Source organism: Cryptotermes secundus, unplaced genomic scaffold, assembly GCF_002891405.2.
Source record: "Cryptotermes secundus unplaced genomic scaffold, Csec_1.0 scaffold534, whole genome shotgun sequence".
In the NCBI taxonomy this organism is placed as follows: Eukaryota; Metazoa; Arthropoda; class Insecta; order Blattodea; family Kalotermitidae; genus Cryptotermes; species Cryptotermes secundus.
In genome coordinates this window covers 1-135,117 of record NW_019739956.1, presented here as the reverse complement: position 1 = coordinate 135,117, position 135,117 = coordinate 1, and the positions used below count along the sequence as shown (strand labels likewise).

Sequence of the window (135,117 nt, the reverse complement as noted above, 5' to 3'; positions counted from 1 at the left end):
CACGATAAACTAGGACACCATAGCAATACATTACTGCAGCCCCTACTGGAACAACAACAACGAAGAAGGCTAAAGAAATTATGGCCCGCAGATCTACTTGATGGTTAGAGGATCTCTCATTGGAGGAGCCCTCATCACGACACAATAAGCACACGAGGACGGTGTTTAAATTAGCAAATTAGCTAAAAGAATGTATTTATTCTGATTGCTAATAAATATATATATAAAAAAAAATTCAGTGATGCTGCTTAATATTATGGTAATAGTGCTTCGATAGGCGCTACAGGTAGTATAATGCTGCCACTAGATGGGTCTCCCTGTCGTCACTTATCGTCATTTTCATGAAAAAATTGCAAGTCTGGAAGAGCGTCTTGAAACACGTATTTCCTGTTCTTTTAATATTGAAAGTTCTGACATCATGGCTAAATTGTGAACATGTGGAGCCTCTAGTGTTTAACTCTGGTTGGGTTGAACTGAGGGGAAAGGGGAAGTCGGGAGAAATGCCAGTAAATACATGAGACCATGCAGAAAATCGCATAAAAAGATGAAAGCGGTTGATGAGACGCCGGAAACGATCCAGCCTTCTGACAATGCAGTATTTAACCAACAGCTATCACAACAATATGCGAACCCCTCAGGAAGCTGAGTAACTATCAACAATTCAAGAGACCTTGTGTGGACTAAGTTGACAACAATTCCAATACCGAACGATTACAATGCAATATCTTACGTCGATTCTTATTTATTTCGTAATAAAATAAGAAATTTTCAAGAGTTCTTCTGGGAAATAATGCCCTGTGTTTCGTTCAAACTTAGCCGAAGATTCGCAGAAACATATCGCTTCCATTTTCAGGGTCGAAGAATAGACCAATACGAGACCATCATGAAGCAGGCACCCGGCAGAGAATGCTTAGTTTGAGTACTGACATGCGATCGGCAGCCTCCTGTCGCCATAAGCGCTCAGACCACCGCTTTGTCCACTGTGTTCTCCTGTCTTCACTTCGGCCCTTCATGAGGGCCCTGTTCTCAGCGCCGGGGTCTGTCCAAAGCCCTACTACTATCAATCGACTCCAGCCTTGCGGAGCAGAACATCATTCTGTGCCAGACCAAAGTTGGCAGTTGACAGAATGTGCGTGGAAGGAAAATTCCTCCTCCTGTCCACATTTCCTGCATATAAGTCCGTAACACATAGGTGCCGTCTCCCACCTTGGCGGCCCGGACTCAAGCCCAGGTCAGGTCATGTGGGATTTGTAGTGGACAAAGTGGCACTAGGGCAGATTTTGTGAGTGCGCTTCGGTTTTTCCCGCCAATTCTCATTCCACCGAATGCTCCACACTTATCATCTATCATCAGTAGCTGGCACAATAGGCCAGTAGTGGCCGAAGTACCAAGTGGACTCAGTCTCACCCCACCGGAAGAAAATAAAAAATAATACTAGGTGCCTTCTCAATATACAATGTCCAGTTAACAACTACCAGTCCTCACTGTTTCCTGTCTAAGGCCCTTTGTTATCTAGACATTCTTTATTCGAAGGCCCTTCGACGAAAAGTTTGGACTAGCCCATACTCGACTTGGTAGTCCAGTATTTGGGGTACTTCTACCTCAGTCACTCCTTAACTTTAACACCCTTACATTATATATTCTTTTCTGTGATTTCCCTCGGCCTGTGGTTCAAAATTGCACATGATCTCCTCCGAAGTGCTCCTTATACATTAAGATTCATTACCAACAGAAACAACGAGAACACGTGGCATGAACATGAAACAGCGTCCTTAAGTAACCTAAGAATCAATTAATTAAAAAGGGAAATCGCTCTCCAACTTCCATACAATTTATATATATGACTAGACCAGAGAGTGAGAGTGGGTTTTACGGAGGTAGGTTCTGAGGATGTACACGGAATTGAACTTGTTCTGGGTCGTGGCAAATGACAGGCTACAGCATTGTAAGTACAGAACCATGGGGATGTACTTCAGCTTTCCAGAGCGTCAGTAAGTTCAGAAATTCCATGGCTATAAGGAAATATATGAAAATCCGGAAAATTCTCTGGGAAAATAATATTCTTCTTTCGTAAGTATCTCACATTTAAATATTTTTTCGAATCACGTGAGACACGCTTTCACATGGTCAGTAATTTGAAAGATGGATGTTTTAATTATGGTTTGTACGCAGTGATGAAGCGAGAATTACGCTCATTTCAGTGCTATTATCATTATTATTGAATTTCCAATCCAACATTTTTATTTTGACTAAATACTTCAAAATTATAGAAATTAACTGAAGGACTTGCATGTAGGAAAGCACTGTGGTCCCCTTTCCTCCAGCTCCGTAAGTAACTTAAACAGGAAATTTCAACACCGAGTGACTGGTGCAGGCAGCACATGCTATGCCCCAGAATTAAGAATAATGAGAGAAAATTCCCCGTGTCGAGCCCCGACAGTCATAGAGATTTTATAGGCCATGATGTGTTTTTATGCTAACCGTCTTGCAATGCACGCAGTCACAGAAGCAAGACACAACACAGAGCACAATATACACATGAATGTAGGAAGAGTGCTCCCATGGAGGATTGGCGTGACTCGCGTATTTGAGATACGACGTAAGGATGACGAATCCTGAAAGGTTTTAATATTTAGAATTTATTGTTATACATGACGAATACACATTTTAGACATTTTAGAATGAAGACCTCATGGCATGCAGTGCAACAGTTTGACGTGGATAGACCTGAAAATGGCACATTAGTGCTGAAACATGTAGTGTAAAAGTGAAGAGAAAGGCGAAATTAAATAAAAAGTGTGCACTGTAAGACGGTTAGCACAAATACACATCATGGACATGAACCAGCGCAACAGGACGCTAAAATGTAACATGATTTTATAGTCACATAGAGTTTCAAAAGATCCAATTCTGAAGTATTCGAAGGTGAGAAAATGGACCTCAGAGACAGATAAACGCAAGAGAACATTGCTACTGAATCTAATTCTGTATTATTTTGGATATCAAGTAGACTTTATGGATTGTTTTCACAGGAAGAACAAAACAATTTTCCGGTTTATACCAACAGTAAAAAGCAAAAGTTTCTTTTATTACGTGAAGAATTTTACGTTTCTGTCGTAACTTAGAATTGAATTGGGTAAAGAATTAATTTCACAGGAAAATGATGGTTACTAAATTCATGAATTCATATTTTAACTTCATGCACAGGTGGTTTTCTTTCAAAATATCAGTTTATGTGTCAATATGGATGCATTCATTTTATAGTGTTCACATATTTGAATTGCTTATTTCGATAAAATACACCCGAATATCTTTTTCTTGTATACTTTCCTTCTTCTTAGTGTAGGGGCACCAAAGTGGACAAAAATGCAAATCTTTTAAACTTTGAATGAAATATTGTCAGAAATCCGTGCAACAGTCGGCACAGAGACAAGACAGGCCAGCCGAGACAACAGACCGCACCTAACATAACACTCAGTTAGTTAGTTAGTTATTGGAGAGGGTGGGTGTCCCCACGCACTGAGACCTGTATTGGTCCATTGTGCTTCCCTCTATGATATTCTACCAGTCTCTATATCCTACCGGTACTGGTGCTTACCATCAGTCCCGCCCAGCCAGCGAGACCGGCTCTACTAGCTGAGAGGTATCTATAATGCTCCCTCCATCTATCAGAGGTATTAGAGACTGCTGTTGGGCGGCAAACGTCCGTAATTTGGCTCAGTGACCTCCTTTGGAGGTATGAGGTTCTTTTACGTGCCGTAAAGCTACGACACGGGACCCACGGCTTAAAGTCCCTCCCGGAGGACTTGTTCCCTGAATTTTTCCGCCCTTAAAAATTCGACGACCTCCGCCGGGTATTTGAACCCACGTACTACGAGTCATGAGGTGGGAACGTTACCTCTAGACTACGGAGGCCGCTTAACGTAACACTTAGTTACATTTTACAAGGACTAATTTTCCATCTCATTATGGTTCAAAATTTTTCAAAACAAAACCAAAATATTGATTAAACGAGCCACGGAACTCCTGTGACCAAAAATGCTGACTCAAAATAGAACATTCATTCCTGTGAATGTTGTCAAAATTCCTTAACATAAAAACAGTTCCAAATCTAGAACTGCACCCTGAAAGGGACGAAAAATGCATTTCGTTTTAACCGTTACACCCGAAAGAAAGAGACCTCCTTGGAAACATGGCTAATCGAAAGACATTAGGATTGACCTTGGAGTAATAATGTGTGACGTAAATTCATTTCGATTGGCTGAGAATAGGACCTAGTGGCGAGGTATAGTAAACACCCTGAATCATTAAAACACCGTAAAGTAGGGATATTTCTTTACTATGATTGGCGGTTTTCGCCAGTGTCTGGAAAATTCGTGTCACTGATTGTGACGATGCGGACCTGCCGGAAATCACCCTGCAATTTTAAATTAAATACTAAATAATCTCAGCAGAAACGTTGAATTAAACAAACGGCATAAACATTCCTGAATTATGCATTGGTCTCCTGTAACTAAACCTGCGAATAAACGACCTCCTATTTCTTTGTTGTCATTTCGTCTGCACCAGTAAAACTGCACGCTACCTTCACTCGGTGCAACAAAGGCATGATGCTGGGACACATCGACTTGTGACGTTACACATAATGGCTAAGGGCTCCCATGAATTACTGTGTAGCCTGGGGTACGTGAGCACTTTAGTTTCTGAATCAGCAGGATCAAACACAATGAGTGTTCTTATTGTTTCAGGCTTGAGTAACCCTGTACAGTGCTGCCCACACAACTGAATGTTAAGTTGCAGTACACTGCTTCTGTGTAGCGAGCTGAAAGTGAAGATCTGATACTACGCAGAAATCCAACTCTCACTGTCACGAAAACCACCATTCCTGGCTCTTGTTCTTTCCGACAGTTCCAACTTATTCTAACCCCCCCCCAGCCTCAATCCCAACAATCCCAATGGGGTAATTAGAGAAATAAATTTCCCGTCGAATCCCTCCCAAAAACAGAAGTTCGTGGAAGCTGGGGATCCTGGACATACTACAAATAAAATATGCAACACAGCACTTCCACGCTGTACAATCCGTGGGAGAACTGCAAAATAAGTCATATGTGTTTAAACAGGTTGGTATATTTATTAACTACATAGCCAAATAAGTAATAAAATACTTACAATAATGGCCGGAGCCATGCGTAACTCCACTATTTGTACGTCTTCATAGTGTGGTGCTTAATTAATTGTATTGACAATTCTACACCTTATTAAAAATGTCATTTCCGATTTTGGTTCCTAAATAGCAGCAATTTGCTAATTCCTGTTTATCTCTCCTGCCACCCCGTTAGGAAATAATGAGGTAGGAAAAGGTTTTGAACTCTTTCCAAACTGAAGCCTAAATACTTCGCGCCTTCTTCCTCAGTTTCTTGTCCTTTCCTTCTTCTTATTCAGTAGTTTACCCCACGACACGGTTTCTGATGAAGACGTGTAAACAACGAAAAAGAAATATTCGTGCTAAGAAGGATACTGCTGAGTGAAGATATATGTGGAAGAAAGCAGCTGTTTATTTTCAAGTACCGTCTTTCATCCACGCTTCTCAGACCCCTTGCCACACACGTAAACTCGCCTTTACCCCTACATTCTCACTGAGCAAATATTCTCTGCTCTCATTCCTGAGCCAGGTACAGTGACATACACGTATTAGCCTGATTAGATGCAAAATGCGATACATTTGACGACGAAAACGTAGAAATGTAAGTCTCAGTCAAAAGGATCTTAACTCGTGATTAAGCAGTTCTGAAGTCTTCCAGAACAAGGCACGAACTACTACGACCACTAGCCCTGTTTTGGCCATAATTCTTTGTTAGCATTTGCATAAAGAAAAATGTTCTAATTATAAACATGAATAATAAATCCAATATATTATATAAATTTACTAAAACGATTTATCCCCCCATTCTGGTGAATGAGAATGGTTACATTCTGCAGGTCCCTAAAGAGCTGTGCACAACAGAATTGATTTATAGCATAGCCATTTCCACTAGCATAAAATTTACAAAAACACGAATCTTTACTCTTGCGATGTGAACGTAGAGCCAGCCAGCACTCTACCCATGGTAAAGCCTGCGACATCTTACTTCTTCCGGACTTGTTTCCACACAAAGGAAAAAACAAACAAAAACAAACTCCATGACCTGTAGTCCGCAAGCGAACTATAACGACCAAGCGACCGCCGCTCGTCGGCGAAGTTAGTGCCAAAGCGGATAGACGGTGTCGCGTGGTCAGCGCAACGGATCTCCACGGCCGTTAATCTCGGTATTCTAGACAGGAACCGCTATTTTCTTGAAATAGCTCCTCACTTATCCTCACGAGGCTGAGTGGACACGGTTCCAGGTCCACTACTTCTCAGAAAATCTAGTAACACCGGGAATCGAACCCAGACCTCTAGCTCTGTAGCCAGGAACTCTGACCACTAGACTACAGAGGCGGTCACACAAAGTGAAACAAAACAATATTAATTTTAAATCAAAATTTGCAGCCTATGTTTCAACTGGCATCAATGATCTGAGGTAAGTAACGCTGTAAATACATACATATTTCATTTTTAATAAAAAAATTAATTTAGTTTGTTATTGAAGTTAATTTTGCCGTAAGCATACATACTGATTAAATATATAAAAACAGGTACTGTGTCGTAATGACGCTACATGGGGTTGGTAGTGTTGCCAGCCCTACAACTTCATGTTTAAGCTCGAATACATTCAAAAGGACTTTGCAAAGAAAAAATAGATGAGAGACACTACGGAAACCTAACTCGACCTCATTAGTAAGGTACTTCGATTTCTTTTCGTATTCAAAGCTGCGATCACGGAAAACACCCCCTGGGCATTATGACGTGGTTTTATGTTCTCTCCATGGAAGCATCCAAACCAAATGCTTCACGATGTACCCACAGTTCCATAGCCACTAAATCTTCTTGCAAAATGGAAAGAATTCGTACCACGGTTCAGTAAAGTATTCACTGAGCTGATGTCCGCTATCAGATTTACAAGAAGGAATTGAGCAATATTTTGTGTGACGCATTTTGCTTACATAATTTAATTTTTGGAGGAAAGGAGACAAAATGGAAAGCTTTTATTTTCGAAATCAAAACAGAAGCATCCGACACAGAGGTCAAATTCCTGCCATCGAAATATTATGTCCGGGCTACATCGAAGTTCTAGATATTAATAACCTGCTCTATTAATGCCGATCACAGTGGCCGCGCGGTCTGAGGCATGAACCGTCTTCTCTCGCTCAAGCCCTGGGGGCGTGGGTTCGAATCCCACTCGAGGCATGAATGTTTCAGTTTATTCTGCGTTTGTGTTATCTTGTGTAGGTATTGGCCTTGCGAAGGGCTGATCAACCGCCCAGGGAGTCCTACCGACTGCGTATATGATGATTAAGAAACTGTAAAACAGAGACCGGGTTTCATTATGGGCTGTAACGTCCACAGACTATTACGCTTTATTGATTGTTAATTCCTCACACATAAAATTATGCTTCGCACACTTTCAAGTTCTAGGTCTGTAGCTAACTCCATCGAGAAAAGTCATGCTTCAGAAGCCAATAGCTGCTCAGATAGTAAAGCATGTTCCAGTATTTTATAGAACGCAAGGACTTACAGGCTCCTTCGCAAGGGCTTGCCACTGGTCCCTCTGTTGGGTCAGACTGACTCAGTCCACATTCTACCACCCTGCTTCTTTAAGATCAATTTTAATATTATCGTGCAATCTACCTACCATGTTGTCTCCTTCCTTCAGGTTTTCCTACCAAATCTCTGAAGTCTCTAATACATATATTAGGCTTATTTAATGTATTAGCAATGCCTACAACTGGATATGGGAGAAATTCGTGTTTTGTCAATTCCAGATCACTTTTTGGAGTGTCTTAACACCTGGGACCAACAGACTTTAAGATATCTGCTGGATTTTATATATTGATTCAATCATTCTTATGTGTTCTAATATGTCTACAAAGTACGCGCAGGCAATGCGCATCATTGACGGCTATTTAATAACTTTTAACTGCAAAATTATTTTCGAGGTTCTCTCCAGCTAGCGGTAACTGCAAAATCTTACTCCGAAGTAATTCATTACAGCCCATCCATGCCCTAACATTTGTCAAGTTGTTACCGTAATCTCTCACCAATTTTAAGCCTAGTCTTGTTAACATTCATCGTCAAGTAACCTCGAAATATGAATGAATACACGACGAAAGCACCTCTCTTTCCGGATAAGGAACTTCCGTAAGTCATTAATATTTAAAAAGAATTTGATCCGTAAAAAATCACTGGATCGCTCTTTGAGAATACCAAATAAGACACTAATAAAATTCGCTACACAGCAAAGTGGGGGAAAAGTTAGGCATTTTGTGTTTTATCTATGCTACAAGCCGGAAGGTCGCGGGCTCAATTCCCGATGAGGCCATTGTATTTTTTCAATTGACCTAATCCTTCAAGCAGCATTATGGCCATGGGGTTGACTCAGCCTCTAACAGAAATGAGTACCAGGAATATTCTTTGGGGGTAAAGGGCGGCCGGCGCGTAAGGCTGACAACCTTGTCGCCATCTATGAGCCGATTGTCTAGAAAATGTAGTAACCTCAACATTTCACAACCCTATGGACCTCCACGGACTGTTAGAGGGAAAGCTTTACTTTTTTATTATAATAAAGCAACTGCCAGCAACACTTCGACAATGACTACTTTCAACGTAACACAGTGCCCATAGCAACAGATCTCTTGTTCACGGCGTACGAGTTTACATAAACCAGACTGCTAAATGGTTTATGTGACAGAGGTTTTAGTACGATTCTGAGAATCAAAATGTATTTCCTCGCTAATATCATTACGTGGTTAGTCTTTATAACGTAAGATGCAGAGTGTATCCTGTAAGGCAGAAATTTAATATTTAAATAACCTGCTATTTAGAGGAAGTAATTCCTTTTAAGTGTTAACAGACAACGGACTGGAGGAATCCTTTTTGTTGAGTAGAAGTTTCAGAGTAACTTGCGCCAATCGAGGACACTGTCATTTCAATAGGCGCAGCAAATGTAGCATGCAAGCGTGCATTACATTTAAACTCATATAAGCTCACTTCTGCTTCGTGAGGTGAATCCTAGTACTAATGGTTTACTGCTTGGTATTGAGAACAGCAAAACTTTCTATAGAAAAAATTCGACACCAAAAGACGATATTCGCCTGCTGTTGAACTTACCATTGATACAGCCTGATGTGAATACTTGATGAGAGATTCCCTCAAAAGGGAGTGGTCACTAACAAGCCTAATCGCACTTCGACACAACCAGCCAAGTGGTTGCAGGGGGAAAATAAAATGAAATCCGTGCGGGTCGGCTTGCCCAACAATTTCATGACTTTAGGCTACATCAACTAAGTCAAGTAACTTTTCTTGTTAACGCAAGTAAAGGGTCAAATATATAAAATCTTAATAATACCTGTTCTTTCGTATGTGTGTGAAACTTGGTATCTCATAATAAAGTGAGATATTTGTAAACGATTCTGCGGAAAGGAATTAAAACTTTTCATACTTTTGAGCAAATTTAAAACAAGACATCGGCCAAATAAGGCCCCTTTTTAAACTATTATTAGAGCACTGCCCTTAGTGCGCGTGTTACTCTCAGATAAAATCCTGTCTCCAGGTCCAGATTTTCAAAATTTAATATCAGAATTCCGTAGGGTGACGTCTTTCAAGGACCCTCACCGTTTTCTCTTGAGACATTTATTAAATGTCTCTCGTATTCGCTTGTTATTGGTTTACAGACGCTAATTAAAATGATACAATATAGCTGAATGCCTTGCCAATTCAACGCCAACGGAAATGAAATCTTTAACACACATCGGCAGAGGAATCAGGAATGTGTTAATTACATCACATACAAGAAGACTGATAGAATTGGAAATGGCAGTGACTGAAGTAAAAGCTCGGCTCTGTGGAGTGGAGTCCTCCTTGAGAACCGAACAAGCACTCAGCTAGTCAATAAATTCCCAACCCTTTATGCAACCTAAAAGTGCATTACCTTTTTCACAAGATCCCGCAACTACTCTGTATCCTAAGTCACATCAGTCCAGTCTACACCATCACATGTTGTTTCTTTAAGATTCATTTTAATATTATCCCCCCATTTACGCCTATGTATTTCAAGAAGTTTTCCGACAAATATTCTGTGTGTACGAGTATTGCTCCTCGCCCTCATGCATGCTACTGGCCCTTCATAATATTTTGTAAGGAGTAGAAAGTATAAGTTCCATATTAAGTAATATATTACTTTCTCTGTCCCGATGAGGTCATTGGATTTTTTTCAATTTACCCAATCTTTCTAGCCGAAATATGGTCCTGAGGTCGACTCGGCCTCTAACAGAAATGAGTGCCACGAATGTTCTCGGAATATTTTTGGGGGTAAAGGGCGGCCGGCGCGTAATGCTGACAACCTTGCCGCCATCGTTGAGCCGATTGCCTAGAAAATGTGGGAACCTCAACATCTCACAACCCTTTGGACCTCCACGGCCTATTACAGGGATAGCTGTACTTACTTATTACTTTCTCTCCCTATGGTACATATATATATTTTCCTTAACATCCTGTTCTCAAGTATCCTCACGAAGATAGCGAGCTTTGCGTTTCGAAAATACAACTTTTCACATCTTCCACGTGAAAGAATAACCTTGTACGTGTACTACATCTACACATCTAAATTCGGTAATTTTTTAAAAAGATATGTCATATGAAACCTTGGTACAAAACATACAACTAATGCTTCATTAGTATCTACAGCTTTCAGGTGGAACTTTTTTGATTTCTAAATAGTTAACCCTTTTAAACCAATTGGTTACTGTGAACACAACTTACTTCAACATAATAAAACAGCATTCTGTCTACAGAATGTGTCTGTATGTTCCATGTGATTCTCACGATAAACAGAGATTTTTTCTTTAAACAGAAATAACCGAATATTTTTGTATTGGAGATGTAATGTGTTTCCTGTGAGGTAGGGACTGAATTTTTATATATTATTTACAATAAATCCAGTCTATAAAGAATTAACAAAGTACAAACAAAATATTATTTCTCGCCGTCTGCAATCCGAATGTGTAACAAAACATTTTATCTGGAAAATATGAACACTAGAATAATAAATATGTAGAATAAAGAATTAAAGAAAGAAACAAACAAACAAACAAACAAACTAACTCCGTGATTTTAGTCCGCAAGCGAACTATACCGACCGAGCGACAGCCGCTTGTCGGCGAAGTATAGTGCTAACTTTGCGCGTGGTCAGTGCAACGAATCCCCACGGCCGTTAACTTCGGTTTTCTAGACCGGAGCCGCTATTTACTTGACATAGCTCCTCAATTATCATGACGAGGCTGAGCGGACCCTGTTTTAGACCCATTACTTCTCAGAAAAAATCTGGTAGCACCGGAGAATAAAGAATTAATTTTAAGAAATATGCTTTCCATAGATTAAACTTTCAAATCTTGTTTATTTCCTTTATATACGCCTTTCGTCGTGGTCAAGAGACTCGGAGTAACAATAGTGTGGACCTAGACTTACTCAACTAATCAATCAATTGGTAGGGTCCCTAGGGGGTTGTGGTGCTACATTGCGGATTATTGGCAGAGCTGCTGGTAGGGACACTAGCATGGAGACAAATCCGGAGTGCACTGCACGTTTTTCTATTCATTGTAAACCTGGACACATGGGAAAAACTTCATCGTAAGAAACCCACGGATCCCAGTGTAATCTGTACAGAGAATTCCGTACCAGGTATTGTTAGATGCAGGGGTTATTTTAGCAGAGGGAAAGAGCGAACTGCTGTTTCTCCGACACTTTGTAAAAGGAAAGGGGCGGATCGCGAAATGGGGTCGGGGTTGGGGTTGGCTTTGGAATTCTACATGACTTCGATTTACGCTCAGAAGAACAAACGAAAGGCAAAATGCCCCACTCAGCATTCCTTTTCTTCACCGTCGTTGTGTTTGTTTAGTAAACAGTAAAAAGGAGAACAGTGAAACAGAGGAATAGGGAATTCAACAAAATCCTTTCAGCATCAGATGTCAGTTCGTCTCCCGTGTTTCGTACCGAGGAATCATAAAGTTTAAAAGTAGCTGCCTGTCACATTTGTGTTTCCAGAGCAATTGCAGGACGTGCTTTTATGCGAAACAAATGCGCGTTAATGTATATGTGTTCTCTGCATTTCATTGTGTGAGGACCTTTCTGTGAGATTGATTTTCTAATTAAATTGGTTGTATTGGAACTGGTACAAAGTTTGAGGGTTCGATAATTCTTTCCAATCAATAACTCATATATGATTGGCATTTCCTTCGATAAACAGGGTGTTGAGGAGAATATTTGGACCGAAGAGAGATGAAGTGACAGGAGGTTGGAGAAAACTGCATAATGAGGAGCTTCATAACTTGTACTGTTCTCCAAGTATAATTAGTATGATCAAGTCAAGGAGGATGAGGTGGGCAGGTCATGTAGCACGAATGGGGGAGACGAGGAATGCGTATAGGTTATTGGTGGGAAAGCCAGAAGGAACGAAACCACAGGGAAGACCAAGGCGTAGGTGGGGGACAATATTAGAATGGATTTTAGGGAGATAGGATGGGATGGTAGGGATTGGATAGATCTGGCTCAGGATAGGGACCAGTGGAGGGCTTTTGTGAACACGGTGATGAACTTTCGGGCTCCATAAAATGCTGGCAAGTTCTTGAGCAGCTGCAGAATTGGCGGCTCCTCCAGAAGGGCTCAGCTCTATGAGTAAGTAAGAAAGTAAGTATTTCCTTCGATATCTGAAAAGTAATTTATTTTTACCTGTTATATTTTTGCAAACTCGAAATATTGAATATGATTCAAATTAAACGGTCATCTGAAAAATAATTTCGCAGCGTAATCTATATAAATAAAAACGTAAATGTTGGTTTGTGTCTTATGGAAGATCTCCGAAAGTTCTTCACCGATTGCTTTGAAATTTTGACACAACGTTGCATTCGAACACGTGCGTACTTTCATATACCTATTATATAGATGTCACACCAGTGACAGGTAAAAACAGGTAAAAGTATTAATTGTATTCAATATAATATACTGTAAAGTGTTATACGTCGTCCATCGAATACCAAGAGATCGTTGCCTAGGAATAACCGTGGCCACGAACTGTTGAAACCGCGGAAATAACGCATTTCTGCGGCAACGAGCACAGAACACGTGTAATGGAACCCTGGGCGAAAGTGCCTTCTATTGCGTCCGAAACCGGGTTATAATAGTCCAGCTCCGAAGAATTTTTCGGTGATACTGGTAGTAAAATAAAACATATTTCGTGCTTCTACGTCAGGTATATTACGTGGTGGATTTTTTTAATTCGCTTAGTAGGGGGTGGAGTCTACCACTCGGCACGGCGGTCACTGATTGGCCTATTGTATCCTGCCCCGGGTCATTATGATGATGGAGAATTTGGCGGGATTAAGATTGGCAGGGGAAACCGAAGTACTCGGAGAAAACCCTCCCCATCGCCACTTTGTCCACCACAAATCCCACTTGACTAGACCCGGGATCGAACCCGGGTTACGTGGTCGTTATTCTCATTTTTATATTCCTACTACTACCGGAAGTGTTACTACTGCCCTCGTTGCTGCTACACATTACCACTAGCATTACCACCCCCAGCATCACTACTACCACTGCTACTATTACTACTACTAAAGCTATTAGTGCTATTATTACTATTATTATGGGATATAGCAACTGGCTTCGGGCTGGACATCCAAGGGGTTGGAGTTCGTGTCCCTGCGGGGGCAAGAATTTTTACTTCTCCGTCTTGTCCAAACCGCCTCTGGGGCCCACCCAGCCTCCTATCCAGTGGGTACAGACAGTAAAGCTGCCGGGACGTGAAGCTGACCACTCATCTCCAACCAGTGCCGAGATCAAGAAGATGTGGGTCTATACATCCACTCCACCCATACGCCTTCATGGCGTAGTGCTTAAATAGATAAGCACAGGGATAACCTTACATTTTCACTGTTATTATTCTTATTGCTGTTGCCTGTTTTTCTTTTACGACGTTGCCCATATCTCCGCCTATACTGCGTTGAATAGAAGGACAGGTGAATAAAGAATTGAAAAGGATCTGGAAGGAAACGGTCTTTCCCTAACTGAAGTATTAACCCCGTATTTGCCTCGAGGGACTGAGGAAAATGAAAGAGCACAGGATATCCGGTTTCCCGACCGGAATTCCAGCCGAGAACATTCCAAACAACTGTATACAGCTTCACCACTACACAAGCCCGCTCAGTTCCCTAAGTACTGCTGGCATGACCACTCAAGGAGGACAATGTACATGTATGGGGTAGTAAGAAATGTACCCACCCTATGTCACTGTAGGTCACATATCCAAATTTCAGCAGTCTTAACAAATGTCTGTACTAACAAAAGATAGCTTGTGTTTTTTCCCCCTTGGCACTACAGCCCCAGTGGGCCTAGGCCTACCTCCATGAACTTCTACGTTCACTTCGGTTTTTCTAGATCTTACACATACAGCAGGACTCCTTGGGCGGGTGATCAGCTCGTCGCAAGGCCAATACCTGTACGAAAACAGAGAAAAACGCACACACACAAACTAAACATCCCCTGAGTGGGATTCGAACCCACGATCCCGGTTNACCACAGGGAAGACCAAGGCGTAGGCGGGGGGACAATATTAGAATGGATTTTAGAGAGATAGGATGGGATGGTAGGGATTGGATAGATCTGGCTCAGGATAGGGACCAGTGGAGGGCTTTTGTGAACACGGTGATGAACTTTCGGGCTCCATAAAATGCTGGCAAGTTCTTGAGCAGCTGCAGAATTGGCGGCTCCTCCAGAAGGGCTCAGCTCTATGAGTAAGTAAGAAAGTAAGTATTTCCTTCGATATCTGAAAAGTAATTTATTTTTACCTGTTATATTTTTGCAAACTCGAAATATTGAATATGATTCAAATTAAACGGTCATCTGAAAAATAATTTCGCAGCGTAATCTATATAAATAAAAACGTAAATGTTGGTTTGTGTCTTATGGAAGATCTCCGAAAGTTCTTCACCGATTGCTTTGAAATTTTGACACAACGTTGCATTCGAACACGTGCGTACTTTCATATACCTATTATATAGATGTCACACCAGTGACAGGTAAAAACAGGTAAAAGTATTAATTGTATTCAATATAATATACTGTAAAGTGTTATACGTCGTCCATCGAATACCAAGAGATCGTTGCCTAGGAATAACCGTGGCCACGAACTGTTGAAACCGCGGAAATAACGCATTTCTGCGGCAACGAGCACAGAACACGTGTAATGGAACCCTGGGCGAAAGTGCCTTCTATTGCGTCCGAAACCGGGTTATAATAGTCCAGCTCCGAAGAATTTTTCGGTGATACTGGTAGTAAAATAAAACATATTTCGTGCTTCTACGTCAGGTATATTACGTGGTGGATTTTTTTAATTCGCTTAGTAGGGGGTGGAGTCTACCACTCGGCACGGCGGTCACTGATTGGCCTATTGTATCCTGCCCCGGGTCATTATGATGATGGAGAATTTGGCGGGATTAAGATTGGCAGGGGAAACCGAAGTACTCGGAGAAAACCCTCCCCATCGCCACTTTGTCCACCACAAATCCCACTTGACTAGACCCGGGATCGAACCCGGGTTACGTGGTCGTTATTCTCATTTTTATATTCCTACTACTACCGGAAGTGTTACTACTGCCCTCGTTGCTGCTACACATTACCACTAGCATTACCACCCCCAGCANTACCGGAAGTGTTACTACTGCCCTCGTTGCTGCTACACATTACCACCCCCAGCATCACTACTACCACTGCTGNTACACATTACCACTAGCATTACCACCCCCAGCATCACTACTACCACTGCTACTATTACTACTACTAAAGCTATTAGTGCTATTATTACTANTACTAAAGCTATTAGTGTTATTATTACTGTTATTATGGGATATAGCGACTGGCTACAGGCTGGACATCCAAGGGGCTGGAGTTCGTGTCCCTGCGGGGGCAAGAATTTTTACTTCTCCGTCTTGTCCAAACCGCCTCTGGGGCCCACCCAGCCTCCTATCCAGTGGGTACAGACAGTAAAGCTGCCGGGACGTGAAGCTGACCACTCATCTCCAACCAGTGCCGAGATCAAGAAGATGTGGGTCTATACATCCACTCCACCCATACGCCTTCATGGCGTAGTGCTTAAATAGATAAGCACAGGGATAACCTTACATTTTCACTGTTATTATTCTTATTGCTGTTGCCTGTTTTTCTTTTACGACGTTGCCCATATCTCCGCCTATACTGCGTTGAATAGAAGGACAGGTGAATAAAGAATTGAAAAGGATCTGGAAGGAAACGGTCTTTCCCTAACTGAAGTATTAACCCCGTATTTGCCTCGAGGGACTGAGGAAAATGAAAGAGCACAGGATATCCGGTTTCCCGACCGGAATTCCAGCCGAGAACATTCCAAACAACTGTATACAGCTTCACCACTACACAAGCCCGCTCAGTTCCCTAAGTACTGCTGGCATGACCACTCAAGGAGGACAATGTACATGTATGGGGTAGTAAGAAATGTACCCACCCTATGTCACTGTAGGTCACATATCCAAATTTCAGCAGTCTTAACAAATGTCTGTACTAACAAAAGATAGCTTGTGTTTTTTCCCCCTTGGCACTACAGCCCCAGTGGGCCTAGGCCTACCTCCATGAACTTCTCCGTTCACTTCGGTTTTTCTAGATCTTACACATACAGCAGGACTCCTTGGGCGGGTGATCAGCTCGTCGCAAGGCCAATACCTGTACGAAAACAGAGAAAAACGCACACACACAAACTAAACATCCCCTGAGTGGGATTCGAACCCACGATCCCGGTTTCCAAGCGAGCGAAGATAGTACACGCCTTAGACCGCTCGGCTGCCGTGACCGGCAGCTTGTGTTTACTGGAATAAATATAAGCATGTAGGCCGTGTCTAGTCCTTTCAGTGTTCGCCTCTGTAACAAATATCACTGTGTTCATAAGATCCTCGAACCTCTGCTTCTGTTTCGCCTAACAGTCCCACTTGTCCCCAAATAACATTGTCTGAAACAAACCAAATTTATTTCACTTACGCTTACATATTTACGTATACCTTCACAGCTAAGCACGGTCACCCCTCTTTTCATCAATTCTGCTCAATCAAACAAAGAAACAAACAAACAAACAAAAACTACTCCGTAGCCTGTAGTCCGCAAGCGAGCTATACCGACCGAGCGACCGCCTCTTGTCGGTGAAGTTAGTACCAACTACTGCGGATAGAAGGTGTCACTTGGTAGCGCAACGGATCCCCACGGTCGTTAATCTCGGTTTTCTAGACCGGAGCCGCTATTTCCTTGAAATAGCTCCTCAATTATCCTAATGAGGCTGAATGGACCCCATTCCAGACCCACTACTTCTCAGAAAATCTGTTAACGCCGGATATCGAAATTTGTAGCCATGAACTCTGACGACTTTGTAAATATTTATGGAAAATTATAGTTACCAAAACAGGTCTGTTATCATTTAATTGATTACAAAATCAAAATTAGACATCCTTACTTTCCACGGTTCAATGTTTTCTATGTGCAAATATAGTCTTGGTTCTGTTCCCAAAATATTGTGACGTGTCGCGCTAGCTGGACCCCCCCCCGGAGCTGACGCGCCGAGCGGAGCCGAAGTGAGCCGAGCGGAGCCGAAGTTAGCCGAGTCCCAGCGTCCTGGTAGCTATGCAACGCGAGTCAACAGCGGTGACGTAAGACGGCGTGAGGTAACAGCGTTGCTAGGCTTTACGCAAACACTGTTACGTGGCATGCAACGACGCTGTTGACGCGGGCAACAGGCAACAGCGAACGGAATAAAAGCCGGCGGAGCAGTAAGCGTGAGTTAGTTGTAATGTGGGCATCGCCGAGTTAGTTCCGAGCAAGCCTACGAGTCAGAGTGTGCGATCAACACAGTTCTCAGTTCTCATTCTAGCCAGCGGTTAGTTCCGAGTAAGCCAGCAGTTAGTTGCAGAACAGTATTTGTGATACTGCCAATGGCAGCATTTGTCAGATTGTAATTTGTGTGATTGTAAGAGCGAATGTGAAATAAAATTCGCTAGATCCAGCACGGCGTGAATTTATTTGTCGCGTTATATACACCAACACGTGACAATATATTAAAAGTCAGTAGTGGTTATTGAATATTACTTTCCCGTTTGTATCTCTCACTGACAAAAGTGTTAAAAGCAGAAAAACTTTAGCGAATGCTTCGTCCAATTAGTTCAAACACTTTTTTTTTATATTCCCAGCCCTCATGTAAAAATGTAAGGATTAAAACACATGAAACTAAAATGTATCTGTTGCTTTATGTGAATGCGAAATTTTATCTACAGTTACAGGAAGGGTTCGGGTTTTCGGAGACATCATGCTGAAGTAAATTCTAGACCTAGAAAGAGGAAGTCACTGGACGTTGAAGAAAACTGTGCAATGAAAGAAAGTATTTATAATATTCTCAAAGTATTATCACGGAAAGCTGATGGTAAGGAAGTACTAGAAATGCATACAAAACCGCAATCCGAAGTAAATACATATTCAGGAGTATATATTTCCATATACGTTAAATAAATAGCATGGACGGTTTTCAGTGGCTCAGCTCAGTGTCCACTGGCGCCTCATAATTATAAGTAATGCGCATTTGGGTCCCATAAATGACATGAAAACTTTTGACCTACCGAGTGACTATCAACTTCTCCATGGAGTAAAACTGCTTTCAGATATCTGACCACGACCATTCTGTCCGGAGCTGGTTTCCATACTCCTTACATATATGTCGCGTAATAATGTGAGCGTATATGCAAGTAGCTATATATTACACGGTGAAAAAATTGCGGAGGAAAATTTAGAAATTTGTAGGAACGTCATTTCGCCCTGTAAGTGACAGTTTTACTGCATAATATTCCATATATTTGGTGAGACTAAGGCCTGGCTTGGGTAAACTCGAGTAATATGACAGGATACTAAGAAAAAATGGGCTTCCCGGGCCTGCCCCAGTGTAGGCTTATATGATGTGGAAAATCTGCGCTGCAGAATATTCAGCTTCGGTGAGACAGAAACTTCGTCAACAAAACGAGGCGGAAGTTAAAAAGAAAGGGAAAAAAGCCGAAGAAATGTTGGTACACAATGTTGCGTGCTATTAAACAAGAAAAAGGGCAGAGTGCAATGCATAATACAACATTTGTACACTTAATATTTCTTTCTCTAATTCTGAAAATACACAAATTTGTGGCTTATAAAATCCCACTGTATGGTAGAATACGTGGAAGTCTAAATTGTCTTCCCAACGCGTACTCTCGCCATTAAATAATGGAGATGAAATTGTGGAAAAAGAATCATAAAATTTTTTGCTTGGTAAAAATAAGAGAAGGGACTGACACTTTCGATTAGAGTTAAGTACAGACAAAGGAGTGATCACTCAAATCTGTTAACTTCTTATGATATTTTCGTTGTACATGAACAACGAATGGCTTAATTCTGTGTCGGTTCCAGCAGTTAACTCTGTCGTTATTTCTAATTTCTGGAAAGGAATTGTCAAATCCTACACATCAAGTGCCATGATATTATAGCAGATAAAAAAAAACATAAGCATTCAGTCACTCTCAAAAGGCGGTTCTGTAAAGTTGGTGGAAAAGTATACGCTCATTTATTAACTCTGTTCTATTTATTAGTTTTTGTTTATTTATTTATTTATCTTCTAAAGAAAACTGTTGTTAAACACTCTTCTTAAAAGATATGCTGTAAGGTATTACGTAAACGTGAAAGATCGTTTATGGTTTAGAATCTCGTAAAATTATTTGCATAAAATAAAGAAAAATGACCTCCCTGTCTGTTGCCTGCGTAGTTCTGTGTGGCATGTTAAAAACACACAGCTGTTTCCATGAGTTCTTAACATAAGAAGAAAAAGTTACAGCACTGTACCTTTAAGTTTCCAACAGAATCAGCCTGCAGGTTGTTGAATATGCATGTGTAATGTACTACATCGGATATTAAGACAGTTTTCGGAATCCGACCCTACCAACCGCAAAGCTAAATGTTTACACTCTACGTTAACTACGTCTCTTAATGATGTTACTGATAACATGTATTTTCAGAACTGCATAATCCTAATATTTGATTATAATATGCTTGGAACTGTAGGTTCAATGTATTTCAGCGTGTTTATGTGAGAGTGAACATTCAGAGTAACACTTTACAGTCAAAGTGTACAATCTGACGCAAGAAGATAATAATTCAGTTTACAAATATGTTTTAGGAGTAAAGGTTGTCTAATTTTGTGAAGTACTAGGAGAGGAATTGTGCCTATCTACAAGACACATTTATGCTGCCGTCCCTGACTTCACTTCACCCTCTTTCCTTTAAAGATAAAGGTCGATACTTGATATATTGTGACGTGTCAACGCATTGCCAGGCAACGGCTCGATAAACACCCCGCGAGACACGCACGCAACAATAGAACAACGGTGTTATAGAACCCGCTTCTAGGAAACGGCTCGGTAAACACACTTTCACGCAGGCTCAATGACGTCACATAACAACAGTTCTTAGCTATCACGTGACTTGCGTGTTTTCTATGTCTTCCGCGCCACGTCTAGTGCTGGTAACAGACAAATGAACTCGTAGTCTGGCAGTGACAAGTGTTTTCTGTGGCGTACGTGCTGGAGAATTATAAGAGGTTTCAGAATAACCGAGAAGGCAGTCCAGGAGTGTTGAGAGCAGAAGGACGAGTACAGAGTATGTCCTTAGTGAATTCTGAAGATTAATTGAATACAGATTAGGGCAGAGGTGTACAGAGTGATTGAAGACGAAATATCAAGAAGACTTCATAGTGATCTGAAGTGCTAGTTTCTGCATNGCATTGAGATCCGTTGCCTGGATATGACTAGTGAAGACGGAGAATCCTAGTGCGGGTGCAACGCTGAACTGAAAGCGTGTAGAATAGCAATAGCGCTATAATTGAGTGTGACTAAGAGAACTTGTAACCGAAGTGCCAGTAAATCCAATCATCTGATCTAGAACCCATTATTTTCGTCACTCGTAAGCCCATACAAGTGACAATATACTTAAAGATGACAAATTTTCAAGGTTTATATTGGAGTAGGCCGAAAGATGAGTAAAAGCACACTACTTGCCCAACCAGTTCCACAAGATATGCTGAAATAATGTAAAACTGCGGAATAATATTTTTGCGTGTCACGAGAATGTCGGAATGGATTAAGAGATCAGGGTTGATTTCCTAGGTAACGACCGACGTTCCCGCTACAACGGCTAGGAATCGAAACGCATCCATTGCTGTACAACGGCTAGCAATATCCAAACAACCAGTTGTTTGAAGCAGCGGGAGAGGTTAACCCTTCAACAAAGTATTCTCCATTCAGTCCGACTTGAGCAGAAGAGTAGTAAGATTGAAGAAGAAACATCTAAAGGACGTTACAAGTGGAGAGTACCTGTCAGTGTGAGTGTAAAAGTGACTGTCCAATAAATATTCGTTCAAATCCGAGTACCCACACAATTTCTTGTCGCGTTACCTAGCAAACACGCGACAATACTTAAACCATCTGGAATGAACGTCATCAATATTTATTCTCCTCTTTAATCGTATCTGAATTTTGTATCTTGACGCACAAATTACGCTATTTCAACTTGTTGAAACTTTGGCGCGAATACTACTGCTTCCTCATAAATTGCAAATATTTATAACAACGTATCTCATTTCACATTATGTTTTCAAACTTGTTACTCGGCTCCCCAGTTTGGCCTAATATCCATATATACAATAATTTCTAACGTCAACACAGTTGTAGAATATTCCATTCCATGTTCTTTGGCCGACTACAACTTCTGTAATTTAGTCTCCGATCAAGTGGTTCAGTGGAAAACACCCGCGTCCCTCACGAGAGTTGAAGAAACAAACATCTACTACCTCACAGCACTGTAAATATCCAGCCGAAGATCAAATTTGGTGGACAGCAAATGAAACCGTTTCTCGCAGAAACTGAAGACCAGCTAACTTTATGATGATAAGACAAAAAGTGCTGTAGTCTGAGAGCAGCCTCAATCACGATTTAAATAAGGACACCTTGTTCTGTCCAGTAACCTATGCCTTTGTCAGCAAGAGAGAGCTGAAGCAAGCAATGATCCCTGTAGGGACGAAACATGTGGCAGTCATGTGACTACAAACTGTGGAAACGTTCGTCTCCATATAAAACAGTCGATGTCTGTACGAATGTAATTGAATATTAAAAGCTAAAATTGTCCCTGTGCTTAACTAATTAACACAACGCCATGAAGACATGTGGGGAAGTTGATATACAAATCTACGTTTTCTTGATTCGGCTGTAGTTGGGGGTGAGTGGTCAGCTTAACGCCCCGGTCGTCTTACCCTCGGGGACGCAGCCCTTGTTTCTATTGGACAGGAGGCTTGTTGGGCCTCAGAACCGTTCTAGAAGACTTGGAGAAGAGAAAAATCTCGCCTCTACCGGAACTCGAACTCATACCCCTCTGTCGCCCAGCCCGTAGTTAGTCGCTGTACTGACTGAACTAATCTGGCTCGATTAACATTAATATGTACTAAATAAAATGCAAGAGGGAAGTAAATTAACGTGTGAAATTATATCGTCTGGTGTATAACCTCTTGTAATTTCTTACTTGCCGATCACGGTAGCCGAGCGGTCTAAGGCATGCACTGTCTTCGCTCGCTCGGAAGCCGGGATTGTGGGTTCGAATCCTACTCAGGGCATGGATGTTTAGTTTGTGTGTGTGCGTTTTTCTGTGTTTGTCTACAGGTAGAGACCTTGTGACGAGCTGATCACTCGCCCAAGGAGTCCTACCGTATGTGTAAGATCTAGAAAAACCGAAGTGAACGGAGTTCATGGAGGTAGGCCTAGGCCCACTGGGGCTGTAGTGCCAAGAAAAAAAAATTCTTACTTAGATTATTCTATTACGCCCTACTCAGTGAGTGTCCACTGGCGGGTACTTTTGGCACACACTATATTGGTTTCAAACGTCTGTGGAGAAATAAGTGAGAAAATTCGGCAGATCACCTTAGCTGTTCACTGTAGGCATTATTTTAATTTCGGACCAAATATCATAACAATATTGGCCATATCATTTCTCCAGTCGGTTTTGGTTCCTATGTGAGCACAAGAAGGAACGGTCTTCCTATCTACTCACAAGAGCTCGACTGAATAAGCCGTTTCAGAGTAGCCCCTCTACAAAGGAATGGAACTAGAGCCATACACTCAGGGACCTCAGGGATAACCGCCGTCTTACGATTTATCTCAGCTGAAGTTAAGGGGAGAGACAGGAAATGTGTACTTCAGTCTCCTTATCGTGAAAACAATTTTTGATACATTAAATAAAATCCAATTTAATATTAAAATCCCAACTAATAATCCGATATCGACATGCAAATATGATTCACTTAACAACAATAAAATCGCACCGTGCACGGAATAAAATACCGCCATGTTCTTTAAGTCTATATTTTTTATGAATTAATACAGGTATTTGGACTGTAAATAACACAGCAAGCCACGAACAGACACGGACAGTACTAAGAACCTCCTTTCGCAAGATAAACAGGCGGCACAGGATCAGCCACCTCCACGAATAACAATAGGAGAATTGACACGAACCTGCATGGTTTATAAACTTTAAGCTTGAACTAGAAAGTTTTAAAAATGTTTTTTAAAAAACTTTAAAAAATTTTAACACCAGGAAGACTGCTGTGAATGTGAAAGGTTGAACACTGTGTACATTGTGCATTTCAGACATTATATATGTATATAATTAACATTTATTGTAAGAGCAGTTTCCGAAAAAGTATTGATGCCCTCTGAGGATGATCCGTAGGGATCGAAACATGTAAGGGTGATGAGTCTTCAAATGATAAAACTTAAATAGTCACATTAGACGGTGTTATTTTGTTTTTGTAATACACGTATGTTTTGTTGTGCTCTGGTCAGCTGACTTTGGCTAACAAATTGAGATAAATAGCTTCACCTGACATAGCAAATGAAATCACGGAAAACTAACAACAAAAATTACAAACAATATATGACACATTTTAAAATACTTCTTTGTGAAGTTGGCAATACTTATTTCGGACCTGTGTTTCATAGGCCTGGAGACGTAATGAGTGTACTACATACTACAAGGGGTAGAGTGGTTGCGCATTCAAGATGCCTCGCTAGGAGCATCAGCTAAGTGTGCTCCACTGTGTCAGGCATTGTGTTCGTGACATGTTACTTCGGCAAGCATCACGACTAATTCGATGCACACATCAGCTGAAACGAGCTCACACCTGAACAAGGAGGGATGGAAGCAGGAGTCCTGTGTGACTACATGTGACTGCGTGTTCTGGCACCTGCAGTTGTAGGCACACTACCCTGTCACTCATCGCCAACTTTTAATTTCACAGGGTACAACAGACGTTACTCCTCTTTGGTGATCCTGTCAGTCACATTAAACATGCCATAGAAGGCTCATTAGACAAGCTAAAATAAAAACCAACTATAGCAGTGCAAATGATGGAACAGTTGTCCTCCTCAGTGTTGCCAACATCGGTATTCAAATAAATTAACTGCTTTTACTCCTTGATATTCCATCTGACTTGACCATTTCACTATTAGGAAAGCATAATTAGAAAATCATTGACTGTCTGTTAGTTTTTTCGTCAGAATACATAATATCTAAAACTATCATAATTTATTAAGGCGGCGCCATAGCTCAAGCGGTTAGTCGCTTGCTGCCTGCCGCGGCGGCCCGGGTTCGATCCCGGGTCTGGTCAAGTGGGATTTGTGGCGGACAAAGTGGTGCTGGAGCAGGTTTTCTCCCAGTACTTCGGTTTCCCCTGCCAATCTTCATTCCACCAATTCCTCCACAATCACCCTCACCTATCATCTAGGGCCGGTACAATAGGCCAGAAGTGGCTGCACTACAAGGGATTTAGTCCCACCCCACTAGCAATAAAGAAAACAAAAAAAAAACATAATTTATTAAATTTAGTACCAGAAGGGTCCATACTAAATACCAGTCGAGGTTAGTCGCTGTCTTCCCACCGCGGTGGCCCGGGTTCGATCCCGGGTATGATCAAGTGGGATTTGTGGTGGACAAAGTGGCGCTGGGGCAGGTTTCCTCCGAGAACTTCAGTTTCCCTTGCCAATCTTCATTCCACAAAATTCTCCATCATCATAATCACCCGGGGCAGGCTACAATAGGCCAATCAGTGGGCACCGTGCCGAGTGGACCCAGTTGGACTCCACCCCTCACTAAGCGCATTTAAAGAAAATGCCAGTTGAAGTTCATTTACACTTGTGTCACACCAATGTAACCGTTACTTTGCATTAAAGTTATCAAACTTGAGATTTCTGAATAAAAGATAACACATACAAAACATGGCATAAATGTAGATTAAGAACAAGAACATTTATTTTAAAGTTGATTATTTAAAAAGAAATAAATTGAAAGACTCAGTTCTTGCGTTATTGTGTGAGTAAAAATATTTTTGTTCCAAAGCAACGAATATCAAGCCAAACAACGACTGTGAGACCACACAGAGCACACATATAAACTGTCTATAATTTAAACGTGATTACAACACTGCGCTACTTTTATTATTTGCCAAGAATTTCCAATTACACATCATGAAATTTGTTCAAAGCTGAAAATATCGAAAGTGGAATATGAAGAGATTTTTCATTAAAAGTTTGCATTATATCCAGTCATTTAACAGCAGGCATTCTGTTGTTGCTTTTTGCCTGATTAATCGTCACTAATTTAACTCATCAACTACGTAGAAGCAATTACATTTTCATTTTCTAGCCCTAGTAAACAGAGAAAACTAATTATATATTGCTGTCTCGTCACCAGAATGCAGGGCAAAATCATGATATAGAGATAGGTAACAGATATTTTGAAAATGTGGCACAGTTCAGATATTTGGGAACGACTATAACAAATCGAAACCTGATTCATGAGGAAATTCAGAGGAGATTGAACTCGGGTAATGCTTGCTACCGTTCGGTCCAGAGGCTTTTGTCTTCTCGTCTGCTGTCTACAAACACAGAATTGGAATATACAAAGCTATTATTTTACCTGTGGTTCTGTATGGGTGTGAAACTTGGTCTCTGACATTAAAGGAGGAACATAGGCTGAGGTGTTTGAGAACAGGGTGTTGAGGAGAACATTTGGACCGAAGGGGAATGAAGTGACAGGAGATTGGAGAAAATTACATAATGAGGAGCTTCATAACTTGTACTCTTCTCAAAGTATAATTAGAATGATGAAGCCAAGGATGATAAGATGGCCAGGGAATGCAGCAGGAATGCATGTAGGATATTGATGGGAAAGTCAGAAGGAAAGAGACCACTGGGAAGACAAAGGAGTAGGTGGGTAGACAATATTAAAATGAATCTTACAGAGATAGGACGGAGTGGTATGGGCTGGATCAATCTGGCTCAGGATAGGGACCAGGGCAGGGCTTTGGGAACACGGTAATGAACCCTCGGATTCCATAAAATGCTAGGAAGCTCTTGAGTAGCTGCAGAATTTGCGGTTTCTCAAGAGGGTCTCAGCTCCGTGAGTGAGTGAGTGAGTGAGCTTTAAAGCAACCTGCTCGAAATAAATCTCGCTTCATACATCAGACATGTAAAAAAGAGCAGTAAGAACAGTGAAGATTCGCCACACAGTATTGTCCGATCAGTATTTCGAATAGATGAAAAGTATGGAGTGAAAACATGTAGAAATGTAAAGAAAGCAGTCTTCTAGGGTGTGGCGCCGTGTAGATATTGTGTTAACCGACGTTTCGGAGGAAAGTATCGTTTCCATCTTCAGGGAAGAAGAAAAAATAAGAACATCCGCGAGCAGGAACCAGCGTGAGCAGGTTCACGTCTTTTTAGCACCTGCTCACGGTGGTTCCTGCTCGCGGATATTCTTTTTTTCTTCTACCCTGAAGATGGAGACGATACTTTCCTCCGAAACGTCGGTTAACACGATATCCACACGGCGCCACACCCCAGAACAATACTTTCTTCATAGTCACCGACGTGAAAACCTAAAATCTTACATGTTATAATGTCCTGAAAACCGTTCGCAAAATTAATATTAGTTTTAAGCCACAACAGAAGTAAGATACAGAAGTATTAAAATATTGACAATAAATAATTTCGAATGTGTTCCAATGTGTGAATCCATGTCCACCAAATCAATTACAAATGTCATTGAACGAATGAAGTTAAACTTCCACGTACAAACACTAAGTCTCTTTTGCTTCGTTAAGATAAATACATTTGGAATACTATTACAGATATAACCGAATAGTTCTGGCACATTTTCCGTATACTTTCTATAAACTACTTTCATTTCACTTCTCTAACTTTGCTTCGTCTGGGCACTTCCATGCTAATAACCAGCACTTTAACCAAAATCGTTTTCGCCAGTAGTTCATGCCCAATTTGACCTGGAAGTCCAGCAGATATGCTACATTTGTCAAGCTTGCTGGTAAAGGTAAAATATTCGCTAGTATGCCTACCGGCTGACAAAATCATTGTGAATAATAAACAACTTCTGCCATTCATCCCAAATAATGGGGTAAAATTTTCATTTCATGCATCCTGTTGTGTTACAATATGCAACTTCTCTATTAACCGTCACAACACAACAAATATCAAGGTCGGGGCACTGAGCTTGATATTTCTTGTGTTGTGACGGTTAATAAAGAAGTTGTATAATGGGGTAAAATATAAATAAAAACCACTCCGTCCAATGTGACATATAAGTTTTTACTGCGTTAAAACTTATCTCCCTTACATGATTTTAAATCAAAACACCTATTGTGATGGGAGTTTCCAGTTTGTAACGAAGTTCCCTCTGAAGATGGCCCGTAAGGACCGAAACATGTAAGTTTTAACGTAGTAAAAACTTATATGTCACATTGGACGGAGTGGTTTGTATTTATAATTGTTAGTGTGACGGACCAGAATGAAACAAATCAAAAGGGGTAAAAGTTTATATCCGTCCAGAATCGTCTGCTGAGTCCTATACAAAAATGTGACTGCTTGTAGCATGCAAAATCTACATGAGTGATGTAATAAATAGTAAGATTCTAGTTTATGGAGAGACTATGGGATGAGGTCCTCCCCCTGTCAATATTTAACGTTCATTTTTACAAACACAACTTATAACCTAATATTACACTGTGAGGGCCGCGCCATAGCACAAGCGGTTAGTCGCTGGCTTCCTACGGCGGCGGCCCGGTTTCGATCCCGGGTATGGTCAAGTGGGATTTGTGGTGGACAAAGTGGTACTTCGGTTTCCCCTGCCAATCTTCATTCCACCAATTGCTCCATAATGACCCTCACCTATCATCTGGGGCTGGTACAATACGCTAGAAGTGGCCGCAGTGCAAGGGACTTAGTCCCACCCCACTAGCAATAAAACAATATTATACTGTAGAATCCTGCTTCACATTACGTAGTACAGACTGTGGAACTGGTAATATTTGATTATAACCTATGTTTGGGCTATTTAACGAAACAAAGAACCAAACAAAGAAGGGGTGGACATTTGCCATTGCGCCCTGCGCACCTCGGTATGACGAAATTTAACCTAACGCAATGTCGCCATTATCACGTGTGTCCCATTTTACAGTCACGCACAAAACTCTTTTCAGCATTATAATCCATTTAGTTAAAGAATAACATTAATAAATGGTATTTGTACTTACCTATTATAGAGACAGTTGCATCTTCTTCCTTTGTACATCCTGCCCGCAACAAAACACGTCGCACTCACAACCACACATCAACATTACTGCTTCACGTGCATGGACTCGCACACCTATCCCCACTCCATGTGCCTGTCCATCACAGTGACGTGTTACATACAACTCGAATCACTGGCTCCCTTCACTCGTGTCTTGTAATAAGAACTAGCCGAGTGCCACTACCTCCCGGTCCTCACCTCGCCAATAATCATGATCAGGGGTATCACAAACGGGCCACAAATAATAAGGTTGTCTTTGTCGTCATCTGTCACATACACTGCTGCAACTACAGAATGTGCTGGGATTGTGGGTGGTCTCGGAAAATATCCTAATCTGAGTTGCTGCTTTCTTACGAGGATTTTAGAGAAACAACCGAAAGACCCGATCAGGGGCATTTAACCCGGGCATATCAAATGAAATTTGAGTTATGGAACTAGAGTATTCTTCTTGACGGTCATTTTCTTAAACGCTAGATAAATAAGAGCTGTAGATCTCATCTGTTTTCAGAATTTTAGTTGCCGATTAATTATTCTTTTCAGAAATAATTTTGCGGTTTAATGGCGTAAATATAGAAGAGACAATATTTCATGCCATGTTTTTTTTTTCCTTTGGCGCTACAGCCCCAATTTGGGCCTTGGCCTACCTCCATGAAACTCTCCGTTCACTTCGATTTACTAGATCTTAGACATTCGGTAGGACTCCTTGGGCGGGTGATCAGCTCGTCGCAAGGCCTCTTTTCTTTTTCCTGTGGCGCTACAGCCCCAATTTGGGCCTAGGCCTACCTCCATGAAACTCTCCGTTTCACTTCGGTTTACTAGATCTTACACATTCGGTAGGACTCCTTGGGCGAGTGATCAGCTCGCCGCAAGGCGTCTGCCTCTAGATAAACACAGAAAAACGCACACAAACATCCATGCCCTGAGTGGGATTCGAACCCACGATCTCGGCTTCCGAGCGAGCGAAGACAGTACATGCCTTAGACCGCTCGGCTACCGTGACCGGCTAGTTTTATTACTTACAAGTGAAAAATGTTAGGGTGCAACGCCTATTTCACATTGTTACATTTCTCCTCTCTTCCGTAGATTTGACTCTTGTCATATTTCAACACATTATGTGGTACTGTATCTCGGAATAAAATAGCTAATAAATTACATCTAAATATATTCTTTTTTTGATAGGTAAGATTTACAAATATATGTATCAATATTTTTAATATTATTCTCTTCATTAAATATGTAACATATATTTCACCTTGAAACATATTCGTAAAACAAGTTACTCATAATAAAGTTTATGAAGATGATGAATATCATCATCAGCATCGTCATCATTGTTCTGAATTTACTTACGTGCTGAGCACAACGGGAGAGGGTCAGTTACAGGCACATACAAAACAGCGATAAAAAATAGACACAAAGACAAAACAAATAAATATGAAGAAACAACTTCTATTTAAGTTCTTTAAATTGGAAAATAAATTTCTAGAAGTATCTATAAGTTTGTAAATTTCATTAGAAGCAGAAACATCTCTAACTGAAGTACACTGATTGGAGAAGCAACTTAATACAGAAAGGCCGCGCCATAGCTCAAGCGGTTAGTCGCTGGCTTCCCACCGCGGCGGACCAGGTTCGAACCCGGGTCTGGTCAAGTGTGATTTGTGGTGGACAAAGTGGCGCTGAGGCGAGTTTTCTCCGAGTACTTCGGTTTCCCATGCTAATCATCATTCCATCTAATTCTCCATCATCATAATCACCCGGGGCAGGTACACAATCAGTGGCCGCCGTGCCGAGTGAAACCAGTTGGACTCCCCCCCCACTATGCGAATTTAATTTTTTTTAATTTTAGATATGGCCCGCGGATAGTCGAACAAAAATAGTACGTACCTCAACTCAGTCCCCTCGTGTATGGTTTCTTTGAAACTCAATCGATCTCAAACTGCAGGTTTTGGCCTTTCGTAAGTTGTAACCTTATATAATGAAAACAGTTGCAGTACAGTCAGTATCAATACATGTTAATTCTATAAATATCACACGTTTCAGTTCAACAATGTACTTAATTGTCTGTTGTCTAGTTCCCTTTACATCCTTTATTTCCTCTGCTAAGACCTAGATATTTACTTTAATTAGCTTTTTTCACAATTATTAATATTCTCAATATAATTATATAATATATTTCATCTTCCATTCATTTTTAAATTATTATTAATTAATACTTTGAATATAACTATCTACATTGTCCATTATATTCATGACAAGAAATTTAACTTCTTAAAATTATATTTCATTCGTGGTCGCAGTGCAAGGGCCCGTCTAGGTGTCTCATTTCTGCAGTCATTCAATAAAATTCTTAACTGTTGAGTTATGCCATTCAGATAAACAATAAATTATAATTACTTTTACATAAACTTAAATCTACTTGCACTGTAATTTCATTAGAGAATTAATGTCAATAAACATTTAAACACCCAACTTCAAATACCAAACCTATATTAATTATCTGTCTCAATTATCTCAAAATATCCACTTTCCATTTACACAGTTGCCATATTTTCATATCGAGAGACTCATGTAAACACTTATAACAGAGCTAATTGCAGAGATTCTACAAACGTTTCACATTCTACTTCCTGTAATTCGTTGAGAGTTTACCAATATTCGGAGGAACATGTCGCTTCTGTATTGAGGGTTGCAGAGTAAGTCAAGCAAAAACCTGCATAAAACAGGCAGCAAGCAATACCTCGCTATATTTGCTTGTTGCCACTACAACGGCTTACACGGCCTCAGACATCTTCATAAACATAGCTATGAGAGCCTCAAATGCAGTTCTTCATATCAACAATAACAAACGAATTTGATATATGTTCAGTAGAATAAAACTAATGTAATCATAAATTACTGATAAATTTAGTAAGTTATTAACATAATTAGGTACTCGTTAATTGAATAATCACTAATATAACCTTCAAGGAATATGTTATTATTATATTTTATTTATCTATCTGAAACTCCGCACATTCTTAAGAACAATCATATAATAATATTAAATATTAAAACTTTGTCGAAAAGCAGCTCATATTAACACGCGAATTAGAATTCGTATACATATAACTTTGTATTTATATAGTAGCAAACACAACTGTAACATTCTTAAATAATATTCATTCAGTAGGCAGACCCTGTAACAATTTTAATCTGCGAAAAGAAAATTATTCTGTTATAAAATTTGTAACTTAGATATTAATTCTAGGCCTATATTTAAATGTCCCATATTTGCGTCTCTGCTCTTATGAGTTACAGTATTGTAGATCAAAGCTTAAATGGATACTATATTCTACATTGAACTTACAGTTAGGCCCGTGTATAGAGGACACGTAACAAACAACAAACCCTATATTAATCAGTATCCGTGCCACCATGCTTGAAATTTGCATTCCGATTCTAATAATAACTCTCAGATAGTCAACATGGAATTAGAGCAGTACTGAAACTCATTATATGTAATTGTTCTTGGTAAGTTCAATCGTTTAGGGACTCAAACAGCGATCCTTTGTGAACGGAACGAAGGAGAACAGGCATCTCGCTCTCATTTATATTCCACATTCCCAAAGAGTCATGTATAGCACTTCATCAAACAGTAAAAATACAATTATTCATGTAATTCGTTCATTAATCACCGCATCATGAATTTTATAAGGGTGTGTGGGTACAGATTCACATTCCTAATTTCGACACTGCCCACAGTATCCTCTGTTTAGGATAGGACCTAGATGCTTAGGACCCAGAGCTGGTCTGAATGCTAAGGAGAAGAGTAAACCTCTTCTGCCATCAATCAAACCCCATTTTCTCGGTATTTGAGCCCCATTGTCTAGTCGCCATACCGACTGAGCCATCGAAGCGTACCAAGATTAATTTCGCTCTTAAAATAACCAACCGCAAAGCTCAACAACCGGTCTCAGTGGGAATATTCTTGACGCTCAGTCATCCATTCGTTCATCTTTGGCTTTACGGCCCTTTGTTTGACCTTGGCCTCTTTTCAGGTCCTTAAGGGGCCCATACACTTACGAGTCTGGCTAGCGAGTCCGGCTCGGGGAGCTTGACTCGGGAGACGGGCTCGCATTAATTTCACCACAAACGCATAAGCTGACTCCCAACTTTGCGACCCACACACAGACGAGTTTGGCTCATTGGAACCCGAGCCGAGTAGGACTCACGAGCCAGACTCGTACGTGTATGGGCCCCTATTACACAGTCGGTAGGACTCCTCGGACCAGGGATCAGCCTGCACACACAGGACAACACGGACATAGAATAAACGCACACGCAGACACATACATGGCTTGAGTGGGATTCGAACCCACGATCCCAGCGTTTGATGGACATTTCATGCCTTAGACAGTGCGGCCACTGTGATTGGCATTTGACAACAGCGTAAAATTCAAATATTAATGCTTATCATATCAACTGATATCAACAACGTATATTTGCTGTAAATGCATCATAATTGTGGGCAATGATGTTGAGGCCTTCTCGTCAGCCCATTTACTCGTATACCGTGCATTTCGAGCTTCATTTGTGCATGAATTTGGAGACAATTCTTAATCAAAATGGGAAAAGAAGGCCAGTGCCCGAGCAGCAGCCAACTGAACATGCTTAATTTTTGTAGTAATACAATCTTCCGGGGTGTAACGCAGCGCACTCCTAGTTGATTAGGTGGATACTAGGGTTGAGGAGGAACCCTGAAACTTGAAGCAACAGATACTATTGAAACATTTCTACCCATCTATTAAAGTGCACAGCATCACAAACCAACAAACTGTGATCCTGAAGTCTTCGAGAAAACCTCAAATTTCAATTACCTTATATTTTCAAAATTGTCTGAACTAATTGCATGACGGTTAGCACATTTTCGTAGTCCCCTGCTTATAAATATTAGCTGGTTATTGGACCTTACGATGCATTCATTATTCTTGTATCAAAGGACACAGTAGTTTATGATATTATTTCTTCTGCGTTAGTGTCTCAGTTACTCTCAGAAAAACTCCGTGATTTTAGTCCGCAAGCGAACTACACCGACCGAGCGACCGCCGCGGATAGAGAGTGTCACGTGGTCAGCGCAACGAAACCCCATGGCCGGTTTTCTAGACCGGAGCCGCTATTTCCTTGAACTAGCTCCTCAGTTATCATCACGAGGCTGAGTGGACCCTGTTCCAGTCCCACTACTTTTCAGAAAAATATCTGATAGAGCCGGGAATCGAACCCGGACCTCGGGATCTGTAGCCGAGAACGCTGACCACTAGACCACAGTTACTCTCAGTTCAGTTTATTAAATAGTTCATGTGAGTTATTCGTAAGTTGATACCATTCGCCTTCCTAACCAGATTCGAATGTCACTCACCATATGGAAGACGATAATTCGTTCAGAACAAATATGTCTATGTTCTGAACAGAGTATATTTCAAATAAATCACTCGGCCATCTCAGTTTTACATGCAATGACTCAAAATTACACATAATTCGTACCTTGTAATTACTTGCAATTGAATTTTTAATAGTCTATTCGTTGCGAACAAAATATTATATATCTAAAAGTTTGTTACGATGTTACATTAATAAAAATATTATGTTTTGGGGCACTATGTATCGGTCTGTCTTTACCTAAAACACAATTCTGTTTATATTTCTAAACAAAACGTTTCGGAGACTGGATTCTGTCTCCGTCTTCCTGTAAAACCTACTCAGTTGGGCCCAATCGATAGAGCTAGTCCTATCGATCTATCGATTGGGCCCATCTGAGTAAATTTTAGCTTAAGACGGAGACAGAATCCAGTGTCCGAAACGCTGTGTTTTGAAAAATAAACATGGCGTTGTTTTAGATAAAGACAGAACGATGGATAGTGCCCAAAATTATAATATTTGTACAATATTTTATCATTTGTATCGCATTATAAATAACAAAGTTATTGAATCTATTGAGAAAACTACTTAAGACCTGACGACATTCTAATGGCGTTTAAGTATATCAATATACAGAGGTTCGCACTATTAAAGTCGTGTTACTACATTACTTCGATATCACTAAGGGTTTGTTCCCAAGTACATTTTTTACCAGCTACAAAACATTTGCCTCATTCTGAGTCACAGAAATTTAAACTGTGTGGAGACAGCGACAGATAATCAAGCTCACAGAAAGAGTAAGGATATTTGCGGTTGTAGTATAATGATTAATGTTATAAACATGCTCAAACATACGTATCCGGATTATCGTTATTATATAAACATTAATTTATATGTAGAAAGCTCAACCACTTTCTTCAAATGTTGCATAATATTCTACTTATCCTTATGGGGACACACAGACGAAAGACTCAGCTTTCGTACAGACCTCAGTTCCAAACAGTAAGCTCAAAACACACAGCAGCACGGTTCGCGCTGTTGCTTTACACTTTGCGTGATGAACCAGCAGCACGCAGGAAGAACATATTTTTTTATTTATTAATTAAAGAGTAACCCAGAACTTAATTACAATTAAAACTAGTTGGATAACTAATGATTAATTTTTTGTGAACCTAATATACTACGTAAATTAAAACTAAGTCACTTCCACTGAATTACTTAGTACTTTAACATTTTACTAGTTCGAACGGTTTCTTCCGTTTGAGTCGTCTAATGATATTGTTCACGTTGAGAAGTCTGGACCCTTCAATGTTGACATGGTTTTGGAGTCTCTTTTTATGAGAGGTGGCGCACTTAGCGATGATGTCTGTAACCGTCTCTATCCCAAGGTCACGATGAAGGTCACTGCTACGAACGTACCATGGTGCGTTGACAACACACTTCAGCACTTTGTTCTGATAGCGCTGAATCATTTGAATACTGCATTCACTGGCGCAGCCCCAGAGCTGGATACCGTAACTCCAAACTGGACGTAGAACTTATTTGTATAATGTAAGTTTACTGTGGATTGGTAGCTCAGAATTGCGTCCAAGCAACCAATACATTTGTTTGAACTTATTGTTGAGCTCATCACGTTTTCTCTTGATATGCTCTTTCCACAGTAACTTGGGGTCTAGAATTATTCCAAGATATTTCGCTGTGTTGGCGTATGGAACTTGAGTGCCATTGATGAAGATTGATTGTTGTGTACTCATGTTGTTTGTAAAGTCAATATGTACTGGTTTGGATTCGTTGAGCTTAATTCGCCATTTTTTTAAGAACATCTTAACTAACTTATTTTCAAATCAAATTTGAGAAACATGCGCTAGATATACATATGGATCTGTTAAGGAAAAAACAGATTTCTGTATCTTAGAAATTAGATATTTCTTGTATCTTTATAACAAATTGGACAAATAATTCTGCTTTATTTTTCTTTGCAAACATTCTTTGTGCGAAGGGTTATATTAACTCCTTGTCCGTACTCATATTTCAGAATAAAACTAGACAAATACCTAACTTTACTTCAGGTTATAATTGCACCATTTCAGAGTGTTGCAATCGAGGGTGTAAAGGGTTACTTTGATATCAGCTATTCTTTCAGATATCCTTACCCTCTGTGGATCAAACATCTTACTCAGGCACTGAAATAGCTGCTCTCCAATAATCACTGTAGTTATGAAGAGACTATTACAAATAGCAAATAAACATATATCTTAGAAATGTTCGTTATCCATAAAAAGAAATCTGTTGTCCTCGCCATAAAAATGCAGGCATAAATATTACAGCCCTGTGGAACTAAAATTTTTACTCCTCATTTGATATTATCTCTCTCAGTACAAAATTTTTGTAATAGCGAGTGAAAGCTCCGAAATTAAACATCGAATTTACCATAACAACGGATATTCCAACATTAACATATTGTAAGAACGTAAGCTATATGGAAGGTCACAGAGGAGTCAGAACCTTTGTTTCTAACAAAGAATGAATTTCTCTGTAATCAGAAAGCTTATAACACATAGGAATTAAACTGGAATATATTACATTATCATAGTAGATATTAGCTGTGAATCGAAACTCCGATGGGAAATATGTCTTCGCAAACGGCCTACATGTATTTTGCTTTGTCTGTCAGGACTTAAAAACTTCTCCACTCATACAGTTCATAACACTTCCTGAGCATAAAATTGCTTTAATAATGCACGTGTATAAATCATTAAAGATGTAAGGGGTTTCCTGACATTTCTTTAATTACATGTATTAATGCAGTGCCTATAATTTGTTTTCGAAAAGTAACGATGTGAAAACCTAAATATTCATGAATCGTGCCGCATTTCATTAAAACAAACCCACAGATCCTAAATATTTGTTTTAAAATTTCCATTTCAAGTTTTTCTTGTTTTTCTCCTAATAAGGAATGGCTTTCTTCGGAAGAAGACAGCTTATAACAAGTAGGATTCACTTGGACTTCGGCATGTTTAATTATTTTTCAATAACAATAAAACAACCTGAGAGCTTTGGTATGGAATTTCTACTATCAATGTAAATATTTTGCATGTCAGGCAATTTTGTAGAAGTATTTAATATCAATGATCTGGATAAAGGTGTGCTTCACAATCTCCCGTCATCACATGCTCGCATTCGAATCACAGGTGTGGTCACTGAAATATATGCAGTTTGTCACAATAATAAGGAATGTTAACCAAAATACTAGAATCAAAGTATTTCAGATCGATGATCCTGATTCTGATAAAATCTTCTCGGGCTATCAGCTTTGTTAGTTATTTAGAAATTACGGACGTTTCAGGAATCATCTCTGCCCCTAACCTCAGACCCTGATTGGAGGCATGGAGGCGGTCCATGAAATGTCTGTAATTTTTAATTAATTGATACAGCTGAGTGCCCAAGAGATTCTATCAATTTTAGCGACCGTGAAAGCATTTCTTTCCCTGATGTTCACATTAGAAATGTAGATTTATACAAGAAGGACTGTTTTAAATGTAGGTTGTTCTGCTATCCTTCAAACCTTGTTTGTTAATGAAGAACAGTTTAAATAATATACTTTAACGGGAAAACCACGTGACAGTTAAAATGCGTGTATAAGTATAATATTGGCTTCTTGATGAAAGCATTTCCCAAAAAGCTGCTTCGATATCGTTCCTCATAGAACCATATGAAAACTGAAAGTCCAGAAACTCTGATTAGTGTCGTGAGGTGGTCACATGTTCAGTCTGTAAAGTTGTGATGTTCTGGTGGAGGCTGAATTATCCGCTCCCTGGGACATACGGCTGGGGCACTTCAAAGTTATTTCTCCGCAGGGGGATGCTAGACAGCAGCTGGTCAATTGGCTTACGTTTGTCGTAGAGTGACGGCGCCTGGAAAATGATGCCACAAGTTCCACCGATGCAAGCGAGTGTGAACACCCAGAGAAAAAAGCGATCCAATACCATGGACACATACTTCCAGTCTTCCACGATCTGCAACAAGGATATGGGTTGTTGTTATTAACTTCCCAGTACTATAGATTTATTAAGGCTTAAAGAATTCCCCTGCCTCTACTAGAGGTAGGTACAATATTGAAAAGGATATTAGATAAAAGTGTTGCGAGGTTATAAGCTGGATTCATCTGGCTCAAGATGGAGAAATTTTACGTACACAGAGAAATTTCGGATGTGGGCTCAGCTCCTTGATGAGCTGAGGAAATGTAAATTTACAAGAAGAAATATTCTCCATAGAGCTACTTGTTACATTTGTCCTATTTCTCTTACATTTTGAATGAGAAAGAAATGCATTTGTTTTTTCCTGCACCTCAGGGTGTAAATCTGTATGAATGAGTAGGCATAGGTGTCAAGTTATAAATGTCTAAAGTGTGATCCCGGAAAAACCCAAATAGAATATATATTAAATTTAAATATTTTCCCAGGTCATAATTAGCGGTGCTGATTATTTGCGATTATTAACAAATAAACAATTAAAAACCCCAGAGTATATTAAATGTGAAATAAAACAACTTCAATTTCTGTAGTGCCGTGCCCTATATTCAGTTTAACGGCCCGTGCTCCACCAGTTAGAGCAGCGTGACAAACTGAAACCCAAAGCTAGAGCAGTCTACTAAACATGTCATCATGAAACCATATGGTAAATATAACATGTAAAGTAAAGTAAAGTAAATTAAAGTAAAGTAAAGCTAGTAACAGGCCATGAAGGCCCATAGGATTGTGAGACGTTGAGGGTCCCACATTATCTAGATTCTAGACAATCGGAACTTAAATTTGAATCTAGAGCAGGCATGCCAACTTCAAACAGGTTGTGATCGACTTTTCAGTGTCAAAACTGCCAGTGATCTACCACTCCCTCTTATCGTCGTACCTCGCTTTAAGAGAAAATATTTGTAAAAAGAACACGACACATGATGTTTGTTGTAAAAGCAACATACATTGAAAGTATAGACTACTTTACCACGTATTTTCCCTTCAAGATCTGAATAAAATCATATTATATTAAAAGCGAATTTACATGCTTTTCACGTATAATTTCCTTATAGGCCTATGAGATCAACCAAAAATCGTCCCGCGATCAACGCGTTGGACATGCCTGATCTAAAGCGTACCAAATTATAGAGATACAGAATACGAATTGCTTTATGCCACTGATGAAGTACAGAAAATTTTACTTACTACAATAGGTGAAAAAATTAGAGCACAAATTTTAAGATTTTCTGGAGGAAATTACTGCCATTTGAGTAGGAAATACTCTTAATAATCTGGTCTATGTTCCTTGGAAGGATTTCTAAGAATTCGGGCGAGCCACATGTTCAGTTACACAAACAATGCGCCAGAGCCATCACACATCAATACTGCAATTGAAGTTGTATCATAAATTTAATATTGCCATGTGTTACAGTGACTATAGACGGGGCTTGGATTGATAATCGAATTTATTTGTCTCGTGAATACAAGCCGATGATTATGGATAATAATAATAATAAATACACCTTAGTGAAAATGAAAGGGTGGTATGGACTGAATTCATATGGCTCAGGATAGGGACCATTTGAAGACTCCTGTCAACACGTTAATTAATCTTTAGATTCCACAACTTTTAGGGAGATTCTTGAGTTGTTTAGTGACTGCTGGCTTCTCAAGAAGTACTCGCTTCCCTAAAGTTTGTTTGTTCGTTCGTTAGTTATTTAGCTGGTTTGTTATACCAGATAGATTAGGATGCTGGGTTAGCAGCAGAGACAGACTAGACGCTGTGGAGGATGGAAAAAAAAAAAACACTTCCAGAAATAGAGCGCCTATCTTCCGGCCGCCAGCCCATAGCATAGTCACTATATTGACTGGGTTACCCCTGTTACATGTTATGTCAATATTCCAATATTTAACAACACTGTTGCCTCTACTGTAACGTCAGCATGAATAAAACTACAGTGCTTTGGCCCCGCCCTGACTGTACTCGCTCTCATGAGTATTTCTAAACTTTTATGCTATTGTTGCCAGTCACAGCGGCGCGGTCTAAGGCATGAAGCGTCTTCGCTCGCTCGAAAGCTGGGATCGTGGGTTCGAATCCCACTCAAGGCATTGATGTCTGTGTTCGTTTATTCTGTTTGTGTTTTTGTGTGTTGCTAGCGGACTTGCGACGGGCTGATCCCCCGTCCAAGGAGTCCTACCGACGGTGTATAGGATCAAGAAAATGAAAAAAACTACGAAGGCCCAACAAAGGGCTGTAGAGCCATCACAATAATAATCTGGTATTGTTAGGGTACACAGATCTAGACGACTAAGTTCGGCTGGATATGTGGTTGGGATAGAGAGACGAGAAATCCGCAAACACGATTGGTGATAACAGTCCTACATCATAGTAAAAGTAAAGCTATCCCTGTAACAGGCCATGAAGGCCCATAGGGTTGTGAAACGTTAAGGGTCCCACACCATCTAGACAATCGGCTCAAAGATGGCGGTAAGGTTGTCAGCCTTACGCGCCGGCCGCGCTTTACTCCCCAGGAAAACTATTTATTTAATTCCTGGTACTCATTTCTGTTAGAGGCTGATTGAACCCCAGGGCCATAGGGCGGGCGGAAGGATAAGGTCAATTGTAAAATATCCAATGACCTCATCGGTACTTGAACCCGCGACCTTCCGGCTTGTAGCATAGTGCCTTAACCACTACGCTACCGCGTGCCCCCGTCCTACATCATAGAAATCTATTTAAACTACCAAAAATAAATTGAAGAACGATATTAAACGTATTTTCGGGAGACAGGTCGTGACGATGGGAAGTGGATGCAGCCGACTCTGGATTGTGTTTGAAGGACTGCTTTTGTATGTGCAGTTTGGAATCTTCAGGTCCTATCAGTAAGTGTTCTGCTATCATAAGAAAACCATTCATGCAATTCAAAAGTTCATCAAATCTGTACCACAAAATGAGCAAGCTCAGTAGACGTACTAAAGCTAAAGTCTGCTATCCCTGTAACAGGCTGAGAAGGCCTATAGGGTTTTGAGACGTCGAGGCTCCCACATTTTCTCTCGACAGTCGGCTCACAGATGATGAAGTTGTCAGCCTTAAGCACCGGCCGCCCTTTACCCCTCAGGAAGATTCCTGGTTTGTAGCATAGTGCCTCCGCCAACAACGCTATCACGCGCCTCAGTAGATGTACTAAACAACGCTAAAGCTACCAGCATGCAGTAGGGGATATGGCTTTAACACTATCTCTTGTGTTCCAGACGAATGCGTCTTGAAACTTACTTCAGTCGTAAAGAATTAATGGCACCTGCTGATTACAGTTAAATATGGCCCTCTTTTTGTCTGGTGCACTAACATTTAAAATTTATAACCATGCTTTGAGCTATTAAGCCAGCTTAGCTTGAGATATACTTGAGGTTAACACGAATGTGTTGTAAACAGAAAATGATATAACGAGTAAAATGTTCTTGATTCTCAGACTAAATTCCTCTGCATATATTCACAAATATTTTCAGTGCAAAAGTTTTAAACGCACAGAGGTGTCAGTTAACTTGAAAAATACACTATAAGACCATGTTATGCTTCTTAGCTGAGTCCTCGTTACTCGGAATTGTGAACCGTCGGATTTAGTTGGTTTTCGAGATATGAACAGTAACTAAGCACAACTGAATAAGCAGTCACGAACAGCTGATAAGGGGTGATATTCCATCTTGAGTTCTGTATGCGAGGCTAAAAACTTCTCACCGTGAAAACCCCTGGCCTCATGAAATATTACACAAAATATCGAAATTGGTGAGCTCTTATACAGACGGTACTGAAACTTCGAGTTCTACATTAAATTTTGTATTTCCTGACTAGCTTCTCAAGGAGACCTGTGCGACATGGAATTAGTTAATTATATTTTATACAAAAATAATATCAAACTTGGCCTTAGTCAGAATTTTGCTAAACCTACATCACATAAAGTGCGAGGAGGAAGAGTGTGACTATGATCACTCTCTGAAACATACGCTGTACTCTGGACGTCGGCACGAAAAAAATAAACGTTTCCTTTTCTTCTCCTTGTGTGGTCCTACAACGCTCATGCTTATGCTGGAAACTGAACGGCTTGCAGAGGGTAAGACTGCCGATCACAGTGGTCTCGCGCTCTATGGCATGAACTGTCTTCCTTCGCTCGAACACTGGGATCGTGTGTTAGAATCCCACTCAAGTCAGGAATGTCTGTGTGCTTTATTCTGTGTTTGTGTTGTTGTGTTTGTATGTAGCGGCCTTGTGACGGGCTCATCCCCCGTCCAAGGAGTCTTACCAACTGTGTATTAAATTAAAAACTAAAAATGTGGTCAAGGTCCAACAAAGGACTGTAGAGCCATAGATAGATACACGTAGATTTACTAAGGTCAAAGTCAAATTTTGTCTCAGAACTTAAAACTAGAAAGAAAAGACTTTTTAGCTTATAATGTTGATGACTGTGTGTAATGCTCCTTTTCGTAGCCCAACAATTGTCTTATTCAAATGGCCCGTACTAGACAAAGTACAATTTTACCAAGAGACAAACACTTGCCTCAATCATTTGTGAAGGGTGAACCTTCCTTTGTTCTCTTGGTGAGCTGCTGAAACAATGGACTAGTCCTACTTAGTAAAATACTGACTTTGTGTCCTGGCGCCATGTGGTTGTGTCGTTTGGCTGTAAATCCCTAAAAACCATATTTCATTCAACATCCATCCAATGTGTGACGTTCACACAGTTGTAAGAGTGTTTCTATAAAATGAAACACTTGAAGAATTATAGTGACTTCCACATGAAGAGTGCAGTTGTTGTGAGTGATGAAGTATGCATATGATGACATAAGATATTTGCTAGTGTAAAAATAAGCTTCAATATTTGATGTAAATTTAAAAAGTTCCTAAATTGATAAGTTAATAACTTTTATTCTTCTACAAAGATAGCATGGGTCTTTAATATACACTATTTCGTGTGTTCTAATCTGTGTAGTTTTACGAATCTTTATTTGTTATGAAGGATTTAAACTGATTGCACAAATCCCTTCGGGATATTGATCTAATAAAACTACCGTATTTTAATGGGGCAAAGCTAAGAGAAGACAACTAGAGCTCAAAACCAGAAATATGAATTGGCTAATCGACAGAAATCGCAGCTATCTCTTGGAAACAAAATAATCCTATACAAAACGATAATCAAACCAGTCTGGACCTACGGGATAGAATTATGGGTATGCAGCAAACTTTCCAACACAAAAATTCTCCAAACGTTCCAATCCAAAACGCTAAGAAAACTAGTTAATGCTCCCTGGTACGTATCAAACGCTACTCTACATGATGATCTAGGCATACCATACATAACATAAATCATCAGAGCATATGCGGAGAAACACAAAAACCTGACCACTCAAAACAACAACCAACTAATAAGAAACCTCTTCAATCAACCAGCAATAGAAAGAAGACTAAACAGAATGTAGCCAGAGGATCTCATTAGATAAGCACCAGAGAATCATCGGAGGATGATACCTGCTTCAATATTACACACACCCATCCCTTTTACTAATTACTCTATTTAAGTATATTGATTAGATTGTAAAATCATTTTAAAATAAAAATTAAAGGAAAAAAATTAATTGGGATCTGAAGTTCAAAAACAAAACTGTCATTTCCAATGAAATTCATAGATATAGAGGCCTTGACGGAAGCTAATATTCGACTTCTATGCGTGGATAACATATTCCTGGTACACTCTTCGGACTTAGCAGAATTTTCAATTTCTACGAATTATCCTACTGTAATTCAGCCGGTTTTACCTCAGTTAAGCCGCTGCACTTCCCTTCAGCTTCCTCTTTGTAAAACCGCCTCTGTTGTCTAGTGGTCACAGTTCCTGGCTACAGATCCAGAGGTCCGGGTTCGATTTCCGGCGCTACCAGATTTTTTCTGAGAAGTAATGGGTCTGGAAGGTGGTCCACTCAGCCTCGTGGTGATAACTGAGGAGCTATTTCAAGGAAATAGCGAATCCGGTGTAAAAAACAGAGATTGACGGTCGTGAGGATTCATTGCGCTGAACACGCGACACCCTCTATCCGCTAAAGTTGGCAGTAACTTCGCCGACAAGCCGGGGTCACTCGGTCGGTATAGTTCGCTTGCGGACTAGAGGTCATGGAACTTGTTTTTCGTTTGTTTTTTCTCTTCGTAAAATCAGAGAATTCATGCAGTTTCTTAAAACTACTGGAAAAATAATGAAGGAATTTTCTCACGTGACGGCAGCGTTAGTTTCCTTTAGCTTCACCTTTGCAAATCAGATACACTGCACATTTCTGCAGCCCTTGTTTATGCTCTCAGCTGTAATTTAGTCACTTTAGCAGAACTGTCACTAAACTGTAGCTACCGCTCCTATCTTGTTCCGAAAGTTTGGCTTTGACATTCTGATTTCTTCATTGTAATTTTACCTCTCAAAATAAAATAAAATTTCCCGATATTATTTATTAACATATCAGGAAACTTATTGATAACATATGTCAGTTTTTACTTAGAGGTTTCTATTTTTATTTAATTACAAAAGTAGATGGCTGTGAGTGCACTGAAATTGGCTGCACGTCTCGAGAAGACTGGAGATCACTGCATTGTTTTCTTTTCTTTCTCCTGAAAGAACGTAAATATGAATAACATAGTAGTAGAAATTCCATAAACCGAGGTAATACAGTCAGCCACGTTTATGGCGGAGTTCCCAGACAATCGATTACTTAATACGTTTCCCATGGGACATGTTTCCGTAGTACTTTCCATACATAACCTATAAAAAGTGAGACCTCACCATATAACATGCATATGGGTCTCTTTATTGTGTTCCTGCGCCGGTTGTCGATACCAAGATGAGGTATACATACATCTATCAGCTGTAAAAAGATAAAGATTTAGGGCAAAAAAAAGAATATTTCTGCTAAGGTATCAGCTNAAAAGGAACAAAGAGTAACGAAATATTTGTGCTACGGAATCAAAATACTCATAATTACGAAGATGTAAATTTGCGAAATTTCGGTCAGGCCTCCCATGTATTTAAAAATCAAGGCAAAATAGGAAAAATTAACTACAAAACCAGAACATAATTCTGAGGAGAATATTTTGTTCCATGAGAAACAATGAAACTAACGAGATCATAAAGAAATCTTCAAAATGAGGGGCATTGTAAGTTTTACAGATTATCAGATATCATCAGGATAAACGAGATCCTAAAGAATACAGCACAATGAGAAGCATTGTAACGTGTACAAATTATCAGATATTATCAAGATAAAAAACAAATGTTTGTATTGGAAGGGCATGTAGAATATATGGGAGATATGAGAAATCCATACACAGTTTCAGTCAGCACATTAGAAGAAATGAGACAGCCTGGGAGACTTTGGCATCTGTGGAAGGATAATATTAAAATTGGACTTAAATAATAAGGTGTACGAAAGTGACCTGAATTTAACCGGCTCAGCATAGCACGAAGTGAGTTGATCTCTTGTGTACGGAACTGAACACTCTGGTGAAATAAAAAGTGCAGAATTTCTCGATTCTATGCGCTACTCTTAGCTTTTGCTGAAAGATTCTGTTAGAAAAAGTTAATTAAACTGTGGAAACTAAGTAATGGTAATAATAATAATAATAATAATAATAAATGAATTTTAAGTCTGTGGTATTTGCAAATTGTTGGAATTTTAAGGGAAAGACCGCACAAGAATGATGTCTGAAAACCGGTGTAGAAAATGTATGGATAATGTCTTCATTATATCCCAATTTCTTCCTTCTCGTATTTCTGAACTTCCTGTACTCATAATCTAAATGTAATTCCTCTGTCAAAGCCATGTAACCTGTGCAGCTGTTAATTACATCAAGAAACAAGATAATACGGAAACTCGTATAATTAAGCCAAGGAAAAACAGGACAATGCTGCAAATAAAGTTTCTATGACGACATAAACACATACATTCCTACTATTTAATTTGCACAGTTTATTCTTCCAAATTATATCTTTTCCTCCATTTCCTTGTTCATGTCTTTCTCTCTTGTTCACTTCGTACGAAGCGTAGAGGTAGCGAACGTCTTGCCCTGGGAAGTACTCATGCACTGGAACCTTCTCCACTTGAGAGCCGGAAGAACTCGCTCACTATTGCGTCATCAACCTGTTGTTAAGCCGCGTCTCAAGCTTTGGTTTCTTGACATCGTTTCTGAGGGAATAAGACTCCATGACTCTTGGCTATAAAGTGGAACATGACCAAGCTGCAATAATTGTTTTATTTTTCACTGTCCTCGTATGTTCCTTACACAGACTGTGGAGACAATAAGAAACATGTCATTGCGAAACTCAAGGAAAGACCACAGGAATTAATGTACATACCTCGCACTTGAACGACTTCAACTGCAATGCTTATTGCGTCATAAAACGAACACGAGATTGTCACAAGTCACTTCCGTGCTCCATGATATAATCCATGCATGATTAGTGCACTTAGCTTACTTCCACCATTAGCTATAAATTGGGTAAATCTGTGATGTGTAACGGATGAAGTGCAGTCACAAAATGAGATACGAAATTTCTACTTCGAAACTTTGTGTCATATTTTGTGTTTCGTAGAATTTTCTCTTTAACTTCATATAATGAATGGAAAAGGAAGAGGAGGAGAGAGAGGTGAGGGAGGAGGAGAAGGTGACGGAGAAGGAAGATGAGGAGAGAGAGAGGTGACGGGGAAGGAAGAGGAGGAGAGAGAGAGGTGACGGAGGAGAAGGAGGAGAAGGAGTAAGAGAGACAATAACACTTATTTTTTCTACTCTAACGTCTTGTCTCAGTACTCTGTCTTCGTTTTCTCATTCCACTCAAACCGCACATGAGAATCAATCTACACATCCCGCCCTTAAATTATTTATTTTTTAATAATTATTTAATAATACGTTTTAATAAAACTTGGAACGGATGTTATTATCGCAAACCCATATTTTTAATCCCGTACAACAATATAATGATTCTTCAAATTTAAAAAGTTGAATAAAGTTAACGTCGGCGCCACAAATATTATTTCCGGGGAGAGATCAGCCAGGAAGTTGGGCTACAAACTTGCGTTTAAGCCCATGAAGACTATTTTTACTTACCGCCTAAGAGCATTCGAGATATGAAAATAATAATTTTTTAAGATACTTTTAATTTTTAGTATGTTTGTACGGGGCTGGAACTTGGACACTTAGGGCAGTAGATCAGAAACACCTGGAAAGCTTCGAAATGTGGCGTTGGAGAAGGATGGAGAAGATCAGTTGGACCGATTATGTGAGAAATGAAGAAGTGTTATTTAGAGTCAGTGAGCAGAGGAATATCCTACACGAAATAAGAAAACGGAAGGCTAATTGGATTGGTCATGTTTTACGCAGAAACTGCCTTCTGAAATAAGTTATTGAAGGAAAGATAGAGGGGCGGATAGACGTGACCAGAAGACGTAAGAAGATGCTGGATGACCTTGGGGACAGAAGAGGATATTTTCATTTGAAGGAGAAAGCTCTAGATCGCATCAAATGGAGGAACTGTTTTGGAAGAGACTGTGGACCTGTCGTCTTGACAGATTACTGATGAATGAATGAATGAATTTGGTGTACGTATTTCTTTCCCCTTTAAACTTACAAAAACAAGGATGGAAATATGCCTAGCTTACCCCTCCTACCTACGCCGATTAACACTAACATATTTCAATTTTGAACATGAGTTACTCTAAATTTATAAATAATTGAAAGAAGGTTACATTTTTATGATCAACTTTGCAAAAAGTTTAAAATAAGAATCTGTCTTCTGAGGGAGAGATACAGGCATTTTATTTTCGGTTTAATGGGCATACTCATTGGTCTGTTGTCACTGGGGGTGTGAATTGTTAGCCTAGAGTGACTAGTACAACGCACTGAAAGGTTTTGTAAAAGAAATAATGTGCTTTAAAGGAACAAATATAGCAGCGTTATAATTCTCAAAATAATTTTGGAGGTACTAAACGATTTCTGAAAAAAATATACTAAGATACATGATGAAGTCATAAAAGTTGTTCTACGCACTATAAGGATGAATGTTTCAAAGGAAAATTGAGAAATGAAATAGATAATTTCGGAAATATAAGCAACTAAATTATGTAGAAGTTCGCGTGATGACCATGTTGGTGCTTCAAAGATATAAAACAGTACTTTTGTAGGATATGGGGTTCTAACAGCAATGTTTACGAAGGGTTCCATTTCCAAGAATATAACGTCATGCATTGCAGTGAATACTGCTGAAGTTTTGAGGAAAAATGTCGCTTTCTGCTCGGCTTCAACACTGAACATGAAGGAGACATATTTTTCCGAATCACGAACTTATTTCAACCAGAATACACGGCGCTATACCCCAGAAGGCACAAATCTTCAGTATATATTCTACTGTTTTATGAAATAAAGTTTTGCTTTAGAATCATATGAACATGAAATTATTTACCAGAACAAAAACAGAGCTCACAGCAAATTAACGCAATCGAAATAAAAAAATATACAGATATCTCAGAATCATAACTTTTCGCCTTATTTGATTTTATGCATTCAAAAAATATGCAGATTGAAGAAGATAGCAATATACTTTCATAGGAGCCCTATAATAACCTCAGATTTCTTTATTATTTTTACGCGTTATGAAATAAGTACTTGAAAAGAAGATAAATTTGTACTTATAAGAGTGCGTGTTCAGTACAAAAATATCAATGGAATCCTTAATAAAACATTTTCATAACACAAGATAAAAATGAGAGATTAATAAATCGTATCAAATTCTGGAATATAATGAAATACACAAAATTCTCGTGTTATTTTGGAAAGAAGAATATTAATAGTGCCTTGGGTTTATTTTCTACACCTACAGAAATCAAAACAGGTAGGAAGAATTATCGTGATGGACCTGGGGAATTCTCCTTCCATTCCCTGAACTACAATATTGCAGCTGCAGTAAGAAATCAGTAAGTTTGCGCCGTCCCGCATATGAGGCCTGTACTTGGGTTAACCTCCGTTCCTTGCTGTAGCTTCTGTATGCGCTAGCAAATAAACAACCAGCAGTTCTATGTGGCAAATGAAAACAGCTCATGTAAGATGTTTCGGAGGAACGTATCACCTCCATCTTCAGGGTAGAAGACAAGAAGAAATCTGCGAGCGAACCAAGGTGAACAGGTGCAACAGTCTTTTGCACCTGCTTACTCTGTTTCGCTCATGGATTTCTTCTTGTTTTCTACCCTGAAGATGGAGGTGATACGTTCCTCCGAAACATCGGTTAACACAATATATACATGGCGCCACATCCCAGAAGACTGCTTTCTTCGAAAATAGCTCAGTTCATGAAAAGTGGTTCGCAGGAGAAAGATACTGAACCACCTAAAAGCGGTGAATGTTTTCAAGCAAATATCAATGTGGCATATGAAACTCTCTGATCGCTAGTGAGCTCAGGCGACAGGAAGCACATTCTGGATATTGGCAACAACGAAGGACGATACAAGGGGCACTTCTCACATCTGTAGGCACAAATCTGATTACTCGCATAAACGGGGCAAAGCGAACCCGAGTTCCCTAACTAAATGAAGTGAAATCCTCATGGGAAGTTAATAATTGCTCAGCCAGTGAATAGACCCACTCGCCTCTTTTGAAGCTAGAAGGTTCAATACCGAATTCACAGCAGCTCGCCACAGGACCATGCCTACAGCCAGATAAATCCATTCCGCATCCTCACACCCCATAATTTTTAAATTTATTTTAATATTATTACAGCATCTTCGACTACTCGTAATTTTGCAAATGTCCCTTTCCTTTCATGTTTTCTGATTAAAACTTGGTATCCATTGCTTATCATCCCCATGTTCGTTGCATGTTCCGCTCATTTCGTCTACCTTGATTTTGTAATCTTAACAGATTCTATACACCTGCTGAAAATTGAAAATTATGAAGCCCTTCTTTATGCCCTGGCTAGCGTAAAGCCATTCCTTTTCACTCCTATGACATAATTTTTTCTTTTAGTGAGGGGTGGAGTCCAACTGGGTCCACTCGGCACGGCGGCCACTGATTGGCCTATTGTAGCCTGCCCCGGGTGATTATGATGATGCAGAATTTGGTAGAATGAAGATTGACAAGGGAAACCGAAGTACTCGGAGAAACCCCCCCCACCACTTTGTCCACCACAAATCCCACTTGACCAGACCCGGGATCGAACCTGGGCCGCCACAGTGGGAAGCCAACGACTAACCGCTTGAGCTATGGCGCGGCAATTATCCTAATATCCCACTCATAACTATAATTCTGCAAGCACAGTCAGATCTCCTAAATATGGTCTTTATATTAAACTACAGCCAGAGATCTCGCCATAGCTCAAGCGGTTAGTCGCTGGCTTCCCACTGCGGTGGCCCGGGTTCGATCCCGGGTCTGGTCAAATGAAATTTGTGGTGGACAAAATGGCGCTGGGGCTGGTTTTCTCCGATTACTTCGGTTTCCCCTGCCAATCTTCATTCCACCAATTGCTCCACAATCACCCTCACCTATTATCTGGGGCTGGTACAATAGGGCAGAAGTGGCCGCAGTAAAAGGGACTTAGTCCCACCCCACTAGCAATAAAGCAACTATAACCAGACTTTATGTTAGTATATTTTCGTGACTAAATTGAAGAATAATTAACATTTTCACACTTTTACAAAAAACTTAATTTAAACCAACCTACTACTTCAGAAATCATGAAGTTGGCAGAAGATCGCGTGTTAGGAAATGCGGTCTTCTGCACTGAAATGGAGGAGAAGAGCAGATTAAGAACGAACGGGAAGAGATAGATGGAGTGTGCTGAGATTGGAAACGTGTCGGCTAGAGAGGATAAAGCTTTGCACGTAGAGAGAAGGAAGTCATCAGAAGCCTTCCCAATGGTGGGAGGAAATCCTGTGAGGCTGACGCTCAGCGAAGGAACTTCTGCCTCCCTACCCAACCACCGCAATCGTTGGGTAGGGTGTCTCTGGGGAAAAATACACTATATTACTTCCATATGTGACACTCCACATAAAGGGACACCGGTGGTAGATCTATCTTTCCTAATCAGTTATATATTGGAAATTAAGAGGAGATTGAATTGGGGTAATGCTTGATACCATTCAGTCCAAACTCTTTGGTCTTCTCTTCTGCTGTCCAAAAACATAAAAATTTGAATGTACAAAAATATAATTTTGCCTCGGGTTCTGTATGGGTGTGAAACTTGGTATCTGACATTAAAGGAGGAACATAGACTGAGGGTGTTCGAGAACAGTGTGTTTAGGAGAAATATTTTTAGCGAAGGGAGATGAAGTGACAAGAGTTTGGATAAAACTACATAATGAGGAGCTTCATAATATGTACTCTTTTCCAAGTGTAATTAGAATGATCAAGTCAAGGTGTAGCATGATTTTGGGAGACGGGGAATGCATATAGGATATTGGTGGGGAAGCCAGAAGGAAAGAGACCACAAGGAAGACCAAGGCGTAGGTGGGTGGACAATATTAAAATGGATCTTAGAGAGATAGGATGGGATGATATGGATTTGATTGATCTGGCTCAGGATAGGGACCGGTGGCGTCCTGTTGTGAACACTGTAATGAACCTTCGGGTTCCATGAAATGCTTGGAAATTCTTGAGTAGCTGCAGAATTGGCAGCTCCTCAAGAAGGCCTCAGCTTCATGAGTAAGTAATCAGTTATATGTTATGTCAAAAACTAGGTTATCACCGCCATGAAATATCAGGCTCAATCCCGGATGACTTCGTGTTAGCAACACTACCTCCTGAGGGGTACAACAGCCCTGACCAGGCAGTGCATTAACATAGTGTCGGTCTGGGGCTTCATCAGGGACCCGGTATCCCTCTGGTTGCAGAGTAAGAAAGTTAGTTTTTGTTCTCATTAATTAAATGTTATCAGAAAAAAAAAATACAAAATCTAGAATACAGGTAAATACTGCTGTATTAACGTCATTATTTCATAGATTTAGTTTCCATATTTACAAACTCAATTAGCTGTTCCAAAAACTGAGACTTGGCGTAAACATCGCATCCTATCTAATTGTTGATTATGCAGTGGTCTAAGAGAAAGTTAGTTACTGCCAAATATTAAATCAGATTCTGATGTGCAATACTGTATGTAGCACGACAAAAAAGTACCTTAATGAACTTGAATGGCAAAGCATGGCGAAGTCCTCCCCTTTCATATCTGCTTTGTGGGTCAGCATTCAAATGGCCTCTGTGTGAGCTTGGTCCGGTAAACGTTACAGAGCCTTCACTCGTCTAGTGGACCTGACGAGACTAATGAATATTTCCAAATTCCATATGAGCTATGCTGGTCACGGAGGCAGAGTGGTCTCAGCCATGAACTGTCTTCATCGGCTCAATCACTGAGAACGTGGTTTCGAATCCCACTATAGGCATGGCTGTCTGTATGCGTTTATTCTGTGTTTGTGCTATCCTGTGCCTGCACGTAGCGGCCTTGCGACGGATTTATGCTCCATCCAAAGAGTCCTACACACTGTGTAGAAATCAAGAAACTGAAAAAGCGGCCAGTCCAACAAAGGGCTGTAGAGCCATAAATGAATATGAACTTATGCGTTACAAACAACTACAGTCTGGTCTCTAGAGCCCTCAGGTCCTCATGTCTTGATTCGCCATCTCTGTTAGTATTTACGTCGGCAGAGGAATGTAATACATTCAGAGGTGCCTACTCTTCCTCGAATTGTTCCAACACAAGCTGTAAATTCATTACTGGCATTGAAGTAAAACAACAACACAACTAAGACATGTTCTTTGAAATTCTGTGTGACGCTGGCAGGAGAATAAAACGAACTTTTTCTACTCTACTGTTTGCTACAGACGCACATACACACACACACACACATACATAAAAACAGACTCCGTAGTTTTCGTCCGCAAGCGAACAATACCCACAGAGCGACCGCCGCTTGTCGGCGAAGTTAGTGCAAACTATAGCGGATAGAGAGTGTCGCGTGTTCAGCGCAACGACTCCCCCCGGCCGTTAATTTCGGTTTTCTAGAACAGAGCCGCTATTTTCTTGAAATTGCTCCTGAATTATCCTCACGAACCTGAGTGGACTCCGTTCCAGACCCACTACTTCTCAGAAAATAATTCTGGTAACGCAGGGAGCCGAAACCGGACCTCTGGATCTGTAGCCAGGAACTCTGACCACTAGACCACAGAGGCGGTCACACACACACACACACATATATATATATGACTGAACCTGGAAATGGCAGAATTCACGTTTGGATGCAAATTGAAATTCCTAGTCCTCTTCCCTTTCTCACTTTCTGCTCCGAAACTGTTTCCTTCGCAGTTGCTTGAAGGGAGATTCCGTGCGCCGTGTGTGCACTCGCTGACTTTGACACACGTTCACATATTTGTTCAGTAGAAACCCCTCCGTAGTTACAGACTGCAATCCGCGCTACAGCACTCCTTCTTCAATTTCGTTTTTAAGTGGCACTACTTATTGCTTAGCTTACGGTCCCATCCGTTATCCTGTCCACAGCAGTCCGTTATTGAACACTTGCATTCAATCCTTGGCCAGTTCAACCAATCCATATTTTCACGGCGTTTTTAATTTTTTTTTAATTCGCTTAGTGGGGGGTGGAGTCCAACTGGGTCCACTCGGCACGGCGGCCACGATTGGCCTATTGTACCTGTCCCAGGTGATTATGATGATGGAGAATTTGGTGGAATGAAGATTGACAGGGGAAACCGAAGTACTCGGAGAAAACTTACCCCAGCGCCACTTTGTCCACCACAAATCCCACTTGACCAGACGCGGGATCGAACCCGGGCCGCCGCTGCGGGAAGCCAGCGACTAACCGCTTGAGTTATGGCGCGGTCTTCACAGCGTATTTAAGATCGTCAAAACCACATCCCTCTTCCCCCCCCCCCTTAGTTTTCATCAACTAAATTTTAAGAATTTATTCTCTCTTCCAGCGCATGTCACATGTCCATTCCGGTTCATCCCTTATTTAGTAACCATAATAATATTTGTAGAAGGGCAAAAATTATAAAGCTCCTCATTATGCAATTATATTCGGCATCCTATTACTTATACTCGGGGAGGGGGGCACGCGGTAGCGTAGTGGTTAAGGCACTGTGCTAGAAGTCGGAAGGTCGCGAGTTCAAATACCGATGAAGTCATTGGATTCTTTCAATCCGGCCGCACTATGGCCCTGGGGTTCACTCAGCCTCTAACAGAAACGAGCACCAGAAATTAAATAAATAATTTTCCTGGGGAGTAAGGCGCGGCCGGCGCGTAAGGCTGACAACCTTGCCGCCATCTTTGAGCTGATTGTCTAGATAATGTGGGACCCTCAACGTCTCACAACCCTATGGGCCTTCACGGCTTGTTACAGGGACAGCTTTACTTTTTATTACTTACACTGAAATCTGAGATATCAAGTTTCACACACGCACACATAAAACAGCAGGTAAAATTACAGATCTGTAGGCCTTAAGCGTTTAGATCAGAGACCGGAGGATAACACTTTAATAGGAAAAACTGCCTAATTCAAACTTCATGCAATGTGATTCTTCCCTGCTTGCCCTATGTGATGTCTTTCCGACATTTTAATTATCCCTAACTTTTNGCTGTTTACGTCTGACTAATTGAGAGGATTTAGATAATGCTAATTATTTTTAGATATTTAAGGAGTATAGTTTTATCGTTTCTGAATATAAACATTTCGACACTTTCGAATGCCTGGGGCTAGCTTTACCTTTCCTCTACTTTACGTCACAATTCCTACACATCTCAAAATAAAGTCAATAAATGGATGTACTGTATTTAGATAGATTAGAGATAAAATTTTGAACATCTTATTGTGTAAGAGTTACTTTTTCCGGAAAGTGAATACAATGAAAACAGTTGAATATATAGATATATTTAGAGAGATTAGTAATTTTCTACGTAAGTATACTGCCTATCAATGATTATATTTGATTAAATAAGATTCCAGGCTGCCTGCAACTCTCGCAAGGAAGGCAACAGTAATAACAATAGACTTCGAAGGTAAATTTGATTAGTCTCTGAAAAGTATTACATTATTTTTCAAGTACAGTGAGACCTCTCCAAGAGGACCACTGTCCGTTCAGTCTACAAATGACATTAATGGAGGAGATCCGTGAATAGGGTCTAGATGTGTCAGGGAAATGAGTGAGAATTTTGTGTATTACTTAACGACTGTACTGCGTGAATTTCGCGGTAGCGTAGTTGGTTGAGGAACTATGCTACAAGCCGGAAGTTCGCGGTTTCAAGTCCTCATGAGGTCATTGGATTCTTTCAATTGACATAATCCTTCCAGCCGCACTATGGCCCTAGGGTCGACTCAGCCTCTAATAGAAATAAGTACCAGGAATATTCTTGGGGGTAAAGGGCGGCCGGCGCGTATGGCTGACAACCTTACCGCCATCTTTGAGCAGAGTTTCTAGAAAATGTGGGAACCTCAACATCTCACAACCCTATGGGCCTCCACGGCCTGTTACAGGGATAGCTTTACTTTACTTACTTTTACTGCACGAATTCGTTGTCCTTAATATTACTGCAAATGAAAAGCATATGTAGCATGTAAATTTACTCAGTTGTAAATAATTAAATAAAAATACATGTAGACATGTACATTTGTATACACACACTACATACATTACACCATTATTCTCTTGGTTTTGAAATCGGATCTAATACTATTTGGGTTATGGATTTAAATTTGTTTTACAGCTTGATCCCCTGGGATTGGGAAATTCCGTTCTGAGGAATTTGTAGAGGGGTTTAGTAAAGAAACAGGCATGGTTACTGGTCGGGTTTGGGGGGGGGTCCCGGAGTAAGTGCTTGCATTACAAGAAAACTGCCTCAAATGCAATCCATGCCACACAAATGTGATTTTGGAAGGGGTGGTCTTTGTATAGGGGTGGCTGTTAAGATAATTCAATGCATCTTAAAGAGAACACATTTAACTTCATGATGTTTATCTTATTTTTTCTCCAGACGCTGAACTGCTTATTGCCTTAATTGATCTAGTACTTCCAGGATAGAGTCAACAATAATTTTATTTTATTTAAACGTTATCAAATTTTCTTTTGATACAAGTAAAATCTATAGTGTAGAGTATTTCAAAGTGTAAACCCAGATATGAAGGGAAATTATTTTGAATTCCTAAAGTTCTAATGCTTCGCATGTATATCGAATTAATTGTGTTTACTTTTATCTAAGTTTAACAACATTAAACACTATCTGTTGAAAGAGATTCGTAAAAATTCAGTGCTTCCAAGCAACCTGCCGTTTTGGTGGATCCATTTCTATTTGCATTCGTGTTACAGGCCTATACATCTCGTCCCTAGTTTGAATTATTTCTCCGTGTCTCGCTTTCCCACATATTGACGATATTCTGAGTGAATCCAATTATCCCTCAAGACAAGATGTTCATCTCGGCAACAGAAAGGCTATGCTGAGGCAGACTGCATGTGGCAGACGCTCCCGACTTACGTTACAATATAAGGCCGCCCCATAGCTCAAGTGGTTAGTCGCTGGCTTCCCACCGCTGCGGCCCGGGTTCGATCCCGAGTCTGGTCAAGTGGGATTTTTGGTGGACAAAGTGACGCTGGGGCAGGTTTACTCCGAGTACTTCGGTTTCCCCTGCCAATCTTCATTCCACCAAATTCTCCATCATCATAATCACCCGGGGCTAGCTACAATAGGCCAATCAGTGGCCGCCGTGCCAAGTGGACCCAGTTGGACTCCACCCCCCCACTAAGCGAAAATACATTACAATATCGCTGCTTCATGACAGACATGCCTAAGTTCGGTCCACATGTCTCTCCCTCCCATGTATTTGTCTTCATCTCTGTGCCTTCTACATTTTCTCCAACACTGACATAACCCTTAATATTTTTTTTTCCTTTGGAGCTACAGCCCCAATTTGGGCCGCTTTACCTCGGTTTACTGGATTTTAGACATCCGGTAGGTCTCCCTGGGCGAGTGATCAGCTCGTCGCAAGGCCTCTACCTGTATATAAACACAGAAAAACTTGCTCCCGCGTACTTACACACACACAAACACTGAATATCCATGCCCTGAGTGGGGTTCGAACCCACGATCCCGGCTTCCAGGCGCGCAAAGACAGTGGATGCCTTAGACCGCTCGGCTACCGTGACCGACCAGCGCTTAATATACCACCCTTAAGGTAATTTCAATTATTTCTGGATGGAATTATGGCGGATTAAGGAGGAACCTCGATATATTTAACTCAGGACGTGGTTCAATGCCGGTCATAGTTGAACAGAGTGGCGCAAGTTTGGGCTCCATAAAAGACGGAGAATTTCCTGACCAGAGAAGTGTTCATCGCCTCTCCAAGATACGTACACCCTGCACCGTGGATTTATGTGACATTTATTTATCTGCTCTTTTATTTGTTTATTAGTTAACAACTGTCAGTAACACCGACAATATGGCGTGAATTAGTGTATGACAGTCAATAATTAATTGAAAAGTATTGTAGAGGGAAGATATTGTGGCTTAATATATCTTGTTATCCCAAAATTTACCCCAAGACACTGATAAAATTCACGACAAAAAAAAAAACACTTCTAACCGAGGTTCAAATCGGAAACCTTCAGAGCACAAATCAGTAGCGTAACTATTTGAGACAACCTATACACTATGATGTTACTTAAATTATTATAATAAAAATATTACAGTGCAATGACATGACTTAGGAAACTTGCTAAGTAACTTATTAGCCTATATTACGTCAAAATATATTATTACTCAGTGTATTATACTGAATTGCAATTACCCATCGTCACCAGTGATGTTTTCCAAACCAGTCGCATATAATCATGCCCGGAAATACCTCCATTCAGCGGTTACTGGCGGACACTTGCGTCACGTCATGAATCGCTCCTGTCAAGAGCAGGAGAACTAGAGAATATCTTTAGGTCAGCAGTAGACCTCGTCACGTGAGATCTATCTCAGAAACGTTCCAAGTACGGCCAATGCAAAACAATTCGTATATACTAACAGTGCGCATAGAAACCTGAAAACCATACACCCAGCGTTGCATAATTCTGCTATCGTATTAACCTGGGAGTATGTAGAGATAAATATACAAGCTGTCAGAATCATAATTAAATTTAAATTGATTTCATTGTATTATCTTTCGCTGAATGTGGTCTTGTAATTATAACGAATAATTAAAAATGGGCTCAACAAATGTAATACGTATGTCGGATATACCGAGAAAAAATTTTGGAGCCGTGGTTCAATAATGTTGCAATTAAAGGTTTAAATCTCAATAAAAAATTGGTTTACAATATGTGTTTCTTGCGATGAAATTTTTAAAAGAAATTTGCATACTTTTTTTATTTTATTTAAGTAAAGGTTACAATCCATAGACCTAGCGCTATACCGAAACTGAAATCTCTCCGCAACTATTAACGTGAACGCAAACACCAAATTTTATCAAAACCTGTTCAGTGATTTCGGAGATGCGTGCATGTTGTGTGATTTTACGAAGAATATATGAAAGTAAACATATACAAGCCGGCCACGGTAACCAAGCGGTCTAAGGCATGCATTGTCTTCAATCGTTTGGAAACCAGGATCGTGAGTTCGAATCCCACTCAGGGCATGGATGTTTAGTTTGTGTGTGTGAGTTTTTCTGTGTTTGTGTACAGGTATAGACCTTGCGACGAGCTGATCACCCGCCCAAGGAGTCCTACCGAATGTTTAAGATCTAGAAAAACCGAAATGAACGGAGAAGTTCATGGAGGTAGGCCTAGGCCCACTGGGGCTGTAGTGCCAAGGGAAATAAACATATACAAAGCGATCTGTTATAAGCACAATAATCATTCAAATCGAAGAGTGTCTAACGAGAGGAACTCTGTGCGGAAACATGAAAGCGGCCACCAGCTCAGATGCCAAGAAGTGATTCTTTTAATGCTCTAAATGTCAGCCCATCTTACAGTGTCTTTCTTCTGCTGGTAATAATTAACTATATCTCCCAAGAATGACCTGTCCTTATGGCAGCGTAAAGGTTAAACACAGTTAAAACTTAAATTCGACATTAACACTCACATCCAGTCAAACCCGCTTCATGCCCTCACAAGCTAGTCCTATCTGATGAATTTCATACTAAACCTACATCTCTCCTGAGATCTTATGGGTGGTTTCTAAACATAGCATTTTCTAAGGAAACATTTTCAAATATCTTGTTTCCTTAGAAGCAAGAAGCGGAGTCGTTTTTGAGAAGCTAATATCCGCTCTGCTAGTTAAGAAATTTCCCGCCTTGAACGGTACCCGACGGTTCATTATCGTGTTCACGTGATCTTAAGTATTTCATTTCCTTTGAAACGCTTATCGAGAGTTCAAATTGTGCATTCATCGTGTGGCATTCTGAATTGCTGCTACATAATGTCTCTTGAACACAAATATTCTGCTCGGCACTGTGTTTGCAAACCAGCTATGCAGTTCCCTTAGGGTGAGAGGATAAGCTTCACATCCGTACAAAACAACAGATAAAGTATTTCAACCTTTACTTTTTTAAAAAATTAGACATTCGAAAATGAACCGTAGCCAGCCTTGAGTGAAATTAGTCTGTTTCCTCAGCAATGTCAATCCGATTGGGTTTAGCAATCGTATAGTGTAAATTTATACGTAATTCTACACATACATAGACCGCCTCTGTGGTCGAGTGGTCAGAGCTCCTGGTTACAGATCTAGAGGTCCCGGGTTCGATTCCCAGCGCTACCAGATTTTCTGAGACGTAGTGGGTCTGGAACGGGTTCCACTCAGCCTCGTGATGATAATTGAAGAGCTATTTCACGGAAATAGCGGCTCCGGTCTAAATAAACTAAATTAACGGCCGTGGAATTCGTTGCGCTGACTACGTTTCACCCTCTATCCGCTAAAGTTGGCACTAACTTGGCCGACTAGCGGCAGTCCCTCGGTCCGTGTAGTTCGCTTGCGGACTAAACTATGGAGTTTGTTTGTTTTTTTTTTCTATAAATACGTAGTTTCTTTTGCAGTTAGTATTACGGTAGTTCAAAATTGCAGTAGCCTAATAGACTGGAGATGCCAGCTAGCAAAATAATGGATTTTATTTCCAGAAACAAATTACCCCACGTCGTTAAGTCTAGAAATTGTTGAAGCATGCAGAAAGCAAATAATCACGCGTCTTCACATAGTATCGCCATGAAGGTAAATTTATTTCCAGTGATTCGTCGTGCTTAGAAACAGCGATTTTGTTTGAAATTTGGCGTTACTTTTCCGCTGTCAGTAAAACTGGGTGCATGCGGTAGTGTAGTTGGTTGAGGCACTATGCTACAAGCCGAAAGGTTGTGGCGTCGATTCCTGATGAGGTCACTATATATTTTCTGTTGACCTAATCTTTCCAGCCGCGCTATGGCCCTGGGGTCGACTCAGCCTCTAACAGAAATGAGTACCAGGAATCTTCCTGGGGGGGGGAGGGCGACCGGCGCGTAAGGCTAATAATCTCACCGCCATCTATGAGCCGATTGTCTAGAAAATGTGAAAGCCTCGACGTCTCACAACCCTATGGGCCTCCACGGCCTGTTACAGGGATAGCTCGCTAAAACTGGTGATCTGGCTGTGGCCCATAGTCATGGTCCCACCTGTTCCTGCACAATGCCACAGTGTCGAACAATCAAGGTACTGTGCTCACCTCATTGTCCTTGTCGGCGTCTTTGATGTGCTGAGCTATGAAACGCACTCCCTGTAGTGCAGACAGCACGTCTGGGGACAGCTGACGAGGCAGGGTGTTATCAGAGTCCGTAACTGTAACAAGTCAAGCCAACGTCAGCGGCTCAGGTAAATCATAGTCATCCGAGAACAGTTTGTAAGGATCACAACAGCATATGCGATTTGACGTTCTAATCAGGTTTATGTTCATAGTGTTTTAATTTAATATTTTTATTATGTTAATACACGTACTTACGTTCTTAACCGTCTAGCTGCTGATACACTGTGCAGCTTGACATGTAATGAGGGTCATAGTAAATATACTCGTACATAGGTCGTTATAAAAAATCAAAGCAATATAAGAAAAGTCTACAGGATATATGTTCAGACACGAAGATACAAAAATATATGTTTACTACGAAGAAAATTAGAATTCAGAGATGAAAACATGAGAGTAACTCCACATTAGAACGTAAAATTTTGCGTGGGCTTAAATACTTGGGGTAGTTCGTGATCATAGGCCTTATCAAGTGGTTTATAAGGTAAAGCTTTGTGTATAAATTATCCATGGCCATTGTCACAATGCTTTCATTCCAAGAGGACGTGGGCTATGTTTATCACATATACATGTAAATAAAGGCACACAAATGCAGAACATTCATAAATACACTCGATTATTTGGTCTCTACAACGCCTTCTGGGTATGCGGACAGACAGACTCACGGTTTTTACTTTTCGCTTTAGATGTACTCAGTAAAATAATACTTAGAGCCTAATATCTTTACTACTAAATACTTATTCCTTTGCTATGTACTTAAGAAAATAAAACAGTTAAGTGATATCTGTTAAATCAGTCCAATTCGTACCATCCCATCCTATCTCTCTAAGATCCTTTTGAATATTTTTCACCCACCTACGTCTTGGTCTTCCCAGTGGTCTCTCTCCTTCCGGCTTTACCGCCAGTATGATACTCGTATATGCATTCCTCTTCCTCCCAATCGTACTACATGTACTACCAACTCATCGTTCTTGACTTGATCATTCTAATTATACTTGGAGAAGAGTACAAGTTATGAAGCTCCTCATTATGCAGTTTTCTCCAACCTCCTGTCACTTCATCTCTCTTCGGTCCAAATATTCTCCTCAATACCCTGTTGTCACACACCATCTGTCTATGCTCCTCCCTTAATGTCAGAGACCAAGTTTGACACCCATACAGAACAAAGGCAAAATTATGGTTTTGTATATTCTAATTTTTATGTTTTTGGACAGCAGACGAGAAGACAGAAAGTCCTGGACTAAATGGTAGCAAGCATTACCCGAGTTCCATCTCTTCTTAATTTCTTCATGAATCAGGTTTCGATCTGATATCGTTGTTCCCAAATATCAGAACTGTGCCACATTTTCAAAATATGTGTTTGTTATATGTATGTCATGATTTTGGTGACGAGACAAGAACATATACTTAGTTTTCTTTGCGTTAACTTCTAGACCAACTTCTAATTGTTGGCTCTAAGAAATCATTAGATTTGTCTCTGATCCACAGATATGCATCCTAATACACCTTTGCCTGATCCAACACTCTCATGGAGTTTTTAGTGGACATCATTTGGCTACATCAGTTCTCTAATTGCATGAATTCTGTTCTGGAATTATTCTGCAGATCACAATTCTGCTCACTGCAGAAATCTAACTGCGCTGGATCGTCTGAAGCAGTCACAAGTGCTATGTAAATCCTGTGGGGATTGGTGATGAAATTAGGTAGACTAGCCGTGTGGACAGTAGGGAGGAAACTAGTGGAGACATGGGCTTGCTACCGTAGCCGGTGGACTAGCAATGATCATTGATTCACTTAAATTAATCTCGTTGCTCTTATCCCTTTGGAAGCGGCATTAAGGAACCTATTTGTAGCTGTCACTAATTGCATTCGGACATCATAAAACGATAGTACCATTTATTACAACAGCCTCTCTTCATTTAAGACGGGTGAAATTTAATCGGGACTTAGTACATTGTTGGAAATTGTGTGGGTGGGCGTTTGTGAGTTTCTAATCTAGACTAATTCTACTACGCACAGTGAAACAAAATTAAGGGAACGCAAGAACTGAAATTATTTGTTTAACTAGAAATATCCAAAAATTTCCAGAGAAATATTTTTAGATTAAATTCTGAATTTTGGTTAAATTTACCATAGTACAGATTAAATAAAGGGCGTGTGGTAGCATAATTGGTTGAGGCACTATGCTGAAAACCGGAAGGTCACGGGTTCGATTCCCAATATTTTCATTGGATTTTTCAACTTACATAATCCTTCCAGTCTCGCTCTATCCCTGGGGTCGACTCAGCCTCTAACAGAAATGAGTACCAGGAATCTTCCTGGGGGTGAAGGGTGGCCGGCCCGTAAGGTTGACAACTTCACCGCCATCTATGAGCCGATTGTCTAGAGTAAACTTGACAGCCTCAACGTCTCACAACCCTATGGGCCTACACGGCCTATTGAGGGGATAGTTTTTATAGCTTCAATAACGTCGATAACAACCCGTCTTATGACTGCAGAACGTCGTGCGAAACGGTTAAATATGACCTATATATAATGCGGATAGCCATGTTTATTTTCTCATAAATCTTTATCTAGGCTTTATAAATCTTTTAACAGAAAATGTTGGCCGAAATATTGATGAAATATGCACTTCACCCTCAATATTTAAAAAACGGACAAATATTATAAAGCATATTACTCAATTTAGGCAATAGGATTCGAAAGCATACGGATATCAAGGTAAAGTTTACAAAGACCAAAGTCGCGTGCCGTACACCCAGTCAATATAAATACAACTGACACTCTATCGCTCCGCTACGGAAAGTGTTCGTGCAAATGAACAGTTCAAGCCAAGCTTTTGATAATGCGTTTTTTTTTGACGGCGCTCTATCCTCTCGTAAACTATTTCAAATAAATCTATACCAGTCTAAATTTATAAAATTCCTCCTTTGCTTTCAAACAATATCCAATCACATCCTCATCTGACAATTATACCAAGTAGAATCCGGGAAGTATAATTCCAAAGAATTTTCGGAGCCCTAAGGTAGGCCGCACACCAGAATGCGTCAAGACATGTAACAGTCAAGACACGATGTCTGCGACATGATTGAAAGAAAAGAGCACAATTAAAACGAATGAGATTGTGAAAACCTCCGCACACCGGTCTGAGTCATGATGCTGACGTCAGCTTCATGCTGACGAATAACGAATGAAGCAAGACTGCGTCTTTTTTCTCATGTCTTGATGCTTGTCTTGTCGCAGTTGGTGTGCGGCCACCCTAAGGGTCTCGCATACTGTTGTTCTGAAATTAATATAGTACTTTCTAACAAAGACAAAAGACAGCTTCGAACATTAGGTTGTGAACTCGCAGGGCAGAATACAGAATTGTGCTTTCAAGAAATAGGTTCGGGATCGAAACTAGGGTAGCCAACTTGACATGAAATAGTAACTAATATTCCCTCGTACGTGTAGTTGGAGCTAAACGAGCAGCAAGTTTCTCAGCAAAGATACCGCATATTTCCGTCCCACTATCTCATCCTACATTAGGTCACTTCCTCCTGCACATCTCATACTGATTTTATGTTATCTTCTTCTTCCCATTCTGACTATGATGCCTACATGCATCTTCTTACTCTTCCCTCCAGTCCGCAGTGAACATGTTCTGCCTCCAAGAATGCAGAATACGTTTAGGTTTGATCATTCTTCTATCTTTGGTGCATTTTGATGTTGGCAATGCTGCGTGTAAAATATCTAAAACGTAAGTAAGCGATCTTTATGATTATGCATATGCATATAGCAGGTTTATGGCTGTGTATGTTTGTTATTTAATTATATTTGTATATCGCGTCGCTCTCACGTCAGAGTCGTCTTAAATACTACCATAGTTATAAACTCTATGTTCGAAACTGTACAATTTGAAGGAAAATTATGTAAACTGTTTAAGAATAAAATGGAACAGGACAACGTCACCTTATAGGGCACCTTTTCAAATTGGGATTGGCAGATGATATCACTTGTTTAAGGTGCTTAGATGAGGTTGAATCAGCTAGACGCATCCTATATGATCATGAGGCCGTACCTTATTTAAGATTTCGTAATTTAGGCCAGTTCTTCATGGAACCGAGTGACTACTCTCACGCCCCCTTAAACAAGGTCCTGCATTTCATTCGAACTGTAGGATTAATAAAGGGTTGACAAAAATGTGGGAAGCACAACTGCTCATTCATGGTCGCGGTGCAAGGGCCAAATTCTATGCTCCGCCCCTACACATACATAAATACTTACTCATGGAGCTGAGCCGTTCTTAAGGAGCCGCCAATTCTGCAGATAATCAAGAATTTCCCAGAATTTTATGGAACCCGAAGGTTCATTACAGTGTTTACAAGAGCCTTCCACTGGTCTCTATCCTGAGCCAGATGAATCCAATTCATATCATCCCATCTTATCTCTTTAAGATCCATTTTAATATTGTGCACACACCTACGCCTTGATCTTCCCAGTGACTCTTTCCTTCTGGCTTTCCCACCAATATCCTACATGCATTCCTCGTCGCCCTCAATCGTGCTACATGCCCTGCCCACCTCATCCTCCTTGACTTTATCATTGTAATAATACTTGGAGAAGAGTACAAGTTATGAAGCTCCTCATTATGCAGTTTTCTCCAACCTCCTGTCACTTCATCCCTCTTCGGTCCAAATATTCTCAACGGCCTGTTTTCAAACACCCTCAGTCTATGTTCCTCCATTAATGTCAGAGACCAAATTTCACACTCATACAGAACCACATGTAAAATTATAGTTACACATACATATAAGACTATAAAGGAAAGAAAGAAATAAAGATATGAAAGGTGTAAAGGAATGGAAGAGACAGTGAAGAACAAAGATACGGAGAAATGATTGCCCGTCAGATTTCAACAGCTTTTCCATCTGTAACTATGCATGCCGTAATCGTAATTTTATTTTCATAAATAATAAGCAACATTTTATAAATGTCCAATCCCTTCATTTTGATCGGCTGGTCTCTAATATTAAAACAAGGAAACTGTTCAGTTACATCAAAACATATTACAAATATATACGGACCTACATAGTGGCTTCCGCCTAGCAGGTTTTGGTTTTCTACCGAACTATAGAACAGGGGGTCAAGGCGGACGCTTCTTGTTCCTATTTCGTTCTTCTCACATTCCAGATAGTGTCTTGCGGACACCAACACTCTCCTTGTGTCTGCTTTCCTTATTTTGAGAAAATGAAAGTAGACATGTGAGATCACCTTGTTTTCTGTCTATCATGGTACCCCTCCCTTAACAACTTTTGAATGCCTGAACCAATATTTATGAAAATTGATATGTATGACACCTGAGTCCACCTCAACGGAGTACTCCATAAATCTCTCTCATCAGTTTGTACGTTTGCACGTGTATCCCACTTTCGTTGCTAGGCAGCGGCTCAGTAGTCACGTTCCTGTGACAAAGAATACATGTAACAATAGAAGAATTGTTGGAGGCGTCCGTATCGTATCAACTGATAATCTCCTGCCTGTGTATCCCCTGGCTGTGTGGAGGCGGATTCGAATTCCTCCACCGTAGCTATGCGATTCGTAGGAGGCAACGAAAAGTGAACCCAGTGCCTGGGGATATACATGGTCCGCTCTTTGGTGAATATAAATACGGGGTCCTGGCTCTCCAGGTTGGGGGATAATTGAATCTAAAACAGCAAGTTTCGGTCATGAGCCCCGTGGGATTCAGACCCGAGAATGACTGCGCTGAAGAGGTCCAGCATCAATTGTAAACGACAGACCCATCCTCTCGTCAGAGTGGTTGTTCCATGAAGACTATGATTGAAAGGGTTCGGTTGAAAAAAATGCCAGTCACTAGTCTCAAGGGGCTTGTCAAATCGAACTGACTGGCGATAAACCACCAGTCGTAAAGTAATTCGGGTTTTCTGACTCCTTGTATCAGCTACCGTTGCTAGACAACGACTCGGAAAACACATTCAAGCTGGAACGAAAAATTATTTGTGGCGTTGCCATCCGTATCGTATCAAGAGAAGATAGGTGATTATTTCTTACTAATACTTCTTTCGTTCATGTAACGCTAGAGGCTCCTTGGTAGACTGACTGCCATTTATAATGTCACGTGTACTTTTTAGATCCCACACATAGCTGTCTCGACAAATGGTGCAACTGAATTGGAAATCAACTTCTTTTCCTCTCTCTGGCTCTACAGAGCTTTGACCTTGGCCAATTTTTCTGTTTCTTAATCTATTCACAGTCGATGGGACTCCTTACAAGGGGGATCAGCCCTGTCGCAAAGCCGCTACCTACACACAGAATAAATGCACACAGACATTCATGCCTACAATTGGATCCGAACCCATGAACCCAGTGTTCGAGCGGGCGAAGACGGTTCATGCCTCAGACGGCGCGGCTGCTGTGATCTGCCGGAAAGAACTTTAATAGGCTAAATAAATAATATGAGGATCTAAAGACGCTAAAAAAGACACATATATTTCAATCTAATGATCTTTATATTCTTCATTCATGGGATACAGCAATATTGTCCACTTCGCGCTGCGCAGAATGCAATGAGCGCTGATCTTACAGTCTCTTCCTCGTAGAAACTACATTGCAGGGTCTTAGTAGGGAACCGTGTGAAAGCCTGTTAACATTTTCCAGCTCTTGTACACGTCTCTCTCTCCCGTCTCAAATTCCTCGCGCTTTGAAGTAGTTGAACCTGATGCTTCAACCTCGTTTCTGCGTCTCTATACCCCTTTCACATTCTCTGTGTTCCAGTAGCACTTAGGAGCTACTTAACGTTGCTCAGACGTCAAAAGAAGCCTCGCCATTTTGATTAACAAGGGACGGCTTCCCAATTACATCCTAATATTATTAGCTTTTCCTAAGAACACAATAAATCTAGATTGGCTGTTTCTAGCACTGGTAGAAGCAGTCAATGTAGTATCAGTCATTTATAGTTCCAGTCACGTCTTATCACACACACGCTTCTCGTCAGTTCATTTATTAGACTAAATCTCTTGGATAAGAGATCTTCACGGCGGACATTAGAAGGAGTAGGAACTTCTTGGTTGCAACGCCATGAACTTTGGACTGGTTCAGTAGTTTCGAAGAAGCATACCACCCTCACATTCTGGGTTGAAAAGCAAGCAAGCAAGGAACCTGTATAAACGAGAGGCAAGCTTATCTTAGGAACTGAAATTGGAGGCGATACGTTCATCCGAAACGTTTGGCTGTTTTCGAACTACACGGCGTTGCAACTTGGTCTCTTCTACGCGTCGGATCCACATGTTATTGAGTGAGGAAGCGAGATCCGGTCCGGGCTACAGAGCTTGTAAAACTTCAATGAGTACACAAGAAATGTCTTCGCATTGGCAACCTTTATGCTTTGGGATTTCAGCTTCATCTGCTACCGCACAGACTTGTCGCAGGATCTGGGAACCACGCGCTACTGAATGTGAATTACTGATACTGACCTCATATAAATAAATCATCATCATCATGAGTAATCTGTCAGACGACAGGTCCACAGTCTCTTCCAAAACAATTCCTCCACTTAATGCGATCTAGAGCTTTCTCCTTCAAATGACAGTATCCTCTTCTGTCCCCAAGGCCATCCAGCATATTCTTACGTCTTCTTCCTCGCCTTCTTGTCACTTCTATCCGCCCCTCTATCTTTCCTTCAATAACTTCTTTTAGAAGGCAGTTACCGCGTAAGATATGACCAATTCAATTAGCCTTCCGTTTTCTTATTTCGTGTAGGATATTCCTCTGCTCACTGACTCTAATTAACACTTCTTCATTTCTCACATAATCGGTCCAACTGATCTTCTCCATCCTTCTCCAACACCACATTTCGAAACTTTCCAGATGTTTCTGATCTACTGCCCTAAGTGTCCATGTTTCAGCCCCATACAGAGCTATGCTCCAAATGTAGCATTTCACTAGTTTCTTCCTCAAATTTAAGTCCAATTTGCTGGTAAAAAGATCCTTCTTCTTGCTAAATGCAGCTTTTGCCATGGCAATCCTGGATTTAATTTCACTAGTACACCTTCCATAAAATGAAATAATTTATGCTTAAAATGTAGACAAACGGTTCGCAAACGTAAGGCGATTGTATTGTATTATCGCAATATTTTCATGGAATCGGAACACATTTTATTGACAAAGGTATGAATGAAACCGATTCCATAAATATAATGTAAAGCAATTTAATCTCAGTCTACTTTAACAATTAAACTTGAAGATGGAAGAATTATTTAAAAAAGCAAAAACCTCTCCTAATTAAAATTGTCCGTTTTGTTTTTTCACCGTTTTTTGGGTGTCGCGTGAGATTTCATAGGAGGAGGTTAAGAGGTGAAGTTAAAGTATCATGCCATGAAGACGTAGGGGCAGTTTCAGGTTTTATTGGTCCGGTAGCGCAATCTGGCAACCAGGAGAAAGCTTGTGACAACTTAACGGTCCATGTTTTACCACATGGGAAAAAACGGCGTAAAAATGAAACTTAAAATTACAGTTTGTAATAAATGAGTTTTGAAGACGATCGCGAATATGTTTACGTACGATTTTTCAACTGGAAAATCATTGCCTATTTCAAGGCGGAATTTACTCTCCCAGAATTTTCCTATACAAGCTGAAAGAAAAATTCTTAAAAACATGAATGAACACACTGGGTATCACTCGATATTCCAATTGTCGTATATACGTCCAAAGGCACTGCCACGCCTCTTCGTTTCCATCCAAATATTTCGTAACATTCTAACTTAAGATTCAAACGCAATTTACTTTGACACATAAATGTAATTATTTCACTCGCACAGCAAAAACCGTTTCCCGCATATAGGAAAAATTTTAAGGATATTTCAATGACTGAAACTCATGAAACGTCTAGAAGTTCCTTTATTTTTATTTTAAAAAATATTCTACCAGTTCGAATGCTACTAATGTCAAAAGTTTGAAAAGACTAAATTTGATTATTTCATATTGTAACCTGGATGAACAGAAGGTTGCTAGGTAACTGACTGTTAAACACCCCACGACCGAATATACGCAATGCAACAATAGAAGTACGGTTTTTTCTATGCGGTCGGCGCCATGACCCCTGTTATGCAACCTTCGGTAAACACGTTTCAACAATAGAGTCTGTGTTTCCTGCGTGGTTGGTGCGGAGGCTATATAACGACAGTTCCAGACAGCACTTGAACGGTTTTATGCTTGACCGTCGTCAAGTTTAAGCCTTTTATACTTTTCATGTCGAGCTTCGCCTTGTCCAATATTGCGAACATTTTCGTTACCCTTGATTTTGTATGACTTCCGCTTGTTGCCTGCATAATTTTGTTATAATAATCATATACGTATGGAATTTCTGAAACTGTTCAAAGTCAAAGTCACATTGCGACTGACGGTCAGTCAGTCTGTCTGTCTTGGTGTCGATCCCCGACTGGAGCTCTTGACCAGATTCTTTTTTATATGAAAGTTACTGTCCTGTTCATTTTTGGCGCCCTCTCTGACGAGAGGTCGGGTTTGTCATTTGTCAGTCATAATCTGTGTTAGTAAGTCCATTGTCAGTATTTACATATATTTACAAATTTAATCTTAATTCCTATTTCAATGTACAATATATATAAGGCCTCTGTCAATCCAGGCTCAGTACAGCAGATTTTGCCCTATTTCTAGCGATTACTACTAGAAATAAGGCAAAATTTGCTATACTGACCCTGGACTGACAGAGGCCCTGTATATATTTTATATACATTTTAACATGTTTAACACGTTAAATGTAAACATTTTCCGCATTATGACAAATGACTTACTCCTGCAGACAATGACTCTGACAAAATACAGACCCGTCCTCTCGTCAGAGAGGGCGCCCCACAAAACCAGACCGAAACTGTCAAACAGTATCGTGTACCTGGTCATAAGCCCCAGACTGGACTTGACATAAAGACTGACCAACTGACCGACTGACCGTCAGTCACAATGTGACTTTGACTTTGTCTTTGAACAGTTCCAGTTTTTAAGTGGAGAGTCCAGGAGGGTTCAGAAGTTGAGAGTACAAGGACTATAGTGGAGCGTGAATTGTGAAGATTAATTGAGAGCGAATTCGAACCAGGAGTACAGAAGAGTGCAGGAGGTCGAACTGTGAGGATTTAGCGTGTGATTTGAATAGTGTGCTAGAGTGCAGTGGTATTGGGAGCGTGTAATTTAGGGAGACTGTTACATTTCCCATGTTATAAACCCGTGAAGCCAACTGCAGATAGACTGAAGAGATCAGTGTAGTGACTGCAAGTTGCGTAAATCAGTAACAGTGTTATAATTAATTGTAGCTACGACCTGTAGGTTGTTAATAAAACCAATTACCAATCCAAACCCACATCTCAGTCGCCTAAACACGTGACAGTATTTTGTAGGACCTGAGGTAATCACACCGGTGGTTATGAAGATTTTTGTCTTCAAGGATATATCCGTTGAAAGTAAAGAGGCGTTGACAAGCAGAGCTGCTGCGACCTTCTTCATGTTGTTTTCTTAGTTAGCTTAATCATGGGCCCTACAAATTCAGGCTACACGTCCCTCCGAAATGTCTGTCGACTTTCACCAGAGTGCGCGATATCATAGCCCAGAAGAGAGAACTCTTTATTTTATGTTACTTTGGTTTTCAATGAATCAGCTCATTTCCCTGACTTGGTACAATTAACTGAAATATTTCACTAAGTCAACAAAAAATAAATTGTACCTAGCTGCAGAAATTACTGTTGCAGTAACTGAAGAACACAAATATAACCACTGTTGAAAATATTTCAAGTATTTTTTTCACCAAACAGACCTGTACATTGGTACACTTTTTTATTTTAATATATTTGAATAAATTAATACAAACAAAGTAATATCATCTTTTATCTCAGCGTGTGAATGAGCGAGCATTTTATTGATTGAGTAAGGTCAAATATAGATTATTAAAATTTTAAATTGTGTTTAAGTATAATGCAAGCGAATGATGAAAAAAAAAAGGAAAGAAAATTTGGTAATTCAGCAAAAATTAAACATTGTTTCCCGTCCAGTACACAACCTAACGACATAGCTGTGCGCGTTCAGATCCACAAAATATTATGAAAATATTTACATGTTCTCTGTGGTCTAGTGGTCAGAGTTCCTGCCTACAGATACAGAGGTCCCGGGTTCGATTTCCGGCGCTACGTATTTTTCTGAGAAGTAGTGGATCTGGAACGGGGTCCACTCAGCATCGTGAGAATAAGTGAGGAGCTATTTCAAGGAAACAGCGGCTCCAGTCTAGAAAACCGAAATTAACCTCCGTGGGGACCCGTTGCGCTGACCACGTAACACCTATCCGCAAAAGTTGGCACTAACTTCGCCGACAAGCGGCGGTCGCAAATTCACATTTTCGCAATTTCCTCCCCAAGACAGAAAAAAAGAGGTCTAATCATTCTTTTGATATTGTAGGTTTTCACCCTAATTCTGCATGTGTGTCCACAGGTCTACCAGAACGCGGTTTAAGTCCTATGTTGGGACACGCACTGAAACTTATAGAAAGAAATGGTGTGTCTTCGGATGCCAGCGAACTAGGATTGTGACGGAAGTCCGCTGGGAACTTCAGGTAAAACTGCGATTCAAAATATGTATACTTTTGTTGTTACTGTTATTGACGTACGTTACTTACGTACAACTGTCGAAATTATGTGTATAACTTTTAAATATCTGAGACTATATAGCTTCGGCCGATAGGTTGTGAAAAGAGGCTGTAGTAGCCTATTCCGGTATATGCTCAGAATGACTGAGGAAAATCAGCCGGTCTCAGGGTAGATATTTCAAGAGGGGACCTCTCGAATGTGTAGAAATTCTGTCCACTGGACAATGGCCCTCGTTGCAGAAGTTATAACGGGACGAAATGTACAAAGCTTGTTCAAATGGAACGTGTTCGTGAAGCTGCCAGAGAATAGGTCCGACCTCAGGATATCACGTGACTGCTTGTGTGAATGTAGGAGCTCTTTGCAGAGTCTTTCATCGGCCGGTACGGCAATGGGATGCCTGCCTCATGGCCGCTGGGTACTACATTTAATAATCTCTACTTTTTTTCATCAGAACGACTTTCACTTGAACAAGTCTTCTGCGTCATTTTAAATACAAATTCTGAACCATGTAGATTCTGTTATTAAGCAGTAGCTGACATCGAACCCCAGTCGTCCAGCCCGTAGTCTATTCGGTGTACCTTATCCCCGCTGAGCAATTAAATATTCTCGCCAGATATAACACGTCAAGTTGGAAAAAACTGTAGCTGTATGCAGTCAAACAGATTTGTTCACAGATATGCCGTTTGAAACAATTCGATGCAAACAAAAGTATCTAGCCCTTTACAAGGCACTGTACCCCTCATTTAAAGAATATTTAATAAAGACTTTTGTAACTGTTGTTTCGCGTGTTACGTAGGAGATGGTTCCTTGCCTAAGATACAGGTTTATGTGATGCTCATGATGTTTCGGAAGTTGATTCTTCTCTCCTCTTCAGGTTATTTCACTAATATTATACTCTCATTATAATGACATGTTTATTATTTATTCTAATTTTTAGAATTACTAATGATAGCTGGGATTGAAGCAGGAAACCTTTTAAATGTTGAACTTCCGGTGATTTATTTCTTAGTAAATAATTCTGGATTTTGTACTGACTGCTGCCACTAATATTAAAATTAAAAAAATATCAGATGAATAAATATATATAATATTAATATAAATATATAACCAACCACATGAAGACTGAAGTAGATTCAAGAAAGAAACACGGTGTGTGTCAAGTACGCCTCAAATGTATGTTAGGCAACGGGCAAGGTCCAACATACATAGGTCGGATAGAAAGTAGTAGTTCTAAAGTGACTTTATTACCTGAGCTAAACACACTTATATTCCTTCACTATAATCACCCCCCGATGTGTACCACTTTCTGCCAAATTTGTGGAAGGCGTCGTACACCATCAGCGCGTCCACTTCTGTTGATGTCCAGCAATGACCGCCCTTCAGCACGACTCCTCTTTTGTTGTAACGGGTCCCTCCCAGCGGTTCTTCCATTTGGGCAAAGAGATCATAATCGCACGGACTCATATCGGGTGAATATGGCGGATGGTGCAGTATGAGCCCTTACATTTTCATGAAGGATGATGGGGTTCGTTGCCAACAAGTGTCGTCGCTTTCTTCTGAGTGCTGGACGAAGATAATTACGCTGGAAATTGCAGTAGAAGGCAGCATTGACCGTCTGTCGTTGAGGTACAGTGTGGTGCAGTATCGCTCCATCAGTGCCATATGCCACAATGAACATCGCCTTCACATTACTCTGTGTAGGACGCACTTTCTTTGAACGAGGAGAGCCAGGATGCTTCCATTCAGTTGATTGTCGCTTCAAGTGCGGTTCGTATGAGCGAGCCGAAGTTTCGTCCAGAGTGACGATCCTTCCAAAGAAGTCGTCACCTTCCCTCTGGTACTGGTCCAACAAGTCTTATGCAATTGCAGAACGTTGTCATTGTTGCACCTCGGGCATTGTATGGGGTACCCAACGCGCTGCAATTTTGCGGTATCCAAGAACAGCGTGCAGATGTGGAGCACGGTTTTGAGACATACGCCAACCTCAGCAGCTATCTCCCGCGCAGCCCGTCGACTATCGACATCCAGCAAAGAAGCAAGAAGCTGAATTGTGTTGTTGTCAACATGGGGTCGTCCTGAACGGCATCCCTCCCTTCACGGAACAATTTCACCCATCGTATCACTGTGCGAAATGGCACATGCTTCTCGCAGTCCCTGATAACAGTTTTGTGCACTACGACCTCGTGCAACTTCAATTTTTATCCAGGAGCGTTTTTCTTGTTTTGTAAACATGTTGTTAGGGTGCTTGAACTGGGCTCCTGCACTTGAAGACGATGCACAGTGCAACTCAATGAAACACAACCAGAGCCACTCACTGAACTACTTCAACTGAACTTCTGCTATCAGCTACAGACGGCGCTAGTGCCACCCGACGCACATCTTTCATGTTACAGCAGTGTTGCCACTATTTTTATCCAACCCTTGTATTAAAGGTAGACTGGAATATTGAAGGGTGAATTGTAATTTTGAAAATCCTTTTGTCACTGAATAAAGGAAAAGTCATTGTGTACACTCACTTGTATATAGAAATGCATACAAAGAAACTGGTATCTCCAGCTAACTTCATCGTTACATCATCAGCTAAGAAGCTAATAATAGCCGAGATTGGCAATAAATGTCCTCTCTTTTATTGAAATGAATTTACTTACAATGTTCTTGTGAACATTACTGGATTCTGCCCTGAGGAAATTGAATATAGTTCACACCCTCACACTGTTTAAATCAGTGGCTTTAGTCGGCAACTATGCCGACCGAGCTACCGCCTCTTATCAGCGAAGTTAGTGCCAAATTTAGCGGATAGAGGGTGTCGCGTTGTCAGCTCAACGAATCACCACAGCCTTTAATTTCGGTTTTCTAGACCGGAGCCGCTACTTTTCCATTCAAGTAGGTCCTCAATTATCCTCACATGGCTTATTTAAAAATATTTATTTTATTCTCCCGTTTATTTATTATTTTCCAAAATTCTCGTTCCTTCAGTTTTCTGATTAAAACAAATGTGAAATTGAGTTTTGCATAAAAAGAGGAAGATATTTTTCCGGCCTCTGTCTGTATATATTTAACTCATCTCATTCCAGACGTACCTCACCTATTCTTCTGTCTGCTGTGATGGGTATAAGGAGATCAATTCTGTGTGCACTCCGGTCTGTGATCCGAAATGTGTTCACAGTCAATGCACGGCGCCTAATTCCTGTTCCTGCAATAGTGGCTACGTAAAACCCTCTCGTAGCGGCACGGAGTGTATACCCGATTGCAGTCCGGGTTGCATAAATGCACAATGCACATCTCCTGACGTATGTACATGCAATAGTGGTTACAAGAAAGATGCTAGCAATAGCAAGAAGTGCTTTCCTGTTTGTCATCCAGAATGCATAAATGGGAACTGCACGGCACCAAATGTTTGCACTTGTATTAGAGGTTATAGCAGAAGTTTCACAAATAGCAACATCTGTGTGCCGATTTGCAATCCAGAGTGTACGAATGGACGTTGTACTGCCCCTAGCGTCTGCACATGCAATGTTGGATTCGCAAGGGATATTGAAAATTATACGAATTGCCTACCAGTATGTAATGTTAAATGTATAAATGGAATGTGCACAGCTCCAAACATTTGTACGTGTAATGCTGGTTTCATCAAAGAAGGTAAGAATAACACGAAATGTGTACCAGTTTGTGAGCCTGGCTGTGTTAACGGAGAATGCACTACACCAAATACGTGTACATGTAACGAAGGATTTGCGAAAGATGCAGAGAATGCATCAAATTGTGTACCAGTTTGTGAGCCTGGCTGTGTTAATGGAGAATGCACTGCACCAAATACGTGTACATGTAACGAAGGATTTGCGAAAGATGCAGAGAATGCATCAAATTGTGTATCAGTTTGTGAGCCTGGCTGTGTTAACGGAGAATGCACTGCACCAAATACGTGTACATGTAACGAAGGGTTTAGAGAAGACTCAGAGAAATCAACACAATGTACTCCAGTTTGTGATCCTGAGTGTGTTAACGGAGAATGTACTGCTCCGAATGTATGTACTTGTAATAATGGATTTTCAAAAGACTCCATAAATGAAACAAATTGTTTATCAGTTTGTAATCCAAACTGCATTAACGGATCATGTGTGTTTCCAAATACATGTGTATGTAAAAATGGTTTTCATATGGACATTAATAATAAACACAAATGCCTGCCTACCTGTGACGAGATCTGTATAAATGGGGTATGTACAGCCCCGAACTTCTGCACATGTGAGCCTGGGTACGTCAAAGATTCTAGAGAACTCCACAAATGCTTGCCGCTTTGCTATGACGGATGTCACAATGGAGACTGTGTCGGACCTAACAAATGCATCTGTCATGAAGGTTACAGTCAAAGAAACAATGTTACGAATAAATGTTATCCAACATGTAGCAATATGTGTATAAATGCCGAATGCACAGCCCCTGACACTTGTACCTGTTTTCCGGGCTACAGCTATTCTCTGGAATCGAATAACTCTTACCTCTGTTCAGCAATCTGTGAAGAAACCTGTATAAATTCATACTGTTTAGCTCCTGATGAATGTTCTTGTCACGAAGGTTACGTCAAGCAAATGGATATTCCCAATGCCTGCGCACCGTATTGCAAGGAAGGATGTCAGAATGGGGAATGCACCGGGCCTAATACGTGTACCTGTCATAAAGGTTACACAAAAGACAAGGTGAATCCAAATATGTGCTTACCAGAATGTCCCGAAGGATGCGCAAATGCTGCCTGCGCAGCCCAGAATATTTGCACTTGCAATGAAGGGTACTCTGATGGCGAAGAAAGCGGGGACTGCTTGCCTTTGTGTGCTGGACAGTGTGTGAATAGCAACTGCACGGCACCGGACATATGTACCTGTCATAGTGATGGATATATACACAACATCACCCAGCCTAACATCTGCGTCGTGAAGTGTCCTGGTGGATGTCTGAATGGGAACTGTACTGACTACCTTACATGTGACTGCAGCAAGGGATGGACAGGTGTCAACTGTTCGACTCGCTATTTTAATTCTACATTTACAAGGTGAGTGGTGATTGTTCACAGAGTTAAATTGTTGTAATTTAATTTATTATTTATAAATATAGAATAATATTTTTCCTATTTAAGACGAAAATTGGAACAATATCTCAATTATGAACGAAGAGGAACAATTTAAACATTATACTAAATCCATAAGCAGGCTCTATAATTTAATTTACAGAAATATCTCATTTGCCACGCTCTCTCTTATTGTCAACTTAATTTCAGTAAGGAATGATCTGACCACTTTTTCACAGCACCTACAAACACTTAGTCTACACAGCATATTAGTTTATAGGATCAACGACAATGAGATGGGCAAAACATATAGCACACATAGGACGAAAGAGAATGATACGATGGGAATAACCACATTTGGTCGACCTAAGAATAGAAGGCATAATAATATGAGGTTTTATTTCAGAGAAATAGCGTGTGAATGTATATACCATATTCTAGAAGCTTAGAACAGGGTCCAGTGGCAGTCACAAATATTAATATTTGAATTCCACAAAATACGGAGTATTTCTCCTCCAGACCTTCTGAAAGGAATAGTGTTCTATACAATTGTTTTGTTTACGTGTCTTTTTAATTATAGTAGAAGCCAGGATAGATCAAATTATATAAATTAAAAAAAAAGTTTTCACGGTTCTAACTGATTGTTTATTCTTCCATCCACATGGAGTTTGTGCAGAACAAATAATGTTCACCTTGTCGTGATTCAAGCGGTCCTAGAAACTATATTTTGATAAGACTCCTACTCAATCTATGAATGTTACAGTTCGCTACTTCCACCATAATCACAAGAAACAATGACGGCAATATAACCCTCTCACTCTATTTTACTAATCTCAAGATTCAACATCACTAGCACCAAACATCATCTTTGGATTCAATTGAGAGCTTTTAATCCAGTTAGTATCTTCACAATGCATTGCTTTATTCAATATGTATTTTACTACTATCCTCCCACCTCCATCTCGTTTCTAATGATTTTTTGCAAGTGGTTTCAGTAACAAAATTTTGTGCATCATTGCCTCTGATGCATATTACATATCTTCATGCCGTTTCCTCTTGAAAACTTTTAAAGTACGAGTACAGTATGCGCCAAATTACAGTACTGAAATGAAAAGACGTCCTGTTGATACCACTGTCTATTCATGTGAAGGCCCCTTGCACGACAGAACCTTCTCAAATCCTGAAGAAATGGTCCGATCGCCATATCCCTGTAGCGTTCTTGGGTGAGGCTAAGAGCCTTGCCTTCCTCATCCACAATGAAATAGGGCCCTAATATACCGTGTGCTGAGACGGCACACCATATTGTCACACGTGTACTGTGTAGCTCAGAACCAAGGAAGCGAGTTGGCTGGCGACGACTTCCGTATGAGCGGAAATAATTCTCAATTATGAATACTTTTTCCTCCGTTTAGAGACCAATTTCCGACAACAACTGCACAACACAACTTCCTTCCCACTACTGGGAACACGTGCGGCTGGAGCTATGACCCGTCGACAACTACACATGCCGGTTCGAGATGCGCGAGTTTCAGTACTGCATATTTTGCGTATTCTGTATTTCACTTGTTCCTCCATGTCACTAGTAATACTCTCATAATAGACCATAACCAAACTGCCACTTTTCAAACAGGGTTTTGCCTGGCGCCAAGCACATCGACCATCCGTACGTTCTGTGGCTTTTAGTCCTCCCATTACTGACGCTTGCTGTGGTCACTGCACCTGCAGTGGCGAGACTTGTCGCCTGGAGGCGCCCCCGCCTCACAGACGCGTTCAAATTTGACGGCTTGAACACACAAGGTCAGTGACACCGATGTATCATTGTATTCGCAGTAAAATCTGTACATGTAACTCCTATAATGTGACAGATATATTCAAAATTACCCCCAACGGTTCACTAATCTAGTGCACAGAATGTAGACCATATACAAAAAGAAAAGAAACAGGGACGTAATTCTCTGACATCTGATTACAAACAAATAAACTCCGTGGCTTCTGTCCTGAAGCGAACTATACCGACCGAGCGACCGCCGCTCGTCTGCGAAGTTAGTACCAACTTTAGCGGATAGAGTGTGTCGCGTGGTCAGCGTAACGAATCCGCACGGCCGTTAATTTCTGTTTTCTAGACTGGAGTCACTATTCCTTTGAAATAGCTCCTCAGTTATCCTCACGGGGCTGAGTTGACCCCGTTCCAGACCCACTGCTTCTCAGAAAATCTGGTAGCGCCGGGAATCGAACCCGGACGTCTGGAACTGTAGCCAGGAACTCTGACCACTAGACCACAGAGGCTGTCGAATTCTGATTACATCTGTTGAAAATGAAACGTCAATGTCAATTCGAAATACATTTTTGTGAAATGCGAAAATGTCAAATGATACTTGAGTAATTAGGATTAGTGAGTTGTTCATCAGGCTGAAAATGACATGTCGGATCGGTAGTATCTATATGAAAGTCAATTTCACCCTTTGTTTGCGAGATATTAATATATAGTTAGGCTAGAAGGGGTTCCTTTTTCCCCACTGCTTTATGATTTTGTTCCAGTGCATGTTGTCACGAGAATCAGAGTGGAAATAAATGTAAGAAGAATTTTAAATTTTGCAGGAAGAAGCGAAAACTCGAAAAGAAGAAAATAACGAAGAAATCTTGAACACTATCATGGATGGTGGAATAATTGATCAGGAATTTATTTTACTCTGACACATTAGCAATATATTGTTCTTATTTCAGGTATGGATAAATTCTACAACATAGAATTGAGCACAAACGAGACACAGGAAAACCAATTTGCTAGTGAAATTAAAGATGTCAAGGAAGGAGAAGAATACGGTTTCGGCCATCATTGTGCCAGCACATGTCTTCTGAAAAGCGAAATTACATAACTTTGTACATGAAGCGTGGTTCGACGTTTCCTGCCATCCGAAACGTCGGTTGTTGCTGTAACTTTACGTATCTTTACTTCCCACACATTTCTAGTGAGCCGACTACTTTCTGACATGGCGGCAACTACAAGTGTCTGTAATAAGACTGCAATGTTGGCGGTCTATAAAGTGTTTATACAGCTCTGTCACTGCAAATGGATATCAAAAAATAGTGAAAACCAGCCACGACATACGCATTGAGAAGAAGCAGACATTGAACTCAGGTCTATTTAGTGGGATATCTGATTGTTGCCAACTTCAAAAGATTTCGCGAATTTTCACTGATGAGACGAAACGGATACGCGGACGGCAATTTTTAGGAATTCTGAAGAAGCCTCTCCGCGGGTCGAACACAAGAATATTAGCATATGCCTCTCTTCCTTTGCATTAAATTGTATAAATTTTCACTAAATCACAAACACGTAGATTTTTCTGGGGACATAGAATTCTTTCGTTTAATAAAATATAATCAGAATTTTGTTCGATTTGGAGTTATGTGCATAGTAGGTAATGCTATAGCTCAAGCGGTTAGTCGCTGGCTTCCCACCGCGGCGGCCCGGGTTCTATCTCGGGTCTAGTCAAATGGTATTTGTGGTGGACAAAGTGGCGCTAGGGCAAGTTTTCTCCGAGTACTTCGGTTTCCCCTGCCAATCTTCATTCCACCAATCGCTCCACAATCACCCTCACCTATCATCTGGGGCTGGTACAATAGGCCAGAAGTGGCCACAGTACAAGGGACTTAGTCCCACTCCACTAGCAATTAAAACAAAATATGTGCAGAGTAAATAGGATTATTTTTCCTTAAAGGAAAAGTAATGAGGAACACAAAGGACGAATGGCTACAGAGCTTTCTGATAATGTTATCAACTGTGGGACCATATCAGACTTATAAATAACAGTCTTATTTTTACGTAAACTTCCGCTCTCGCTTCTGACAGTTGACTAGAATTAGGAATGAGTTGTGTCAGTTTGTTGAAAGGCTTCCTTTTTCATGAGGGTCTGTTTAACCCCAGGGAAAATACCAGTTGACGGTTTTGGAATCGAAATTGAAAAGAGCACATTTTCGCGTAAAGGAGAAGAAGCAAACAGGAGGGGGGTGACCAAAAATTCTTAATGAGGGGTTCCAAAATTTTTGCTGTTCAGCAGATATTACTAGAATGGCCGTATTTAACTGAACGAGACAGACAGGGTATATAGCAAGCATAGGAGAAATCTGACTGGAACTCCTGAATTAACGACACCACTTGGGATACTTAGAGTAAATTTAAGGGTAATAGACTATAATTGAATTTAAAATAGAGGTATGTCTGTTTGCTTGTTTTTGATATATACTAGTATTTCCGTACCTTTGCATCTACTTCGACCATATCTGGTATGGGGGTTAAGACATCCCACATGAGGTTTTGGACACTATTGTGGACTGTATGATATTACATTTGCATTTAAATATAAATTACTTGAAAAGAACTTGGAACGGCTTTAAGGGGACTGTGGTATGTTGTATTTGCATTTAAACAGGAATTACTGTAACAAGTTATAATAAATACTATAGCCAAAATTACAGAGTTTCGTGAGGAGGATGTGCTCTTCAGCTGAACCGCAGTTGTCCCTTACTTCGAAGCAATGATAATTCATAAGACTGACACCTCTTTTAAATTTAAAAATACGTTTTTCGAAATAATGTTTGTTAGGAATACGTACATGAAGACTGGAGTGGCCACTCTGTTCATCAACACGACGTACGTAACTAGGAACTCTCATGTGAGCCCTCTCCGCCTATGGCAGCCACACTGATTGGGTGAGAGTACAGCACGCATGGAATGTCAGCAGGGAAAGTAGTAAGCCTGTAGTTACGCATGAAATAAAGTCGTGATGTAAGGGCTACGTTCAAGTCCGAAAAATCTATTGGCATTCACGATGCAGGAGAACTCAGGCGATAAAGCTTCTGACTTGTATTTGGGACCCAGGTTCGAATCCGGTCTAGTTCACCGAAATTTTTCATGGTTCTCCTTCCGAATGAATGCCAGGGCTTTGTGTCTAAATATAAGTCGAATTTTCCTTCATCCTTTCCAGCTCCAACTACATGAGCTTTCCTCATTTTCGCCGAAGAGTCTGTGTAGTTGATACACGGCTGTTCAATAACCTACACAGTTTTTGCTGGAGACCGAAATAGCCCTACTACGAATTACTATCTTCTATATTAATAAACTACGGCTGTATTAATAAATAATATAAATTATTCTCTTCAAAATAATTAGGATTATAATGTTACTTATATAATTTAATAACTTTTGTATTGACTGAACACAAGTCACACACCGACATTTAACATTCCTCACGTGAAATTTGAGGGACTACTAAACTTTCAACCTATGAGTACACGAAAATGCTCTCGACGGACTTATGTTGCCCACTCTGTAAAACTCCATGGAGACATTCGACAAATCCGGCGCTCCTTGTCCGCGGCAAGCGGCTCCACGGCCATGAAATGATCTCATAAACAGTAGCACGTGACCCAATATGCCGCACTGCAGAGAAGCTAGGTTAGGTTAGGTTCATCCACACAGCTGCATGGGACTTGTTTAGGCAAAAGCGAAATTTTAATTCATAAAATCTACAAATTTTTCTGTATTTCAAGCACGCCTTCAGAAATGAATATGTAAGTTATATATAACTCTTTCTACTGGAATGTTTAGTGAAATGTGAAAAAATTAAATTAATAATAATTAGGCTCCATGATATGTATAAAGTTGCCGTCTTGTAGTGCACTCAATTTCACCTCTTACTTCACGACATGTTTCGGCAACATAGTGCCATCATCAGGTGCCCTAATTACGCTAATCTATTTCATTGCTTGCCTTTATAAAATTATTTAAAGAGTATTTAAAAAGAGCGTATTTGTCAACTGTAATAAATTTACACACACTAAAACTTGTTAAGATTATTCATCTTATGTGTCTTAATTAAAACTTTGTGGTTCTTCCACTGTGGGGGTCGTTTATCTTATATTCTATGTAAATAAATAATTTTATAAAGGCAAGCAATGAAATAGATTAGCGTAATTAGGGCACCTGATGATGGCATTATGTTGCCGAAACATGTCGTGAAGTAACAGGTGAAATTGAGTGCACTACAAGACGGCAACTGTATACATATCATGGAAGAAAATCAGTGCAACAGGACGCTAAAATACAACATTAATAATTACGTTTTAGAGAAAAGGAATTCTTAAAAAATCTAAAAGATTAATACAAATATTGAATTGTTTCATTCCTTTATTGCTGAAGTAAATATTTTAACTATCTGATTACAAAGTGGAACGAATATAAATAACCAAATAAACTGGCTCAAGTGACAAGGCTTATGACTTGTATTCGAGGTACACACACTTTCAAACTAGGCCAGGGCACCAATTGAAGCCTTTTCTTACTCTTCTTCTGTTCTCCCAGTGATATTCCAGTGAAACAGGCCACGATCATGTTATCCCAAAGCATTACAAGTTCACAGAAAAGTAAACCTCTAGAACCACAGAGAGCAATGTGGGATTGCTCAAACAATTTCAGATTAGTTTTTCAATATTCTATGGCAGAATTCAGTTAAAATATGTTACAATAACGCAAATGTTCCCGACTACATGCCTAAACTAAATCTACTGTCAAAATAATTGTTTGATGTGATATTACGTAGTTCTCATATCTCCGAATATCTAAATATCTATATTTACAAGCGATGTTCCGCCGTCCAGACGGACTGCTCTTTAGCTGAGTGTACAAGAAAGATGGCCGTGTTTGTGTCTACGATACAAATGGATTCATCTTGAATTACGGGCTGTAGCTTCTCCGCAGAAAATAAAGAGCTGAGACAAGAGAAACTGCGAGAGCAAGAGAGCACACTATAATCTCTGGTTGACAGATGATCCTGATTGCTCTTGTTGCTGGTTCTTTTTTGTTACATTTAGAAAATTGCAACCTAGCGTTGCATTTTCTTAATAGCTGAAGCCACAAGGAGCTTGTAACGTTTTTACTGTCTCCTCATGTATAGCAATATGCCACGGCAATACGAACTTAAGAGGAAATGTCTTTGGCCTTAACACTGCAGAACAAATTCCTGAGTTTCCCGTCCGATGCAGGAGGTATGTTGTAAATATACTGCACTAAATTTTTAACTTTCCAATGGAGCATCAATTCTGTATAAACTCAAGTTTCATTAAACCAAATATTGAATTATGTAACTTTATAATTATCTTGACAAAAGTTGAGTAATGACAAGAATGATTGTATAATTAACCGGGTTTATCAGCCACAAATATCATGGAAGTTCATAGGATACTCCATCTTGTTTCGCGTTGTGGATTAATTGTATAATGAACTCTGTCGCCAAATTTATTGATGAGCTGCTTAAATGATTACCCATATACGTGAAGTGACGTTCATTGTGAGAAAAATATTCTTATCATTAGTAAAAATATCATACAAATTTATCTGGCATTTTATACTTTATACAAGAAGTTCTGGGAAGATCTAATCCTCTATTTTTCATTGATAAGGCATGTACCGTGCAAAAGGCGAAAATTTATGGGTGCACACAGATGCACAGACAGCAAGGTAATCCCATAGGCCTCCTAACAGAAATTAGGAGGGAATGCACGGACAGAAACAGGGTGATCTCATAAGCCTAAAAAATTAGGGGGGATGCGCTGACAAATGGGCAAACACGAATACAGAGCCAGACAGGCAGCGAGGCGATCTCATACGCCTCTTTCAGTTTTTTCAAAATAAGGAAACTAAGCTAAAAGAACAATCCATAGCAAACGTAGAGTTAGCGGGTAGACCCGTCGCAAACAAACACGTCTCCATGGCAACGAATCAACACGCAACAGTGGAGATACTGTCGGAAGCGGCGTTTTTACGGCGGTCCATGCCGAGGAGTTACAAGCGGGTCGAAGCGAAGACTGATTGATGGTAAACCGCCAGTCGCAAAGTAGCTTTGACTTCGAATCTGACTTTGACTGAATTCAGTTGTTCGAGTTGTGGGATGTGTGCCAGACGGTAAGGATGTAAGCGGACAGTGCCAAAATCCGTTACCGGGAAAAGTTTAGAGAAGAGAGAGAGAAGACTGCGTGTGTTGAAGCCACAGTGACATTTGGAGTGTGTAATTCCGTGAGACTGGTATAGCTATTTGTAACTGAAACTTGTAAGTGGGTAATAAATCCAATTATCCAAAAACCCGTCAAGAGTTACTCATATATGTGATAATATCGTTCAGTATTCATTTTCTTTTGCTACTAAGAATTTTTCTGCAGTTACAGATCAAAAGTGTTGTAAGCTACGGTGTAAATGGAGTATGTTTGTAAATGTGGGTTATAGTTTCAAATGTGAATTGCTCTGAAGGCCGTGGATTACTACTGCAATACGGCTAATAGACTTGTGCCTTACCGTGAGTGTATCAAACCAATATGATGGTTGAAAACTACATATTATCTGCCTCTGTGGAGGCATCGTCGTTTGGAACGTGAAGTGTTAGAGGACGGAAATGCTCTCTCGGGGCCACGCTAGTTTTCACCTTCTCGTGACGCCGGGTCACCCAACAGTGTTACGTAGTCTCGAATATTGAAGCAAGTTTGTAACTGTGTAACTTGGAGGCCCACGTACATCATTCGTGAACATTTCCTTTTCTCATTCACGAGATTCACTGACATATTCTTATGACTATCTGTGTATTAAATTCCTCGTGCTAATATATTTAAAATATATAGTAAATCAATCAACAAATCAATAAAGAGTTAAGACAATGAACAATATATTTGTATATGTTACAAATATGCCGATCACGGTGGCTGAGCTGTCTAAGGCATGAACTGTATTCACTCGTTCGAACTCTGGAATCATGGGGTCGAATCCCAGTCAAGGCCTTGATGTCTGTGTGCGGGTTTATGCTGTGTTTGTGTTGTCCTGTGTAAGTAGTGATCTTACGACTGGCTGATCACTCATCCAAGGAGTACTACCGTCTGAGTAAAAAAGATTACGAAACTTAAGAAGAGGTCAGGGCGGAACAAAGAACTGTAGAGCCATGATGAATGAATGAACGTAAAAATATATATACATAGAACTCTCCAGTACAAGCAAATGTACCTGAGCCACGTACAATTTAAGTATAAATCACTGACGCTTCCTCCTTAACACTGTCAGATTGAATGAGTAAAATTTGTTTGAATAATCATCTTATCCTTGAAGAAGGCAGTCTTCTGGGATGTGGCACTGTGTAGATGTGGTGTTAACCGACGTTTCGAAGGAACTTATTGCCTCCATCTTCAGGGTAGAAGGAAAAATAAGAAATCCACAAGCGAAGAGACCGTGAGAACCGGTACAAGCGGTTTCCTTCAAACACGTAACAGACAGTCTGTGACACGCAGGCAGGGAGCGCGATCGTATATTCCCAACCGGGTGACTATAATTCAACCGGCTGGTTATATAAATTTCAATATGAGACAGCTGACTCACCGGATGAATGAGGCTGGTTCTGTCTGGCTTCCTCATCCTGACTCAGTGCCGTCTTGTAAGCCGTTGATACAGATTCGAACCCTGGACTACCTTTCGGTTCTGGTGGGTATGGGTCGCTTATGCTGTCCCTGTAAAAAGTCAGGCCTAAATCTCAGTTCATTTATGACGGTAGTCTTTGTATTATTCGAATCGAAATTGTTGTCATCAGTAACAAACGTGCATGTCCGAAAAATGATTTAAGACTTCGTACAGTAAGAAATGAGAAGGCTATAGGCTCTCATAATGTGTGGTGTTCAACACAACATCGTGTCCTCAATATTAATAAATACCCGTGTTGTTTTAGCGAATACTGATTTCTATCTAAAATGTATTATTTCTTTATATATTCGTATATGCAGGGAGTTGACAAATTAATGGAAACACTAAGAAATTGAGGAATATAATTTACTTGTGTTGACTATAATGAAAGAACTTCGGTTTGAGACACTTAATACTTTTCTTCCGTTTGTTTACTTTCTGTAGTGCTTGTGTCAGTGCATTAGTTACTGTGATGAGTGACAGCCCACGTGAAAGAATAGGAAAATATAAGATTTATTCGATTTTGAAACTGGACAGATCGTTGATGCACATTTAGCTGGGGCATCTGTGACAGTAACTGCCACATTAGTAGGGGTACCGAGAGCGACAGTTTCTAAGGCTGTGTCGGTATCACGAATCCTGGGATGACAACATCAGCGAAAAGGAACACTCACTCATGGAGCTGAGCCCTTCTTGAAAAGCTGTCAATTGTGCAGCTACTCAAGAATTTCCCAGACTTTTATGGAACCCGAAGGTTCATTACCGTGTTCACAAGAGCCCTCCATTGCTCCCTATTCTAAGCCAGATTAATACAATCCATATCATCCCATCTTATCTCCCTAAGCTCCATTTTAATATTTTCCGTCCATATCCGTCTTCGTCTTCCTAGTGGACTTTCTTTCTTTCTGGCTTTCCGACCCATATCCTATATGCATTTCTCTTCTCACCCATTCGTGCTACATGACCTGCCCACCGTATCCTTCTTGACTTGATCATTCTAATTTTACTTGGAGAAGAGTATAAGTTATGAAGCTCCTCATTATGCAGTTTTCTCCAACCTCCTCTCACTTCATCTCTTTATCCTCTACCTCTTTTTTTCTTGAGATTGAACCTCTCCTTACGAACTCTATGTGTTGTTTGTTTGCTCACTGCCAGTCTTTCCCTAACCTTTGTCACCACCAGTAAGTGGTCATTATCACAATCTGCTCCCCGTAAGAAGGGGTCAGGGNAGACGGAAATAGATCCAGTTTCCGAAACGTCGTATCCTCTATTACCTAGAATGCCGGACGATGGAAAAAGCCCCAAAACCCGAATAATATAATTATTTAATAGTTATAATTATGATTAAATGACACATACCAAAGATAAAATATAAATGAAAATAACACTTATACAAGAGATTACGAGACACTTGTAAAAACTCATACACCCGTGTGAAGGCGGCTTCGAATACCTCCACTGTGATCTTGCGAGTCGTAGGAGGCGACGAAAAGGGAAGTCTTAAATCTGAGACAGTAACCTATCTTAAGTGTAGGGTGCAATTCAGACCGCTTTAAAAAAAATGTATTAAGGCAAATCCAGTTTTCTGTTTGCTCTTTAAGTGGCATTAAAAGTAAATGAAAGAATGTAGTACATGTAAGATTTGAGGCTTTCACGGCGGTGACTATGAAGAAAGCAGTCTTCTGGGATTTTGCACCGTGTATATGTGGTGTTAACCGACGTTTCGGAGGAACGTATCGCCTCCATCTTCAGGGTAGAAGAAAAAATATATAAGAAATCTGCAAGCAAAGAGACCGTGAGAACCGGTAAAAGCTGCTGCTTTTACGTCTGCTTTTACCGGTTCTCACGGTCTCTTTGCTTGCAGATTTCTTATATATTTTTTTCTTCTACCCTGAAGATGGAGGCGATACGTTCCTCCGAAACGTCGGTTAACACCATATATACACGGTGCAAAATCCCAGAAGACTGCTTTCTTCAATATAGTACATACTGATTCGCCTCACAGAATGCATAAATTATTACACACGACGTTGGTAGATCTCTGGGACATGAAAGACGCAGAAATATTTAAGGCAACTAACTGCGTAGATATGTTGGGCTACAGAACAATTTGTGACTAGGTCTGCGGTCAGAAAATTTAGCATTTTAAGAGAACTCACGATATGAAAGAATAAATACGTCAGAATAAGTGTGGACTTAACGACAGCAGATGTCAAACTCCGAGCTCAGTCATTCCATGTAAACGCTGTGTTATTGCTTATCACCCCAGTAGTTTTCTTAGGTACCGCAAATAGGTCCAATTACACTAATGAGTTCCTCTACAGAGAAAACCTTGGCTGAGTAAACGAAGTTGAGACCACTCGCCATTCATATGTTACATTCCAGGAGAAAAATGGGGCAATCTCCGTGGAATTTGTGCGACGTGGGGAGTTTCACTTTGGGGCACACGTAGCGACTCGCTCATCCTCGAGACAAATCGCTGACGTTCAACATCCGTCTTAGATGTTTTGTTCGCCCAGTCCTGCTCTTTCCAAGCTTAATTTTGCTTCGAATTGTTTTATTTTCTTCAGTTCGTTTTTGTTTCTCCTTATCTACCCCCCCCCCCTTTACAGCCATTTGGCCTAGTTTCTTTGGTCGTGTCAAGTTTAAACTATGAGACGAGAAAGTTCAAACATGAGGTCGATCACATATATACATCAGTTCAATGTATTCCTCTATTAAATATTTTCGCGTGTAAGGTGGTACGCGTGACGAAAATTACGGGTTCTATTTCGGACGATTGGGTGCACTTTTATTGCAAATTCTCTTGATAATATTTAAATACAGCGCTATCGCTGATTTACACACACACTGGTCCCCTCTTGGTATCATAAACAAAACGCAGGAACTCCAAGTCTTATACATGAATGAAACCTTCTAATCACTCTTTAAGTTTTCTACGAACTTCTACCGAGAACTCAGAACTGAACTGTAGCGACGTTTTTTTTAAAGAAAACACTTTTTCATGGGCCTCATGGAAAACACAGCTTCCACTAATGGAATGTGTTTACCGAACCATTACATAGCAACGGTCGCGACGTGGAGCCCATAGAAAACAGTCTCTCTATTGTTGCGATTTGTGTACCAAGAAGTTGCCTAGCAACGCTCTGGCCATTCTGCTGGTTTCTTACATTTTCCTTCATTTTGTGTAAAGTCTGATGACTTTATAAGTTTAATTTAGACTTTAAATTAAATTCTTAAGAAAATTTGTCCCCTTACTATGCATTATTCTGCTGTTTCTTCACGCTTTCCTTCATTTTGAGTAATGTCTGATGACTTCTACTACCTCCAGTCCGTTTCGTCTCTTCATTTTTGCCAGTTAGTGTACATTTGCATGGACTGGAAGACTCATTGAAACAAAAAACATGTACATATATGAAGCATGTTTATAATGATGATGAGTGCTTATTTTATTTTAATTAATTGAAACAATTTTGCTTAGAATGTTCGTTTGTAATTAATTATCTACTCTTTATATGATAAGAATGAAAACCATGGCCTTACTTGGGACCAAACCCCCCTCAATTTAATTTTTTCTATGTCGTGTTAAAGGCTCTGATCATAGAGCTTCGAAGTTTTCTGGCAAACTTGTTTGGGGAAAACTACTGAATCATAAAAAGAATTCTTGGCGAAGGCTCTAAGCCCTTGCTCCTAATTCCGCTACTTTCACTGCCATGACGCAAAAGCTTCCCCTTGTGCTGATGTTCACTCATTTCGGAGCTGCGAGACGAAGTGGCGGAGAAGAAACAAAACTTGTTACGTCATCTTGCTAGAGAACATCAGCCCCCTTTGTCAGCATTTGGAGGATTAGTGTCTGTTAATTTTACAGACAACTTCGCGAAATATATTGTGTTTTACACTCTTCTGGGATTTTCTTTGTTTTGTCCATAGCATTTCTGGTCTATAAGAAACTTTTTCGTCCCATTATCTCACGAGAAGCTTGTCTGCCCTATTTCAGAGTGTTCCATAAAAGTGTCTCTTCGAGAATTGATTAAGAAACAAAAGGAGATTTTGCATCATAATTTAGACAAAAACTTTGTTCTGCAGAATATAAATTACCCAGAACTTCACTCAGGGTAACTTCAGTTTCAGTGCTATGAATTTGGGAGTATCAACAGCAGAAATAAATTCTGATTGCAATAAGAAAACCTTGCGCATTAATTATAGAATTATTTAAATTGAATTTATTGCTTCAGTTTTGTGATTACCTATGATTAGTACAATTATAAAATGCACCTAATATAATTTATTACCAAGACCCAAAATCTTATTATCATCTATTCTTTGTGCATGTTCAACCTGACACATACACTCATCAATCAACTTGCCACAGCCTAGGATCGACTTTGTAACATAACAGGTTTATTTCTTACTCTTTGATCTTAGGATAAACGTAATATTTCTTGCAGTTCCATTCGGTTCCATTCAGAAAAATCTAAGATCTGGAATGCCTCAATAAATACAGTGATTGGCTATAGTCTTTTCTCTGTCAAGTTCACTTCTAGGGGCCCATCCAGACTTCTACCTGTTTTTTTTTCATTGGCGCTACAGCCCTCATTTGAGCCTAGGCCTACCTCCATGAAACTCTCCGTTTCACTTCGGTTTTACTAGATCTTAGATATACGGTAGGAGTCCTTGGGCGGGTGATCAGCTCGTCGCAAGGTCTCTACCTATACACAAACACAGAAAAACGCACACCAACCTCCATCCCTTGAGTGGGATTCGAACCCACGATCCCGGCTTCCAAGAGAGCGAAAACAATGCATGCCTTAGACCGCTCGGCTACCGTGGCCGGCTTCTGTCTATTAGATGTAGGGAATTATTCCTCCGGTAGTAAAGCGGACAGGAAATTGAGTTAAATACTTCACTAATATAACGCCTAGTTAAGAATTCTCCACTCGTGAGTACACTTTGTTGGCTTTGTTCTAAATTAAAAACAGGGACAAATATTCTCTCTTCATCTTTCGATATGACGCAGAGATATTAAGGAATCATATTAGCTCCGTTCCCATTCTAGATGATTTACAGTGGCTAAGGTGAAGTCAAAGTCACATTGCGACTGACGGTCGGTCAGTCAGTCAGTCAGTAAGTCTTGGTTCCGAGCCTCATCTGGAGCTCATGACCAGATATTTATTACTGTTCGACAGTTACGGTCTTGTTTCTGTGGGGCGCCCTCTCTGACAAGCGGACGGGTCTGTCTTTTGTATATGCTGCTGGTCCTTGCCAGGGCAGTCTTTCTCGGGTTTGAGTTCCTTGGGACGCGCGACCTATTTTACTGTCTCAGATTTGAGACTTCCCTTTTCGTTGCCTCCTACGACTAGCAGGGTCATGGTGGAGGTATTTGACCCCGCCTCCACACGGGTCTAGCTAAGGTCATGACAATTTTCACTGCGGCGGCCCGGATTCGATCTCGGGTCTGGTCAAGTGGGATTTGTGGTGGACAAAGTGGCGCTGGGGCAGGTTTTTTTTCCGAATACTTCGGTTTCCCCTGAAAATCTTCATTCCACCAATTGCTCCACAATCACCCTCATCTATCATCTGGGGCTGGTACAATAGGCCAGAAGTGGCCTATCATGACACACTCATGACAAATTAGCTACTAAATAGTACTGTCTAGGGACTTTCAACCTTACAGTAGAGCTACATGAATTTCCTAAGGCTAGTCAAGAAGCTCCTGCTTTTTCGGAACCCGAAACTTCAACCACTCTGACGTATTGTGTCTGGATAGAATTCAAAGACTCAGTTATCATCATGAGGCACTGTTTTTTCTAACATGTCTGAACAAATTACTCCTCTCTTCAGCTGTTTACCATCGTAACACTGAACGAACGAAACGCTTACCATAACCACAAAATAAAACCAATCCGGAAGATTATCTGGCGCTAAGTTCCTGAATTAGGCAGCCACGTCGCACATCGCCAGTATCAAACATTTGCTGCACAATCCAGTGTTTAAGTTGCAAGGTTTGTAATTCTGTCGCTCTCTTCAGAGCCCAATAACACATTAAGTACCAACACCCTTCCCCTATTTAGGCCAAGTGTTCAGTCATTCATTCATCGATGGCTCTATAGACATTTGTTGGGCCCTGGCCCCTTCTTCAGTTTCGTAATCTTATTACACAGACGGTAGGACTCTTTGGACGAGTGACCAATCTGTCGTAAGGCCTCTACCTACACACAGGACAACATAAACAGAATAAACGCACACAAACATCCATGCCTCGAATAGGATTCGAACCCACGATCCCAGCGTCCGAGCGAGCGAAGGCAGTTCATGACTTACGAGTACACCGCGCGGGTACTGTGATCGGCTGTTTGTTCCACGTGTACCAACGTAAAAATAAGATGAATATATTCATAACAACTCCTCACACGGAATTTTAAGAACTTATCCCATCTACTCACCAATCCGAGGACATGTCAGTTTAAGGCTGGGGCCCCAGGAGCGCACAAAATACGTCCGTTGTAAATATAAACAGGAGAGGCGAATGCTACGCTGTCTTCTGGCTCCATTGCAGACAAGAAACTATGCACCGCATTCTGCAACTGTGTGAAGTCCTCAGCAACGTCCGTCATAAAGTACGTTCGTTGCAACAGACGTATTTCGTGCGCTCGTGTGACCCCAGCCTAAAATGAAAAAGCTATGGCGCACTACCAGCTGTATACTTGTATATATCAGTTAAACGTAAACATTTATTTGCATCCCCTGCTTCCTTTTAACTTCCTGCACTACTTCCGCGCAATTATAAAGCTAATTATGAATGTCATACATAATGGTAGTCCGCACTGAACGGGCAATTTGTATCGTGTTACATGCAACTGAAAGCACTGGCTGCTGGTAACGACCAGTTCTTTAATAGGACATGATGCAGTGGAGTGGGACCTCTGGTAATGCATAAAGCACCTAATCATTTTGATCCGTCGGGGAAGCGTCAGTCTACCTGGCGTGTTCGTGATATCACTGTGCCATAATCAGTAACGTATATTTGGGTGCAATTCAATTATTCTCCGCTCGTATCCATATTTCTGCGAAGAAGGGGAAAGAGTTACAATTATGTACGTAATCTAATTGACAGAAGGAGCTGTAAAAACTCTTTCCTGTAACCTACAGAAATAAATCTAATACATTTTTTTCCTTGGCACTACAGCCCCAGTGGGCCTAGGCCTACCTCCATGAACTTCTCCGTTCACTTCGGTTTTTCTAGATCCTACACATTTGGTAGGACTCCTTGGGCGGGTGATCAGCTCGTCGCAAGGCCTCTACCTGTACACAAACACAGAAAAACGCACACACACAAACTAATCATCAATGCCCTGAGGGGGATTCGAACCCACGATCCCGGTTTCCAAGCGAGCGAAGACAGTACATGCCTTAGACCGCTCGACTACCGTGACCGGCAAATCTAATACATTACGAAAGGAAAATAATACATACCTGAAGGACAAATTACAGAGGCCTTGCGACGAGCTGATTACTCGTCCAGGGAGTCCTACTGACTGTCTTACATTACGTAACTGAAGTGAAACGAAGCTTTTTCACGGATGCCCTGTGCAAGAAGTGGGAGCAACAGGAATACAGACAGACAGATAGAGATGAACAAAGTACACAGATGATTGCGTAATTATAAAATGTGGTTGGTCTTCGAAACCACTGAACTGTTTCGATTTTCGGTGCTGGAATCCCATGCCAAATACACGTAGTTGTTCGGATAATTTTATTTTGAATTCTACCAGAACAGGGTACTAACCTCGGTCTACATGGAACTCAAAATTTCATAAAGCTCTCATTTCTCAAACGAATTTTGTCAAGATATAAATACAAATCTTGATGAATATTTCATTAAACACAAGGAAATAGCAAAGTTTGTGATTCTAGGGTGTGCAACAGCAGTAGTCTGATTAGGCAGTAACTGCAATAACTAGGCATAAAAGCCAATACATTTGCAACATCTCAAATAAACAAAAAGAAAATGTCGGACGCCAACTGTGTACACGCTTCCAATCCTTTAACTTTGCTACATCCACATATACTCGTATTATGAGTTGGATATTCTTATTTATTTTTATGGAAGGAAAATTGAAGCCCAAAATGGCCTGACAAGTCGAAGTGACATGCTAGAAGGAAACATGGACAGTGCTCAAGGATATGCAAACCTGACAGCCTGTGATACTTATGTATAAGAAGGACAGTTAGTGAGAGTTTCCATGGAAAGACCGACTCCTCCTTCGTCGAAGAGGAGGCCCCATTTCCAAACACGTACATGTTTAATAGATAATAAAACTCTTGGTCATGAATCTCGAGACTGAAGCCAGGAATGACTCAGTCTCCAGCCAGTAATAACGTGAGCACAGAAGCAGAGGACATTACTGGGATCCGTCACCAGGCAACGACTGGTGAAGACACAGCAGATTGAGAAGACCGAATACGTCCTATATTGTCTTATAGTGATTTCTGAAGAATAGTAGCGAGTTGTACAAGTGTGCAATAAATCGGATTACCAATCAAAACAGCTTCTATAATCACTCTAAAATCTTAACGACATTATCCTTCCTTCTACTCCCATGCACTGTAAGCAGTTTCTGCTTTTCAGGCTTTCCGAGTAAAATTCTTTATGCATTTCCCATCTTTCCCATGCGTGCTACGTGCCCCGCCAATATTATTATTTTCTCTTTGTTCACAGAAGTGACATTTGCTGAAAAGTACAAATTATGAAACTCTTCAATATTCAGATGGATCGCAGTTACGGGTGTGTTGCCAAGGCAAACTTCTTGCTGTACTTAAGCATGGCAAGGGAAGATGCAGCTCTTAACCTTGACCCGGGATGGAGACTACCGGTAGTGTCACATTTCAGCAGATTTGCCACATGGGAAAGAGGCCTTGGTACTTTCTATCTCTATGGTTCTACAACCTTTTGGACCTTGGCAGCTTCTTCAGTTTCTTAATCTTTGACACAGTCCGTAGGACTCTTTGGACGGGGGACCAGCCCATCCCAAGGCCGCTACATACACACAGACATCCATGACTTGAGTGCGATTCGAACCCACAACCCCAGTGTTCGAGCGGGCGAAGACGGTTCGTGTCTTAGACCGCACGGCGACTGTGGCCCTGGTACCCATTATATTCGTACAAAAAAAGTTGGTTCCCAGAGCCAATCTTGACGTAGTTACCAAGAAGAAAGTTCAGCTACTGCCAGGAATCAAACCCCGTCGTTCATGCATGGTCACTCAATTTCTGACCAAAGCATAGTATAACGGGGAATTAAATGTTTTGCTTATCTCGATAATTTATGAAACTATTATATTAAATTACCTGAATTCTAATTCATTGGTGTAGCCATTATCCGGAAAATGTGCATCCTCGAAGTTGTCTCTGGACGAATATGGCGGACGCCGCATCATAAGAAGACGAGGCATGAGATGTAGGAACACGCGCTTCACCCACGGAGACATCTTGTGAGTGGAAGGAGAACTGCAACAAGCAATACACATTGCCGTTGAGTCAAACAGCCATCTTGAGGGATCATCCCGATCTCCGGATGTGGCGCCGTAACAGAGGTGCTCTCGAGACACGGAGGTCCTGTTCGGTGCCCTGGTGGGCTTTTCTTTGTTCTGGAGCGCCACCCTGGAAATTCTTCTAAAGATGGTGATGTAGAACACAAACGGCGGTTCGTAAAAGTCAGTTAAAGCCATGCTATTAGACCATTTGTAATTTCCTTCTTGAAAGCGAATTATTTTTCTACAGTAATAGAATATTATTTTCAAGAAAACAGAACGAAAATGTTTATGAGTTGCCGTATTAGAGCAGGATTTTAGGCTCTTACAGCAATGGTTATGGAGAGATCTATTTTCAGGTGTGTAATGCTGTGCTGTCCGTTGAAGGTTAACCGACGTTTCGAAGGACGATGTCGGTTCCTTCTTCAAGGTTTAAGAGTAAGCCAAAGGAACAAAACTTACATTTCTTTTGCCTGCATTTTGTTGCTTTCTTGCTTGGTTTATTCTTTAAACCTGAAGATAGAGGTGACATCTTCCTCCGAAATTTCAGCTTATTTTCAACAGGCTACAAGATATGGCACCCAAAACTGAGTACCAGGAATATTCTTGGGGGTAAAAGGCGACCGGCGCGTAAAGGTGACAAATTGATTGCCTTCTGTGAGCCGATTATCTATAAAATGTGGGAGCCTCGACGACTCACAACCCTATGGGCCTCTTACAGGGACAGCTTTACCTTTTATAGCTTATATTTCGCTCTTCTCTGTTGGAGGAGAAAGCATCAGCCTCTTAAGCATGCGCATTACGTGAGCTGCCCACGGTTCACTTCCACGCTCCCTAACGTAAAGGTAATATTAATTAGCAGCTTAGGCGGCCTCCTGCTATTATTCACACCATTTCTTTCAACCTGGAGCTGTGTGCTGGACAGCCCTGGTATTTTTATTTTTATGATTGAACCTCTCTGTTCCAGTGCCGTAAACAGGCATATATTTCAGTGCATCAGTTGCTGTAGGTAGAGGACAAGGCGAACCCTTGTTAATTAAATCTATTCTAATTGAATATTACATGTGTTAACCACAGTAACTCATAAACTGAAACATGACTCTTTGTGATACTACAGCATAGGGGTGTAGTCATAAAAATAAAAAAACTGGGGCCGCGTAGCACCAAATTTGTGACAGGCCATTCTTATAGCATCTTATTATTTATTTGTAATATAGATAATAATTTAAATTAAAGAAATATGAAAGAAACCAAGTCTTATTCACTGTCATTTGAATAGCAACAATTTAATATCTAACTGTTCTCACATTTAGTAGAATAGAAGGAGGATGAGGTGGCAGGGCATGTAGCACGAATGAGGGCGAAGAAGAATGTATATAGGATATTGGTGGGAAAGCCAGAAGGAAAAAGACCACCGGGAAGATCTATGTGTAGGTGGGTGGACAATTTTAAAATTGATATTAGAGAGACAGGATGGGATGGGATGGATTGGATTGATCTGGCTCAGGATAGGGACCAGGGGATGGCTCTTGTGAACACGGTAATGAAATTTCGGGTTCCATAAAATGCCGGAAAATTGTTGAGTAGCTGCAGATTTGGCTTCTCCTCAAGAAGGGCTCAGCTCCATAAGTAAGTATAATAGAAGTTAACAATTTAATTCCACGAATGTTTTAAACAAAAGGCAGAAGGCGAATATACCTCCGAATATATTGTCGAATTAATTAGAATTGAATGCCGTCGAATTCGCCAGTATAGAGTGTCCACAAAGTCATTCGGGGAATTTCGGAGACAAATTTCCTTTTATTTATGATACGTATTGTAAACACAAAACAACGAAATGGAACTTAACTGAAAACTTTTGTGCCCGTGTTGCAAATTACGCTTCTTCTTGCTACAGAAACGTTATACGGCCCTTCGCCTGTGCCGGGAGCCAGAGCACTGGAACATTTATCTTGCTATGCTTCTGAACCTCGCCTTGCAGCAGCTGGAAGCAGAGCAAGCTTACATTCCTCAGCAAGACGGAGCACCGTGTCATTACAGCGACGCTGCTCCTGTTGCGTTAACTGAGAGGTTTTCTGGGAATTCCACGGGGAGTGAAGGACTATTCACTCGACTTCAAAGCTCACCAGAGGATTATGTCACAAGTGTCGGGTATCGACGTACTTAACTCAGCTGGCCACTGCTGCTCTTGACACCGACTGCGGAAATACCGAGGTATGCTTTGGTTCAAGTAAACTGTCGGGCAGCCGTCTCTCGTGTAACGGAAAGAGAGCATAATTTACAGGAAAACGTTCTAAGAGTTAACATTCATTTCAGCGTTTTTATTCTTCAATGTAAAGTAAAGCTATCCCTGTAACAGGCCATGAAGGCCCATAGGGTTGTGAGACGTTGAGGGTCCCACATTATCTAGACAATAGGCTCAAAGATGGAGGTAAGGTTGTCAGCCGTACGCGCCGGCCGCGCTTTACTCCCCAGGAAAATTATTTCATTAATTCTGTTAGAGGCTGAGTAAACCCCAGGGCCTAGCGGCCTCCGTAGTCTAGAGGTAACGTTCCCACCTCATGACTCGTAGTACGCGGGTTCAAATACCCGGCGGAGGTCGTCGAATTTTTAAGGGCGGAAAAATTCAGGGAACAAGTCCTCCGGGAGGGACTTTAAGCCGTGGGTCCCGTGTCGTAGCTTTATGGCACGTAAAAGAACCTCATATCTCCAAAGGAGGTCACTGAGCCAAATTAACGGACGTTTCCCGCCCAACAGCAGTCTCTATTACCTCTGGTAGATAGGGGAAGCATTATAGATACCTCTCAGCTAGTAGAGCCGGTCTCGCTGGCTGGGCGGGACTGATGGTAAGCACCAGTACCGGTAGGATATAGAGACTGGTAGAAATCATAGAGGGAAGCACAATGGACCAATACAGTTCTCAGTGCATGGGGAAACCCACCCTCTCCAATAACTAACTAACTAAACCCCAGGGCCTAGTGCGGCTGGAAGGATTAGGTCAACTGAAAAAATCCAATGACCTCATAGAGACTTAAACCCGCGACCTTCCGGCTTGTACCATTTGATGTCATTATATGGTGATTGTGAAGAATACTATCTTCGGGAGATTTGTTTCGTGTAGTGTGGTAGAAAAATAGCAATGTTTCGGAGGTTTGTACTGACTCCTTCAGGGTGTAAGAGTAAACCGAGCAAGCCTGAAGAAGGAAGCAGAGTAATATCTTGCAGAAGATGGTATTTATCGTTACCATGTTCACAGGAACCAGTCATTGATTCCTATTTCGAGCCAAAGTAAGCCAGTCCATATATTCATAAATTTTCAACATAACATCCAAGTAGTCGTTCCCAAACAGGTTTCCATACCTACATCCTCAGTGCATTCATCGTATCTGCAATTCTAAGCACGTGACCTAAAATTTTATGCCTCACTACCGCGAAACAAATTTTAATTGAAATTTGTACAGGACAGAATATAACAATATTGATTTCCTTTCTTAAGGAGCTAAATTCAAGTTCTTTTGTCTCTGTTCCCGTTTAAGAAGATGCAATTCAATATAAAGCTCTTGAAATTGAATCACTGAAATCCTAAAGTAGCAACGAAACCTCTAGGAATGCTTTGTTTCTGCTTGTAATTGCTCCAGTACTTTAAGCACAGCTCTATACAGACAGGGCAGGACTGAAACAGTAGCAGACAGTTGATTTCGCCGCCTTCAGGTTCAACCGCAGTTTCCAATGCAGTTAAATACCTGATCATCCTTAACAAACTTGTATGTTTTAATCCTATTAAGGGGATACAACCTACTATTAGCAATTTCGCAATCAGAGGTTTCTCCAGAATTAATTCTTCCCTTTGAAAAAGTCTCGTTAATTTTCAAGAAAAGGAGTTCAGTCTTGCCTTGTAACACCTTCTTTCTTTTTTGTAACATATTTTTCTTGTGTCGCATTAAATATTCCTGTTTAAACTCATTCATTATTAAATTTAAAAAAGGAGATTACTTTGGCCCCTCTTTTTATTATTACTCGACTCATATCTTTCAACAGGTGGAGAGAGAGCCCAATTTGGAGTTTTAAAGCCTTTGCTTGTGTTATATTCACTGGAGATAGATATTAAAAATTTTATGGTTTCAGTTCTGAACTTCGCACTGTCCCACATGGTTGTTTCCTCCCATGAAAACCTAATGTTTGCGTTCTGTGCCCAGGAAAAAATATATATCTCTAACAATTTGACTCTTAACATACTATACTAAGCATGTACATAATTTTCGAGCAATCTCAGTCGGTAAAGCGACTCGCTACGGGCTAGACGACAGAGCAGTCGGAATTCGAGTCCCGGTAGGGTCAAGAATTTGCTCTTCTCCACGTTTTCCAGACCGGCTTTAGGGCCTATCCAGCCTCCTATCCAGTGGGTATTGGGGGCCCTTTGACAGGGGTTAAAGAGGTCAGCGCCTGAGGCTGACCACTCACCTGCAACTAGTGCAACAGTCAAGAAAACATGGATCTATACATCCACTCCTCCATACGTCTTCACGGCGTAGTGCTTAATTAATCAAGCACAGGAACAGCTTTACTTATCTACTTTTCTTTTACTGCTTAAAGGTCATGTTTCAAGAGGAAATTTAATTTTTTTTTTTTGCTGGTGTGGTGGGACTAAGTCCCTTGTAACTTCAATATTAATTATTTTATTTTTATCCATTGGATGGTTTATTTAAGCTTACTTTTGGCTTAAAAATTCTTGTTCAAAGTAATCAAACATCTGTTTGAAAGTTCCTGTCATGAGCAAAAAGAGTAGATGAGAAAGGACAATTTGAGATATGCTTATGCTGTATGTTTGGCAAATCACTTTTAAATGTAATAACACATATTCTTTCTTTCTTTCTTTCTTTTTTCTTCTTTCATCTTACATTTAACATACATTTAATCGTAACTGGTATCTTGGCAATGCAATTTTCTCAGTTGTAGCGACGGAGAAGACTGGAAATTCGGAAATGCTCTAAACTTGTTTTCCGGTGATGAGTGTGTTCAGTGTTCAGCCCGAACAGCAGCTGCCTTGACTAAATTTTTTTCATCGTTTTCTCTAGCCCCTTTAAAAAAATATTTCAATCAAATCGTGACATATCCTCTCCAAATCATCTTTCATCAACCATCCTAACATTTGGCGCTGTACAGACAGCGTGGTAAAATAATCAACCAAAAATAAATTGTAGATGGCCTTTAATATTCGGGTATATTGGTTTTGCCCCATAGGCCTAATGGCAAACAAAGAATGTAAAAAGATAAATAAAATCCATAAAAAATCAATCACTCACTCATTCACTCATGGAACTGAGCCCTTCTGGAGGAGCCGCTAATTCTGCAGCTGCTCAAGAATTTCCCAGCATTTTATGGAACCCGAAGGTTCATTACCGTGTTCACAAGAACCCTCCACTGGTCCCTATCCTAGGCCAGATAAATCCAATCCATACCATCCCATCCTATCTCTCTAAGATCCATTTTAATATTGTCCACCCACCTACACCTTGGTCTTCAGAATGGTCTCTTTCCTTCTGGCTTTCCCACCAATATCCTATATGCATTCTTCCTCTTCCCCATTCGTGCTACATGCCCTGCCAATTTCATCCTCCTTGACTTGATCATTCTAATTATACTTAGAGAAGAGTACAAGTTATGAAGCTCCTCATTATGCAGTTTTATCCAACCTCCTGTCACTTCATCTCTCTTCGGTCCAAATCACCAAAAATCCAAATTTCGCAAAGTAAACACGTACAGTTTATACCTGCACTTAATTAAGCACCATGACATACAGTCATACCACAGAGTACAGATAATAATCCTCATGCTAGCTGAAAGCGAGTGGTCAGTCTTAGGCTCTAGCCACTTCTCCCCTACACATTGGAGTGTGAATGAGACTCAGAGCCGGTCCGAGCACGGACAGAAAGGGAGGAATGTATGTCCTGTCAGAAATCGAATTCCTGGCCTCTAGCCCGCAGCCTGTCCACTATACGGACTGATCAATACAAGTAGTGTACAGTGTACAGTGTACGCAGTAGCGTAGTTGCTTGAGGCACTATGCTACAGCCGGAGGGTCGCGGGTTCGAGTCCCGATGTGGTGAATTTTTTTCATTTATCTAATCCCTTCCGCTCACTATGGCCCAGAATCAATTCAGCCTCTAACAGAAATGAGTACCAGGAATCCTCCTGGGGGTGGTAAAGGGTTGCCGGCACGTAAGGCTGACAACCTTACAGGTATCTGTAAGCTGATTGTTTAGAAAATGTGGGAGCCTCGACGTCTCACAACTCTATGGGCCTCCATGGGTCTGTTACAGGGATAGCTTTGTCTTTACAAAAGCGACCATTATCCTGTTAAGAATGATATTGCTGACTGGCTGGAAAGTCCACCTAGATTTCACACGGAGTCTCTAAACTCTGGTTGGTTCAGTGGATAATTGAGTGACAGGCTAATTAATGTCTGATTTACGTACAGACTTCATTGAACTAGGTGATGAGTAATCGACCTCACTTCACTCTCGCTCGCTCTCTCTTCCCAGCGCTCCACGTTTCACTCATATTTTAAAACGTATGAACACCATATATTCTACTTACACAGCCCATCCCACTATGACTGCTTTCACATCAGCTATGAAATATTTTATTTTATCCGAGAATATATCCATATATGACTGAATGGAACAAATGAAACCTCCAGTTATAATGAATGTACATGTAGTTCAAACACAATTACACTCAGCGTGACTGTATCTGTTAATTTTGTCCTCTATGCTTGTATGAAATAAGATCGATTAACTACTAACAAATCAGCATATTGCGCCCTAATTTTTGCGCCATTATTTGCTACAACTATGCATTCTGGAACAATAAACATTTAACAATTAACTTCAAAAGCTCTAATTAGAATTTGGGGATGGAACAGAGCAAATTAAAATGGGCCAACAGTAAGGAAATTTGTGATCAAGTGTGGCTACATGCACATATTTACAGCAACTGAATTAGAAATACTGTGCCCCCAAAAACGCTTACGTTTTTCTTTGCCATTTTCATATATGCTTGTTACCTGTTGTTCTACATAGGTTCCACCTCACTCGGTTTAAGTATGACAGACTCGTGGGGACAGAACTGTAATGAAGTGGTCATATTTGTGGGAAGGCCTGTGCTAGGAACATTAAGTAGAATAATTTAGAAGTTACGAAATTTATACTGCCGACAATAACTTCACTGAGAATTACGAAGTGAGAATGCATTTTATAAAGCAGTTTCACTGACAAAGTATTTCTCGAGAAGCATACAGTTACTCAGCTGGTCAATAAATATTCCGCGTCATACAGAAGCTGAAATTTCATAACAGTGTTCAAAATATCTCGCCACTGGGCCACATATTGGGCCGGACAAACCCTGTCCATACCTTTATATTTTACTACTCTAAGATTCATTTTTATAGCGTTATGTTTTCCGTGTCTGCATTCCTCAAGTAATATCTTTCCTTAAAGTTTTCGGCTAAAATTTTGTATACATTTCTCTTCTCCTGTGTGGTACATCCGTTCCCTCTTCCTACCTTCTTCCGGCTTTCAGACAATAAAATGTAAGTCCTTGGTTACATTGCGTGTTAAAGTGAGGCACTGCAATGTCATCTTCGAGCTTTTAATATGTTTGCGTAGCTTCCGTTTCGCAGTAAAAAAAAGTGAAAAGTAAGTAAAAGTATCCTTGTAACAGGCCATGGAGGCCCATGGGGTTGTGAGACGTCGAGGTTCCTACATTTTCTAGGCAATTGGCTCATAGATGGCGGTGAGGTTGTCAGCCTTACGCGCCGGCCGCCCTTTACCCCCAAGAATATTCCTGGTGCTCATTCCTCTTAGAGGCTGAGTCGACCCCAGGCTGGAAGGATTAGGTCAATTGAAAAAAATCCAATGACCTCATCGGGACTTGAACCCGCTAGCTTTCGGCTTGTAGCATAGTGCCTCAATCATCTGCGCTACCGCTTGCCCAGAGAGAGCATAATTCGAAACTAATTATAAAATGAATTAGAATTATGCACGAAAGGTATCCCATGACAACAGCTCTTCCTAATATTGGCCATATTCAATGTTAATTAGGTCAGGCTAAATGTGAGTAATTCGGAGCTTTGGAGAAATTCAATGTTAGTGACCTGGTTAACTGACCAATTTGATAAGGCAACATTTTAATAAAATTTGAGGTGAAAGAGGCAAAAATAATAATTTTTTTCTCACAATCTGTTTCGAGCCAAATTCTTGTGGTCTGTTTCACAATCTCATATTCCTTGCTGTGATGAATTATATTAACCTTCAAATTTCGTCCTTAATGTAAATGCTGACAATCTTAGCTACACTGTTCTGAAACGTCTTTTTATTCTTCTTTGTTGTAAAACTTTCCGAAAATATTAATTTGTAGGATTCAACCCCAGCGTCAGGTGACAAGAATTTTCTGTGTACAAGGCTTAGGGTATTTGAATTTACCTAATCCTTCCAGCCGCACTATGAACCTAGGTTCGACTGAGCCTCTAATAGAAACGTATACCAGAAATCTTCTTGGTGGTTAAAGGGCGGCGGCACGTACGGATTACAAACTTACGGCCATCTGTGAGGCGATTGTCTAGAAGTTGTGGTAGCCTCTACGTTTCACAATCCTATGGGCTCCCATGGACTGTTACAGGGATAGCTTTGTATTTTTATTACTACCTTGTAACTACAATGTAAGGGAAAGGAGACCTTCGTAACATCGATGCAGAACTAATTCAATTATGTTGAGTACCATTTGCAGCACAATGACCGAATTTTACTGACCCCATCTATAAACTAATTTATTTTTTAAGAAAGCAGTCTTCTGGGACGTGGAACTGCATAGATATTATGTTAACAGACGTTTCGGAGGAACGTATCGCCTCCAGAAGACTGCTTTCTTCACAGTCACCTCTGTGAAAACTTCAAATCTTATATAATTTATTTTTCTTCAGTTTGTATAGGCTCCAACTTACCGGAAGTGAACGTTGAGGACGAAGACGGTGATGGAGATTGAGAGAGTGACGAGAATCATTGTGAAGAGCAGGTACTTGCCCAGGAGAGGTACCGCTAGAGAGGTGGGCGGGATGATCTCGGCTAGCAGCAAGAAGAACACGGTCAGAGAGAGGAGGATGGACACGCAGAGCGACACCTTCTCGCCCGAGTCAGAAGGCAGGTAGAACACCAGCACCGTGAGGAAAGTGATGCCCACGCAGGGGATGATAAGGTTCACCGTGTAGAACAGTGTCTTCCGGCGCATCGTCAGGTTGAAAGTGATATCTGCAGTCAGAATCACAGTGCGGTTAGATCTGAGGCTCTCACGGCTGTCGCTATGGAGGTTATGGTCTTCTTGGTTATAACGTAATGTACTTCGGAAAAAGACCGACGTTTCAAAGGAACATGTCTTCAGCAGAAGCAGATGGCAAGTCAGCCTGCCTGCATCTTTTAGTTTCTTGCCTGGCTTACTCTTCGACTATGAAGAATGACGATAAGTTCCTTCGAAATGTAGAGCTTTCTTTGAACCACACCGCTTTAAAACCCAGAAGACCGCAGTCGTCACAACATGGTTACTTTTACCAATCAGAGAAGTAGTGGGCTTGTAGAGAACAGACGTAAAATGGGTCTGATATTACCATGGTAACTACAGTTTTGATGGCGTTAGCTGATAAGTTATTTGGTCTACCCTTGTGACACTGGGGCTTGCGGTAGCATAGTTGGTTGAGGCAGTATCCTATAAGCCGGAAGGTCGCTGGTTCGAGTCCCAATGAGGTAATGGTTTTTTTTTCAATTGACCTAATCCTTCCAGCCTCACTATGGCTCTGGGGTCGACTCAGCCTCTAACAGAAACGAGTACCAGGAATATTCCTCGGGGTAANGGGGGGGGGGGGGGTGTAAAAGTGACCGGCGCGTAAGGCTGACAAACTCACCGCCATCTATGACCCGACTGTCTATAAAATGTGGGAGCCTCGACGTCTCACAGCCATATGGACCTTCACGGCCTATTACAGGGATAGCTTTACCTTTCCATTGCCTAAATATAATGCCATCAACACACGATTTACTGCTAGGCCTCTTTTTGGATGATGACAATACAGCACCATTGGCGACTATGGAGTCGTCACTTCACTTCACTCACTCACGGAGCTGAGCCCTTCTCAACAAAACGAAAATTGTGCGGCTACTCAAGAACCTACCAGCATTTTATGGAACCCCAAGATTCATTACCGTGTTCACAAGAGCCCTCTATTGGTCCATATCCTGAACCAGATCAATCCAATCCATACCACTCCATCCTATCTCTCTAAGATTCATTTTAATATTGTTAAATTAATATTAATATATCTTGGTCTTCCTAATGATCTCTTTCCTTCTAGCTTTTTCACCCATAACCTATATGAATTCTTTTTCGCTCTCTTCGTGCTACATTGCCTACCCACCTCATCCTCCTTAACTTGATCATTGTAATTATACTTGGAGAAGAGTACAAGTTATGAAGCTCCTCATTATGCAGTTTTCTTTAATCTCCTGTTACTTCATCCCTCTTCGGCCCTAATATTCTCAACATTCTCTTCTCAAACACCCTCAGTCTGTGTTCTTTCTCTAATGCCAGAGACCAAGTTTCACGACCATACAGAACCACAGAAAAAATTTAATTCTTTTATGCTCTGATTTTTATGTTTTTAGACAACATACGGGAAGACAAAAGGTTCTGGACTGAATGGAGTCGTTACAGCGCCTTGAAAATATGGATAGCAAGGATCTCCGAAACGTCGGTGACACAATCGAGTGCTACATGACGTCATCACTCCGAAACTCGAATAACAGCAACACTTAATTTCAAAGAAAGCTCTAAATTTTCTATAACACGAGATTTCCCTGACAGGAAGCCTGCGCAGTAGTAAACTAGGCTTCAGTAATTGTTTTGCCCGGGACTGCTTATTGCGCTTTGCACACTTTCGGTGATATCTCCCACATTTCCGCTCCAGACGGTGTCTGACCACCTTAATCATATGTGGTGTATGTGTCTCCCACCCCATGAGACGGCAAGCACCCCTAATTTGCAATGAAAGCCGCTGGAATCAGACGCGGTTAGCGCAAAACCAGTTAATCACTCTGACAGTGAACGTACGTATGTTTCGACCAATTCCCATGGGAGATTTAATGGGGGTTATCTCTGTAATCTGAGATCCTTTGGGATTAGATACAGCACAAACTGAACTGCATACTACTGAATTCCATGCAGTGTACAAGACCGAACTCGATAACCATTACTAGCGCTCACATAACACATGGACCGTGAATGATCAACAGTGCAGGTCACCCAGCGCATTCTATCGGAACAGCGCGGCGAAGTAGGCTATGCGATTACATACTTCGAAACATTTTAGGCCTACTCAGTTATGACTGCCCTCGCATCAGTTACTGCCGTTCGAGTTGAGTCCACTAATAATTAACTAGTTTTGTGTAATAAAACCTTACGGGTTCTTTTATAGCAGATATGTACAGTCTAGTTCAATTGTATTTCCGGCGTATAGATTAGAAATGAGGCAGGCACGTATACACAAACTGTGTTACTAATGAAGAAAGCAGTCTTCTGGGATATCATCATAGGCACTGCCACGATAGTCACTACATGCGAGTTAAGGGTTTAGGCTTCATAAAATGATTTTTTTTATCTTTGGTACATCTGTACCCAGAGTAGTTAACGGATAGGCTCTAGGTGAACATGCAACTAGTGTACTGGAGAATGATAAGCCTTGTTGCGAGAAGAATGCGACAAGTAGTATGTTCTTGCCTCTAGTTTTGTAAAAAATATGATCTAATTATGATCCCGGATTTTTGCACAAAACAATGGATATCAAATTATATTATTTCCAGGAACTTCACGGTGCGGAGTCCTCCTTGAGAAGCCGACATTCCTTTAGGCAATTAAATACTAATTACCGTCTTACGGAACCCGGAGTTTCTTTATAGCGCCCGTAAGAGCACGCCATTGGTCCCTATGTTAAACCAAAGGAACTGCATCCACGCCTTTACATCCTGTTCGTTTAACGTCTATTTTAATATCATCCTCCGATACACACTTACGCCCCCCTAGTGATTCTTCCCTTGTAGTTTTCCTACTAATATTCTGGATATATTTTTCTAAACTCTCTCATGTCGTACTACACGTCTCATCCATCTGCCCGTCCTGCATTGCATCAAGCAGTGGACAGGAGAGATCACGAAGCCCCTCATTAAGCATTCTTCTTCGCTTAAGCCGGAAGGACGCGGGTTCAAGTCCCGATAAAGTCATTGGAAATTTTTTTTTTTACCTAATCCATCCAGCCGCACTATGGTCCTGGGGTCGACTCAGCCTCTAACACAAATGAGTACCATGAATATTCTTGAGGGTAAAGGGCGGCCGGCGAGTACGACTGACAACCTTGCCGCCATCTATGAGCCAAATTTGGAAGCCTCAACGTCTCACAACCTTATGGGCCTCAACGGCCTGTTAAAGGGATAGCTTTACCCTTACTTTACTTCGTTTTCCTTTTAGTTCTCTCGGCCTAGGTCCAAATATTCCTCCCCTACTTAACCTGTTCTCGGATAACCTCAGTCAATGTGAGAGATACATTTCGAAACCATACAGGAAAACATGTGGAAGTATAGTCAAAAGCATTTTAATCTCCATGGGGGACGGGAAGGCAGAAGACTCTGAACTTAATGACAGCAAACATTTAATCTACTTTTATTTTTTCGTATACGATCCACGTAGTAATTTTGCTTCGTTAGTAACGTACTAAAATCTTGTCACGTGTTTAAATGATGCAACGACTGTCTTCATATTATAATTTTGTCCTGAGTTTTGGTGATGATACACAAAATGTACTGCAGTTCTAATTGTCATAAACTGACACGCATGATATAATGACTTGCAACAATCGACATTTGATGAGCGAGCGATGTGTAAATGGGGCTATGAAATTTAAGGTTTTCCAGGTTTATGAAATGCGAAGCTTTGACGGCAAATGTATACAATTAAGTAAGTTTTGAGGTTTTCACGGCGATGACTATGAAGAAAGTCGTTTTCTACTACACTTCATATCACTACAGCTACTGCTCTCTGCATTCCAAGCCATTCAACTGCTCTGAAGATGGAGGGGATACGTTCCTCCGAAACGTCGGCCAAAACGAAGATTACACGGCGCCTAAACCCAGAAGACGACTTTCTTCGTATACAATTAAGTTTACTCTGAAAATCATCCATGTAAAGACGTTTCGGAGACTGTCTCTGTTTCTATCAACAGGATATTAACCTTGATGATGGAGCCAGATACAATCTCCGAAGATTGGATGATCGCACCAACCACTGATGACGAAGGCCGGGACAGTCTCCGAAGTGTTGCATAGTAACCCTATCTTAACATGACTGACCGTCCGAGAAGATCCATTATTTGGATTGTATTCATCTACGTATTACGGGCCTATGTCTCAATTCCTTCTACAGATCTGACAAAATTAACTTATAGAGATAACGGTGGAACTGAACTGCTACCCATAAAGTTTCTGTCATCTCATGTGATGACAACTGATGCAGATGGGCATAGCAACAAGCACGTGCTATTGATACAATGTCTCTCGTGTTTAGTGTTGTGGTGATGCTGTAACAAGAATGTTCCATACGAACGTCATCAAATGGCTACTACTGGCCCGTGTAAGCATAGCGAGGGAGAAGTGGCTTTCGGGCTCATAGTAAACCAATTCGAAAATAAACAAACTCCGTGGCTTCAGTCTGCAAGCGAACTATACCGACCGAATGACCGCCGCTTGTCGACGAAGTTAGTGCGAACTTTAGTGGATAGAGGGTGTCGCGTGGTCAGCGCAACTTGCGAATGTGTTTCCACTACAATAAAGAATACATGGACACTTAATTTCGTTTTTCAATAGAGGCTCTGAAGTTAATTTCCCTTAGTCCTCCCAGGCGCAGATCTATCCGCGCTAGTGTTGTGTTTGTGTGTGTGTAAAGAGCTTTCATCTTAATAGAATTTTGATTATATCTAACGCCCTGGCTTCCCATCAACATTTCAGCTCACAGATATGCCAAATTTTTGGAAGGTCGAAATTAATTTCGCCACATTTTGGAACTAAATTCTGATGACTCACACTCCACACGTGTGTATCAAATAAGGTTAAGAATGCTTCTTGTGGAATGTGACTCCTTGTAGTCTTGTAAAAATGTATCTAATTTTTGGGCGAACGCGCTGCCATTATATTTCAGGTAGAAATATATTCTTCTACCCTAAAGACTACACGGCATCAAAAGCCAGAAGACAGTAATTAATCTTCATAGATATCACCATTAGGACCTAACATCTCACACAAAGTAGTGTTATTTCCCAGTTTCTAAACGGCATCTCACATGACGTAAGTAGAATCGTATACATTTATGAGGTACCACCACACAGTGAGGCAGAAGAAGTCTAAGAGAAACGGCTATGCTTGGCCTAAGGATACTGTTCGAACGAATAAAATTATAGTTAGGTTCAAATATACAAGTATTTAATAATGTAAGGGTAAATTTGTTGTCGTGATTTATTAATTAAACATTCTGCCATGAAGACGTAAGCAGATTGGAGGCATAGCTCCATCATTCTTGGCATCGGCATTAGATGGAAATGTAGGCCCTTGGAGCCTTTGGGGAGAGAACCCTAGGTACCCATTTGATAGGAGGCTGGGTGGGTCAAATATACTTAATAACATTTTCACAAATTTATATTCCTGGAACTGACCTACAACAAAGAACAAATATTCTGATTTATATGAGTATACTACGTGAAAGAGAACTTGATGCTGATCATTCTGAGCCCTTATTTATTTTGATGATTATAGATGACCATGAAATTTATTTCTAATTAATTCTCGGTAATTTAAATTTCAAAAGTCTTATGTTTCGGTATTACTGGAAATGTATCGTGATCTATAATATCGTATTTCATCGTCTGGGACGTGCAATACGGTGTTTATGTTGAAATTTGTAGATTCTGGCAGAAACAAGAAGTCCGGAGTTATGACATTTACGATCAGTCATAAATTTAGCTCGGGTACAGGGAACCGGACGCGCCTAAAAGGACAGGTCAGAGCTTGTTACAATTGCCTGTGAATGAGGGCCAGTATGATTGGGTTGCCTCGTTCAAGCTTCCTACGGAAGATGGGATGAAAATATATATGTCAACACCATCTTTCGAATTCCCGGCGTGGGGGTGCAAGCCATTCCACAAAAGGAGAGACTTTCACAATATTCCGAACTGAACGGACGTGACCCTTGCACGCTCCGGGACATAGCTTGCCGATAGTGTAACGCTGTAACTTAAAGCTAAGAATACATTAATTTAACAGTGTGGTGAATTAGCAGGTGAATAAACATCAATTGGCTCAACTCTCAGAAAAACGCTTTCTTCGGCATCGCTACCCTGAGACTCATGCAAACCGACCCAGCTAGTTTCCTCTACCTATACCGATCTTCCTTACTTTGATCTGTGAGGGCAACTTGCAGTAGCCATCATACACTGTCCTAAGGTAGAAACAGGTGTAGCAGGGATAGCACCATTCCTACTGCGCCGATACAAGCAAAGGCGGGTTGGAAAAGAGCGGTGTTAAACTGAAGTTGATATTAGGTGTGCAGAAACTTCTGAGACTGCACAGCGGCTCTTTCTCTTTCTGTGGGGATCTGTGCAACATATCGTCCTATGAAGAGGTCGTGATAGTTGTTGTCACTTGCCTTGCTCCTCTAGAACCCTAGGATCGCATGTTTGAATACCGCATCGGCCGTGTGTGTGAAGCTAACTTCCTGGTACAAAGTACATGAAAAGCTATGAGTCGCCCAAGAAGCCAAGAAATTCCCTGCCTCTTATTGAACCCAGAAGTTCATTACTGCCCACCTCTGGACAGCATCATGAGTCATATGGTTCCATGGTGGATTACATAGGCTCTCGTTCTGTGTTGCGTTGTGATCTCCCGTGCCGCTGAAGACTTTGTAATGAGCCAGTCGCCTGTCCAAAGAATCGTGCTCAGTCTTTAAAGGATTCAGTCTTTCAGAATTCTGAACAAGGAAATGTCAGAGGGCCTACTCAGTGACAGCTGAAGAAGAAGAGAAAAGTGAGTCTGTCTGTTTCTGTGTCTATTTGCATTTTAAGCGTCTGCCCTCATCCTGTACCAGGAACACCCCTTTCGAAGATAAATCTGAGTTAAAATTTCTAAACCAGAAAATTCGAAATATGGTAATGCAGCATATACTTACTTACTTGCTTGCTCATGGAGCTGAGCCCTTCTGAAGGAGTATATACTAGACGATATAAGTTTTAAATGCGAAAAATTTGAAAGAGCGACAAAGCATCTAATTTGTATTTCATTGGCTTCAATGGGGAAAATTTTGTCGTGACCTATTTCTCGTTTCTTCAGGTGATTTCCATGACAGAACCCTCAAAATTCCAAGGAAACATTCCCTTACACGTCACTCAAGACAATTTTCTCACCTCATTCGATATACTGCCGCCAATCAATCCAAAAACAGATTAGATCTAACAGTAAATCCAAGTATCACACGATATTGAATCCTTCAGAAAAATCTCAAATCCGTTGTTATGTTAATAAACATCAGTTTTCCAGAAGAAGAAACAAATTAATGTTACGTATGTTGAGAGGAAAATCATGTATCAAAACACCTATCGTAATCACTCAACATCAGTCTGCTGTTTCTTCACTTCTGCGGTCCCGTTGTTCAGTAAATTTGCCCACCGTTACCGACTAACATGGTGGTTCCCAGTGATGAACAGGAATTGGCCTGGAGGAAAGCTAATGTGGCCTATTTTAATATTACAGTACCTGAGTACGGCTCCTTGCAGCAGGGATAGTACTCTTCATTTCTCCTGGCTGGAACTTCCAAAATGTCCCATTCCACAGACAAGTAGAACTCACTCAAGTCTATCCCAACGCTCACCAGATTACTTCCTTGTACCTGGTCCATGTGCTTCAAATCGACCTGCGAAATAGGATGAAATCATTAAACTCAAGCCAATGTGATAAGCCTGACCGTCAAATAACAAAACTGATTCTGCCAAAAACATAATTGTGAAAACATAGTGAAAAACGGCCTCCGTAGTCTAGGGGTAACGTTCAAACCCGGCGGAGGTCGTGGAAGTTTTAAGGGCGGAAAAATTCAGGGAACAAGTCCTCCGGGAGGGACTTTAAGCCGTGGGTCCCGTGTCGTAGCTTCACGGCACGTAAAAGAACCTCATATCTCCAAAGGAGACCACTGAGCCAAATTTGTAAGGACATTTCCCGCCCAACAAGAGTCTCTAACGCCTCTGGTAAATGGGGGAAGCATCTAGATACCGCTGAGCCAGTAGGGGCCGAACTCGATGGCTGATTCGGGACTGATGGCACGCACCAATACCGGTAGGGTATAGGGACTGGTAGAATATCATAGGGGGACGTACAATAGACCACTGGTCGCGGTGCATGGGGAACTCCACCCCCTCCAATAATAATAATAATAATAATAATAATAAATAATAATCTTTAGTGAACATTATCACATTGGAAGTGCATGCAATGCTTCTTCCCTTCCTGGAAATATTGTCTGAAGTCCGTAATTTTCTCGATAAACTTTCATTGCTCTCGAAATGATTCTCTGAATTAAATTTGTCGCTTGTAGTTCGGTTAATAGGTACTATCGCTTCGGAGGAATCTCCTGCTGCCATATCCAGGATATAAGAAATGAGCTATCAAAACCGTGGGTGATGTGAGGAACAGATGGTTGTAGTCGGGGCAATAGCGATGCATTATACTGAAAAGGGACAAAATTATTTCAGTACTTCAAGAGATTCTAATCGTTCCAAGAAGATTTAAATATTGTAACACGAGAAAAGTCAAGCTGGACAGAAGTAAACGGTCACCATGCATGTCTCTACACTACTGATTGTTTAGACAAAAATCTGAACTGCGACAAGAAAGCAAAAGAAATTTATTTCAATTTTAAATTTTAATCTCTACTTTAATTTTGATTTTAGCCCTCGATTGAAACAAAGTCTACGAATTTTAACTCTGCTGATCACTACCTTTAGTACCTTAGATTTTGAGGGAGCATACCCGATGTTGCCCGCATGACTAGCGAGACATGTCGAACCATCGAAGTACAAAAAGCGTACTGTGATATTGTCAATCAGTAAATGAAGTTTCACAGCCTTATAATACCATTAAATTTTTGCATAGAGGTGTGCACGTGGATGGACACGGCGTTGCTAGGTAACAGCGCGAAACACCACGCCACCGAATACACGCAAAAAAAACATTGGGAGTACAGCGTTTTCTGTGCGGTCGGCGGTATGACCGTTGCTATTCGATCGCTCGGTAAATACGTTCCAAAAATAGAGAGACTATTTTCTGTGTGGTCGGTGCGAAGCCAGCAGCATATACAAAAGAGAGACGCGTCCTCTCGTGAGAGAGGGCGTCCCACAGAAACAAGACCGTAACTGTCAAACGGTAATAATTAATATCTGGTCATGAACTACAGATGGGGCTCGACACCAAGACATACTGACTGACTGACCGTCAGTCTCAATGTGACTTTGACTTTGACCAAGTAGTATCTGGGAGTATCTGAGAGTGTTTAAATATTTAAGTGACAGTCATGGGAAGTTCGTCCTGTGAAGACTTTCCGTGTGATTGGAAGACTTAAATTTGATATAATACTTCTAGTGCTTTGAGTGCTAGTTTCTGTGTTGAGATCCGTTGCTAGGAGACGACTAGTAGAGACTGATAATCCTAGTGCTTGCGCAACAGTGAACTGGAGTGTATGTAAATCAGCGATAACGCCGTATTGCATGTATTTAAGTGTAATTAAGAGAGAGTGTGTAACCAAGCTGCTAATAAATCCAATCATCCGAAATAGAACCCGTCACTTTCTCACGCATACCCACCTAAACACGTGACAATATAAATGTACTTTTACATTCTACATTATCTTTATCTTTATCAATAACGTTTTACCTTATTCCGCTACATTTTATTATAAAAACAAAAATTGGTTGCCTTGTCCCAATGCAGTTTTCCAACTCGATCCCTGTCTCCTTGTAGGCATTCGTGTCTGTACGGGAGAAATGTGTCTCTCTGTGTCAAGATTTCTCACCTGGAAACCATTGTATGTCCACGAACCGAACTTCATGATACAGCTCTGCTCATCAAATGGGAAATACTCGACGTTAATCTCGCAGGAGGATTTGTAGATCGCCGGGGGTTTCCAGAACACTTCTCCTGTGAATTTGAGGGTAGCCTTCGTCATCAGCGTCACCTCGTAGTTGCCGTCCGCGCTGCGAACAAATGCCAGCACGTGATCAGTTAGTAAGGACTAACTCAGAAGTAGCGGAATTTCCATGTTCAATGACACTAACACTGAAACTCGTACGGATTACTTTAATATTATCCTGTCACCGCCTTCTCAAATCTCACCACTTCTTTGAGAATTTCATTTTCATTTAAGTCCGTCACTCAAAGGAATCCAGAGAAGATAATACTACATGTATTAATACACGTATTAAAGATAAGCAGCGGCACGCACATAGGGAGCCTGCACAGAATAATACCAGAACGGTGCTGAAAGCAAGAAGTGGTCGCTGCAGCACTGCAGACTTGGAGCAGGTATCCCTGCGAATTTTAAATTTTAAAATAAAAAAAAATAAATTTAATTGAAGATTTTAAAAATATAAAAATTCAAAAATCAAATTGACGTATGTAAATTAACAAAGATTTTACACATATCTGACAAATATCAGCAATGGAATTCTGATATATGGGACCTATTAACAACGGAGAAATGAACAATTAAGAAAGCTGGTGTTTTTAAATTTTAAACTACGTGCAGTGTAACAGCTACGTAAGAGAAATACACCTGATGATGGCCATTTACGGCCGAAACATGTAGTGTAGAAGAAAAGAAGACAAAAGAACTACAATAAATTGTTGCACTTAGGACGGAGTTTGTGTCATACATTGAAATAGATGTTAGTGGCGCTATTTGGTCGGCTGGTACGTCAGTCAGATATTCTGTTAGTCAGTAATTTAGTCAGCCATTCATTTACCTAATCTGTTACAAAACATTGCATCTTCTCTTCTGAAGTTTCTTGTCAATTCCCTTAGTCGGGGGTGGAGTCCAGCTGGGTCCACTCGGCACAGTGGCCACTGATTGGCCTATTGTACCTGCCCCGGGTGATTATGATGATGGAGAATTTGGTGGAATGAAGATTGACAGGGGAAACCGAAGTACTCGGAGAAAACCCGCCCCAGTGCCACTTTGTCCACCACAAATCCCACTTGAACAGACCCGGGATCGAACCCGGGCCGCCGCGGTGAGAAGCCAGCGACTAACCGCTTGAACTATGGCGCGGCCTTTCTTCCGAAGGTTACTTCAGAACCACATAAGGTGTCAGATGGTGCTGCAACCTACTTGTTATAGAGCACAATATCCGGCAACCAGATGTGCTCCGAAGGGACGTACAGCATCTCCACGCCACCGTACTCCTCCGGGTCCCACCGAAGTTTGTAATCGATCCATTTCTGAAACATGAAGACAACGTTTCATAGTATTAATGTTCCAGAATGCGAGTTCTTAATGTACCCAAGTTTGTAACCAGAACGTACGGAACAATGAAGACCACTTGCGGCGATGGAATTGATAACAAGAGAACTCTACTACTGGACTGCAAGTTCCAGACTGGAGCGTCATTGTGTGTTCGCTCAAAAACAAAAAAGGAAGTTTATTTGGGGAGCTCATACGAACCGTGTTTTACTGTAGAAAACTGATGAAGATTGGAAGCAGGCTGTAGGCCTAGCCCATAATATTGCAAATAAAATTCCTAATGCCTCTATTTAAGTTTAAGGCACCTTAGCAAACAAACAAAAAAAGTTAGTGAAAACGACCAGAATTCATACTTAAAAGCGCCATAATTCGCTATATCGAATTATAACAAAACTCGGCGAAACATTTTGTCGAATGCATGGAAGTATCCACTTAAGGCCGTACGTAAGCAGGCGTTGTAAAGTGTCAGTATGATTAAAAACCAATAAGGCCAACTAACGTTATGTGAAAAATTCTCATAGCGAATTTCACCCGAATCTATGACGCACATGATGATGCTCGTTCATTGCCTTACGAAAATAGGATTTTTAATATGTCAACATGGTTAAAAACCAAATTACTTACTCACGCACGGAGCTGAGCCCTTCTTGAGGAGCCTCCAATTCTGCAGCTACTCCAGATTTTCCCAGTATTTTATGGAACCCGAAGGTTCATTACCGTGTTCACAAGAGCCCTCCACTGGTCCCTATCCTGAGCCAGACCAATCCAATCCATACCATCCCATCCTATCTCTCTAAGATCCATTTTAATATTGTCCACACACCTACGCCTTGGTCCTTGACCTCATCATTCTAATTATACTTGGTGAAGAGTACAAGTTATGAAGCTCCTCATTATGCAGTTTTCTCCAACCTCCTGTCACTTCATCTCTCTTCGGTCCAAATATCCTCCTCAACAGCCTGTCCCAAACACCCTCAGTCTATCTTCCTCCCTTAATGTCAGATACCAAGTGCTAAAAACCAAATGGCCAACCAATATTATTAATAGATCTCTTATATTGAATTCCACCAAAATTTGATTGACTCTTTATGAGATATATAAAAAAATTATTCATCAGGTTATGTGAAGTAGACGTTACAACGGATCCAACATGGCGGACTAGCGTAACAGTCCACTGAAATTTCAACTTGGTATTACCAAAAATAAATTTCGTCAAAAATACTTAACCTAAATTACTTCTCAATTCAGACTGTTCGAATTAATCCTGTCGTGCTACTGTTATATGCATATTAAGAAGAGAAATATGGCGGCCCTTCGAACTATAGTGCCATTGAATCGTATATGGTTTGAACTTCTTAGAGTGGGGATTCTGAAGATACTAACTTCTGGAATGTAAGGCCCCTTTTAAGGATCATCATGTTAGCCGAGTTCTCTATTTGCCTCTATTTCCGTAACGTCGGTTGACTTTCAACGGACTACACGGCGTTATATCTCTCTTCCTTCCATCATTTTCCGAAGTTTTGTATTATGACAGATTAAAGATATGCAACATTCATTGAAATTCTTTTTATGAAATTTAACTAATATAGCCATAGCAATAAAAATTACTTTATTTTTCTGATGTTTCATACGCAATTATAACTGTCAAAACCCTTTATTAAACATACTTTACGTGTTTTAGAAATTATTTGTACAGTACTGGTACGAGCTTTCATCTAGAATATTCAAGTTGATACACACACACACACACACACACACATGCATTTTTTCTCTCTATGGCTCTACAGCCCTTTGGACTTGGCCACTTTCAGTTTCTTGATCCTCTACACAGTCGGCAGGACTTTCAGGACGGGGGTACAGCACGTCGCAAGGCCCCTACCTACATAAACACAGAATAAGCGCACAGATTTCAATGCTTTGAGTAGGATTCGAACCCACGATCCCAACGTTCGATGGAAGAAGATGGTTCATGCCTTAGACCGCGCGGCCACTGTGACGGGCGATGGAAGTATACACCAACTGACATTTAGCTTTTAATATGTCTTATACATGGGTCTGGAATCTTCTATACAAAGCATTTTTAAGACATTATTTTGGAAAGCATCAATGTTCCCTCTTATCATAGCATGGAGCGTCCGCCTTTTGTGAAGAGAGAAGGAACCTTCAGATATGGAAGACGCCATTGATTGTTTTCAGTCATAAATATCCGACAAAGAGAAGTCCTCCGTCTTGGGGGTTGAGGTTCGAATTAGGAATTGTTATTTGTTATTTTATAACTCAATAAAATCTTTGACGTAATAAATCTACTCACCTGCTGGACCCATAAATTTGTCGTCATTACTTGGCTCTTTAAATTCTGAAACAGAAGAAATAAACAACATTTTGAGTTCTTCAGCTCCGAATTGTTTTAAAGATGGGCATAAATATTCTCAGTTTATTTATGTAAAGGAACACTATACGTTTTTTGATGTTATAACACTATAAATTTTGAAAACCACACAATTTTAGGATCATTTTGATAATTAAATCTTGCTGCCTAAGTTAAGTGATTCCACTAATATCCCTGTGAACGAAGACTTAGTTCTCTTTCAAATTATTTCTCTGTCTTAGTTACAGTTTTGAGCCTGTACTTATTACCACCAAAACAACTGACATGCTGACACTTGTCAATGAAACTTGGTAGCAACTCTTTGCGTAGTACTTGTATTTTAACAGACTTCCAAGATCTTAATGTTCATTTGCACGATCTGAACTTCGGAGAGGATTTACTTTTACCTCTGGTTCTTTAACCTTCATCCCCCCTCTGAATTTGATGTGGCAATATCAAGTAGCAAATTATACAGTGCGTTCACTTAAGGAGGAAACTTCGCAACACCGCTGACTCGGCCCAGCATTCCTCACAGATTGCTGCTGTAACTGCCGATAGCAGAATGAGACATTAGCGCTGATAAACGCGCCATTACAGTTACAGTTACTGCAGCAATCTGTGAGGAATCTCGGGCCCCGTCAATGGTGTTGCTAAATTTCCTTCTTAACTGAACACCTTGTGTTGGAGATCTACTGAACTTCTGAAACACAAATACTTTTTCTCACGGCACTCACCACCTCGATTAGCTGCGAGAGTTTCAGTCCCAACCAGACGGTCAGAGTGTCCGTGTTGTTGCTGACGGGTCGTATCAGCCTGTTGTAGTTGCTTAGGAGATCGTCGTACAGACGCTTGGCGTCAGGGTTTGCCTCGTACGTCGCAGCCTTCAATCCTACAGCGCCCACAAAACACGAACATATCCTTCTTCAGGAACAGAGTCGCTCACATAGTCAGAAAATTTCGTTGCATTTGTGGAAGCCGAGAGTTCATTACCGCCTTCATAAGAGTCAACCACACAAAAAATTATCCTGATCGAGTTTAATATAATTGATATTCATATGCAATTTATTTTAGATCATTTTAATGGTGTTCTCACCTTCAGGCCTAGGTCTCCAGAAGGATCCATTCCCTTCGGAATTCCGAAATAAAATTTTATATGCATATATCAGTTCCCCATGCATGCTACATATTCTATCAATATAATTGTAAATTATTTTGATCATCCTAAGAATACATAGCGAAAAGTTCAATTTATAAAGTTCCTCATCGTGTAATTTTTTTCCATTGTCCAGTTACTTTCGCCGCCTTCGGTCCAGGTACTCTCCTTGTTCACGGAAATCTTTCAGGAATTGATATAGTTTTTTGTCTTAAGGTGAAAGTACAAATTCAACATCCATATATAAAAGCAGACAAATTTATTAATGCTCATATTAGAGAATAAATATCCAAAATTTGGTGTAAAATATCAGATGAACAAAATTATAATAACTAAAAAGTACTGAATGTACATATTAGGTATGACAATAAAGTTCGCCAACTTGTTATTTTTTTATATTAGAGGGATTGATCATTATGACTTTGTACCAACTGAACAAAGAGTCAACCAGGTTTACTATTTGAAATACTAAAAAGGCCGCGAGAAATAGTTAGACGGAAACAACCCAAACGTTTTGCCAACAATTCGTGGATCTTGCATTACGACAATGCACCTGCTCACACGGCACTGTCTGTGAGGGAGGCTTTAGCTAGTAAACAAATAACTGTGCTGGAACACCTTCCCTATTCACCGGATCTAGCCCCCAGTGACATTCTTCTGTTCCGTAAGATAAAGGAAATTTTGAAAAGAATGCAATTTTATGACACTGATGACATCAGGAGTAATATGACGGCAGCTCTGAAGGCCATTCCAAAAATCCAGTTTCAAAATTGTTTTGAAGGTGGACTTGGCGCTGGTATCGGTGCATAGCTTCCAAAGGGGAGTCCTTTGAAGGCGACCACAGTGATATTCAGCAGTGAGGTATGTGGCCTACGCGAAGAGTTCTCGAACTTTATTCTCAGATCACATATACTATATGTGACGAAATGGAATAATGAAGGATCATTTAAAAATGGGGTGAGGAGGGAGATTCTAGCACGACTGCGTAACGTAAGGACCAAGCAAGTTTATATCTGGAAGTAAAGCTTGAATTCGGAGGGTAACAGAAGAGAACGGAAGGGAGCCATACGTATGAGGTTTCTTAGAACATTGTTAGAAAGAATTCGCGAGAAAGGAGAAACGAAAAAGAGTACTAGACCTGCTCTTTACTGAGAATATTATAGAAGACTGAAAGTCATATAAATTAAACTGGAAGGAACAGGCAACAAGAATTCTTCTTCTATCGATTCTTTGCCCGTACGGAAAATAAAGGAACTGTTGGATAAATTCCTCTAATATCCTGAGTATCGTAATTTCCCCTGAATACGTTGCCAGTGCCCAGCAGGGTCGCTAATGGAGCTGCCGTCTTCGAGTTGCGTGACCCAACTACCCCTACCGAGAGGAGTGACTCGTCCGCCCCCACTTCTCGCCTTCGTGACCACTGAGAACCGACGCTGCTATTTCCCGTAACCCCGGGTGGGGCTCTAACCAGGTACTACCTACCGAAGCTTGTAGAAGCTTGAGCTTGCTCGGTCAGGGACGTCACCCCTGAATTGTGGTCATCTCCGGAGAGAGTCCAGATCGGCTACCCTCACTACCAGACTAATATACTTACTTTATAATTAAATTGTTACATTTTTAACATCAGAATGAGTTCATAGTGCCTTATCTTCTAGCTGGATGGAGAAGTAAATTTATAGTTTACTCGTATTTATATTTTAGTCTTTAGATTTTTAGGCAGACGATGGTAGAAAATTCTGAAATGAATGGTAACATGAATTTCCCCAATTGTCTCTTAATTTCTTCATGAATATAGGCTTCTTCTGATGATCTGTCCTCAAATATTTCATCTTTGCTATATTTTCTAATTATTACTAGTATTTCAGTGTCATCGCATAAATTTCATGGTGGAATCTTGAAATACATATTTTGGATAATCGATAGAACTGTGTTCTTGTCACCAGCGTAATGTATTTCGGGCAATATACTCAGAAGATATTTTGGAATAGATGCACATGTTCTCGTGTAGGATTTTCATAAACATAAAAGTATAAAAAAATCTTTTCTCGTATTCGGCCTATTTTCATATCAAACAATAAAATCTTAAAATTATAATTCCTTTGCAGATTCGCGATTTTGATATCCATCCTGATTCCACAAACCTCGAAGAAATCAAAGCAAAACAAACAACGTATTTATACTATTGTCACCGCATTATATAAAAATGTAATTTTAATCTATTGACATATATGAACCTGATATAAACAAAAATTTCCCCTTTTTTCTCTCCTCTCGCTCTCACTTTGGAGCATAGGGCTGATTTCTCAGTTTCATGATCATTTTTACAGACGGTAGGACTACTTGGACGGGCGATCAGCTCGTCGCAAGGCCTCTACCTAAACACAGGACAACAAAAACACATAATAAATACATACACACACCAAACATCCATATTTGTATGGGATTCGAACCCACGATCCCGGTTTCCGAGCGAACGAAGACAGTACATATCTTAGACAGCTCGGCTACCGTGACCGACAAATTAAAATTTCGGTATCGAAGGACCATGTTGGGCCTCAAGAATGTCGTCTCAAAACTCCCTCAGATACAGACATCTGATCCCCTCTTCTATCTGAATAAGTCTGGAATCTCTGACTGGTCGCATTACGCGAAGCAATGTGACAGTGATTGTGTACTATGAAAGTGAGACTTTTCTGTTCTGAACAAAATGCACGAAAGACGAAATGTTAGGATCTTGAATAGAAATACCCATCTCCAGAATATTAATAAGTTATAACAAGTAATCTATTAGGAACAAATTGTGTTCGACATTAGTGATAATCGAAACAGTAATTCTACCTCTCCTTGAATAGAGGGAGAAAAACATTTGCATAGAAGCTCTCGTTAAACAACCACGCTAACAAACATGCGATAGAAACGTCAGTATTTTCCAGGCAAAGAAAAAAAAATAGTAAAATGTATACAATCCTGATATCACTGGGAAACGTTTCGAAGATTTGAAAGTATTTTACAATACATCTAGCTCCCTTTGAGATTATGCAGATGACCCGCCCAGCAGTTACGCCGAAGCAGTTGCTTCATAAACACAACTACTGTTAATCATTCCCATAATTTCTTCTGCTGTGTTTCAGGATGACGCTTAGATTTTTAATTGTCATCGTGATATCTAATAACACCTTTCGAACTCTCCAATGCCAATTAAGTTCTGCATTCATAGTTTGCCTCTACTAAATGTATTTCGAGAAAAATAGAAACAACGGAAGAAGTTTTGCGTATGCTTCTCGAGTAACCATGCCTTTTTGTCCACTCTGTGGTTCAAACCACCTTTCACTTCCGGTTAAAAAGCAATATAACCAACATAAGTTACGAAAACAATGTGTTCTTTTGTGGTTAAGGGAGCCGAAAATTTGCTAAACTTATAATTAAAGAATGCCAACCGGTAAATTATGATATCTACAAATTACATAATATCACACATATTGTACATACCTGCTGTGATGGTTAGAAAACTAAAGAAGACAAGAGTACGACGCATTTCAAATATTTTTATGTTTCTGTTTGTATGCCGCCTTTACAATTTACACGTACATTAGTTTATTGCACTGCAGCCAATTTCATGTTACTACAATCCATATTACTGGAAACAAATTAGTTTACTCTGTAATCCAATCGATAAATTATTGTCGTATTGCCATATTCGAGAGATGATATAAACAGAATCGGTCCAGCGTCGCCCAGCATCAATCCAATATGTCGGCCGACTTAATCAATAGACGACAATATGCGAGTAACTAGCGCTCAGCGGAAATGCGGTCCAGTTTGGAACTACACGAACGTAACTATACAGTATCACGGTTCCTAAGAAAGACGAACAAGAACTTTCTGATTGCATTAAACCGGCTCTAATATGCATTAAAAGTGCTATACCATTTAGCTCAGAAACTGTTATCAAACAAATCACATTAAAATATTAATACTTAATGTCAGCTAATGGTTTCAAAATATTTAATTTGTTGGAATATTTAATTTCGTCCTTCAACCAAATACTGAATCAGGAAATATGGGGATGTTAATTTGTCGAGTCTCAGTTTTATAATTGTATTTGTTAAAAAAAAAAAAAAAGACATAAGAGAACTGTGTCTGTAATCTAGAGAAAAGACGTAACGACTTAAACACATATAAATGTACGAATAGGATATGCATCAATTGGGAGCTTCATAATTTAATAAATATTTGGACCTAAAATTCTATTGAATTCAGCAAAAGTACCATATTTTCCTGTGAATTTAGCGAAAATTTCTAGCAATAATTTTTTTAATCTATACGCTGCATTTTGTCATGCAATATAAAAATGTGTGAAGGTAATATTCATTTATCAGTAATTCCCTTTAAGCTATGCGATTAACTACTTCAATAACGAAATAGAGAAAATTTGTGTGTTTTAATTTTACAGCTTAGCGCCTGTAAGTGTTCATGTAAATGAATGACGAACGAACTCAGAAACAGAACTTTGAAGTGAGTATGCTAATTGCAACAGCAATCATTCAGTTCAATTCAATTTAATTCAATTCAATTCGTGTTTATTTACGCGCAAACTTAACAGCACAGTGGCCAATTACAAATTTAACACGAGTACATAGAAATACACAAAAGTAATTAAAGAGCAAAATACAAAATATGACAGTCTTTATATAATAGCAATAAATTCATAACAATTCCAAGAAAAACTGAAGTTAACTTTAACAGGCGAGAAATATAATAAGCACATTTCCAATAATTATGCCACTTGTGGCGAGAAAGGACAATACATGTACATACACACATAGAAGTCAATAATAATACTAATAATTCAATTCAATTCTTTATTATTTCTGTGCCGAGTCAACAGCCGCAAGGCCAATTACAGACAGAGCACAGTGTAGATAAAAGTAATTACATTATAGACAAACATAATATAAAGTCGAAGACAGATTACAGGCAATCAATGGGGAAAAGACAATAATGCAGAAAAATAAACAAACAAACAAATTATAATAATAGCAATAATAATAATTTCATTAATATAAATCTAAGTGTTATTAAGAACTGAGAAATGAAACATAAATATTAATAATAATAATAATAATAATAATAATAATAATAATAACAATAACTCAATAAATATAATAACCCCATCATTGAGAAGTGAGAAAATAAAAATATATATAATTAGTATTTTTGATTGGAATAATCATGACAGCAATAAAATATAAAACAATCCAGGTTTTAAATGGATCAATGTATAAACATATTAATTTATTCAAAAATTTTTTATTTACATTCTAAATGTGATTGAGGGAAACGGCCCCGACAGCAAATATGTCGAGATCTTTACCCACCGCGTTGGCAGCATAGGGGCACCGAGCAGGATAGTGTTTATTATGGGGACACACCAATTAATTATTATAATAATCTTTTGTATAAACTCGTGCTCTGTTGGGGGGATCAGACAACTTTGGTTCAAGTAAGGTAGGCCTACATCTAAAAATACATAAATTCAAGTAATTTTAGGAATTTATGTTACTGATTTACCATTCTCATAATTTACTCGTATATCGATGTTTTGTTGTGAAACTTCATGTTTACAATTCCTACTACTATTACTTATCTAATGTGCCTCTCGGTAAGAAAACTTATAAATCACAAACTTGAACACAGTTCTAGAAAGAAACTAGGCCAGTGTTACTTTTTGTACAGTGTGCAGTGTAGTTTCTTTTTAAAATAATATTATCGCTAATGAAGAATGTGAAATGAAGAGTTTATAATACACGTTTCACACCAACAGGCAGCTTATGATATCCGAAAGGTGTTTACTCTAAGATTGCTTCAATATTCAAATGTCATCAGTGTATGCACTTACGTCAGTACCTCGTTGTTAAACTGATATCAGTTTAGTGCACACGTCATCATGTGTAAATCTGAATATTACTATTAATTCTAAGAAATACGATGTAAAACTATATTTGTGAAATTGTGCATATCTCTTTTACAATATTAATCTCTACAACAAATTATACCATAATTTGTCTTCCCCCTTGTTTCTAATTATGAAATAATAAAATAGAAGGAAATAAATTGATCTGTATAAATTTCTAAATTGCTATGCAAATACAAGGTGAGTTTTCATGCCCATCTCTATGTAATAGGTCCATGATATTCCGAGAGCAGAGAAACTGTGATAAGGGTAAACACCAAACCAAGAAAGGACATAAAATATTTCGAAGAAAGCTCCACTTATTCGTCACTATCTGGAGTGACATTATTCCCAGTCCGACTGCCTTCACCCCTAGTGAATGATCCCCAGTGCTTATGGGATAGGAACCAGATGGGCCCCCAAACCCTCCTAAACATGATATCACTGTTTCTGATGAATGTCGAACGGCGATCGTCCGTCCCAATTCAGTCACGTCACTGAATAAGCCAGCTGCTAAAGTGAGATATTAAAAGCCTGCAGAATGTTTACACAGATTAATATCATCAGCATGCAACGTGTTGGAAGATACAACTACACAATACACAAAATAAACACCAGCACGAAAGAATATTTGTGTCTTGAACCTGAATAATATAAACATGAAAATGCAAATTTTAGATGATATTATGTCTATATTTAAACATTAAATTGCATTAAATTGTGTATATTTGCAATGGTTTTTGATCTCAATGGAATATTATAGGCCTATATTACTCTGAAGAAAAGAGATAAAATATTTATTTACATATCCTGAAGTTTTAATATAAATATGATCAACATTTACATTGTTTACTCACCTATTTTTAGTAATAATAACCTTCAAAAGGCAAAACCTTGGAAGAGAATGAGTAACTTGTGTTTAATTTGCAGAATGTTATTGCTAAATACATTTTCAATATGCAGATTAGGAGATGCGAAATATTTTGAGCAAGGTTACTGAATAATTACCTCGGATGTTTTCTATCAATACACACACAAATTTCAGAATAATACAAAATTAATCATGTCATTGTTTCGGTAAACATGACTAACCGAAAGGTCGAAAATATTCCCACAATAATAACTATGTCATCTTTGGGAATCACATCTTCGGCTAAAAACATGGCCACCGGTTCACTTCCGTTCACTTGAAAACAGTGGGAAAGCAGCCACTTCATCGCTTGCTTATTCCGAAACGCAGCCCTTTCAGACGTCCTTGGGACGCGCGGTCAATCATGACGGTACTGAGCAGAGCCAGGATTTCCCCTGCACTCAGACCTTTCTTGAATCGGTCTGGAACAAAAATAGAAATACGTCCCTTCAAAGACCAATGGCAATGTCAAGCATTGTCTTTCATGCTTCTGTCTCTACAGGTTTACATCCCACATGTTTTACGCAAAGAAAAATACACCTATTCTTCAAGGGAAAGGCGTTGGCCTTATGTGTGGGAGATCTTGAATTCGAAACCGATCTAATCCTAATGGAATTTTCTGCATGTAATTCTGTGAATATATTCTAGAGCCTAATATGCCGATGCCCAGTATTATAATCTTGTTTTTATTTTCTTTGCTGCAATATTAATATCGAAGGAAAGCTGAAATTCTGCACTAATGGTATTCTGTGACTAGTAATTTCAAACTTATCAGGCAAACAGGCACCGGGATAGTCAATACAGACTCTCTCGTAATAGACATGGACGTTATCCCGAGTCAGTTCGGCCCAGTTAATAATCTCACAAACAATTAGCCTTAGATCAATTTTAGTATTATCCTCTCGTGTCATTCCCCCTTGCGAAAGATTGCTTTCCAAAATTATATGCGCATGTCTTGTTATAGTTTATTTCTAAATGCATCATAACTCTGGTACTTTGTGTAAGTGACTCAATGAAGCAATATTCCTTTTTGTAATGCTACTAGTCTCGCAGTCGGTCAAAAATTGTTCCCCTTCTATGGTATCAGACGCTTTCCTTGCCGTGTTCACAAGATCCTGCCACTTGTCCTTACCCTGGCGCAGATGAATTCAGTCCACACTCACATATACTACGCCTTCAAATTTAATTCAAATACTATCTTTTCATTTACTCCTACTTCTCACCAGTGGCCCCTTTCTTTCAGAGTTCTCAATTAAAATTCTGAATGTGTTTCTTAACTCACCTTCCTGTGCTACAAGCTCCAGCACTCTCAAATTTTCTGATTCGACCACGACAGTAACATTGTGTAAGACGCAGCTTCTATAACATCAGCATGCCTGAGCTGTATGACCACAGTCAAGGTTCTTACCTTCGAATCTCCTAGCGTAATTCAGGACGGGGAACTCGTGCTCAGGCCTGGGTGTGCGAAACCGGACCACTGGGTGATACGGCAGGTACCGCTTATGATTGTCCCCATACAAGGTGCGTATTTGGTGCCACGCGGGCCTAGTGGATCTCCGGGCAAGCTCAACATTGTCGAAGTCCTTCCAAAAGGCTGTATCAGTCGCATCTGTGGACCCTGTCAAACAGGTCTACATTTTACTCACTGCAGTGGGGCTCTCTCACGGGAACCTCCTGAATCTCAAAAAGTGTTTCTTGAAATCCATGCCAAAATAAAGAAGACAACAAATCCTGAAAATATGTCACAACCCCGTGTGAGATTCGAGGATTCCTCGGCGACGCCTGCTCTCATGGAGAGCGTCTCCTTAGTTATGATTCCGTACCAACCTTTCGATCCCAATACACGACTCCACGCCAAAGAAGATTATTATCATGTACATTTTATAAATCCATGTGTTGAGAGCAGCACTCAATAGATATACAGTTTAATAAATAATTTATATGCGTAATTTAGACATGTTTTAATAACGTTACATTTCGCAGATATAACTTTAAATTTTCAAACAGTAGTTCAAAGGTTCAGTATTTAGTAGACAAAATTAAAAAAATTACATAAATGCCGTTTCACTTAATGATATTTTTTATGTTAGTTGATTTCACTATTCATTTAATTTAATTTCGCGAAATATATACCATAGAACGACATCTTACATAATAAGTTGAAAAAGAAGCTCTTCTGGTACGTAGTCACAATATTTTTTCACAGTGCGTACACTTTCTAAATATAAAGGCTTCTTTTACTTTTTACAAANTTTACAAATAGCAATCAGAAATCAGTGCCACATTTTAATTAAATCAACATTTCGTATATAATTTAATTTCAATAAACTGCCTCTATGAAAAATTTCGCCTGACTAGTTGCAATGATTAATTAATTACAACAATCAGACCCAAAGTTAATGTGGATTTTGAGAAGCTATCACGCTGTTGCTTTAAAATGTTTACAAAAAAATGCCTTGCTAAATAATATTAAATATAATAAAATCTGTCTAGACTTCAAAAATAAGTGGAAAACTGCAAGAAAGGCAGGTTGCCCGATATCTCTCGCGTTAGGCCATGTCGTCTACGCAACAGTAGCCTGAAAAACAATAAAGTCTTGCATACCAGCAGAAACAGCTCGAGAAAATCCTGGCCGACCATCAGCTCTACTATTCAGAACCAAGTTTCAAAATATTCTCAGTAACATATGTGTACGAGTATGTCCAGATTTCAATCCAGCCTCAAAATATTGTGACGAATATGACCATTGCTAGACAACGGTTCTGTAAACATGTACCTCAGCAGTGGAAGAACCTCTGTTGCTGGGTAGGAAGTCGCTAGGTACGTTTCGTAGCAACAGACAAACCACAGATAATAACAGACGAAAAGTTCGAGATGGTGGTCTCTCTTCGGTTCGCCCCGAGTTATAAGAAAGAGTTCATCTGTGAATTGATTCAGAGGGATTCGTAAAACAGTCGTCGTTCAAGGCAGTCGAAGTAGAAGAAGCAACCGATTCGTAAATCAGAACCAAGTCAGTCACAGTGGAAGACAAGACACTCGTAGTCCAGTAAGGAATGGAGCGAGTTGTAGAGTGTCCTTGATCGTGAGCTGTTGTAATGGTAGTAGAAGTGCAAATGAATCCAAACCCGTTATTATTAGTCACGGAACCCCGGACACGTGACAATCTACACGTAGATCTCACTATATCTAGACGGGTCCACAGTCACCCGCATGGCGACGGCCCAGCTCTGTCCTCTTCCCATTGTCAACACTACTCTGTCCAGAATAGGTGCACAGTGAACTCCAAATTCGGACAAAGGTTACTGGCAACCGTCTTCCGCCAGTCCACCATGAGCTCACCTTACTGCGCACTTGAGTCGAGAAATCCTACACACAGGGACAGAGGCGGTTCCTGGCGTCTCACAGCACACGAAACCAGAAACGATCTTCACAGGCCTCGTCGACTCTGATCAGAAACCCACTATACCAGACAACTCCATACACGTCAACGGTCAAAACCAACTGAGACTTCAGAAGGATGTAACCTAATTAATTTTTTAATTCGCTAGTGACGGGTGGAGTCCAGCTGGGTCCACTTGGCACGGCGGCCTCTGATTGGCCTATTGTACCTGACCCGGGTGTTTATGATGATGCAGAATTTGGTGGAATGAAGATTGGCAGGGGAAACCGAAGTACTCGGAGAAAACTCGCCCCAGCGCTACTTTGTCCACCACAAATTCCACTTGACCAGACCCGGGATGGAACCCGGGCCGCCGCGGTGGGAACCCAGCGACTAAGCGCTTGAGCTATGGCGCGGCCTAGGATGTAACTTAATTGTCTACTGAACTAGGAAGAAGAAACCTGTGCTTAAAAATTTAATTTCAAATAANAAAGTAAAGCTATCCTTGTACAAGGCCGTGAAGGCTCATAGGGTTGTGAGACGTTGAGGTCCCACATTATCTAGACAATCGGCTCAAAGATGGCGGTAAGGTTGTCAGCCTTACGCGCCGACCGCGCTTTACTCCCCAGGAAAATTATTTATTTAATTCCTGGTACTCATTTCTGTTAGAGATTGAGTGAACCCCAGGACCATAGTGCGGCCGGAAGGATTAGGTCAACTGAAAAAAATCCAATGACCTCATCGGTATTTGAACCCGCGACCTTCCGACTACTACTACTACAAGTATTATTCCTCTATGAACCTTTCGCCGAGGCCTGGTCTATGAAAGCAGGCTAAATAAATTCATTGTTATGCCTTGTAGAGATCTGATTATATTCCAAGATTCAACAAGCAATACTCGGCCGTAGTAAAGAGCCATGTTTCACAGACACACATAAAGTAGTTTAAAGTTTAATTTTCAAGTAGAGAGAGCGTTAGGTACTTGGCTAACTACAAATTATTTTGCGAATCTTCTATGTCAGATCTTTCAACGCTTCAGTAATCGAGGACTGGGACTGGGTTTTGGTGCAGTCACAGGAGGCAACAAATGCGATTAAAAGGACGGTTTACTGTACATCAGCAGACTGCTGTAGTACCTCTACTGTACTCAAACATTTTTCAAAGCGAGAGTTATTTCTTACGTAATCACTTAAAATCATTGCTAAAAATCTTGACATAATTCTATTTTGAGTAACTTTAAATTATATCCAGGTATAATTAACGTATTTGTCACATGATCAAGTGACTCTAGACAGGGTTTTGCATTGGTAATCGGATTTATTTAACTCCTACAGCTCGTAACTATAAGTAAGGGTTATGCTGTCACTGTTCTACATAATTTACAAATCACTATGGGACACACTACATCTTCCAAGAATATGAAAACCTCACCAGCCGTTACTTGGTATCGGCTTTGAACTATGGACGTTGTTGTTCTCCTTGGTTCTCGAACTGTCCTCAGCTATCAGCTTCCGGCAGCAACAACTCCCAATAACTGAACCCCAGGGATTATAACTTCTAACTTGTCCTGTTTATAACATTTCGACACCCACCGCAAAAAGGAAAACACAGATTTTCTGCTGCTGTTTACGGGCCGCTGCCTAGTAACGGCCGTTGTATAATTGCTTATTTCGCAGTCGGTGTCTAGCAATGGGTTTACATACCACCTCGAAATATGTTAATCTTCTTTCAATTTGAAGAAAACAATATTAAATTGGTGCAGACTTTTGCCAATTTGTTGCACGATTACTGAGTAAGCGTTTGATAATAGTCGGGAGTGAGGATGAAGGAACGGAAGGAGGAATAGGGGAATCCCGAATTACTCTTAAAATTAATTAGCTCTGTTCACCATTAGTTCTGTAATAACGGATCACGTTTCGAAGAATGTTATGTCGGCCTTTTATACGCAGTCTGGTTCAAGAGTGGAAGCCATTACTGTGCCTGAACACTACTCCACGTATCTATATGTGAGGCGTAAAGGAAAGGATCCACGTATTCATAATCTTGATGCTAAGTGGCGGTCAATGATCAGATTCATGATCCGGCTGCCTTAAACCAAGGAACAATCCTTCGTCACAAACTGGATATTAGGCTGGAGAGGGTTTCCAACCAGTTCTGTTCGGGATGGCGAGCTGAGGTAAATTCTTGTGACAACGAATGTAACTGACGTCATTACTTCTGCGATGAAGGCAGTTTGGGAAACATTACAACACTGTGCGTGTAACAGACGTCATTAAGTGTGTAGCTCGGTGTACGATGATCTGACGTGACGTTCCCTGAGGTTTCAGGCTACAAATTTCGTTAATCTCTGTGGTCTAGTGGTCAGAGTTCGTGGCTACAGATCCAGTGGTCCCGGGTTCGATTCCCGGCGCTACCAGATTTTCTGAGAAGTAGTGGGTCTGGAACGTGGTGCACTCAGCCTCGTGAGGATAACTGAGGAGTTGTATTTCAAGGAAATAGCGGCTCCAGTCTAGAAAACCGAAATTAATGGCCGTGGAGATTCGTTGCGCTGACCACGCGACACCCACTATCCGTTAAATTTTGTATTAACTTCGCCGACAACAGGCGTTTGCTCGGTCGGTATAGTTCGCTTGCGGACTAAAGGCCATGGAGTTTACTTTTTTTGTTTACTGGACAATGTCTATGTGTCGCGTTGGCACAGTTGTTCTGTTTTCTTTGAGGTGTTCAATATCTGTTGATTCTGAGAATTATTGTGGAACAAATCGAGTGTGGAAACAATAAAGTAACGGCTCATTGAAAAATTCGTTAAGACAAACGAGAATTCTGATTTAAATTAATTGTTCAGGTAGAGCACAGTTATTGGCTTCATGATTCCTACCGAGCTACGTAGCTCCTTTTGCGGAACCCTATGGCCTTCTGAAGCTAAAAGTGAAGCTTACAGTACTGTCAAATCCACCGACACTGTCTCATTAGAAAATGTTTCCAGTGAACGTTTAATTTAATTTTAATTTTGTTAATTACACTTCCAGCTTTTTAAGATTTTGTTCTTATTTCTGTAAGAAACTTGCAGAATATGGTGAATATAATGAGCATGCGCTCTTAGGCTGTTCCCTTCATAATAATTGCGCTTCCACAGACTGCCTTGTTTAGATCGGCCCTGGCCTCTTTTATCTGTACCGAGTTTGTTATTCGAGTTAATGTACTCGTATTCTTTACAAACGTTCTATCCAGTTCAGAATTACTGGGCTTCTGATCTTCGTCCCTCGTCCCGCCGTCAGAACCCTTTAGAATCTACATGTCCTAACCATTAATTTTGATACATTTACAGGTATTTCGACATTTATGAGTCATTATCAGATTCACAGGGGGACTCGCGGTAGCGTAGTTGGTTGAGGCACTATGTTACAAGCCGGAAGGTCCTTCCAGCCGCACTGTGGCCCTGGAGTCGACTCAGCCTCTAACAGAAATGAGTACCAGGAATATTCTTGGGGGTAAAGGGCGGCCGGCGCGTAAGGCTGACAACCTTACCGCCATCTTTGAGCCGATTGTCTAGATAATGTAAGACCCTCAACGTCTCACAACCCTATGGGTCTTCACGGCCTGTTACAGGGATAGCTTCATTTTTATTATCAGATCCACTGTAACTGCTTATCTATTCTGCATTCTACATTTCTGCCGTCTGGGATCTTCTCATTTGTTCTTTCTTTAATATCCGACATTCGAATTCGTATAAAACCACATGCACGTCTTCAAGCTACTGAGTTTCAGTAGCACTTTTTCTTGGTATGTTCTCAGAACCGTGTTCTTAATAATTTCACAGAACCGTTAAAATCTCCTACAGCCATGCTAATATTATTCTCACTTAAACAGC

The 135,117-nt window shown here is 40.4% G+C and overlaps 3 protein-coding genes across 4 annotated transcripts in view; 1 reads left to right on the top strand and 2 right to left on the bottom strand.

The window, feature by feature from the left end:
• The window catches only part of LOC111872150 (acetylcholine receptor subunit alpha-like 1), a 586,882-nt gene extending 557,948 nt beyond the window's left edge, over positions 1–28,934 (bottom strand). Inside the window, exon 1 of the mRNA XM_023865742.2 lies at positions 28,863–28,934. The gene's annotated coding sequence lies outside the window, so the exon portion shown is untranslated. The remainder of the gene's footprint in view (positions 1–28,862) is intronic.
• A 6,573-nt stretch (positions 28,935–35,507) lies between these two features.
• On the bottom strand, positions 35,508–124,748 carry LOC111872149 (acetylcholine receptor subunit beta-like 2). Its single transcript, XM_023865741.2, has 11 exons — positions 124,494–124,748; positions 120,586–120,740; positions 119,795–119,839; positions 117,352–117,461; positions 116,038–116,218; positions 113,733–113,889; positions 105,845–106,148; positions 96,662–96,820; positions 87,236–87,363; positions 61,042–61,154; positions 35,508–38,310 (listed from the first exon to the last, which is right to left on the bottom strand). Exons 1-11 carry the CDS (start codon positions 124,537–124,539, stop codon positions 38,098–38,100), a joined length of 1,611 nt encoding a protein of 536 aa, XP_023721509.1. The 5' UTR covers positions 124,540–124,748; the 3' UTR covers positions 35,508–38,097.
• Positions 64,750–81,220, top strand: LOC111872148 (tenascin). 2 transcript variants are annotated; one of them, XM_023865739.2, is made up of 5 exons: positions 64,750–64,855; positions 72,604–72,724; positions 75,833–77,805; positions 79,451–79,617; positions 80,545–81,220. In XM_023865739.2, exons 1-5 carry the CDS (start codon positions 64,755–64,757, stop codon positions 80,694–80,696), a joined length of 2,514 nt encoding a protein of 837 aa, XP_023721507.1. In that variant the 5' UTR covers positions 64,750–64,754; the 3' UTR covers positions 80,697–81,220. The 2 variants fall into 2 exon arrangements, with proteins under 2 accessions (XP_023721507.1, XP_023721508.1); XM_023865740.2 differs by lacking the exon at positions 79,451–79,617 and having other exon boundaries at positions 80,545–80,634.
• Positions 124,749–135,117: the final 10,369 nt, after the last annotated feature.

Coding starts and splice junctions, on each gene's coding strand:
- LOC111872148 (XM_023865739.2), top strand. CDS start 64,755: ATGTTCTGCCTCCAAGAATGCAGAATACGTTTAGGTTTGATCATTCTT. Junction 64,856..72,603: donor GCGTGTAAAATATCTAAAAC/GTAAGTAAGCGA, acceptor GTGTGTCCACAG/GTCTACCAGAACGCGGTTTA. Junction 79,618..80,544: donor TGACGGCTTGAACACACAAG/GTCAGTGACACC, acceptor TTCTTATTTCAG/GTATGGATAAATTCTACAAC.
- LOC111872149 (XM_023865741.2), bottom strand. CDS start 124,539: ATGCGTCGTACTCTTGTCTTCTTTAGTTTTCTAACCATCACAGCAG. Junction 113,890..116,037: donor GGACATACAATGGTTTCCAG/GTGAGAAATCTT, acceptor CCTATTTCGCAG/GTCGATTTGAAGCACATGGA. Junction 61,155..87,235: donor GAACCAGCCTCATTCATCCG/GTGAGTCAGCTG, acceptor GACTTGTTACAG/TTACGGACTCTGATAACACC.